General features: G+C 56.1%; 7 protein-coding genes across 14 annotated transcripts; 1 reads left to right on the top strand and 6 right to left on the bottom strand.

Moving 5' to 3' along the window:
* Positions 1-5,746: 5,746 nt before the first annotated feature.
* ARHGAP45 (Rho GTPase activating protein 45) lies at positions 5,747-18,321 on the bottom strand. Its single transcript, XM_070415637.1, has 23 exons — positions 18,109-18,321; positions 16,934-17,258; positions 13,745-13,888; positions 13,445-13,529; positions 13,292-13,364; positions 13,116-13,182; positions 12,858-12,995; positions 12,688-12,752; positions 12,409-12,519; positions 12,254-12,334; positions 10,579-10,767; positions 10,283-10,420; positions 9,996-10,186; positions 9,763-9,881; positions 9,570-9,653; positions 9,326-9,430; positions 9,047-9,219; positions 8,689-8,877; positions 8,458-8,595; positions 7,969-8,195; positions 7,678-7,885; positions 6,643-6,751; positions 5,747-6,549 (listed from the first exon to the last, which is right to left on the bottom strand). Exons 1-23 carry the CDS (start codon positions 18,196-18,198, stop codon positions 6,218-6,220), a joined length of 3,381 nt encoding a protein of 1,126 aa, XP_070271738.1. The 5' UTR covers positions 18,199-18,321; the 3' UTR covers positions 5,747-6,217.
* A 1,520-nt stretch (positions 18,322-19,841) lies between these two features.
* Positions 19,842-39,249, bottom strand: ABCA7 (ATP binding cassette subfamily A member 7). 6 transcript variants are annotated; one of them, XM_070415636.1, is made up of 46 exons: positions 39,069-39,249; positions 38,888-38,981; positions 38,571-38,712; positions 38,350-38,483; positions 38,160-38,236; positions 37,749-37,829; positions 37,310-37,514; positions 37,102-37,229; positions 36,815-36,931; positions 36,423-36,590; positions 36,049-36,266; positions 35,298-35,474; positions 34,747-34,969; positions 34,390-34,611; positions 34,108-34,309; positions 33,772-33,882; positions 33,387-33,558; positions 32,946-33,077; positions 32,707-32,846; positions 32,341-32,478; positions 30,709-30,893; positions 30,546-30,618; positions 30,026-30,228; positions 29,766-29,826; positions 29,497-29,601; positions 29,258-29,412; positions 28,944-29,068; positions 28,766-28,864; positions 28,303-28,590; positions 28,067-28,099; positions 27,768-27,945; positions 27,512-27,681; positions 27,062-27,239; positions 26,717-26,832; positions 26,273-26,417; positions 26,062-26,185; positions 25,579-25,708; positions 25,386-25,506; positions 25,249-25,311; positions 24,303-24,409; positions 23,975-24,116; positions 21,683-21,817; positions 21,494-21,597; positions 21,067-21,159; positions 20,217-20,457; positions 19,842-20,114 (listed from the first exon to the last, which is right to left on the bottom strand). In XM_070415636.1, exons 1-46 carry the CDS (start codon positions 39,132-39,134, stop codon positions 19,959-19,961), a joined length of 6,477 nt encoding a protein of 2,158 aa, XP_070271737.1. In that variant the 5' UTR covers positions 39,135-39,249; the 3' UTR covers positions 19,842-19,958. The 6 variants fall into 6 exon arrangements, with proteins under 6 accessions (XP_070271737.1, XP_070271733.1, XP_070271734.1 ...); XM_070415632.1 differs by having other exon boundaries at positions 32,341-32,846; XM_070415633.1 differs by having other exon boundaries at positions 25,386-25,708.
* A 3,539-nt stretch (positions 39,250-42,788) lies between these two features.
* On the bottom strand, positions 42,789-50,869 carry CNN2 (calponin 2). The gene is made up of 7 exons (XM_070415630.1): positions 50,741-50,869; positions 46,863-46,984; positions 46,290-46,356; positions 46,051-46,188; positions 44,550-44,666; positions 44,288-44,434; positions 42,789-43,779 (listed from the first exon to the last, which is right to left on the bottom strand). Exons 1-7 carry the CDS (start codon positions 50,801-50,803, stop codon positions 43,504-43,506), a joined length of 930 nt encoding a protein of 309 aa, XP_070271731.1. The 5' UTR covers positions 50,804-50,869; the 3' UTR covers positions 42,789-43,503.
* An 8,617-nt stretch (positions 50,870-59,486) lies between these two features.
* On the top strand, positions 59,487-67,166 carry TMEM259 (transmembrane protein 259). 2 transcript variants are annotated; one of them, XM_070415629.1, is made up of 11 exons: positions 59,487-59,875; positions 62,925-63,197; positions 63,640-63,739; positions 63,949-64,059; positions 64,776-64,898; positions 64,988-65,088; positions 65,169-65,226; positions 65,357-65,437; positions 65,549-65,681; positions 65,753-65,852; positions 65,940-67,166. In XM_070415629.1, the coding sequence occupies exons 1-11, from the start codon at positions 59,657-59,659 to the stop codon at positions 66,492-66,494; spliced, it is 1,854 nt and encodes a 617-aa protein (XP_070271730.1). In that variant the 5' UTR covers positions 59,487-59,656; the 3' UTR covers positions 66,495-67,166. The 2 variants fall into 2 exon arrangements, with proteins under 2 accessions (XP_070271730.1, XP_070271729.1); XM_070415628.1 differs by having other exon boundaries at positions 65,354-65,437.
* A 135-nt stretch (positions 67,167-67,301) lies between these two features.
* Positions 67,302-75,883, bottom strand: GRIN3B (glutamate ionotropic receptor NMDA type subunit 3B). The gene is made up of 9 exons (XM_070413860.1): positions 75,458-75,883; positions 73,118-73,710; positions 71,640-72,672; positions 68,975-69,120; positions 68,770-68,885; positions 68,500-68,651; positions 68,018-68,182; positions 67,882-67,940; positions 67,302-67,674 (listed from the first exon to the last, which is right to left on the bottom strand). The coding sequence occupies exons 1-9, from the start codon at positions 75,881-75,883 to the stop codon at positions 67,302-67,304; spliced, it is 3,063 nt and encodes a 1,020-aa protein (XP_070269961.1).
* Positions 75,884-79,456: 3,573 nt separating this feature from the next.
* WDR18 (WD repeat domain 18) lies at positions 79,457-86,321 on the bottom strand. The gene is made up of 10 exons (XM_070413859.1): positions 86,106-86,321; positions 83,849-83,959; positions 82,913-83,046; positions 82,476-82,617; positions 81,817-81,960; positions 81,536-81,600; positions 81,313-81,437; positions 80,925-81,091; positions 79,965-80,033; positions 79,457-79,812 (listed from the first exon to the last, which is right to left on the bottom strand). Exons 1-10 carry the CDS (start codon positions 86,313-86,315, stop codon positions 79,681-79,683), a joined length of 1,299 nt encoding a protein of 432 aa, XP_070269960.1. The 5' UTR covers positions 86,316-86,321; the 3' UTR covers positions 79,457-79,680.
* A 6,855-nt stretch (positions 86,322-93,176) lies between these two features.
* On the bottom strand, positions 93,177-128,460 carry ARID3A (AT-rich interaction domain 3A). Of its 2 annotated transcripts, none has more exons than XM_070415626.1 (9): positions 128,399-128,460; positions 124,681-125,310; positions 122,954-123,281; positions 104,035-104,107; positions 99,633-99,816; positions 99,090-99,337; positions 96,414-96,710; positions 95,286-95,384; positions 93,177-93,560 (listed from the first exon to the last, which is right to left on the bottom strand). In XM_070415626.1, the coding sequence occupies exons 2-9, from the start codon at positions 125,058-125,060 to the stop codon at positions 93,385-93,387; spliced, it is 1,785 nt and encodes a 594-aa protein (XP_070271727.1). In that variant the 5' UTR covers positions 125,061-125,310; positions 128,399-128,460; the 3' UTR covers positions 93,177-93,384. The 2 variants fall into 2 exon arrangements, with proteins under 2 accessions (XP_070271727.1, XP_070271726.1); XM_070415625.1 differs by lacking the exon at positions 128,399-128,460 and adding an exon at positions 125,434-125,744.
* Between the last annotated feature and the right edge of the window lie 8,175 nt (positions 128,461-136,635).

Raw genomic sequence — 136,635 nt, 5'->3', positions numbered from 1 at the left:
TGAGATCCATTTGTGCAGTTTCCTTCTGAAGAAAAGGCTCATTGAAGCTGAGGTCAGGTTTAGTGTATACACTTTAATTCATTTTCTAGTTACTTTATGGTAGCACTGAGTATACCAATAAATTAATTGATAATTGTTTTATTTATTGATTTTAAAGAAAGGAAGGGAGAGAGAAACATCAATTTGTTGTTCCACTTATTGGTGCATTAATTGGTTGCTTTTGTGTGCCCTGACCAGAGATCGAACCCGCAACCTTGGTATTGGGATGACTATCTAACCAACTGAGCTACCTGGCCAAGGCCTTAATAATTTTTGAAAACTAGGAAGCAAATTGGGAATTTTTATTTCCTAGTGGCTAGAAAACTAGGACTTGAAGTGTAACAGTAAGCCAGAAACTAGGCAATAAGCCATTGGCTATAATGTTACAAATCATCTTATTTCGCATTTGGGATTTTTGGACAAGAAAATACAGTGTTGCCCTGGCCAGTGTGGCTCAGTTGGTTGGAACATTGTCCTGTACACCAATCATACAATTTAAAAAGTGGTTTCAGTGCATATCAGAGTATTTATTTAATCAAGTAGCATTTTGCTTGCCTAAATTTAAGGATCCAAGTTGAGATCTTGTGCAGAATCCATTAACCGAATCTTGGTGTTTTCTTGATTTCATTGTCAGGTTTCTTTGTGGTTTTTTTTTGGCGGGGGGGTGGGGGGGGTGTTAATTATTTTCTCAGCACTATTAATTTATTTTGCTCTTAAATTTTTTCAATCTTTATGTCTAAAATCAGTTGGTTTGGCCCTGGCCAGTGTGTCTCGGTTGGGCGTCGTCCCGTGCACCAGGAGGTTGCCCATTCGATTCCCAGTCAGGGTACATACCCACATTTTGGGTTCAATCCCCAGTAGGGGCACTTGCAGGAGGCAAACAATTAATGTTTTGTTTTTTAAAAAATATATTTTATTGATTTTTCACCGAGAGGAAGGGAAAGGGATAGAGAGTTAGAAACATCGATCAGCTGCCTCCTGCACGCCCCCTACTGGGGATGTGCCTGCAGCCAAGGTACATGTCCTTGATCAGAATCGAACCTGGGACCCTTCAGTCCACAAGCCAATGCTATCCACTAAGCCAAACCGGTTAGGGCTAATGGTTTGGTTTTTTTCTCTCTCTCTCCTGCCCTCTAAAATCAATTTGAAAATAAAAAATAAAATTGGTTGGTTTATAGAAGCCTTCTATTTCATTATGTTCTTGATTTGTCAGTTCTTAATTTGTAGGATAGCTCAATATTATTGAGCTAATATTGCCACCTTGCTGTAAGTGCTGAGTTCACTACTCATTTTATTTGTCAAGGATACATGCCCGCTTGTATTCTGGTTGATAAATTGCACAAGATTTTGGAACAAAAAAAAATCCTCATCAGCAGTCACCCCCATTCCCCAGACCCTGACAACCTTGGACCCACTTTTTGTCTGGATTTGCCTGTTCTGGACATTTCACATAAATGGAATCACACTGTATAGCCTTTTGTGTCTGGCTTCTCTCACTGAGCATCATATTTTCAAGGTTCATTCACGTAGCAAGTGTCAGTGCTTCACTCCTTTTCATGACTGAGTAATATTCCAGTGTGTGGATTGACCACGTGGTGTTTGTTCATTAACTGTTGTACACTTGGGTAGTGTCCACCTTTTGACCATGCTGCTGTGAACAGGTTTTGTGCAGACATGTGTTCAGTACCCTGGATGCGCACCTACAAGGGGAATTGCAGGGTTATATGGAAACTCTGGATAATCTTTCCAGAAACTGCCAGATTGTTTTCCAAAGTGGCTGCCCCGTTTTGCATTCCCATGAGCCCCATACAAAGATTCCAGCTTCACATCTGTGTGTCCATCCCAGTGGGGGTGAGCGAGGCCGAATCTTTCTGTGGTTAGGAGTCATTTTCCCCAATGACTGATGTATCTTTCACATGCTCATGGCTGTTTTGCATATTATTGTTGGATAAATGTGTATTCAGGTCTTTGCCTTTAGTTTAGTTGGGTTGTTTGTGTTTTTATTATTGAGGTGTAAGAGTTCTTTATTCTAGATACAAGTTCCTTAATAGATACATAATTTGCAAAAATTACCTCAATTTGTTTATTTCTTAAATTCCCAGTTCTAGGTATATTTATTTACATAGGCCTTAAATCAATGGTTCTCAACCTTCTGGCCCTTTAAATACAGTTCCTCATGTTGTGACCCAACCATTAAATTCTTTTTGTTGCTACTTCATAACTGTAATGTTGCTACTGTTATAAATCGTAATGTAAATATCTGATATGTAGGACGGTCTTAGGCAACCCCTGGGAAAGGGTCGTTCGACCGCCACAGGGGGTCGCGACCCACAGGTTGAGAACCGCTGCCTTAAATCCTGGGGTTTGCTTTTGGACACCCTGTGATCCAGGATGCCATTCCCCTCCCTCCCCCCAAACAATGATCTCAGCATTGTGGAGTATGTGGAGTATCTGGCAGATCCTTTGATGGCCTCCCTGGATTGCCTCTTCCATGTAGACTCACAGACAGTTTGTTTCAAGATTCTTCCAATGCTCAATTTAGGTTTTAAAAAGTAATGTTTTGTAGTATGTCTAATGGTAAAACAAGTCTCCTTTTCCTCCAAATATCAACATTCCAAAATGAGCCAGGCACAGAGCACTGTGATTCCACTCACAGGACGTCCCTAGAGGAGTCAGACTTAGAGACAGAAAGTAGATGGTGGGAGCCAGGGGCTGGGGGAGAGGGAAAGAGATTTAGTGTTTAATGGGACCGAGTTCCTGTTTGGGAAGATGAGAAAGTTCTAAGATGGATGGTGGTGATGGCTGCACCATGTGAATGTGCTAATATCATTGAGCTGTGCACTTAAAAATGGTTAATATGGTAAATTTTATGTATATTTTACCACACACAAAATGTCTTGGTTATTCCTTAGTATTTACTCTTTAAATGAATAGAATCAGCTCACGAGTGTCTGTGGAAAGTCCTTTGCTGTGGTTGGTGTGCTCTGACTCTGAAGCTGGTGAAAACCTGCTGTTGTCCCTTTGTGAAGGGTCCCAGACGCCCTTGGTTAGGTTTCCAGCTGCAGAGGCCTGGGCATTATTGTCACCTGTGGGGGCACCGGTCTCTGTGCCCTCCTCCCAGCAGCACCTGGCTCCCCTTTATTTCTTAGAGACCTCATTCTGCCTATGCCACCAAGCACAGCCTGTCCCAAGTTCTGAGATTGGCTCAGGGTGGCTCCCTGCCCTGTGACACCCACCATGGGATTCCTGGGGGACAGGTGGGATGAGGTCGAGACCTGGCACTTACAGAGTTCCCCGCCACCAGGACATGAAATTGGCCCACCCTGTGAAGGTGCCTCTAACAAGTTGGAGGCCAGTGTTTGCAGACCCATCAGGTTCCAGAGGTGCTTTTGCATCTAAGAACGGGGTGCGTTACATGACATTTGCTTTCTGACTAATGCCGATAGTGAAAAGCTGCTGTCTAGCTGAACTCTTGACTATTAGTTTCAGCTGTTAATTCTCCTGTCCTTTAAAAAATGTAGATCAAAATGTACATGTCTTTTGTGTAAAGGGCCAGATAATAAGTGTTTTCAGAGTTCAATGACCCACCTCTCTAGGGCACAAGTGGCGTACAAGGTGGAATGTCACCAAGAGTGTGTGGCTATGTGCCAAGTAATCTTTGCCCAAAAACGGTACCGGGCTGCAGTGTGCTGGCGCGTGGTCTCCTGTTCTGGCTTTCTTAGGAAGTTTCTGCAGAGACGAGGCCTGCTGTTGCAGTGCCCTGACTGATTTGTCACGGCCACTTCTTAGCTATGCCTGGGGTGTGCTGTGGTTTTGGGGGGCTGTTTTGTATCAGGAGGGGAAGCCCTTGCTCCCTGGCTGCTTTTGTTACAACTGCGTGTGGATTCTGCCTAATTCTCCTGCACTGAATTAAAAGTTGGAGCTCTTCCACACACTCTGACTCCATAGCCCAATGGTACCAATGTCAGGCCATTGGGCTGTGGAGTCGTGTGTGGTGACTGTCAACAAATGTAGCTTCTCAAAAACTCAGTTGGGGTGGAAATTGAATAGCGAATGTTCTGACTCTTCTTAGTAAATGCCTGTCAAAATCATTCAGAAGCTCTAAGTTACAGAATTTTGTTATTTGTAAATCACAGAAGATGGAACATATTTAGAATTTTTCATCCCAGGATTTTAAAGTGACTTTTCTTTTTTTTTTTTTTTTTTTTTTTTTAAATATATTTTTATTGATTTTTTACAGAGAGGAAGGGAGAGAGATAGAGAGTCAGAAACATCGATGAGAGAGAAACATCGACCAGCTGCCTCCTGCACACCTCCCACTGGGGATGTGCCCGCAACCAAGGTACACATGCCCTTGACCGGAATCAAACCTGGGACCTTTCAGTCTGCAGGCCGACGCTCTATCCACTGAGCCAAACCGGTCTTGGCTAAAGTGACTTTTCAATGTATTGACAGGTATTTTCATAACTTCTTGTGGAGAGATTATAAAAATAAAAATAATTACTTAATGAAAAAAGCTTAAAGCAAAATTACTGTTAGCAGCATACATGTACATTTTGTGTGTTAACATTAAGTTCTTCATTTGTACACCACAAACCGCTGAAATTTAAACAAGAGAGCCAGGGATGTGTTTTTGCCTCCAGTGGAGTAGGGAGCAGCACTTTAAGAGATTTCCAGACAAAAGAGAAATGCTACCCGAAGAGTTTTAGATTTTGTTTCTGGTAAAAATGGTTAGGGCAGACTAGTCAACTGATCAGAGACAAACTAAAGGGAAGGACCAAGTTCTGTTGTCTAATACATTTTAAACAATAGATGCTTCTCTGTATCTGGATCTGTTTTTGTTCATCACTTTATGTTGTTCATTATATTCCACAAATGAGTGAGATCATGTGATATTAATCTTTCTCCGACTGGCTTATTTTGCTTAGCATAATGCTCTCCAGGTCCATCCATGCTGTTGCAAATGGTAAGAATTCCTTCTTTTTTACCACAGTGTAGTATTCCATTGTGTAGATGTACCACAGTTTTTTAATCCACTTATCTGCTGATTGGCATTTAGGCTGTTTCCAAATCTTAGATATTGTAAATTGTGCTGCTATGAACATAGGGGTGCATATATCCTTTCTGATAAGTGTTTCTAGTTTCTTGGGATATATTCCTAGAAGTGGGATCACTGGGTCAAACGGGAGTTCCATTTTTAGTTTTTTCAATACATTTTTAGAAAAGGAAATGTAGCTGGCAGCTGGTACTCGAATAGCACAGATGAAGAGTGTTTTTCGTCTTCTGGAAGGTTCTACTGGATAGTGCTGAGGCAGCGTTTATTGAGGTGGTTATCTAACATGTACATGTTTGCACAGCTTGCCTCAAAGGCTCCCTGGGCTCACACCCCTCACTGGACCATTTGGGGTAGACTTTCCTTCCTCACACCCTCCCCAGCGAGGAAGCAAAGGAACCCCATGTCCCGTCCCCCAAGTTGCCATTCAGATTAACAACTTTATTTTAAATGTTTTTAAAATATATATATATTTTTTATTTCAGAGAGGAAGAGAGAGGGAGAGAGAGAAACATCAATGAGAGATAAACACTATCGGCTGCTTCCTACATGCTCCCTACTGGGAATCGAGCCCACAATCTGGGCATGTGCCCTGACCAGAAATTGAAATGTGGCCTCCTGGTTCATGGGTCGACACTCAACCACTGAGCCACACCAGCTGGGCAGCAACTTTATTTTAAGCAAAATATGTACACATGTGAAGGGAGATCCCATCATGTACCTAAACCCCAGATGTCCAAACCCAATTCTGCCATCTGGTCCCTGACATTTGTCTGGCTGTCAGAGCGGCCTTCCACAGCCTGGCAACCAAAAGTTATAGGTCAGGGCAGGTCCAAGGAGTGGTCAGCCCTGAGCAGAATGCTGGGGTCACTCAGGCAGTTCCTCTGTCCACAGAGCCCAATGGTGACTCCTGAGAGCAAAGTCCCCAGCTCAGCCAAGCGGGTCATGCAAAGGGGCACTGGGTGGACCATGGACTTGCTCCTGGAAGCTTGTGGAAAAGGTGGCTGTTGATGCCCTCACCACTGTGGGCCATTGCAGCCTAGGCACAGAGCCTGGCACAGTATGGCCAGGCCTGGGGACATGCACAGTGACAGGAGCCACAGCACAGGCCACCCGAGGTCCCAGCTAGACAAACTCGGGCCTGCTCTCCGGGCCAGTGCCTGCTATGACATGCCTGTCACCATGCATCATGGCGGGCAGCGGACTCTCAGCTACATTGTTGGACTGGTTGGTGTTGTACTGGGCCAGCCCCTCCCAGTCACCATCCTCCCCAGCTGAGGGTCCCAGCTGCTCCTCACTGCCGCTGTCCCCAGCCTCCTCCACGCTGGCCTCACTGCTCTGCTTCTCCAAGAAGCTGAGGTGGTGCAAGGCTCCCCCCTCTGCCGGGGACAGCAGCTCTGGGGCCTCCTCCAGTTCTGAGTCAGAGTCATTGGAGGCAACATGGGATTCTGGTAGGTCTGTGAGAGGGAGAGACAGAGGCAGAGACATGAGACAGAGGGAGAGACAGGGAGAGGTATCTCCCATTGAGCTCCCTAGGCCGATCCACTCACCTGGGCCTCTGTCCTCAGCCTCTTCCTGCAGGGGGAAGGCAGCCTCCTCGTTGGCCTCCGAGTAGGGTACCTGGAGCAACACCTCAGCCCGCTGGGTGGGCATCCCATACTGCAGGGGTGGCAGGGAGGTCAGGGAGGGGCCTGGAATCCAGCCCGTCCAAGCTCCATTTTCTGGCTTGTAAATTAGCCACATTTTTTAAATCTCTAACAGTTGTCACCACCCGCTGCATCTGAGGCTGAGGGCCCTGTTCCCATGTCATGAGTGACAGCTCTCCCAGCAGGGGCAGCAGGCTCTGGCAGTTGGGTTGGGTCCTGCAGGGACAGCCAGCAAGGACACTGTGATCCTGAGGCCACACCCAGTCTTGTCTCTGGAGACCAGGGACCTGTTGCCCAAACCCCAAGAGATGCCTAAAGACAGATAAAGACTCAGGCAAAGGGACTGAATACCAGAGCGGGGCCCTGGCCAGGTGGCTCGGTTGGTTGGAGCATTGTCTTGTACGCCAAAAAGTTGTGGATTTAATTCCCAGTCAGGATGTGTATGAGAGGCAACTGATTTTTCTTAGAGAAACATCGATGTGAGAAACGAGTTGCAGGCTCGATCTCCCCGTAGGGGGCATGCAGGAGGCAGCCAATGAATGATTCTCATCATTGATGTTTCTCTTTCTCCCTCTCCCTTCCTCTCTGAAATCAGTAACAAAACATATCCTCAGGTAAGAATTTAAAAATATATATACTAGAGCAGGGGGCTGTTGGGACACACAGACCTGCAGAAACAAAAACTGTTGGCTTAAAATTAAGACCCAGCAGCCAGGTAAAGTAGCAAGTTGGACCCAGCCAAGGGTCTGGCTGTAGGGCACAGGATGAGCCAACACCTCTGCACTGAGTGGGGTATCCCCCAGATTTGAGCCCACACTTTGCTTAAAGGACCCCTTGGAGGCTGTCCCTGTGGAAACCAGACACCTCCCAGTCCTCCCCCATCTGCATCCCCCTATGAGCAGACCCTTGCACCTTCCCCTGATCCACCTGCCACCTCACCTGTCCCCTGTTCTCTTCAGGCTTTTCCTCGAAAACCAGGTCATAGTGTGTGATGAGGGTCTCCACGATGCGGGCCTGGTGGGGGTAGTCGACCAGGGAGGAGAGGGACACGGTGGCCTCTGTGGGCCGTGGCCGCAGCAGCGTGGGCCCGAATACAATGCCTAGATTCCCGGGGGTCATCTTGTTGTCCTGCTCTACCTCCACAATCCTGAGGAGTCGAGGGGTGCAGAAGCAGGTGAGAGTGGCTCCCTGGGCCCAGCCACCCTGGACCCCTGCCTGGCTGACCCTCACCTGCGCAGGTGCTGCAGCAGGTACTGCAGTGAGGCCTTGTTCTCGGATGGCAGGTCACGCAGGAGCTCCCGCAACCGGCCGACCATAGCCATGACCACAGCCTCACTCTCAGCCGTATCCGGACAATTCCGGGACGCTGCCTTCGCTTCAGCCTCTGCCTTCAGACTGTCCTTGGCCAGCCCCACAAGCTCATGGTAGAGGCGGAAGGAGATGAGTGGCTCAGGCAGCTGCCAAGTGACAGGTGGGGGCAGGAGGAGTGGGGATGGGGGGTGTCATCAGTGATCCTGGCCCAGTCCCCTCCTGTCCTTCCCTGGCCATGCCCCTAGCATCAGCCCGACCCCTGCCAGGTGCTGGTCCCACCCCAACCCATAACCAGATCTGCTCCTGCCCTGGCCATATCCCTGACCTAGCAGCCCACAACCCCAAGAAGCCCCGCCCCTGCCAGGCACAGGTCCTGCCCAGTATCTGCTCTTCCCCCATGGGGCTCACCTGGCGCAGGTAGAGTTTAAGGACATTGCTGATGTCGTGGGGCGAGGCCTGCGACAGCTCCACCAGCTCCTTGCCGTTTTCGAAGGCCTGGCACAGCTTCTCCACACGCGTCTTCACCCCATTCACCCGGTATATGCCCTGTGGGGGTCCACGGTCAACCTCAGCCCACACCTGCCTCCCCTCCCTGTGCTTCTAGGATGAAGCCCCTGCTGCTGTCCCCACAGTAGTCACCTTTGTGCGCAGAGCCCGCCGCTCGATCTCACAAACACACTTCTTGACAATGAAGGGCACGCCATCGGGAGTGCCACGGGCTGCCTGGCCGAAGTCCTGGCCAAAGAGCTGCAGGCGGCCCTGAAGCTTCTTGTGTCCACACTGGATGGCCAGGGTCTCCAGACACTTCTTGTGGCAGGCCAGGCAGCACTGGGGGCAGTGCACAGTGAGCAGAGAGCCTGGGTCCCCCTTCCCTCCTCCCTGAAGCCCTCATTACCCAGTACCCCACAGGGCAGTTTCTGAAAGTCCCGATGGTCACTCCCAGAGTTCCCTGTGCTCCACATGGGACCTTCTAGCCATCCCTGGGGCCCCCACTCACCTCCTCGCACTCGGCGCCATGGAAGTAGACATAGCTGTTGCACTCCCGGCACTTGGCTGGGGAACGGAGCTTTCGGAGCCTGTGAGTTCGGGCTGCCTTGGAAAGTCCCATGTGGCGGAAGGGCCCACTGGGCACAGCCACTGGAAGCTCAGGGGTCATGCCATTGAGGTCAGCTGGGGGTGGGACAGGTGGTCATTGTCGCCAAGGCAGGTCAGGACCAGGCCCACAGGCAGAGTCTAAACCCCTCTCCCCTTACTGCCGGGGTCAGAGGCCCCTTACCCTGCTCAAAGGCCGATGCCCCTGCACTGCCCTCCTGGTCCACCAGCTCCTCGCTGGATGACATGGTGCCGCTGGACGACATCCGTTCAAACTTCTTAAAGTCCCCTGAGCAGGAAATAGGGATGTCAGATACCCCAAGCCCAGAGGGAGCAGCATCTGGTTGGCCAGCTGTTCCCCCAAGGGCCCTCTCCATCACCCTGACCACATGGTGAGCTGTCCCCAGCCAGCAGGGCAGGTCCTTCACCTGAGCCAGGGCTGGGGTCCAGACTGCCATCAGAGTCTGGGATGGAGGTTGGCCATGACTTGTGCACCTGGTGTCCACGCCCACCTGCAGAATGGGGCATCCAGTGAAGGGCTGAGTGGGGCTGAGAAGGGCTGGAGGGAGGCCTCACCCACTCCATAATCCTGCCAGGCACCCACCCCCACTGGGCACTCACCCCTGCGCTCCTTGGCAAGCATCCCATCGCTGGGTCCACCTTCATCAGGGGGGCCGCTAGCAGCCTCCGCAGCGTCACCAACATTGAAGCTGCCTTTCCGGGCACGCATGACAGGGGACCTGGTGGGAATAAAAGCCAGAAGGAGGAGCCATGATGGGGGTCAGAGGCCTCATCATGCTTACCCCCATCTCAGGTGCGAAGCCGGCTCCCAGGGCACGTGCACACAGCCATACCAGTTGCTCGTGGGGACATGAGGCTCAAAGTCGTAGTGCACATCAGGCTCCTCATCACGCTGCAACTGGCGCACGTGGGAGGCGTACTGCTGGCCCGGATCATAGAGCTTGCTGCTCTCACACAGCATCTGGAAGTGCACAGGCAGTGGGGCCGTCTGCATGTGCATCATCTGGTAGTAGGAGATGGTCGCCTGAGGGAGGTGGGGCATAGGCAGTGAGGTCAGCAGTTTGCACGGGTAGCTGCGCAGCCTGCCAGCAGCCAGAGCCTGGGAGCACCTGGCACCCACCGACTTGATGGTCTGGTCACTCTGCCGGATGACCTCCTGGATCTGTCGAAGCGCCGTCACCTTGGTGTCCTCCAGCTCCTGCTTCTGTGTCTTGGCATCCGCCACACATGTGCGGTATGTGGCCATGGCTTCCTCTGCCTGGGGTGGGGGTAGGGGGTGCACAGAGAGACCTCAGCCTGGGATTCAAGACCCACACAGAAACCCAGCCAGCAGAACGGTGGGAGGGCTTTCCCGGCAGAATAGAGGTGGGGAACTCCACACAGTGTGTGAGAACTGCCCCTCCCACTCACACCCACCTTGTTCTTGGCCTCCTCTTCCAAGCGCCGCCGCTTGTCCAGGGCCTTGGAGACTGTGCCCCCTGCTCCAGGCCCAGTGCCCACCTGCTCCTCCTCCGTCTTGGCCACCAGCAGGCGGGCCTTGTCATGGTCCTCACAGCGCTGCACGTAGCCCTGTTTGGCCTTGCGAAGGTTGGACTCTGCCTCTTGCTGTGGGCGTGAAAGCAAAGAGACCATTTCCAAACTGTCCTTCAACTGAGCTAGGTCCTGGCTTTCCCCACTTCCCACCCCAGCAGCCAGACACCGAGTCGGGCACCACCACCACCCACGTCCCATGGTAACATCCCATGGCCCAGAGGGCAAACAGGCACCTGCCCAAGAACTGACAGTAGAAAAATAGGAGGTGCCACCTATCATGGGACGCCAGGAGGAACTGGATCAATCTGGTGTGCCCATCTGACAGCCCGGGAAGCTGAGGCATAGCTAAGCTCTGAACGAGGCACAGCCTTCATCCGCCCCTGACACCTATACCCACCCCTGTCAGAGCGGCTGGTGACGCACACGCTCTTTCACTTCCCCTCTCAGAGAGAACAGTGCAGCCGCCCAGGCAGGAAGTCAAGCACCCTCTGGGTGGGCAGGAAGGCACTTAGTCAAAACCCATGGGCCTTCTGGGGCCACACCTTGCAGCCTGCACCTTCAAAGGCTTAAAGGTAAAGAACTGGTATAGGTACTAGGAGAAACCACGGGGGGATTTTTTAAATAAAAAATTTCAGTGCAAGACACAAAACCCAGAAACCATAAAAGAAAAGACTATTGCCCTGGCCAGTGTTGCTTAGTGCTTAGACCGTCGGCCCATGCACCAAAGGGTCATGGGTTTGAGTCCCAGTCAAGGGCACATATCTGAGTTGCAGATTCGATACCTGGCCTCAGTTGGGGCGTGTGCAGGAAGCAACCAATTGGTGTACCTCTCTCACATGGTTGTTTCTCTCCCTGCCCCTCTCTCTCTCCATCCCTCCCTCCCTTGCTACTCTCTGTAAAAATCAATGGAAAAAATACCTTCGGGTGAGGATTAACAAAAGAAAAGACTACTGCTGGCAATCGCAGGTTTCTACCTGGTAAAATAGGCCAAGGAGTGGATCTTAACACACACCATCAGAGGCTGAGTTCTTTAATATGTAAAGAGCTCTGGCAAATCAATAAGAAACAGACCACAGTCCAATCCAGAGGGAGCAAAGGATATGGACCGAGCTTCACAAAGCGGGGGAAAGTGCAGCTCTGGTTCGAGCGGGTAGCTCGTACACTCACACCCCAACCCAGCCATTCCCTTTCAGGCAGAGATCTGAAATAAATGCTTGATCACATATCCAAAAGGGCACAGGCTTGTCACAGCAGTGGTGTTTGAAACAGCAACAGCTCAGCAACAATTAAAATACCCATCAATAGAGATTTAGTGAAATAAGTCACGTGATCTCTGCCGCTAAGCACCTGTAAAGGGCCTGGGAAAAGGGAGGAGGGTGGACTGAGGTGGAGCACTCCTCTGGATGTGGGGTGAGTGTAAGAGACCAGACAGGTGCTCAGTAAGTCAACGAGTGTACAGGAGGCAGGAAACCACAGTTTGGTGCAGGTCCATGCCTGGGACTGCAGCTCAGAGGCCAGCCCGCCCCACCCTTACCCGCCCGCCTGCCTCCCAAAGTACCAGCTTCCTCTGGGCACGGTGCCAGGACTCCTTGATTTCCTTCCTGCGCTTCTCGTGCTCAAGCCGCCGCAGGTTCAGGGGCTGGGGTGAGATGGGCCGTGAGCAGGAGACCCTGGTAACCCCCCTCCTCGCCCAGCCTCCGGGGGGCAGCCCACCTGCATGAAGGTCTGGGTCTGCAGCGTGATCACTGCCTGCAGCAAGCTGTGCCCGAACTCCAGGTCCTGCTCCAGGGCCAGCGAGTAGATGGACAGGAGGGGCATGTGGGGCTTTTGGAGAGGGCGGCAGTTAGAGGGGTGGAACAGCACCCAGGCCCTCCTGGGAGCCCTCCCTGGTTCCCTCGGGTTCCCTCAGCCACCACCATAGCATAGACAGGGGGCCCCTTCCTTTTGGCCCTTCTCAGTTGCAGGGACTCACACCCAGGCCCGTGGCCCCACCTCCTGCATGACACTCTGTCTGCAGTTGTGGACAATCTTCTGCAGGCCTTTGGCAAAGTCCATCTCTGCAGGGCAGAGAAGGGGAGTCAGTGCAGAGGGGAGAGGAGTGAGCAAGGGGTACGTGAGGGGAGGGGGTCCCCTGGCAGATCTCACCCCAGGCCAGCACTCACCCAGGGCAGTCCGCTTCTCCAGGTAGCCAATGAGGTCCTTCATGTACTTCGCCATGTTCTTAGCGTAGTTCAGGGCCACATCTACGCCTCCCTCACAGCGTTGCAGCAGCATGTCCACCTCCTCGGGCAGCACGCAGCCTGCAGAGCGGCCTCTCAGCCCAGGCTCCACCCTCCAGCACACCCTCAGTCCCAGTCCTCTGCCCCTCCACCCACCATTCAAGCAAATGCCCGCCCAGTGTGTGTGGCTCAGAGACTCACCAGCATCACAGTCCTCAGCGCAAGGGAGGGCGCCCTCACTTCCCTGTCCGTACAGGTTCTCCATGGACTGTGCAGGGGGAGTGCAGGTGAGCCCAGCCCTGTGCTGGGTCCCAGGTGATGTCCACCCATCAGGAGACCATCACCGCCCCCAGACAGAGAAGGCCATCCCTGCTCACCTGGCTCGAGTCCCCAGGGGGCACTGACAGGAGGGTGCTGCTGTCCACTTCACCCATGAGGAACTCGGACACGCTGCAGGGTCAGGGCTGTCAGTATCCAGAGGTACAAGGGCCCCACACACCCCTGCTCCCGCCCACAGGGCCCGCGCTCACGTGCTGCTGAAGGAGACGGCAATGGTCTCCAAGGCCTTCTCAAACTCCTGCTTGTCTGCCTCATTGTTGCACTCGTAATGGAAGGCTGGCGGGCAGAGACAAGGACGAGGAGGCTTGGCTCACTTTGGGATGTGACCACCCCTACAACTAAGTGAAGGGGGCCCTGAGCCCAGGGAAATCATTGGAGCAAGTGTGCCCATCAAACTCCTAGCTATCCTTCAAAACCCACTTCAAACATCCCCTCCTCCAGGAAGCCCTTCCAGGCAGAGAGCCCTTGCTGCTCTGCCCTGGCCAGCTGACCTTTGACCTTGGCAATGAGGGTGCCCGCAGCTGTGAGCGTTTCCACAGTGTTCAGCAGTGGGTACTTGCAGATGACCTGGCGCATCACTCGTAAGGCCTCGCCCAGGCACTCATGGGCCAGCGGCCGGCGGGCCTCCAGGAGGTCTGCGGGCAGAGCAGGTATGAGCAGGGAGGGAGTGGGTGGCCCCAGAGACAACCTGCCCATGTATTCCTCAAAGATCCTGTCCCCAGGTGGGAAAACTGAGGCAGAGGTGGGAGGGGGCAGCTGCCCGAGGCTTACTATGGGACGTCAGGTAGGGCACTGTCCCTCTCTTGGCTGCTGGCCAGGGCAATAAAGGCCAGACCTTGGCCTAGGCCAGCCGTGGTCAAACTACGGCCCGCGGGCCGGATCCGGCCCGTTTGAAATGAATAAAACTAAAAAAAAAAGACCGTACCCTTTTATGTAATGATGTTTACTTTGAATTTATATTAGTTCACACAAACACTCCATCCATGCTTTTGTTCCGGCCCTCCGGTCCAGTTTAAGAACCCATTGTGGCCCTCGAGTCAAAAAGTTTGCCCACCCCTGGTCTAGGCAGTCCCTTCTGCTCAGAACACTTTCCTCATCCCTCCAGAAAGCAAACTGCTTGTCCTTCAAGTTGCAGTCCTGGTACCTCCTCCTCCCTGCAGCCCACCTGGCCCCTTCCCTGCCCCAACCCTTCTGGGCTGCTCAGGCTCTATCCAGCTCTCTCCCTTCCCTGCCTGCCTGGATACCAGGCCTCAAGCACCCTGTTATCTCACACTCTCCCAACAGCTGCCCCATAATACAGGCACTGTCATCATCCCCATTTTGCAGATGAAGAAACTGAAGCACAGAGAGGGAAAGTCATTTCTCAAGGATCACACAGCTTTTCCACCTACACTATGTTTGAAGGCATGAGAACGACACACAGAAGGACCCTGCCTGGCTTTATCTCCAGGGCAAAGGGGAACCCTAGGCCAGTGATGGTGAACCTATGACACGCGTGTCAGAGGTGACACGCGAACTCATTTTTTTTGGTTGATTTTTGTTAAATGGCATTTAAATATAAAAAATAAATATCAAAAATATAAATCTTTGTTTTACTATGGTTGCAAATATCAAAAAATTTCTATACGTGACACGGCACCAGAGTTAAGTTAGGGTTTTTCAAAATGCTGACACGCCGAGCTCAAAAGCTTCGCCATCACTGCCCTAGGTGGTGATGGAGCACAGGGGGTCAAGGTTAGCTCTGTATCTTAGAACTGTGGTTTTAGATGCTCTCTTCAGATGTTCTGAAAAGCAGCATGTGCAGGCAGAACAGTGTGTGCAAAACACACCAATAAAAACAAAACCGTAGCAGTGTCTGTAAGGGGAGGGGACAATTAGGTGCTAAGACCCAGGAGGCCTGGGGGCCGGCTGGGATGACAGCTCTGACACCTGTTGGCCTTCTGTCTCTGTGCCTGGTGGGCCTGCTCAGAACATAAGTGGAACCTGAAAACAGGCCCGACCCTTGTCAGCACTGAGGACCCCTTGGGATGGCCCTCGTGCCTTGAAACCTGGGGGGTCCTGACACCGAAGCCAACTCAGAGGCATAAAGGGGCTTCAGGAATCCAGGGAAGATGCTGGGGAAAGGCCAGGCCAGGCCCCTTCCCAGGACATTCCTTCCACACACCTGGCCCCTCGCCCTTGTGTTGCCTGGCCTCAGCCACCCGGGTCCCTGCAGCACCCCCACCTGGAAGCTGACGCCAGGGAAGCCGACTCCAGAGAAGCCTGGACATGTTCAGCTTGGCACGGCCAAGCCAAGTGCAGCAGCTGCTGCGTCCCCAAGCACCATGTGCTCCCAGAGGGCTGGGGACCCCGCTCCCTGCCTGTCCCTTCACCTCGGGGTCCCATGCAGCAGCATACTGGTCCCCAAGACAACACACAATATGCTGAGAACACCTGGTAGCAGTCACTGTAAGCCTCAGGTGTCTTATCTGTGAATCAGGGCAACCATAAGCCCTGAGTGTACAGTTGCCCTGATTCACAGATAAGACACCTGAGGCTTAGAGAGGGAGGCAGCTGGTCCAAGGTCTCACAGCTGGACAAGCAGGGGCAGCACAGGATTCAAACCCACAACCCCACTGCTCCAGTCTCTTTCCCAGGCCCAGGACGCCTGAGGCATGATGAAGTGTGTCCCCAACCCTATCCCAACCGCCTCCAGGACTCAGCCCCACCCAGACCAGGCCTCCAAGGAAGTGCCAGAATAGGAAAGGAACCGAGATTAGCGAGTTTCCCCAGGAAAGAGCTCAGGCCCTGCCTCTGTGACCAGATAACCTTGGGAGTTCCCACTCCCACCCAGAAGGGGCTGGGCCTCTACACAGAGCTCCTCATTAGCGCCCTGAAGACACAGAGGCCACTCAGGCTGAGGTTGGATCTGGCCCTGACCCCTCCTTAGCTGGGTGAGCCGGAGATCAGTGCCCCACTCCTGGCCTCAGTTTTCCCATCTATAAAATGGGTGCCTAGGGCGAGCTGGTCAGAGCACTTGGTGTGGTCTTGGCACTGTGGTTTCCGGGAGGAGCAGGCAGCACACAAGGTGCTGTGCCTGCCTGGTTTGAGGTGCCTGCCAGGGACAAACAGGAAACAGATGAAAATAACTCAGCAGGAAGCCAGGCTGTCAGTCTTGTGGAGGAGAAAACGGAACTGCCATCCCACAAGCTGCTCCCTCCTGCAGCTCACATGCTGTCCTTCCTGCCCCTTGTCCCTTCTGACTCTCTCCATCAGACCTCAGCCTGCCTCTAGCCCACCTCGGCCCAACACACAAGTCCGACCGCTGCTCTAACACTCTGTGGATCCCCACTGCCCTCAGGATAATGTCCAGGATCCTTCTCCCTGTCATCCTCAATCCCTTCAGCTTCACACACTTCATATACCAGCAAATCTCCTTCCTCCGAACACAACTCCATTTCATGTTTCTGAGCCAGTGCACATGACGTCCCCTGTGCTTCAATGCCTTGCCCTCCTAGTTTCCACCAAACTCCTACACATCCCTGAAAGCCCTAGCTGCAGCGGTTGCTTCCATAAAGATCCCCTTCTGAGCCTCCCCAAGTCCTCCTCTTTACCTTGCCTGGACCCCACCGGGTTTGGGGTATCTGTATCTACCTCAGTCTACCCCCGCCCCAGGCCTCAGTGTCCCTGCTGGCTCTCACCATCACGTAGAACATACTCCTTGAGCTTCTCCAGGCCCTCGGCGAAGCGGGCCACATCGACCAGGAGCTGGGAGATGTCCTCCACGGCATCGGGCCAGGCCCCCTCAGCGGGTGGTTCGGCGGGGCTGGCGGCTGTCAGTGGGCTTCGGTGGCTCCGGCCTAGCGTCCAGGAAGTGGCACCGGGCAGAGGGAAGCCGGCAGCGCTGGCATGGCGGCTCAGGCTGGTGGGCCTCTTGAGCGTGCCTGTGGCCTTGGCGTTGGAGCTCAGTGGCTCCAGGCTGGGTCCCTGGTACAGAGCATCCGCCCCATCTTTCCTGGGCAGCTCCTGGAGCGGGGCGGGGGTGATGGAGGGGGTAAGGCAAGTGCTCTGGCCCAGGTACTACCTCAGTTTCTTCAAAAGTGAAATGGGGTTCGGGGGGGGGGGGTCTTCAACCTGACCCCATGAGGGTCAGAGGCCAGAGGTCAGAGGGCTGAGATTTGGGGCCATGCCCCTCCCACACCTGTTACCCAACATCCTCTTCCCCAGAGCTTTCACAAACAACGTCTACCCAAACCACAGCCAGGGGCGGGGCCTGCAGGGGCGCGGGTACCCCACTTCCTGGTGGGGGAGGGCGGGCCAGAAGAGGGTCCCAGCCCCTGTAGCCCACCTCAGGCTGTGGCAGACGCACCCAATCCCTGGTAACAACACCTCTGTCAACTCCTGGAGACCCCTGAGCCCCATAAACACCACGAGACTGTGTACACCCCCTGGGCCCGGGCGGCCCTACACAGGGGGACCCTGTTAGATACTCTGCTGTGCCATGGCTCTCACATCCAACAGCAACGGAGCCCCCAAATTCTGAGCCCCACCCTACAGAGCCCACAACCAAAGGTTGCCCCTAAGCTGGCACCGCCACCCCACTCCCTGGGTCCCACAGCCGGCCGTGGGCCAGATGAGGGAGGCCATGGCCACCCCAAAGGCCTCCTACCATGAGCCGAATGCCAGGGTCCTGGCTGGACCTGCGCGGCACCTGCAGCCCTGCCTGGTGGGGGCTGTAGCTGGCGTGAGCCCCCCATCGCAGGCCCAACATGTTGCTTCTGGGCCCCGGCCCTGCCGCCCAAGCAGAGGGCGCACCCTGTCCCCCTGTGGCCCCAAGGTCCCCACCCGCTCCTCCTCCCCAAAGAGGCTCACTCACTCCCGAGGGCTGCGGGCTGGGGCTTCCCGCCCGGTTCTTTTTCGAGATCGAAGGGGTTTTCATGAGTTCGCGCTTCTTCCTGGAGAACATGGTGGGGCCGGCAGAGCAGCGCAGGCAGCAGGCGCGGGTGGAGCAGCCGGGGGTCTGGGCGCCGCAGCTCCAGGAGCTGACCACCTCAGGACCACATAGTCCCCAGCCACCCCCTCCCCAGCTGTCAGGCCCACGTGACAGGCCCAGCCCTCATTGGCCCGCCCTCCCCCCACAGGAAAAGGCCTCCGGAGGTGGTGACGCAGACCCACCCCCCCAACCTTCAACCTCCCGGGCCTCAGCCTGCCCCTCCACAGAGTGGGCTTGAAGGGGGGGTCCCAGGCCCCGCCCCAGCCCCGCCCCCAGCCCAGACTCCGCCTCCCCAGTTTCCACTTTTAGGAGCTCTGCGTGTGCATTGGACTGAGCGCCCCCTGTTGGCACGGTGGGGCACAAGGAAGCACAGGCTGACTGTACAGACACACCCAGATGCAGGCAGGAGGACACTGCCGGGGGCAGGAGCAGCACAGGGACACCGACCCATGGGCACAATGACATGGGAATAGACGCGCTCTCGGGCACAGTGACATGCAGGGACACTGATGCACACGCATGCTCAGACGACAAAGCTCTGCAGATGAAATGGATGACCTGGAGCTTTGCAGTCAGACCTGGGACACAGACACCCTCCCTCCAGTCCCCCGGTCCTCTCATGGGGGTCCCCATCCTATGTCCCCGGCAACCCCTCACCCTCGGAGACCCCAGGGCCTGGGCTCCACAGGGCATAGCAGGTCACTCCCTCAGCCTGGCGTCTGCACTGGCCTCGGCTCATCTCCCTACCCCCATGCCCCACCCTGCCTTCCAGGGACACACAGGCTGATCACCGACATGCTGGGTAGCAGGGCTGACAACACTCCTGAGGCCACCCGCACCTCCTCACATCCTGGTATCAGCCATGTGTCCAGAACCCCGCCTCCCTCCCTCTGCCCTCCCTGGACCTCCTTCCCCTCCCCCATGACCACCTGTTCTTTTGGAGCCTCCCCAGCCTGGGTCCTCTCCCCCACACTTCCAGAGACCCACCCCCCAGTCCCCAACTCCCTTACCCAACACCAACCCTCACTGACCTCAGGTGGGAAGGGTGGATCTCCCGGGCACAGGGCATGTGGGCTGCAGCTCCTTATGCCAAACCCAGCCTACAGGCCCAGGCCCATCTGCACACCCAGCTGAGAAGTCCCTTCTGCCCACCACTCATTGCTCCGGGGGCCAAGACCAGGTGGTAAGGGCAGACTGGCTAGCTGGCGAGCTTCCAGCCTGGGCAGCAAGCCTGAGTTCCCGATATCCCAGCCCCCCCCACCACTGGACTTCTCTAAGCTGCTCTGGACATTCCCACGCCCTGACCTCATGCCCACGTCATGGCCAGGCACTCACTGGGACTGTCCTCAGGCACCAGACCCACGTGGGCACTAGGGACCCTGGGACTAGTGTCCAGGTTCTATGAATCCCACATAAAACCCACGTCCCAGGCCCACCAGACGCCTTCCCAGCTGGGGGTCCAGGCGGCTGGAGCTGGGTTCTCGCCTGTGCCCGATGAGTTGCATGTGTCCACAAGCCCATGCATGCACACACTCCAGCTGGATCCAGATGAGTGCACAGAGCCATCTGTGGACACACGTGCAGCCCAGCACACAGACACACATGCACAGTTTCACAGGACAGCTTCTTTTTATTTCCTCCGGCAGAACAGGCCCTCTGGGAGCCAGCTCCAGGCCCTCTGTCCTGCCTTTGTCACTCCCGGGGCCTCCCTCCAGCCCCACAGAGAGGGAGGCTCAGAGCACTGTCTCCGTCATGCGGCGGTCATCCAGGAACTGGGTGAGGAGTTTGGGGACCTGTGGGCCTAACCCAGGGTCCACCCCCACTCCTGCTTCCTGGTGATCCGCCTCGGTCTCCTCCTTCCCCTGGTTCTCGGAGAAGTACAGGAATACCTAGCAGGTGGGTAGCCCGAGGGAACAAGAGGGGAAGTCAGCTGGAGAGCCCGGCCCCCAGCCCCACCATGGCCTCCAGCCCCTCCCGGGCGCTTTGGGCACCTCCTCCAAGGTGGTCTGGTTCACTGAGAAGTCCTCCACGCCTTGCTCTGCCCCGTGTGAGGCCAGCTCTTCAAAGACATGCGCTAGGGTGCAGCGCCCTCCTGGTGGCAGCTGGAAGCGCAGGCGACTTCCGTGAGCCTCCCGCAGCTCAGCCCCTGGGAACGTCGCTGCCATGAAGGCCATCACTGGCTCAGACTTCCCCATGGGCACTCGCAGGGTCAGCGTGTGGCCAGCACCGAATCTGGTGGTGAAGGGGGTGGTGGTGGTGGTGAAAGTGAAGTGGGGGTGGTAATGGTGAAGGGGTGGTGGTGAAGGGGGTTGGTGGTGAAGGGAGGGTTGTGGGAGGTCTGGGGGATGGGGGATTGTGAAGTTGGGAGTTGTGGGGGTTGGGGGAGGGTGAGGACACACCTACAGCCCAACCCACCCATCCCACCCTCCTCCTCTCTTCTGGCCCCACCCTCAATGCCAGGCCCCTCTTGACCCCACCCCGCTCCTCCATGTCCTTTAACCAGTTAACTGCCACGCATCCCCACTGCGTCTATAGACACTTGTGGCGTACAAAGGGTTAAAATGCTCATCCCTTCTCCAAGCTTTCCTCTCCCATGGCCCCACCTCCACCTGACTCCCCTACTCACCTGACCCTCCTCAACCTCCCCCCATGGCCCACCCTTACCCATAAGACTCCAGCCCACCTTGGTCCTGCCATGCCCGCTCAACATCTCCCCTGGACAGTCCATGACCCTCACCTGTTAGAGCCACGCCAGCCCTAACCTTAGCCTCTCTTCTGGCCCCACCCTTTTCTAGCCTCTTCCTGCCCCAGCACCAACCCTTGAGGGCTGGCCCAGCTCACCTGCCCTTGAGGTGCTGCGGGCTCCCCAGGCAGTGGAACCGCCCGTTCACCATGATGGCCAGGCGCGTGCAGAGTGCCTCACACTCCTCCATGCTGTCAGGGCCAAGTGCTGTGAGCTCCGGCCAGGCCCAGACCACCCACCCTCCCGGCTGGGACCAGGCTTCCACTCTGAACACGTGCAGCTGGGCCCAGACCTCTCCGTTCCCGGGTTTGCCCCGTGTCCTCACACCCGGGCCCCGCAGCCGCCCCAGGCTCAGGACCACCCATCCCGTGTAGCCCTAAGCCCTGAGTGACAGCCTCTCACTGGGGTCTGCCTCGCTCCCCAGAGCCTGGATGGGGGGTGGGGGCTGTGAAGGTGGGGAGTTGTGGGGGTTGGGGGATGGTGACTAGACACCCTGACCCACAGCCCGACTCACGCAGGGCCCACCTGTGCGAGGTGAGCACCACCGAGCGGCCCTTCCGCACCACAGCCAGGAGGCTGTTCCAGAGGAAGCGCCTGGCACTGGGGTCCATGCCGGTGGTTGGCTCATCCTGGTAGGAGGCCGGGGTAGGACTCAGTAGGACTGGCCCTGCCCCGCCCCGCCCCACCCTCACCCAGGCCTCAGTGCACACCCACCAGGAAGACCATCGTCGGATCTCCCACCAGGGCCACAGCTGTTGCCAGTTTCCTCTTGTAGCCGCCGCTGTAGGTGCCCGCGGGCTGGTCGGCATAATGCTGGAGCCCCAGGTTCGCCAGGCTCAAGCTTACTGTCTGTGGGCAGGCGGGGGAGGGGAAGTGTGAATGTGGGGGGACCAATTAAAGTTGAGGGGCCAGAGTAAGCAGGGAAGACCACTTAGCATGGAGAGCCAGAGTTAGCATGGGGGTGGCGAGTAATTGTGGGGGACCAGAGTCAGAAGGGGGCCAGCGTGAATGTGGAGGGACCAGAGTGTGCAGGTAGGACCAGAGTAAGTGTGGGGACCCAAGTGAGCAGGGGGGCCAGAGTGAGCCAGGAGGGCTACAGTGAACTGGGGGGGGCAGATGAACATGGGGGCAGAATGAGGGTGGGGCCAAAGTTAACAGGAGGATCAGTGTGAGCGAGGTAACCAGCATGAGTGGGGACCAATGTAAGGAGGGGACCAGAGTGAGTGAGGGGGAACCAGAGTGAGCGGGGGGGGGGGGGGGGGGGCAGAGTTAACGTGGGTGAGGGAGCCAGAGTGGTGGGTCCGTGTGAGCCAGGGGGATCCCACGTGTATGTGGCAGGGATCAGGGTGAGTGGGGGGACCAGAGAGAACAGGGGACAAGACTGAGTAGATGGGGCCCTACCCAGGTAGCTCAGTTGATTAGAGCATCGTCCCAATAAACCACGGCTGTGGGTTCAATGCCCGGTCTGAGTACACATAAGAATCAACCAATGAGTTGGTAGATAAAATCGATAAATCCAACCAATGAGTTGGTAGAAAATCGGTAAATCCATCCACCGATTTTTGGAATGTTTCTAGCTGGGTACATTTTTCTTCTCTTCATGTAGTTACAGAGGTACCTAGTTTATAGCTAGTATATGGTGTGCTGCTTGCTGGAAAGTTTAGTTTGGGCTCAGTTTGCTGGGGGTTGGATGAAGAGTGCTAAAACTACCTTTCCCATAAAACACTAGCCAGTTGCTCAGTGGTTAGATCGTTGGCCTGAAAACTAAAGGGTCGCTGGTTCAATTCTGGTCAAGGGCACGTATCTCAGGATTTTAGGCTTGATCCCCAGCCAGGAGGCAACCAATTAATCTCTCTCTCTCTCTCTCTCTCTCTCTCTCTCTCTCTCTCTATCTCCCCCTCCCTTCCACTCTCTAAAAATCATTGAAAAAAATATACTCAGGTGAGGAATGACAAAAAAAAGAACAACTCACAAAACACTGTGGCATCGACAGGCAAAGACAGATAAGGGGAGGAAGGAATCGTCACTCTCGTACTTCAGAGAAGTGTGCTGCACCAAGCAAATGGGAAAATGTCATTCTTCAGGGGGGAGGTGTGGTAGCAGGTGGATTCATTCTTGCCAGGTATTCATGCCTTTGTGTAGGCATCTGACAGGTATCTATTGATTGCCTACTGTGTACATATTACTGTGCCCTACGATGCCAGATTTCATACTCAACAAGTTCTGGATTCAAATATTAATAAAATAGACCTTCTCCTCTTAAATAAAAAAGAATCAACTAATGAGTACATAAATAAGTAGAATAACAAACCAATGTTTCTCTCTCTAAAATAAATTTTGAAAAAAGTGAGCAGTGAGAATGGGGGGAACCATGTAAGGAGGGGGCCAGAATGAGTCTGGGGGGACAGGACGAGAGTGAATGGGTAGGGGGGTGTCCAGCGTGAGCGTTGGGGGCCTTTGGTGGATCAGAGTGAATGTTGGATGACCCAAGTGAGGGTGGGACCAGGTGGGGGAAGCACAGTGAATGGGTGGAACCCCCTCAGGGCGGGACCAGAGAGAGGATAGGAATGGAGGGGCTAGGGCGAGAGTGGGGTAAAGGTCAATAAAGGGGGCAGGACCAGAATGAGAACAGGGTGGGACTGACACGTGGGTTGGGGCCACAGTGAATGAAAGATGGGACCCGACCCAGGGGCAGAAAGGCTCAAAGTCCTCAGTCAGAGTTGGAGTCACGGAGAGTGGAGACAGCCACAGACAGGAGAGAAGGGGCAGGTTCTGAGCAGCGGAGGGGGGCGTCCCAGAGCAGGGAGGTGGCAGATGCAGCTTGGATGACAGTAGAAAGCACAGTAGAAAAACAAAAAGAAAGCAAGCAAGCACAGTAGACCCACACAGATGTAGGAGCTGGGGGAGGAGAGAGAGGGCCAGGGGACCTGGGCTCCAGGCACGGCCAAGCAGAGCCAGTGTGGGCAGGGATCCAGAGGTCCCAGTAGAATAAGGGGCAGCGGTCACCTGGCCAATCTTGGCCTCGGGGATACCACGCAGGCGTGCAAACAGCTCCACGTGCTCCCGGCCTGTCAGCAGCTCAAAGATGGCATCCGACTGAGGACAGTAGCCCGTGCGACAGAGCGCTGTGGCTGGTTCCTGAGTGACGCTGAGGATAGAGGACAAGGGGCTCAGGGAACTGGCTAGGCCCCAGCCATGCTGGGGCAAACAGGGGTCTCATTCACCACCCAAGACCACTCTGTAAAGGGACCAGGGTGTCTTTGGGCCCACCCTGTCCATGTTTGGGGGTGTGGAGGCTCACAGCCTGCCCCACCCCTACCCAGAAGCCCCTTACCTGTGGCCTGCCAGTATGACCTCGCCCCTGCTGGGCAGTATGTCCCCAGTCACCATGCGAAACGTGGTTGTCTTCCCTGCTCCATTCACGCCCAGCAGCCCAAAACACTGCAATGGCACCCACAGAGGGAGTTCGACAAGGCCTCATTCCCCTGTGTCCCAGCACTTGTGATTCTGGGTGGATTTCTAAGTTTCTGTGTGTTGGGCTGTGAGCAAGGGAAACTCCTGGGTGTGTGGGGAGGCAGAAGGCTTTTGCTTAGCAAACAAGGGTTGTTGGCACATGGGATGTGTTTAATCAATCCTGGAGCACAGTAGGTATCCTACAGCAATTGCTCCATTCATAGAGGGCACAAGATTTCCAAATATTTCCTGCCATATGGGGAGTACTCAGGCTGGGTGCACAGTCAGCCCAAGGCGGAGAGGTTGGCTAGCACACAGTAATTACTTCATAACGGTTCCTGGCACATGTGTGGACACCGATAGGTGCTCAATAATGAATATGCTTGTCCTCAGTAGGGGCTTACTAATACCTTATTGCACACAGGAGGGTTCAATAAATGTAAGCATGCAGTAGGAGCTTAATGAGAGTTTGTTGGCTCAAAACAGGAGCTCAAGTGTTGAGCTCAATAGGTAGGTATTCAATAAAGGGCAGTGGGGCCCAGCCAGTGTGGCTCAGCGGTTGAGCGTCGACTATGAACCAGGAGGTCGTGGTTTGATTCCCGGTCGGGGCACATGCCCAGGTTTCGGGCTCAATCCTCAGTAGGGGGCATTCAGGAGGCAGCCAATCAATGATTCTCTCTCATCACTGATGTTTCTCTCTCTCTCCTTTCCTCTCTGAAATCAATCAATCAATCAATCAATCAATCAATCAATCAATCAATGGCAGTGTGTGCACAGTAGGGCAATCTCTCACTGCACCTGCACCAGGACCTCTATTCTGGACTCACCTCACCGGGGGGGATCCCCAAGCATAGACGGTCAACAGCCGGTATCTTCTGCCAGGGGTACACCTGGGAGAAGTGCAGGACCCTGAGAAATGTGAGTGGGCCAATGGGAGCCCCCCCACCTAGCACTCTGCACCCACCTTGGTTAGGTCCTGCAGTACCAACACGTCGCCCTGGGTGGCCCCTTCAACCACCCGCTCCCGCTCCCGAGCCACATCCTCATCCTCCTTTCCCAGTGGAAGCAGAGGTCTCAGCTTGGGTCTAGGAACAGAGACATCAGTGGGCCCAAAGCTGGACCCCAGCCCCCGCCACCCTTCCCTGGTCCCCACTGACTGTGGCAGGAGGCGGGTGCGGTGCTGCAGCAAAAGTGTAAAGAGGAGGAAGAGGGGCCCCTGCACCGCCATGGCCAAGAGGTTCTTGCCAACCACCTCCCAGCGCAGGGGCGACTGGAACTGCCCGTCTCCTGTGGGAAGAGGAAGGAGAGACTGGGTCCTTGGAGGGGCTTGGCTTCTGAGCCCCTTTTCATCTAAGTCACCTTCAGTTCTTAAGGGATCAGAAACTGGTTACGCCACTCAACTGGGGTCTAATTGTTATAGAAAACAATGATATCACCACCTCCCTTATTTAGGGCTTTAGACTTCTTGTGATATAACCCAAGATGGAATTAGCTTTTGTGGCTGCTTTTCTGAATCTCTAACTTGAGCCAAACTTGGGGCCACCTCAGCCCTCCGGTTCTCTTCCTGGGGTCTGCTGTTTATCCTTACCCTGTATAACTGATTCTTGGCTGACACTCCCCACCTGGAGGAAAGTTCTCACCTAAGCGCTCAAAGGCATCAGCCATGGCCTGATTCCTCACCATATCGATGAGCCCCCGACCCAAGCAGAAGTGGGGGAAGATAAGGAAAACCTGTTTCAGGATCCGGCTCACATTCTGCAGTTTCTGCTCAGGGGCAGGAAGGAGGAGGTGGGTCAGAGGCCAAGGCCCCAGCCCCACCCCAGCCTGAGGCCTAGCCTTGCAGAGTCCCACCTGATCAGAGAAGAGCTCAAGCACAAAGGTGGCCATGCTGCCATTGATGCCAATAAATAGGTTGATGCAGGTGAGCACCACGTAGGCCGTGCTGGGCACAGAGAAGAAGAAGGAGGCTGGGTACATGAGTGGTGTGATCGACCAGCTGCAGGGAAGCAACAGGAGTTGCCTGGTAACCACACAGATGGGGGCTGAGTAGCCCTGAGAGGAATACATATCTTCCCTCCCATAGTCTGCATTGTAGACCTATATTAATGAGTTGGGACAAGATGAGCTTTTAAGGCCACCCTGACACCCCACTGAATTAGATCTCACTTGGAGTTACCTCAGACCCCATATTCTTTCTTCTCCTTGGGAGCTACTTCAGAGTCCCATTTCCCTCAACAGTATTGGGGAAGGGGGTGTGGTCAGTAAGAACAGGCCATGAGGGTCTGGGGGCCTCACCCATATAGTATTAGCAATAGCAGGAGGGCAGGCAGGTTGGCAGGGGACACATATGCCTTCCGCTGAAAGGCCAGAAATATGAGCACCACGATGATTGCTGGCACCAAGTAGTTACACTGCATAGGAGACGGCAGTTACCCCATCAGTGTGCAGGGTTGGGAGCTGCCATCCTTAGCCCTGTCACCCACCCTAACCTCTCTGCATTCTAGGTATCAGGACATGAAGTCCCACAATCCCCAAAACTTCACCCCAGCCATCCTGGATAAGTCCCTGCCCAGAGGGGCCAGAACGGGCAATGGAGAATAGCAGCAGCTGGGCCCCCACCCCTCTGGGGAGTCCCCGCACCATGTCCCAGAGAAAGTTGCCAAGCCAGTAAAGAGTGGGGGATAGGCCCCCCATGAACTGCAGGTGTTTGGCTCGGGTGACACGCTCCTCAATGAGGACAAGGATGAAGCTGGCCGGGATGAAGGACATGGCGAAGACCACGCAGATGGAGACAAGCACGTCCACTGAGGAGGCCATCCTGGGGGCAGGGGCACATGAGCTGCTCAGGGCAGAGCTGCATTCCACTGATGGAACCAAGATCCACAGGGCTGGTTCAAGCCATTTTGGGATGAGGGTCGCTGGGTCATTTGGCAGGGAGAGGTTTCACAAGTCCCCAGTAAGATAAGGGTTTGTGTGATGAGTACACATGGGCCACTGGGGGAGACTTGAGCCCCCCCCGAACCCCACCCATCACCCAAAATTAACAGGGAAACTGAGGCGGGAGAGAATATGCAGGGCAGAAAGACTCACAGGGTGGCCTTAGATAGCTGCTCCTTAGTGAGGTTCAGGGGGTGGTTGAGTGTGGTGATACTGTGAGCATGGCGCGTGGGGCCTGGTGGCAGGCGGGCATGTAGGAGTGCATTGTGGGCTCGGTTGACAAAGGCCACCATGGCATGCCAGCCCTTGTTGTTGAACCAGATCTAAGATGGGGTCAGGGCCGAGGGTTAAGGGTGATAAGGTCAGCCCTGCCCCCACTAGCCACCTGTCCACTACCCCCAGTTCCCACCTTGAGGCTGTGCTGAGCGTCCAGGCCATGAGCCCATGCTATGAGGTTGTTCAGGAAGCGGTCGAGGGCCCCACCAGGTTGGGGGCTCAGCAGCACACGCAGCAACTCCAGTGAGCGCCCCACCTCACGCCCTGAGGATAGGCCCACATCTGGGGCTCCCAAGGAGATGCCCCCATACCTATGGGACATTGGGGGCAGGGAGGGGCAGCTGAGGGCCAGCAAGAATGGAATGGGAGAGCCCACGAGTGGAACGACACAGGGACGTAGGAGGGGAACCCAAGGCAGAGGCCCCTCCTCACCTGACCTCATCCACCCATTTCTTAGTCTTCAGGCTGAGAGAGAGACAGACAAAAAGACAGAGATGTGAGTGAGACAGAGTGCAAGATGCTGGAGGGTCTGGTGAGACAGCAAACAGGGGGTTGGGCAGGGAGGGCACTCAAGCCCAGGCATCCGCCCTGACCTCCCTGTGGACCAGACCACCTCCTCGACCTGAGGACCCAAACAGCCAGGCACACCAAGTCCTCCTGCTGCTCACCCCTGGTGCACTAGGCGTGGGTAGGTCTTGACCAGAAAGTCAGACAGGTTCCGGCCCGTCAGGTTCTGCACAATTTCACCCGAGTCGGTCAGAGCCTGAGGTGGTGGGGGGCCACCGGCTGCAGCTGGGCAGTAGGGAAGCAGGTGGCGGGTGCCAGACTGGCTGCACTGGCAGGCAGGGGATGGAAACTCCGGGGTCCAGTTGCCACTGGCCAAGACCTCCGCCACTTCTGTGGGAATCTTGGGCACTGAGAACCAGCAGACGGTGGGCTGCGTACACTTGGGGGGCCTGTGGAATGGGGCAGAACTGTGGGCATGCAGCTTCCGGAACATGGAGGCTCCCAGGTCCCAAGCAGGCATAGAGGGTGCCAGCTTGGGACCTGGGCACCCCCGGGCCCACTGGCCAGAGCCCAGATAGGGAAGCCACGGCTAGAGAAGAGCTAGGTCCAGGCTGAGGAACTCACCTTTGGGAGCTGTTATGCAAGTAGGGGTTCTCCAATCCTGCCTCCTCCAGCAGTGCCTCCAGCAGGTGGGCACCCTCGGGGCTCCCTGGAGCATCCTCACTGTGGGGGGTGCGGGGTCAGGGCTGCGTCCATGGGTCCCTGGTCCTCCCACCACCAGCTCTCTCTTCTCTGCACCAACCTGAAGAAGGATACCTGGGCACCATACATGCTGGGACTGAGCTGCAGAGCTGGGTAGTACTGGAAAGGCGGCACGATGAGGCTGAACATCAAAGCCAGGGCCACAAACAGGGCAGGCAGCAGGATCTGAAGGACCGGCCATTAGCTGCCCTCCCCACCTATCTGCCAGTCTCACCACACCTTTTCCTGCTCCCACTCTACAACCATCCGTGGCTCCCCAGTGCTTTCAATAAAGGCGTGCAGGGCAGGGGATATGCCTGAGGTTAGGCAGTTGAATTAGACCGAGTATCCTCCCTAGTGTCCATCCCCCTTCACCTGTGAGAACAGACCACGGCGGCTACGGGAGGCAAGCAGAAAGCGCTTGAGAAGCAGGGCTCGGAGCTGCTGGCGGGTCAGTGTCCAGCCCTGTACCCGGCCCACGATGTCCGGCCCAGAGACCTGCAGGGCCTGTGTCTCTGGGGCAGAGTCAGCTGTGGGAATGGGAGGGTCAGGTGTTTGTGCTATGGGGACTGGGAGAGGCCATGGTGCCACAGGGTCAGGGTGGGGCAACTCACCCAGGTCCCTATCCTCCAGGCCTGACTCCTCTGGCAGAATCCTGAGCCCCTGGGTCACCTTTGGTTGAGTAATGCCTACACGGGGGTGTTGTCCGTGGCGACCATCTGTGGGACCACCAGGGGACCAGGTCAGGGGGCACAGATGAAGGGGATCAGGAGTCAGAGATGGAGGTCAGGGTTATGCCTTGGGCCAGACTCAGCCCAGAACTGGGACTTGGTATAAAGTGAGGTCCAACCCTGGACCAGTGTCGGGGGTCTAGGACAGAGACCTGCAGCCGCTCCCTCTGGGTCTGTGTCCACAGCACCGTCTTTTACCACCTTCAGGAAGATCTGGGGAGACAGAATAGGGGGCTCAAAGCCTGAAGACCCGCAGGAGGGAGCCAGGGACTCAATCCCCTCCCATCCTCAGTTTCTCCAAGGGACTCCAAGTCTCCAGGCATCCACCAGGGCCCCGCCTCCTCCCTGGAGTGCTGGCTGTAGATAAGCAGACTCCTCCTCACTCCAGGCAGCCCTCCCCCAGCAGCCGCACCTCCTCGAGGCTGGTGTCAGAGATCCCATAGCCGGCCAGCCCCAGCTCCCCCAGTCGCTGGTCCAGCTCACGGAAGAGCTTGGCGAAGCTGCCATCCAGGGCACCCTCATAGGGCAGCACCAGCAGCAGCTCGTGCGATAGGTCCTCGACCACCTGTGCCCCGGGCACCTGGTGCTGCACCACTGCCAGCAGGCGGGGTGTACCTAGGTGAGCAGGGGTGTGTATCAGGGGCCCTGGCTCCCGCCTCACCCCTCTCATCCCAGCCTCCCTGGGGAAGGGACTTGGGTGACTCACAAGGGACTGAGCCTGTGGACAGAGGAGGGTCAGGGTTAAGCACCCAAGGGCAGGATTGGATCTGGGATCAGAGCTGGAGCGCACCCAAGGTCAGAGGTCAGAGGTAGGTTTTTGGGCTCAGCCCAGGGTCAGGGGTCCAGTCTGGGGTCATAAAGCCCTGTTGCCCTCAACCAAGCCACTGCCACCCACCGGCCCCTCCCTCTGGCTCTCCTACCCCGGCCCTCACCAGCCCTGCTGCCATGGCTGCCCAGCTCCCTCTCCTGCCTGGCATCCACGCTGTCCTTCAAGTCAGTGTCACCCTGCAGGCAGAGGGGCACCAATTGACATGGCCTTTGGGGCTGGATAGAGCCCTTAGGGGTTGGGGGACTAAGGTCACCCCCAGCCCTTACCTTTGTGCTGGTGGCCAGGGACTGGGGACACTTTGCCAGCCTCAGGTAGTAGCCAGATCCCAAGCGACGGCGCAGGAAGAGAGGGGAGCCACAGCAGAGTAAGTGGCCACCTGCCACCACTGCTATCCGGTCGCCCAGTAGCTCCGCCTCATCCAGGTGGTGGGTAGAAAGGATCAGTGTGCGACCTGGGCACAGGGACCCAACATACATGTATCATCAGGTCATCCGGTCTTTGCCTATGTTGTAGCCTCTGACAAGAATTGCCTGCCCCGCCGAAACCGGTTTGGCTCAGTGGATAGAGCATCGACCTGCGGACTGAAGGGTCCCAGGTTCGATTCCGGTCAAGGGCATGTACCTGGGTTGCGGGCACATCCCCAGTGGGAGATGTGCAGGAGGCAGCTGATCGATGTTTCTCTCTCATCGATGTTTCTAACTCTCTATCTCTCTCCCTTCCTCTCTGTAAAAATCAATAAAATATATAATAAAAAAAAAAAAAAAGAAAAGAAAAAAAAGAATTGCCTGCCCCATGTGGCAAACTCCTACTCATCTCTCAAAACCCATCCCTGTCCGCCAGCAAGGCTCAGTGGTTGAGCGTCGACCTATGAACCAATTCCCGATCAGGGTACATGCTGGGTTGTGGGCTCGATCCCCAGTGTGGGGCATGTAGAAGGCAGCCGATCAATGATTCTCTCTCATCACTGATGTTTCTAACTCTCTCGCCCTCTCCCTTCCTCTCTCTAAAAGCATTAATAAAAACATTTAAAAACAAAACAAATAAACAAAAAAACTACATCCCTAACACTTCCTCCTGAGAAGCCTTTTCTCCTTGTGAGAAACCTTTTTTTTTTTTTAAATATATTTTTGTTGATTTCAGAGAAGAAGGGAGAGAGAGAGAGAGATTGAAAGATCAATGATGAGAATCATTGATCAGCTGCCTGCGCACCCCTACTGGGGATCAAGCCCGAAACCCAGGCATGTGCCCTTGACCAGAATTGAACCCGGGATCCTTCAGTCCTCAGGCCGATGCTCTATCCACTGAGCCAAAGCAGCCAGGGCTTTTGTGAGACTTTTTATAAGCCTTTATTTGAGCCAAACTGAGGACATATGCCAGGGAGCTTGCCAGGGAACAAGGACTCAAATGTTCCTCTCCTGTTTTTCAGTCAAGCTAGTTTCCCAGTCGGCAGAGCCTTTGAAGATATCCAGTTAAAACTTCGCACCCTTGGCCTGGCCGGTTTGGCTCAGTGGATAGAGTGTTGACCTGCGGACTGAAAGGTCCTAGGTTCGATTCTGGTCAAGGGCACATGCCCAGGTTGTGGGCTCGATCCCCAGTGGGGGGTGTGCAGGAAGCAGCTGATCAATGACTCATCATTGAGGTTTCTACCTCTCTCTCCCTCTCCTTTCCTCTCTGGGGTCAATAAAAGTATACTAAAAAACAAAAACACTTTGCACCCTTACTTATCGCTGGGGCAGACAATGAAGAAAAGTGCCACTAAAAAGAAACACACCAAAAAACAAAACAAAACAAAGAACAAACAAACCACTTCAAGCGGCAACCCGCCGAGAACAAACAGAAACCTTTTTCTGGCCCCTCAGGCAGAATCCAGGAGAACCTGTGCTGCCCGCAGCTTTTACCTTCCCGGTATTTCAGCAGCAGCTCCCAAATGTTGCGACGGGAAGCAGGGTCCACACCAGCTGTGGGCTCATCCAGGATAACGACTCGGGAGCCACCCACAAAAGCAATGGCCACTGAGAGCTTTCGTTGCATCCCTCCTGGGCGGGACAAGGGCCTGCATTTCAGCGCCACCCCTCCAGTCTTGAACAGGGCTTCCTCCCCTTTCCCTGCCCCTTTCCTCACCCACCTTGACCCCAGCACCTGGCTTACTCTGGGTGCCCCAGATCTCCTCTGGCTGCCTACTACCCTTGGATAAAGTCCCAGCCCCCTCTCCAGCCTCATCTCCACCAACCTGACCTGGAGGCTCCTCCCCAAGCGGGGCTCACCTGAGAGGTGGCGTGTCTGTGCATGCCGCCTGGGGACAAGCCCTACATCCCGCAGCAGAAGGTCCTGCTCTGGGCCCACGGCAGCCGCACTCAGACCCTTCAGCCGACCGTAGAACCAGATGTGCTCGTCCACAGTCAGCCTGCAGCCACAGGCAGAAACAGTGGCCACCATAGCAGGCGGGGTCTTAGAGAACACCCAGCCCCTCCCTCCGCTGTACCCCAGGCCTCTCAGGACTCACAGGTCAAACAGCACATTGTACTGAGGGCAGACGCCCAGGTGGGGCCGGATGGCTGCCATGCCGGACTGGACGTCATGGCCCAGGACGTAGGCGGAGCCAGCAGTGGGTGGAAAGAGGCCACTCAGGACGGACCTGGGGGTGCAGGGGTCTCAGAGCATCTGTTCCTTCAGAAGTGGAAACTGAGGCCCCCAAAGAAGGGGCACCAGCATTTATGGAGCACCGATTGCATGCCCAGGCCAAGGTGGAGTTGTATCTCTATTTTATAGGAGGAAAACTGAGGATCAAAGAAAATACTGTTACCTGCCTATCACACACCCAAAGTGATCTGGGGGGTCACACTCCCAATGCAGAGATGGGAACCTTCTGGCCCCAGATGCCTTTCACTTTAACCAGATAAGCAAACAGGCCGGTGGGGGGGGGGGGGTGTGTGTGGCCACTCACATTGTAGTTGTCTTGCCGGCACCGTTGGGGCCCAGGAAGGCGGTGATGTGGCTCTGGTAGAAGTCCAGGCTGAGCCCGTAGAGGGCCGGTGTTGGGTTGCCAGGAAAGCGCTTTTCTAGGCCCCGTATGGAGACCCCTGGAATCAGGTCGGACGGAGCCTCCTCCACCAGCTCTGGGGAGAGAGGGCAGTCAGCGGCGGAGCCCTTGGGCAGCCATTAGAACCTGTCTGTATAGTCAGGGACCTGTCAGGCTACAGTTTAAGGGAGGTAGGGAAGCCACCAGGGATGCGGAGAGCTGAAGTTGTCCAGAGATGGGGATCTGACTGGGTTTTGGAGGGGCCGTAGGGTCCAGCTGGGGAAGCAGCTAGTAAGGCTTGTTTCCTCACCCTGTGGGTCCTGCCAGGCTGGGGGCAGGTCAGAACTCTTGGGGGGTCTAGGCCCAAACCAGTAGCTCCTCCGAAAGGGAAAGTTCCATGGCTCAGGGATCCCATACTGGCCTGGGGGAAGCAGTGCTCAGTTATCCTTTGAGCCTCGTTCCCCTGGAGGATTCCAGGCATCCAGGAAAGGAGGGACTGGGAGACCCCGCCCACCTTCCCCAGGCTGTCCTCAAATGCAGCCACCTGTGTGCATGTGTCAGGAAGCCCCACCCTCTCACCCGCCCCTCCGCCCAGCCTCCCTGGTACAGGGGAACACAGTCAGGAGTCCCTACTCATAGAGTCCACCTGGGCACACAGTCTCCAGGTACCAAGTGGTGAGACCATAGAGTACGGCATCCAGCAGCAGAAGGCCCGAGACCTGGGCCAGGCTAAAGACGTCAGCTGCAGGCCCAGTGCCCATGTTGTGCCACTGTGCGCCCTCGCCTTGCTCCTCCAGCAGCGCCAGGCTCTCACAGCCGAAGCCAAAGGCCACAGGTGATAGAATGCTCTGCGGGTGGGGGCAGAGGCAGGTGGGTCAGAGAGTGAAGGCGGCAACCGTCCTGTGCCTCACCCGGGCCCAGCTCTCACCATGGCCACGCGGCCGCCCGCGGGCAGCTGGTCCCTCCAGGCCACGCACAGCACGTAGGGCAGATAGAGCACGAAGTACATGAGGCCCCCGCAGGCGGCTGCCAGGTTGGCCTGGGAGAAGAAGACGCTCAGCAAGAAGCTCTGGACCACCGTGGCCACAGCGAAGGCGGCCAAGAACAAGAAGAGTATGACCGGGTGGCTATAGGGGAGGATGTCCCCAAGCTGCAGGAGACAGAGGGGACTGGGATGAGACCCAGGTTTGCCCAGGTGTACGCACCCGCACGAGGCTCCTCCTGCTGTTACCCTCCTCTGCGGGCACACCCCCACCCCGCAGCCAGGAAGACATGGCGCCCCCACCTTGAGCACCATCACCAGCAGTGCAGTGCTGAGAAGGAAGGGCCCAAGGCAGCTGAGGAACCAGCCCAGCCACAGCACAGCACGGCTGAGCCCCATGGCGTGCATGGTGTAGCGCAGCCGCGTCTCCTTCTCCCGCACCAGGGCCTTCACGGTCAGTGACACTGAGTAGATCCAGGCCAGTGTCAGGAAGAGTGGCAGCGACCGGCTCAGCACACGCAGGAACCTGGAGCAGCAGGGGTGGAGGCTGGAGACCCTGTGCAGCCCCCATCTGACACTATGGTTCCCGCCCCACGATCCTAAGGCATATGGACATTTGTCCTCTCTTATCCTCGGACCCTTCATTCAGCCTAAGGGTCCCAGCTGTCAGCACAGGCCATATTCTCTCTGTGCCAGGGAACCCCAGACCCTGAGAGGTCCCTGTTCCTTCCTCTACAGGTCTCTGGGGGGTGGCCCACCTAAGCCTTGACTTCATGAATGTTCCAAATGGAGACCAGCTCCCACCTGAGACCTGGTACCTGCAGCTGGGGAATGAGTGGGGAGGGGGCACTCACCCGTCATCCACGTAGCACGGGTAGGGCATCTGCTGCAGGTAGAGGTTGGCACGGGGTGCACTGCCACTGAGCACACGCACTGCTGCATGCTCCAGCAGGTCCTGCAGGTACACGAAGCCACCCCACACATAGCGCAGGTCTGTCAGGGGGTCAGCGTCCGGGCCAGGTTCCCAAAACCTGCAAGGAGCACAGTAGCTGGCTGCAGGGACCGGCTGGAAACACCACCCTCCACCCTGTGCCCATTTTACAAATTTAGTTCTGTCCACACCCACAGGCTCAACTACAGGCCTGGCTGGGCCTGCTACCCAATTGTCCCAGCACCCACTCCCATGCACCACAGAAGCCCAGGCGTTAAGCCCACTCACCAACCCCTTCAGCAGGCCCATTACACAACCTAGGCCCCGCCAACATGGACCCCCAATTGGTCTAAGGCAGTGGTTCCCAACCTTCTGGCCCTTTAAATACAGTTCCTCATGCTGTGACCCAACCATTAAATTCTTTTCGTTGCTACTTCATAACTGTAATGTTGCTACTGTTATGAATCGTAATGTAAATATCTGATATGCTGGATGGTCTTAGGCGCCCCCTGGGAAAGGGTCGTTCAACCGCCAAAGGGGTCGAGACCCACAGGTTGAGAACCGCTGGTCTAAGGACTCAATCAGACGCTGCCTGCCTGGTCTCTAATGGGTGATGGGGGATGAGTGATGGGCCGAATGCCCTGGCCTCATCCATCACGTGGCCACACTCCCACCTGTCCCTGATCTTATTGGTTTTGACGACATTGTCAATGTCCATGCGGATCTTGATGAGCACGTGGCCTGGGCCGCGGAGCAGCTCTTCGTCCCGGGAATCCTCGGGGCCCAGGAAGACAACCCCTGCCCAGAAGCGGTGTTCGGCAAGCAGCTCCAGAGCCCGCTCTACCAGGGCCGCCTCCGAGGGTGCTGCCTCCAGCTTGTCCAGGCTCACGCACTGGAGAGGGTACAAGGCCTGGGTCAGAGGGGCCCTGGTCCTGTCCTGGACCTTGGGGCTGAGCCGGGCTTTCTCCCAGGGCAGGGCCCACCCCTCCAGCAGATCCCCCCACAGGACAGGCTAGCTCTCCCCATTCCCAAGTGGATGGCCTCTCACCTCCATAGCACGGCCCAGTATGCCCACCAGAAGCTCCACATCTGCATAAGCTTCCTTCCAGCTGTAGCCACCGCTAGAGGGATCCAGAAAGGCTTGAAGAGCTTCCGCCTGGTGCAGGCCTCTGGGTCCTGGCTGCCTCTTTCCTTTGTTCTGAATTTGCAGGAGCCTCTGGGGAATGAGAAGGGAACGTGGCGGTCTGCATGGGGCACTCCTTGTCTTGTTACCCCTCTTCCCGTCCCTAGGGCCTGTCCTCAACATGGAGGTCACATCGCACCTCCACACCCTTGCCCAGGAGGCCCTGCCCTGCCCTGCCCTTTGCCCTAATTCTCAGCAGGGGGTGATAGGACTGGGCAGGCTGTAGATAACTCTGCCACCCTCCGTTCTGGGCCCACCTGCAGCATGGCTATATTTGCACTGTCATTCAGGAAGTTGAAGAGCTGGGGTCCCAGCAACCCCCACACCTCCTGGAGGTCCTTCAATACAGTCAGCTCCTGGAAGGTCCGGTTCACCTGGGGGAGACAGGAGCCCAGATCAATGCCATGCTCACCCATTCACCACCCATCTTCTGACAGAGGACCCCTGTCCACTTCTTTCTCCTCCACTTTGTTCCATCCTTCTCTCAGGCCTGGCCCTCATCCCCTGAGCTGAGGGAGGGACCAGGGACCCCTCCCACCCTGACCTGTGCCATCAGCTGCCGAGTGAAGGGTGTGTCAGGTGCAAACAGCAGTTTCCCCAGGACCAGTGGCTTCAGGCGCTTCCAGAGCAGCTGCATGTCCAGGATCCCCATCATCTCAGCACAGGCAGGGCCTGGTCAGAGGTGCCATGAGGCCATGCCCCCACACCCACACTCCACTTCCCAAACTGGGCAGCCAAGGTCAATCACTTACTCAGGCCATGGTCAGGTAGGGCTGGCTCCTGCATCACCACCTCCTCCGGGTCACTGGCCTCATACCTGTTGAGGGAGGGCCTCCTAGGGACTCTAGGCCCCTTGTCCCCACAGAAGGCTTCTAACACTGCTTCCAGGGGGACATCTGTCTGCCGGGGTCTCCGCAGTAGTGCCTGAAGCTCTGCCAGGCTGGGAAGCACCAGGAGCTGGAGAGAGGTCACCAGAGGGGGCTGGCAGTCCTCCCTCCAGCACAATCCCACCGCCAATTCTTAACCAGGGCAGGACATCCCACCAGGAGCACCTTCTCCCTCTCTTTCTGCCCAAATTCCCCCCCAAAAATCTTACCCAAGGTGAGTACCCAGGACTACCCTGTCACCTCCCCATCTGGCAGCCTGCCCCTCTAGTTTCCGGCATGGGGTGGAGGATGAGGGGCCTCTTACTTGCTGGGCCAAGTCCTCTGCTGCTTCCACAACGCTGCCCACTGACTCTTGGGCTTGGTCTAGCAGAGATCTCAGGGACTCCTGGGGAGAAAGATAACAGGATGACAATGACCTTGTTTGAGGTCTCACCAGAGGGCACTTTGCCAGGCAGCTTATACTACGGGTACAGACCCCATTTTATAAACGGGGAAACTGAGGCTCCAAGAGGCACTTGGACTTGCTCAAGGTCTCAAAGCCTAGAGTCCACCACCATGCCAGACACAGCCTGTCCAGGTTCCAGACACAGCCCAGACAAAAGCCTGGAGGCTGGAATCAACTGCCCTGGGAGGGAGTCACCTGGCCCAGAATGGGGCAGTGCCGGGACTTCCTGGGAGCAGGGTCTCAGAGTCATTTCACCCAGCCCCACCTCACCCCTCGCAGCAGTGTTCCCAGCAGCTCAGTAGCCAGGGATGGTCTCTCCTGCAGCTGATCACTTGACTGGGGCCAGACTGTAGGAGGCACACAGGAAGCACAGGGTTAGGCAATGTTTAGCCTGAAACATCACCACCTGTGCCCATTTCACAGCCAGGCAGGTGGAGGCTCCAAGCTCAGCACCACCTACCAGAAGACCCAGGCCTCCCACTTGCTCCTAGTGCAGTCCGTAACTTGGGTATCAGCTTCCCCAGGCTGGCCAGCATCCTGTGGGCCCTGGGGCTCCCCAGCATAGCACGGACATCTGCCAGGAGCCGGGAGACCCTGGGGACACAGAGAGGGCGGGAAGCAGGGGCTCAGTGGGCATCCCCGCACCCACCAGTGGCCTCCGGACCCACAGCGCTTGCTCACAGGGAGTCATTAAAGTTGTTGAGGACACCTGGCTCCTCACTGGGCGTGTGCCGAGGGAAACAGGTGTTGTTCAGGTTGCAGATGAGACCCTGGAGCCAGGACACGGTGCCTGCAGAGGGCAGCGGCTTGCTGGGGAAGTGGCCTGCGGGAATGCCAGGTGTTACGGGCCTTGTCAGAGTCCTCACCATGATCCCACTCAGCCATTTATGGGTGCTGGGTCTGTGCTCTCTGGTGTTTGCTCACTGGGGCCCCTGTGCATAGGGTGACTCCCTTGCCTCCCCCGCTACGAAAGCACCTGGACCCTGGAGGGGGCTTACATTCATGCTGCTCCAATGGGGGGTGGGAAGAGCGGACGGCCACCAGGATTAAGAAGAGGAAGAGAGGCCACAACAACTCCACCAGGAGCTGGATCTGGGGTAGAGAGAACAAGCAGGACAGTCGGCAATAGTGGGGAGTGCTTGGGCCGTGCCCAACCTGTCCCAAACGCCTGGGCTTTACCGGCTGTCTCTTGCGATACAGGAAATTCTTCCAAAGCAGCAGCATCAGCTGTGTCCAGAAGGCCATGGTGGAAATAGACAGGAGACAGGACCGCGGGGTCAGGCTGAAGAATGTGCTGTGCAGCTGCGGGCAACTCCCTGTCCCTCTCGGAACTTCATTGCGCTATTCCATTGTGCAGAATTTTCTGGACATCTGCTTAGAGCTAGGCAAACAGTAAGCACTTATCTAAGTGCTTGCTCCCCGAAGGGAACCAATGGGAGCCCTGCCTGAAGTCATCCTTACATATGATTGGTTACCAGGGCTGTCACTCCCTGTAGTGCGGGTGGAAAAGGCTATCAACTAATTATTGGGGGCGGGGCCTCAGCGTAACTCTTTCATCACCAGGCTCTACCCTAAGCCCACTTGGGGGCCTCCAGATCCTGGCCTCCAATCTCATCCTTGACCAGGGGAAGGATCCGCCCGCCCTTCCCCAGTGATAATAGCAAAGTATTTACTGTGAACATTTACACGCCTGGCTGGAAGAGGGGGCAATTCAGGAGCCCAGAGACAGGCAGTCATCCAGCCGGATGCGGACTCCCGCTCTACCTACCCCTCATGTATTATTTATCGCTCAGGAGACCGCCAAGATCTAGAAAACGGGTTAGGAGAAGGGACAGTGATGGAGGCTCCTGGAACCGGTGATCCTGACCCCATCACTTGCTCGGAATTGTCCAGCTCTGGCCTATTTCATTACTGCACAGATGGGGAAACTGAGGTCGCCAGGGGGACTGGGAGTGGCCACAGCTCACATACAAAGGGGCTGCAGGGTACCTCCGACCCCCACTCTAGAACGCTCCTTAACCTAAAGCGGGACCTGGGGGAGCGGCCTCCCTCCATTGGTACAACGCGGGCAGGTGTGGAGGGGTTCCAACCAGGAAAGGGGCTGCAGGTGTAGGTTGGCCACACCCCTCTCAGGTGAGTCTAATGCCCAAACTCCCCCTTAAAAATTAATGGCCAATTCTGCCGTCCCCCAATACTCATCCGCAGGGAGCAAAGGTGAGTGAGAGCCTGGACTCCGCCCGCACCCCCTAGTTCCCAGGGAACCTGCCTCCGTACCCCCATCTCCACACCCGCACCCTCCTGGGGCTTCCGCTCTCCCGGGACCCTCTCACCGTCCCAGCCCCCAGCGTCAGCCGCCTGCGCTCAACCCAACAGCAGACCTGAAAGCGCGGCCCTTTAAAGAAAGGCCCCCTAGCGGGCGCCGGGCCCTGAACTTTCGGTGTCAGCACCTGGGGCGCCCCCCTCCCCCGCGCCGTCCTCCCTCCGCCCCCCCCCGCCCCCGCAGAGCCTGGCCTGTCTCCACCCATTGCTATTGGCCGCCGAACCCGCCACGCACGGGCTGGGCCAGCGGGAGCGCCGCGCTCCGAGGAAGTAGGTGGGGTGACCGCAGGGCATCGCCGAGCCGGTTTTCTAAAAAGGACCCCTCGCCTCTGCCTGCGCTCCTGTGAGGTGCAGCGGCTGCAGGCTTACCTCCCCCGGGCCGGCCTCCGCCCCCGCCGGCCGGGCTGCAGTACCGCCGGTCGCAGGAGACCCCTTTCCCCCCACTCTCCCCTGCAGGATCCGGGCCCTCGCCAGACTCGCCCTATTACCCTGAGACTGTATTTGTCCATCAGGAAAAAGGGGCTTCTATTTATTCATCATTCATCCCACAAACAATCGTTGGTCCCTGGAATGATACAAGTGATGGCAGAAAGGGGAGGGGGGGCCCCCAACATTCTAAGATTAGAGTCCTGGGTCCTAACGGCCACCCCGACTGTTTCCCACTCCGTTAAAGTGGGTGTTTCACACGATCGTCAGGATGAAACGAGGTGCTGTGAAGAGTGAGCAGTGTCGGGGGAAGGCTCTATGTAGGAAGGGGGTTTTGCAGTTGGGGCTTTGCAGATGAATAGGAGTTTGTGGTCAGGGAGAGAACTCCAGGTAGAGTGAATGCACAAGCAAAGGCCTGGAGGTTGGATGCTGGCGCACTGGGTGGAGCCCCAACTCTCAGTGTGTGTCTGTGTGGGGGGTGATGGAGGTGGCGGTTTGGCTTGAGTTCCCACCTCCTTTCAAAACCAGGCAGGAGGTCCAGCCTCTTCCCCTATCCCAGGTCCTAGCCCTCAAATAATTTTTCCAACCCAGACTGATCTGTGCCCTTGGCCTGAGCTTCTTCTCCCAAGCTGTGAGGACCAGCTATCTGTCCCATTGTCCCACCCCCCAGGCCCCCAGAAAGTGTCCAAGCCAACACCTCCTGACTGCCAACTATCCCAGCACCTTTTTTTTTTTTTTATTTTTTCCCTCTACCCTTCAACTCTTCCTGGCTAAGTTGGGCTCTTTGGGGCTACGGTCACCTGTTGGGGACTAGCTATACCTCTTCAGGCCTCTCAACTCCTTGGGGATATAGTAGGCTCTTAGGAGCTAGGCCAGTGATGGCGGACCTTTTGAGCTCGGGGGTCAGCATTTTGAAAAACCCTAACTTAACTCTGGTGCCGTGTCACATAGAGAAATTTTTTGATATTTGCAAGCATAGTAAAACAAAGACTTATATTTTTGATATTTATTTTATATATTTAAATGCCATTTAACAAAGAAAAATCAACCAAAAAAATGAGTTCACATGTCACCTCTGACAGGCGTGTCATAGGTTCACCATCACTGGGCTAGGCTCTGCCCTTCAGGACTTGGCTCCGCCTTCCGGACTAAGCTGGGCTCTTTGAGCAGAGGCTCGGCTCTTAGGAACTAGGGTGGGGTCATCCCTTCAGGACTATCTTCAGCTCTTAGGGCAGCGGTTCTCAACCTGTGGGTTGCGACCCCTTTGGAGGTCAAACGACCCTTTCACAGGGGTCGCCTAAGACCATCAGAAAACATATATATAATTACATATTGTTTTTGTGGTTAATCACTATGCTTTATGTTCAATTTGTAACAATGAAAATACATCCTGCATATCAGATATTTACATTTCTATTCATAACAGTAGTAAAATTACAGTTATGAAGTAGCAACGAAAATAATTTTATGGTTGGGGGTCACCACAACATGAGGAACTGTACTAAAGGGTCGCGGCATTAGGAAGGTTGAGAACCACTGTCTTAGGGCTAGTCCAGCCGTGGGCAAACTACAGCCTGTTTGAAATGAATAAAACTAAAAAAAAAAAAAAGACCGTACCCTTTTATGTAATGATGTTTACTTTGAATTTATATTAGTTCACACAAACACTCCATCCATGCTTTTGTTCCGGCCCTCCGGTCTAGTTTAAGGTCCAATTTAAGAACCCATTGTGGCCCTCGAGTCAAAAAGTTTGCCCACCCCTGGGCTAGTCTCTGCCCTTCTCGGCTCTTCTCTGAAGAGAGCTGGGACTAGCCCAGGAGGTGGGAGCCTATCTCTCTACTCCGATAAGTAATCAAATGAAGTAAAACATTCCTTGACGGAGCACAAGGCTCTGCAGACTCAGGCTCTGCCCTCCGGGACTGGCTATGGCTACACTGACTCTTAGGGTCTAGGCTGGCTCTTTGGAACTGGTGTCAGCGGTTTGGGACTGGATTCAGCTCTGGCCTTGACTGGGCTATCCTGGGCTAGGTCCATGAAAACCAAACTGAGAATAAGGAGAGAAGAGAGAGGTCTGAGAAAGGTGAGAGAATGAGAAAAGTGAGAGGTGAGAGAAAATTGAGAGGATGAGAAGAGAGAAATGAGAGAAAATTCACCTTTTCCTTTTAAAAAGAGGTTTTTATTGCCTTTGGTCCACAGTTGGTATTTCACATTATCTCTTGGTCCCAGGGCTCCTGGGTGGGGCTGGTCCCGGGGAGGGCCTCCTCGTGGGGGTCCCTGTGCAGTACTTGGCAGGGGAGAGGGGATAGCATGGAAGAGGTGGGGGTCTGGCTTTACCTCAACCACTCAGAACTCTATTGTCCTGTCTGCCTGTTTCCTCACGGGTGCCCTGAGGGTCCTGGGGAAATGCAGTCCCTCACAATGCCTAAAATATCTGGGGACTATGGTCCAGCCCTCTCCCAAGGAACTTCCTTCCTTCCCACCCCATTCCCTCCCCCTCCCCCCAAAAAATTACTTTTGTTAAAACTGCCTGAAACTTCTGTTGGTACAGAAACCACAGACTGATCAGCAGAGAAAAGAGAAGAGGGGCAGAAGCAACCGGAAGCATTTGGGGCCAGTTTCCCTCCCTGCACAGGTTTCTCCCTCTTCCCCCTTGCCCGCCCCCAACCCCCACCCCCCGCGTGGCCCTAAGCCTGCTGGGAAATTTGCTACCTGGGTGTGCCCTAGCAGGGACCCCCACCCTATATGCATTTGGATCTGGCTTTCACAGACCCTCAACTTAAACACATAGAAAAACAAGATAAAAACGTAGAAAACCCCCAAATTCCCGATGGGACGATGGCGTGAGGAGACACTCTGCAAGGATGGGGCCTCAGTAGCCCGCCTCCTCTTGGTAGTACGGAGGGTACTCCGGGGCCTTCCCTGGGCTTGGGCAGTCGCCAACTGACCCTGGAGCCCCGTCAGCCATTGGGCCTTGTGGGCAGTACTTGGGGTCGTATATCTGCCGGCCCAGGCCGAAGACCTGGCCGCTCTGGTTGGCACCCTGTGTGTAGCCCATCTGCAGAGACATGGAGGAATTGTCACACTTGTCGGTCCCCAGCTTGGTGTCATAGATGTGCCGCCGGGTCCCAGGAGCCGTCATGCCCACCTGGAGAGGGAAGAGAGAGCATCAGGACGGGAGGGATGAGGTTTCCAAAATTTCCACCCCATCTCCCATCTCTCTTTAGTCACAGGACACACTCCTCTGCGCCCTTCCAAGCCCTGCTCAGACACCCTCCGTTCTGACCCTGCTGAGATGATACCCCCCACTTTGGAACCAGGGATGTTTGGGTCCAGCTCTCCCTGCCAGTCAGGAAGCTTTCTAGTCTGGAGCCAAGGCCTCCTGAAAACCTGACGGCTCCAAACCCCCATCACATGTGACATAGCAGGAAAAGTGAGAACCACAGGGTCTAAACATTTCAGAGTTGAATGGGCCTCGGGTCAATCCCTTGAGGGAAACTGAGGCACGGGGCTAAGTAGAAACTTCCTTGGGGACACGTAGTAAGCTGAGGCTGAGACAGAGAAGGCAGGAGGGAAGCCCAGGGTGGGGGTGTCCATGGAGAACAAGGGTTTGGGCCAGGTGGGGGCGTGCCTGAGGGGGACTGGGTGAGGCCCACCTGGCTGGCACACTTGTTGGTGCCCATTTGCAGGCTGATGGTTGAGTGGTCCATGGGTGGCAGGATATGGTTCTTGGGGTCGTACAGATGCCTTCTTGTACCATAGGCCGTCATGCCTGACTGGCTGGCACACTTGTTGGTACCCATCTGCAGGAAGACGGGCAGGAGAGGTCAGGCTGCCCGAAACTCCAGAGGCCACTGAGCGGGACAGGGCTTGGGTCACAGCAGAATCTCCCCTACCCCCATGGGCCCTGGTGCCCACCTGGAGCCCGATGACACACTGGCCCGCCTTCATGGTGGCGTCATCAAAGTTCCGCTCCTGCTTCTCTGAGTACTTGATGCCGATGTCCACGCCACTCTGCAGCCCCTTAGTCTTGGCCTGGAGGGAAGGGGGGCTGGGAGTATCAGGGAGAAGCAGCCTGGGCTCCTGAGCCGGTCCCAGAGTGTGTGACCCTGGAGGAGTACTGGGCTGCAACCTGTCCCCTTCGCCTGCTGCCCAATGACTTAGGCGTCAGATTCAGAGGTCCTGTTGGCCCCCAGCCTTCCTGTTGCTCAGGCCAAGCATTCTGGGGGTCTCATCTTTCATCACCTTTTACCCAACTCTCACTTGGACACTTGCCCCTGGCTCCTCCCTGATCTCCCTGTCCCCGGTCCTCCTGGGGCAGCCCTTGAAAACACCACTCAGAACACCATTCCTGACATGAGAGCCTCCGCCCTACTCCTACATCAGGGCCTTGCTATTCCTTCCTCTGGAAACACTGTTCCAACCTACCCTGGTCTTTAAGGGTCACTAGACACCACACATTGATCTAATTCTTTTTTTTTTTTTAATATATTTTTATTGATTTCAGAGAAGAGAGAGGGAGAGAGAGAGAGAGAGAGAGAGAAACATCATTGATGAGAGAGAATCATTGATCGGCTGCCTCCTGCATGCCCCCCACTGGGGATTGAACCTGCAACCCGGGCATGTGTCCTTGACCAGAATCGAACCCAGGACCCTTCAGTCCACAGGCCGACGCTCTATCCACTGAGCCAAACCAGCCAGGGCTGGTCTAATTCTTTCTTCTTCCTCCAGGCATGTCTCACAATCTATGACTTACAGCTTATAAGAAAATGACTTGAAGAGGGAACCCTCTTGTAAACTCTAGGCTCTGGGTGCTGAGGAGATGTGCTTGGCCGTTCATCAGTGGTAACAAATGGTTCAAACTCCAGTGAGGATGTGGATGGTGGGCAGGCTGTGCCTGAGTGCGGGTGGGCTGCACCTGGCCAGGGGCATATGGGAAATCTCTGTAGCTTCCTCTCAATTTTGGTGTGAACCTAAAACTGCTCTAAAACAGAAAGTTTTGCCCTGGCCAGTGTTTCTCCGTGGTTGGGGCATCGCCTGTGCACCAAAGGGCCTTGGGTCCAATTCCCAGTCATGGGTACATACCTGGGTTGCAGGTTCAATCCCTGGCCCCGGTCAACCAATCGATGTGTCTCTCTCACATCAATATTTCTCTTTCTCTCTCTCCCCACCTCCCTCCCTTCCACTCTCTCTAAAAATCAATGAAAAAATATCCTTGTTGATGATTAACAATAAAATACAAAAAAATTAAAAATTTTAAATATAAAGACTTTTTAAACAAACAAAAAAATTTTTGGAAACAAAAAAATTTCCATCAGACTGTGAGCCCAAGAAGGGGTAGACGTGTCTGTCAGCACCTTTAATCTGTACCGTCTGCTGTGTGGCTTTGGGCAAGTTGCCGCCCCTCTCTGGGCCTCACCTTCCCTGCCAGAGCCAGGAGAGACACCTGCACCTGTGTCATGTTTCCACTCTCAAACAGGTCATTGGCCTCGAACAGGTCCACAGGGTTCATGCCGTAGCTGACCATGGCCTTGATGAAGTTGGAGAGGTTTTCTAGCTGGGAGGAGACACAAAAGGGGCTGTGAGAGGACCTCAGACGGCCCACAGGTCAGATGGGGTCCCCCGGCCCCATCCTTACTGTACCCGACAGTCCCTCACCTGGTGCCAGTTTTGCATGGAGCGGTTGATCTTGGGGACTGAGCCCGGCTGCAGCTTATTCATGAGTCTGGGGGGAGGGAAACACGGGTGGGGAGGAATCAGGAACCTCCATGAGCATAGGTGAGCCTGAATCTCACAGACCCAAGAGGCTAATTCTCCTCTTAGCCACTTTCCTTGTCAACCTCACTGCTTCTTTCTGGGCCTTAGTTTCCCCTCTTGCAATGTCATCTTCACCCACAAAGCAAAGATGCTAAAGAGTGACAATAATGGGTGTTGGGAGTATAATCCAGAAGGCCTGATTTCTGGGAGTGAATCTGAGAATTTCCATTCAAATGTGCAAACCACGGAATGTCTGAACTATAGTCGAGAAGGATGCAGCAGAGAAAGGCCTCCGGAAACTTTCGAGGCTCTCCCATGAAAGGAAGGGCATAAGACAAGGATGCTTCCTGCTAGAGATCCTCAACAAAGCCATCACACACACACACAGAGAAAGACACAGACTCATTGAGGGAAGAGCAAGCAGGCAAGTGGGGCACAACCACATGACAAGCCTGTGCCAACACCCACACTCACGTGCACAGGATAATTCCATCCTTCAGACCCTTCTGGAAGTCGGGGCCAATAGACAGGCCTGTGAGTCCCTCGATCCAGCCGCGGAGCTCCGCCTCCTTCTGAGGGTCATACTTGGACAGAAGCTGCAGGAGCAGAGGGCATAAGATTGGGATGAGGACACACCCAGCAGAAGTTCTCTGAAGCTGCTGATGCGGTGAGGCTGGAGGCTCCATAGGATGGAGACAGAGGGGTCTGGCCGACCCCACACTATGGAGCTGTGTCCCATCAGCAGGGACACTCACAGGCACAGATAAACCACCCTCCACAGACACGGTCCTCTCTCTCACTGACAAACTTTGGTTCTAATCCACTTCCAATGGTGCCAAACCCTCATCTCCTGCTCTACCTGCACTAGAGACAAACCCTTCTGCTTCCACTTCCTGTCTCTGGACTTGCCTGTTCTGGACATTTCACATAAATGGAATCGCACTCCGTGGCCTTTTGTGCCTGGCTTCTCTCACTAGTAGCATGTGTTCAAGGTCCATCCATCCATGTTGTAGCGTGTCAGTGCCTCATTCCTTTCCACGGCGGAGTAATATCCCATTGTGTGGATGGACCACATTGTGTGTATCCATTGACCAGTTGATGGGCATTTAGGCCGTTTCCATCTCTTGGCCATTGTGAATCCTGCTGCTGTGAATACCCATGTACAGGTTTTCTGAAACACCTATTTTAATTAGTTTGGGAACATATCTAGAGTGGAACTGATGGGTCATGTGGTGATTCTGTTTAACTTACTGAGGGACCACCAAACCATTCTGTGTGCCTAGCACTGGCCATACCAGTTACTGGCTCGGGGCCTGTGCATGTGCTGTCACTTTTGACTTAGATGTTTGCATGGCTGGGTCCCTACCTTCCATCTAGTCACAGCTTGAAGGTCGCCTCTTTGGAGAGGAGTTCCCTGACCATGCTAGCTATGACGGCCCTCCTCTGGTACCCCTCTCTCCCTGGCCCTGCCTCCTTATTTTCCTTCTTTTTTTTTTTTTAATGTTTTATTGATTTTTTGCAGAGAAGAAGGGAGAGGGATAGAAAGTTAGAAACATCGATGAGAGAGAAACATCGATCAGCTGCCTCCTGCACATCTTCTACTGGGGATGTGCCCGCAACCAAGATACACGCCCTTGACTGGAATCGAACCTGGGACCCCTCAGTCCGCAGGCCGACGCTCTATCCACTGAGCCAAACCGGTTAGGGCTTCATTCTGTCTTTTATCTCCACCTTCTGTTATAATATAGCTTCTTGCTTATGATGCATCCCCTGCCCCCCTGGAGCTTTGCTGTCCAGCTTAGTGCTGTCCTGGATAAAAGTGCTCCTGGTCCCCCATCAGCGCCCGCCCATTGCCCACAAATACACACACACACACACACACACCCCGTTTCCAGCGGCAAGCATCCCAGAGCACTGACGGCTGAGAAAGTCAGAATGGCTGAAGCCCAGGGCAGCCCCAAGAAGTCAGGAAGACCCAGGCCAAAGTGGGCAGAGTTGGTCAGCCCCAGGGCAGCTCCTTGGGGGTGGTAGAAAGCTGAGTCCAGCCCCCCCGTTCAGGACCAGACTGTCCCACTGGGTGTGTTGTCTGCCCCAGACCCCTGCTCACCTTTACTCACAGATCCCCACGGGGGAGGCCCTTTCTTTTCCTCTCCTCTCATCCCCCAGGGGACTGAAGCCTTGTGCAGACCTAATTCCTACTCGGCTCTGCCCCAACTCCCCCATGATTTCTCTTCCCTGTACCTCAGTTTCCCATCAATGTCTGGAATGGTCTGCACAGGGGTCTCCTGAACCCTGGCCTGCCTCCTGGTGAGGGCGTGTATCGTAACCCTCGGGATACGATAAGGAATCACCCGCCCAGAGCCTGGGGGAGACAAAGGCAGGAGGCTGGCCGGCTAACCCGATCCGCTTGGCCCACCCCCTCGGGCTTCCGTCTCCTGGTTCCCAGGGCTGGGGGAGCAGCCAGCCCAGATGAAGCTTTGTTCAGCTTGAGGAATGAGCAGGGTCACGTCCCGATGGCTGAGCCTGAGGCAGACGGGCTGGTCTGGATGTCTGGAACGCCTGCCCAGCTGGGGCCCGTCCATGACGGCTCAAGGGGGCCAGGGTCCTGGGCAAAGGCGCCCGGCCCTCCCCACAGTGGCCTGAAGCATTCTTCACCACCGCAAACTGCCAGGAATGCAGCCACCGCCTTCTGCGAAATCTGCTAAATTGGGACCAGCTGTTCCCAATGGTCGAAAAGTCAGTCACCCGGCCCAGAATCAAGTGGCCGTAGCTGCTCAGAGGGACACGAGGGACAACCGCCTGCCTCAGGCCAATCAGCTGGGGGTAAACTGAGGCACGTGGGCCAGACAGAGGTCTCTGGGTCTCCCCTGTCTTAAGTAGCTGGAAAAGTGGGCAGGGCCTGGGCTCCAAGCCACAGGAAGAGGGACAAGTGACCGTGGCAAGCTGGTCGGTGGCCAACTCACACTCCAAACTTACAAACGGAGGTCTGACTTCAGGGAGCCTCGGACCTTACCGGCCCATGCAGGTATCAACCTGCCCCTGTCTCACTCCATCTCCGAAGCTTCCCGGTTCTCACACACTTCCTGGGGTAAACGCCAGGTCCAGGAGGACCAGTGGCCGTCAGGCGCTGGATGCAACAGGTCCGGTTCCAGTCCTGGCTCTGCCGTTTGCAAGCTGTGTGGTCCTGGGCAGCCCTGAGCCCTGTGTGCAAACTGGGGCCTTAAAACTGCCTTGGCCGTGTGGGACCACGCACAGGCAGTCTGTCACCGTTCCATGCTCACTCTGGGATTATTGCTGGAGGGGGGGTTCTGGGTGGCGGGGGGGAACAGAGCCTGCTGGGTGACCATTCTCTATCTCAGGGCTTCCTAAGCTTCAGCTTCCCCTTTTGTCAAAGGGATGGAGGGAGGCTCCAAGGAGCCCGCTGGAGGCAATGGAGAATTCTCCCTCCTGTCACAGGTCCTAGGGTGCCAACTGCAGGCCCCCGTGCGGGGCTGGCCGGACTGTGTCCTCAGCATGCCCAGGCAGGCTTCCTTCCCAGATGTCTGGTGGGAGGATGTATGTGTGTGTGTGGGGGGGGGGGGGGGGGGGGTGAGCGCCCCTCAGCTGGAAAGGCCCTTGCTTATCAGGCCTGAGACCTCCCCATGGATCTGGAATCACCCCCTGTGTCCCCCTTCCCGAGATGGGCCCGGCTGTGTGACCCTCCAAAAGTGTCTGCCCCTCTCTGAGCCAGAACCACACGAGTTTTCTTAAAAAGTGTCTCCCACTGGCCCCGCCCCGTGTTTTTAGGTTACGAAACACACATGTTAGGGGACCCGGGCGCCCTGTGGACCCCTCTGCTGTTCCTTTGTCAGATGAGACAAAGAGAACATACAAGGGAACAGCCCAAGCAGGCCGCCGCCTCCGCCTCCGCCTCCTCCTCCAGCAACTTCCCCTTGTTGCCTCCTCCCAGGTGTGAGAGGTTGGGAAATTCCTGTGGGGGTGGCCACACCCTAATTAAAAAGACACCTGGCCCACCCGCTTCCCCTCCTACAGCTTAAGTGGCCCCCAAACAGACGTGTGGCCGGGGAGGAGGGGCTGCCGGGGTCCTCTCGGAGCCTCAGGTTTCCCTCGGCTGAAGCGCTGGAAGGGCCCAGGGCTGGGAGGGGTCAGACCCAACCGCTCCCCGACGCTGGGGCAGTGCCAGGTCGCAGACCTCTCTGCTCCCCCAGAGCTGAGCGAGTCTCGGTGGGCGCCCCCAGAACCGGGATGTTGGGGACGAGGAGGGCCACTTTCATCCCAGGTCTCAGAGCCACTGCGCCCAGATGTCGGGGAGCCTAGACGGCGCAGGATCCCCGGGGGCGCCCCTCACTCACCCGGTTCTTGACCTCGGCCGAGAGCCCGTACGAGGGGCCCTTGTTGAACTGCGTGGAGCTCATGCCGGCGGCGGCGGCGGCGGCGGCGGCGACGGCGGGACCCACGACCCGGCGGGTTTGCTGGCGGGACGCGCGGGTCCGCCCCCGCCCCTGCCGCTGATTGGCCCCCGGCGCACTTGCCCTTATAAGGCCGGGATGCGCCGGATTCCTGCGGCCGCGGACTTCCTGGCTCCGGCCGCCGCGCCTCCGCCCGCCCCGGCGGACGCCTCGTTCCCGGGAGTCCCGAAGGGAAACTGAGGAAGGGAGGGGCAGGGGCTTTCGACTGCCCGGGCGTGGCACGCCCGCCCTCTCCCTGCTGCGGGGCCAGTAAGTGGCTCTCGCACCCTTTCTCGGCCTCAGTTTCCCTTTCTGCAGTGATGGCAGACAGGGAGTTGTTGGATGGAACCCTAGTCCCCTGGGTGCACGAGTGAGGACTCCTCCCTGCCCCTTAGAAGCACCTCCCAATTTAGCCTCCCTCCCGGAACTCCATAGTTGGGTGGTGGACAAGGGAACTAGAGGAGTCCTCAGAGGAAGGGGCCATTGGAGCTGGGGCTCTGATGGATGAGTAGGAGTTTGCCAGTCCAAAAGGGATTCATGTCCCTGGCAGAAAAAAGAAAAAAGGTGCAAAGGACTAGAGCAGTGGTTCTCAACCTTCTGGCCCTTTAAATATAGTTCCTCATGTTGTGACCCAACCATAAAATTATATTCGTTGCTACTTCATAACTGTAATGTTGCTACTGTTATGAATCGTAATGTAAATATCTGATATGCAGGATGGCCTTCGGCGACTCCTGTGAAAGGGTCGTTTGACCGCCAAAGGGGTCGCGACCCACAGGTTGAGAACCGCTGGACTAGAGGGACCATCAGCTAGCATGTAGAGATCAATCAGATAGATTGGGGGATGGGAGATGAGAAGGGACCTTGAATTCTGGGCTGAGGAAAGATGGGGGATGGAGGGGTGTATGAAATAGCAGAGAGTTGAAGTCAGGAGATGTCTTGGGGTTAAGGCTGAGGCTACCAAGCTACCAGACCAGGCACACAGTTGGTGCTCAATAGGTGATGTTTGCTTGTACAGATAAACCAATAAATTAATAAATAACAGAATAAATTAATTCACTTATTCAGTAATTTCTTCATTCATCAAAAGTTCCCTGACACGGCCTCTGGGCCAGTTTCCTTGCTAGGCAATCCTGGCTTCCAGGAGACCTTAGCTCCTGCCCATCCTTGGGAAGACAGAGCCAGGCACCAAGTCCCCTGCCCCATGTGAGCAAGCACAGTACAGAAAAAGGGGCCTGGGATGGAGGAACCTGGAAGGGAAGTCGAGGCTCCACTGGCTGGACGGATCAAGGAAAGGTGCACATAAGAGGAGACATGAGATGGGGTTCTGAAGCATGTATAGGAGTTTGACACATGTGACAAGTGGCTGGTTGGACTCTGTGAGGGCTCAGAGATGACTTACCGATGCCCCTTCCCTGGCGAGCACTCATCGCTGGATCCCACTCTCTTGATGTTTGCTTCCTCTTTCTCTGCCTGTCATTCTCCCATTCCATCTATCTGAAGACTCCTTTCTTCAGGGTTCAAGTCCTAGCTGGATGGTCTTGGGGGGGTCCCTTCCCTTCTGGGTCTCAGTTTCATCATCTGTGAAATGGGGACCAGTGAAAGTGGGAGGGTCAACAATGAGGCAATGCAACTCTGAGGATGGGAACAGTGCAGTTTCTTGGTGTCTAGATGGGAGCTGGGAGGGTGGTAGGGGCATGGGTAGATTCCATGCAGGTCCCGTTGGGCAAGAGGTGGCCCCAGGGCACTCTGGAGGCACCATGAAGAGGTCTCAAGCCAGCCTGCAGAGGTCAGTGGCTGCTGGCAACATGGCCATGGGTTTCCTTGCCATGGCCTGGCCCCTGGTGCTTGTCCCGGGGGCCAACACTTACTCCCTAGGGATACCATCTGAGTTGGGAGGCTCTGAGAAGTTGCATGTGACCCGCACCTATGCCTACAGCCCTGTGTCCAACTCATGCCAGTCCAGGCAGGCATACTCACAGGACAGCAGCCCGCCCATATCCCGGGGTGCTGGGTCCCCCTACAGCATTTCTATTGGGGGGGGGGGAGGTGGGGCCTCCACAGCGCTGGCCGGGAGCTGAAACAGAAACAAGAAGACTGAGCCTAGATGGCTCCAAACCCTCGAAGCACCTGCCAGCCTGTGCGCCTGCTGGAGGCCCGGGCAAGCCCTGCAAAACCACCCAGCCTCAGTCTCCCACCTGTGAAATGGTCTGCTTCCCAGGCATTGATATTCACCACACGCCCCCAAATGTGCCTGGGACATTGTGCCACATAAGAGCTGGGCGTCTTAGCCCTGGCCAGTGTGGCTTAGTTGATTGAACAATGTCCCCTACACCGAGGTCACCAGTTTGATTCCCGGTCAGGGCACATGGCTGGTTGCAGGTTCGCTCCCCAGTATGGGGCATGCAAGAGGCAGCTGATGGATGTTTCTCTCATAGATGTTTCTAGTTGTGTTGTGAGTGGGAAACACACCAGATTTCAAAGACATGGCCCAGAAAAAGGTGTCATGCTAAAATGATCATATTTTTGAGATATAGAGTGATGTGAAACATATTACAAAACTGTTCTTAATTCTACTAGAAAGTTGAAAATTATGTGTGTGGTTTGTCTTTTATTTCTACTGGCCGGGGCTGTTTGGACCCATAGGCCAAATCCAGATATTGCCTTTTATTTTTTTGGTGGCCCATGAGCTAAGAATGGATATTACATTTTTTAAAAATATTTTTATTAATTTCAGAGAGCAAGGAAGAGGAAGAGAGAGATAGAAACATCAATGATGAGAGAGAATTATTGATTGGCTGCCTCCTGCACGCTCCCCACTGGGGATCAAGCCTGCAACCTGGGCATGTGCCCTTGACTGGAATCGAACCTGGGACCCTTTAGTCCTCAGGTCAATGCTCTACCCACTGAGCCAAACCAGCTAGGGCTGGATATTACATTTTTAAGTGGTTGAAAAGAATTTTTGTAAGTATATTTTTATTAATTTAAAAGAGGAAGAGATAGAAACATCAATGATGAGAGAGAATCATCAATCGGCTGCCTCCTGCACACTCACCACTGGGAATTGAGCCCGAAACCTGGGCATATGCTCTGACCAAATCAAACCATGGCTTCCTGGTTCATAGGTCAATGCTCAACCACTGAACCACACCAGCTGGGTGAAAATAATTTTTTACAAAATACTATTACACAAAGCTTGGAAATCACAAACTATTTAAATTTCGGTGCCCCACCCCCCAAAAAATACAAAAAAAGAAAACCAAAACTAACTGATTAAAATAAATAAATTTCAGTGTCCAAAGTTTTATTGGTGCCCAGCTAGTTGGCTTATTGACTCTTCACCTTCAGCATTAACCATTATTACAGAACTGGGTGGTCTCTGGACTGCAGAGTTGAAATACTGACTCTCTGGCCTTTTACAGATACGTTTGCCAACCCCTGGTCTAGGCTCTTGAGTCCCAGAACCCTAGAAATCCAGACTCAGACCTCCCAGACTTTGAAATCCTGGGGTTCCAGAGCTTAGACTATTTATATTTCCATACTTGAAGAATGGGGGGGTCAGATCCAGACCATCTTAATACAGTGAGTATTGAAATAAAGCAGGTAATAATCTTTCTGTTGATGGAGGGTCTTGCTTTCCATTTGTAAAAACTGCAACACCAGCCGAAACCGGTTTGGCTCAGTGGATAGAGCGTCGGCCTGCGGACTGAAGGGTCCCAGGTTTGATTCCAGTCAAGGGCATGTACTTGGGTTGCGGGCACATCCTCAGTGGGAGATGTGCAGGAGGCAGCTGATCGATGTTTCTAACTCTCTATCTCTCTCCCTTCCTCTCTGTAAAAAATCAATAAAATATATTAAAAAACAAAAACTGCAACACCTGTGAAGCACAAGGAAGTGAAATGCAATAAAATGAGGTGTGCTTGTAATGACAGGACCTCTGCCCAAGGAACTCAGACTGATCCTATATAATAAATGCTGAGTGTCCAGTGTCCGTTTAACCAATCAAAGTGTAATATGCTAATGATATGCTAAGTTCGCTCAACTGCTCACTATGACATGCACAGACCACCAGGGGGCAGATGCTCTTACCAGTAGGTTAGCTTGCTGTTGGGGTCTGTCTGATCAGTACTGAGCCAGATGGGCCGGACATGCCCTGGAGCCCTCCCACAGTCCCTCCCCAGCTGGCCAACCTCGCGAGTTCCTCCCCAGCCCTGATCATGCATCGGTGGGGTCCCTCGGCCTGGCCTGCATCTTCTTGCAATCCGGGACCCCTCAGGGGATGTCGGAAAGCTGGTTTCGGCCCGATCCCGCAGGCCAGGCCGAGGGACCCTACTGGTGCACGAATTTGTAGACCTGGTGCAGGCCTCTAGTAGAATTATACTAGTATGATTCTGTGTAGTTAGTTCTCTGACTTCAGTGTCCCTGCCTTGGAGCCTGGGTTCAAATTATGACTGCCCAGCTGGCTGTGTGGCCTTCTACAATTATGCTCCACCTTTCTGTGCCTCCCTCTCCTGTCGGTAAAGCACCTCTGCCCTTAGGACTGACATCTGTGGATCCATCTGTGTAAACCCTGAGATAAAGGCTGTTGAGTTACACATGTCAAAATCTTAGGGATTTTGGCCTCAGCTGGGGAACCTGGCAGGGAGGTCTTGAGCTTCTGCAACTACCCTGTGCCCTTGAACCCACGGCACTCACTGATCCAACCAGGCTGAACTCTGGGGAGACTGCAGGGGCTTCAGTGTTGGGCAGGGGTCTGAGCCCAGAGATATTTTTTAAAAATATATTTGTATTGATTTCAGAGAGGAAGGGAGTGGGAGAGAGAGATAGAAACATCAATGATGAGAGACAATCAGTTATTGGCTTTCTCCTGCATGCCCCACACTAGGGATCGAGCTTGCAACTTGGGCATATGCCCTGACTGGGAACTGAACAGTGACCTCCTGATTCGTAGTTTGACTTTCAACCACTGAACCACACCAGCCAGGTGCCGGAAGCCGGTCCACCCTTGCTGCTTGACACAGTCACTGCAGGGAAGAGACATCTGCACAGCTTATGTTTCAAGGGACCTGGCGTATATGGCATATGTTTTTTTACAGAGAGGAAGGGAGAGGGATAGAGAGTTAGAAACATAGATCAGCTGCCTCCTGCATGCCTCCCACTGGGGATGTGCCTGCAACCAAGGTACATGCCCTTGACGGGAATCGAACCTGGGACCCTTCAGCCCAAAGGCCAATGCTCTATCCACTGAGCCAAACCGGTTAGGGCAGCGCTATGTGTTTTAAACAGGACCACCTCCCCGAGAAAGGTTGTTTCCCCAGGTGAGGATTTTTTCCCTGGAGTTAGGGATTAACAGGACTAAGGAAGAGAATAATCAGTAAAACTCCCTAGTGTTACAGAAATACCACGTACTACTTATGAAGAACTTGGACTAAGACTGTTAGCAATAAATTTGGGACTTGTTGGGCCCACATCCCCAGGAGCCTGCCCACCAGGGAAAGCACCAAAGCCTATACCCCTGGAGACCCACCGACACAGGGCAGTCCCAGGGAAGGCAAGCAGCGAAGCTGGGAGGACATAACCTTTACTGGGTAGGATAATCTCCTTCAGTCACTTCCTTGTAGCTTATCAGTAGAGCAGTGACCTTGGAATAGCCCTTGTAATGGAACACAGAGATTAACCTAGACAAGATTAAAATCAACAGAACTAGATAGAGACAGGATTTTTGGCAAAGGTCAGATAAGAAACTATGGAAATAAAACAAGGAACTGTAGAAGGTTACCCAAAACATACCATGATGTGATTATAGAGGCATGCTTATAGGATCAAATGGTATAAATACAGATGTAACAGGACAATAAAGGGAGAACCTGGCTATTCTGATCAACTGAACGCTGTCTCCGTGTCATTCCTTCTTTGCCGATTCCGTCCACACCTTTGGGAACCCCTGGACCTGCTGGGGCTGGACTCCAACACCCAGGGGTCTTGGTGTCTGGGTACAGGGGGGCTGCAGGAGCAGAGGTAGCCACCTCTATGGCAATCCTCTCCCTGCAGTGTCTGGGCTCTGAGCCGGACCCCAAAGGGTCAGGGTGGGACTGAGGACTGGGCCCTTCAGGAGAGGCTTTGGGCGCCTCCTGGGGGGCTTCAGGCGCTTCCCTTGCTCTCTGCAAAAAGTCATTATTTGCTCCTGGACACTTCAGACAAAACAAGCATTGCCTGACCGGTTTGGCTCAGTGGATAGAGCATCAGCCTGTGGACTCGGGGGTCTCGGGTTCGATTTCGGTCAAGGGCATGTGCCTTGGTTGTGGGCACATACCCAGTGGGGAGTGTGAGGGAGGCAGCTGATCGATGTTTCTCTTTCATTGATGTTTCTAACTATCTCTCTCCCTTCCTCTCTGGAGAATCAATAAAATATATTTTAAAAAAATAAAAATAAAACAAGCATGATGCAGCAAAAACTACCAAAGTAACAATCTCAGCCTGTTAACTTGGGTCAGGAACCTCTCTTGCTCACAATCTGCCATAGATCCCCATTGACCCCTCCACAAAGGTGTCCGCTAGGCCACCATGCTCTCTGCTCAGGGCATGCGGGCCTTCTCCTTGCTCTGCCTCAGGGCCTTTGCTTCAGCTATGCCCTCTGCCTGACATTCTCTACCTGGTTCCTGCACTGTCCTCCTTCCAGCCCCTGCTGGGGGGTCATCTGCTCAGTGCCCCCCTCACAAATCCCAATGTAACTCTCAACCTGCCCCAAACCAGCTACACCCCCACGCCCCCCACCTACACACAACCCCACAGCATCCTCGGAAGTCCAGCCAGGCTTCTAACTTCCCTGCTGTCCCCGGAGGGATAGCGAGACATTCAATCCTCCTCTGTCTCTTGTGGTGTAGGTTTAGAACTGTCTTTCCCCACTTGTTCTTTTTCTTGATGGTGACTCTCCAAGGAGGCCAGGCACTGTCCAGAGGCTGGCCACAGTTTTCACTTGTGGTGAAGTTGCACTGGCATCGTGGGTCTCGTGTTATCTATTAAATGGGAGTGAGCTCTAGACTGCACTGCTGGATACAGCAGCCACTGGCACGTGGGGCTATTTCAACGTATATTATTATATTAACAAAAATAAACTGAGTTTAAAAGTCTGCTTCTTGGCCACACTGGCTAAATTTCCCTGCCCAGGAGCCCATGCACATTGGGCCTTGCTGGGCATATCAGAGACCCACAGCGCCTGCCACAGTGCGGCTGGGAATGCTCCCCAGGTCAAGGGGATAAAGTCGGCCTGGCCTCTCCATTGGAAAAAATTATTTTTTCCCCTTTGCAACTAAGAAGTAACCTGGGGGGGGGAGGGGGAGGGTGATCCATAATAATTTCAAGAGTGTGCATTTTTGAGCATCTACTGTATGCAGGCACCACGGGGAGCACAGGAAGAGAATGACTTTTGCCTCCTGGTTGTGATAGCACAGGTATGGGTCTCTCTGCCCACTCAGGCTGTTGGGCTCCTAGGATTATGAAACCCGACAGGTAGGTCTGGAAAGTTTTCCTTCAACATCTGGGATGGGTGACAGCTGAAGTCACCTCCCTCCCTTACCACACGATTCAATTCAGAACAGCCACCCCCACAACCTCCCAGGTCCTGGCCTTTCTCAGAGGCCCCATCTGCACCCCTCACGCTGTGCGCTCGACATCAGGAACCAGACCAGACACCCCTTGTCTGTTTGCCTGTCTCCATGCTGGTCCCCAAGTTCTGTGAGAGCAGGGACCCTGCCTATTGCGTTGCTCATTTCCCTAAACCCGTTTGCCCCAGACCAGATGTCCATTGTCCTTCTCCTTCTTCGGGGCCGCTGCTCAGGGTCCTGGCCCCCATACCTCCTGTCTCCTGCTCCTGCCTTCTACACTCCCATGCAGCCAACCTCTGCCTAGAATCTTAGGGTGCGTAGGAGTGGAAGCGCCTGGCATACAGTAGGCATTCAATGAATGTTGGGTTGTATTATTCAACGCCTTGGGCATGCGAGCTACATAGAACAGGGAGACAGATGGGAGGGGTGGCAAAAACCCATTGGGAGAAATAAAGGCAGGTGTCAAGACAATAGACATGGCTCGACAAACCACTCTACCCTCACGCGTCTTGCTCAGTAAAGTAAGGGCCCGTGGCCAGCAGGGACTGACGGCTGGTTCCAAACGAAAGGCCGCCTAGGCGCTAAAAAGGTGCGATAGGCTGGAGAGGCGGGGAGCCGCGACGACATATTATGTCACTCGAGCTCCAAGCCCAAGCGACCAGGCGTGGCATAGAATTGGGGTGATATATACAAACAACTACCCTTCTCCTCCCCACAGCGTATTTAAAGGCAAACAATGAAATTACTTTACAGTTAGAGCAATATAGGTTACACTTCCATTTGACCTGGCTTTCTACAGCGCCACATCAACAAACATCTCCTACCGTTGCGCTTATTTAAGGTGTCTTTGATCACATAAAACCCTCATATATTGACTAGTTTTACCGTCCAAGCATGTACTAGAAGCCGCGGGGTATTGTGGGGGCAGTATGTAAAAGACCGGGCAGACGCAGCCCCGCCCCCCGGCGCGGCCGGGCGAGAGGGCGGGGCCGCCGCGGGCCCAGCGCCGGCATCCCTACGTTCCCCGCGGGCGTGGAAGGGCTGTTCTTTCCGGCGTTGCGACTCGCTGGCGTCAGCAGGGCCGTGGAGGCGGAAGATGGCGGCGGCGGCGGCGGCCCTGGGGCCGTGAGGAGCGCGGCGGCGGAGAGGACGGCCGATGGCGGCCGAGAGGCGCCCTCGGGGACCCGCGGGCCGTTAGGGTGCGACGCTGGGCGGCATGTCGGAGCACGCGGCGCCCGGAGCCCCGGGGCCCGGGCCCAACGGCGGCGGCCCTGCCCCCGCGCGCGGGCCCCGCACCCCCAACCTAAACCCCAACCCGCTCATCAACGTGCGCGACCGGCTCTTCCACGCGCTCTTCTTCAAGATGGCAGTCGCCTACTCGCGGCTCTTCCCGCCCGCCTTCCGCCGTCTCTTCGAGTTCTTCGTGTTGCTCAAGGTGACCGTGGCCCCGACCCCCGACTCTTGACCAGCGGCCGGATCCACCCCCCCAGACTTGCAACCTCTTCCCCGATCCCGCCCAGGACAGCCCACCCCTTTCACTTGGAGGTCTAGACCGGGTCCGGTCCGTTGGGTACCCTCCCCTTTTGTCTGCTGCCCTAGCTCCTGGCCCCCTTTTCTGACACTTCACCCCCGGAAAGACCCAGGTCTCACCCTGTGGGTGGTACCTGATCCCGACTCCAGGCGCTCCCAGTCCTCTCCAGGCAGCACCCATGCTCGGCCTCACCCTCCGATGGCCCAATTCCCGGAGGCCTGGAGCCTTGTTCCGACCTGCCTAGGACCCCCTGCCAGCCCTGCCACGTGGGATCCTCACCTCGGGAAGACACCCCTCACCCCCCATCCTGCCCTCTCTTGCCTGACCTGGCCCAGGTCCCCAACCCTCAAATTGGGAAAGATTCCAGACACACCCCGCTCCCTTAGGACACACCCCAGGACCACCCACCTGCACTAGAAACGCGCCCCCCCCCCCCCCCTTCCATCTCTTCCTTCTGCATCCCCTTTTCTGGGGCTCTTCCCCTCCTTGGGACCTTCCACCAGTCTCTACCCCACCCCTTCCTCCTCTTAGCCTTACAGGGGAATGTGACCTAGCTGAGGTCACCTCGCCAGGGTTGGTGACAAAGTCACTACTACTCATGTCATAACAAGAGACTGTACACAAACCTCCTTCCCATCCTCCCTCAGGTGGCATAGAGGTTTCAACCATGTGTGCAGCTCAGGAAGGACCGCCGTTGACAGCTAAGAAGGGGGCTGGTCCGCTCAGGGGGGGGGCCCAGAGCTCACTGGGCACCAGGGTTCTGGGTCCTTAGTGGAGGGGTGGTTCCAGTTGTTGCTTGACCCAGCTGAGAAAAGGGAGAAACAGGCATTTGGTTTCCCGTCAGAGTACAGCCAGGGAGGGGCTGGGGTGCGGGCATGGCCAAGCCACCTTTGGTTCTAATGCTAGATGTGGAGGCACTTGGGTTGCTGGCCGGTCCCAGGGCCTGGAGAGCGGGGCTGGGAGCTGAGCATGGAGGCTTCCAGGTGAACTGCGTGCTTCCTGCCACAGCTGTGGGTCCCAGGCCCCGCCCCCTGCACTTAACAACTCCCATCACCAGCTTGGTGGTCCCCAGACACCATGTTGGAAAGAAAGGCTGGGGTGCATGCTGGCTGGTAGGAGGCTCCTCTGGCCGCCCACACGGCCTCACCCAGCCCCATCCTCACCTCTCGGAGGCCTCAGCTGTTGTCTTCAGCATCTGTTGAGACCTGAACAACCAGGTGCTACAATGTCTGTCTGCTGAAATCTTAGTGATGCTCTAATCTCCATCCTTCTGTGGCACTTTTGTCTGCAAGTGAAGGAAACAGTTTACATTGGCCCAAGAGAGATCTTGGAGCTCATGCAATGGGGAGACTGGGATGGCCGGATCCAGGCAGGCAGCAGTGTGCTCGGAGGTGGGACCTCTCCCCACCCTCAGGTCACAGCACTGCTGCCAGGCCAGGAGTTGGTGCCTTAGTGACCTGGCCTTTGCCCAGTTTGCAGAGCAGACTCCAGAGGGGAGGCCAGGTGGTCTACAGCTGGCATTGGTTCTACCCTTTGGGGCTCATGGCCCCATAAGGATGGGGTTCTGGTGGCTGTGTAGCCAGGGGCAACTCACCAGCCGCCTGAGTATCAGTGTCCCTGTCGGATGGCAGAGAAGGACTTTGTGCTCTGGTCTCTGTGGCCCAGGCTTTTCCAAGCTGTGGTTCTGGACCACACAGCGAGCTGGTCCTGGAGAGTAGTAATTTGGTAGGAGCTTGTGTGTGGTGAGGGTGGTCGGAGGCTGTGCTGGCCCAGCTGAGGGATCACCGCAGTCTCTGACTGAATAGCCACTGGGGTCACCAGTTCCCTGACATCCATCTTTTCCTGGGAAGGCTGGCACCACATTGGACCAGCTGCGCCCTTTCCCCAAGGGTAGGGCAGTGGGTGGTATGCATGGGGGCGATGCCTTGGCATGGGCTCTAGGCTGGGAAGGTGACACTTATCCAACTGGGGCCCCATGAGAAGCAAGATTGTCAGACAGTGAGGTGAGTTCTTGGGGAGGTGGGTGTTCCTCAGTAGATCCAAATGGAGGGCCCTTTTGATGCACTTACTTTGAGTCGGGCAGAAGTTGCTGTTGGTGACCTAGGGCAGGGACCCCCCTCGGCACTTCTGATATCAGGCTACTTGCTCTTTGTGGGGGCTGTCCTGATCACTGGAGTGCTGAGCAGCAGCATCCCCTAGCGCAGTGATGGCGAACCTTTTGAGCTGGGCGTGTCAGCATTTTGAAAAACCCTAACTTAACTCTGGTGCCGTGTCACATATAGACATTTTTTTATCTTTGCAACCATAGTAAAACAAAGACTTATATTTTTGATATTTATTTTATATATTTAAATGCCATTTAACAAAAAAAAATCAACCAAAAAAAGGAGTTCGCGTGTCACCTCTGACACACGTGTCATAGGTTCGCCATCACTGGCCTAGCGCCACCCCCTGAGGATAGGACCACCCAGATGAGACCCCTGCTGTCCTCATTTTGCCTATGGAGAAACTGCCTCAAAGAGGCAGAGCGAGCTGGCCCTGTCATCGTGGGAGGGGTGCAGAGTGCTTAGTGGGCAAAGAAGGCTGTTTTTAGCTGGTGAGGTCAGGGGCACTCTGAGGACAAGGCAGAGTGTGAGGCAGCTAGGCAGGCCTCCTGGGGACAGTGGGAGCCCAGCAGGTGGCCCAGGGGTGGTGGCACCTGGGCTGGGCCTCCCAGGGAGCAGTTAGTTGATAGTCTCTCTGAGAGAGGGGGTTCCACACGCACATGAGTGCCTCATCCTGGCTCACATGGAGCAGGGTGGTCAGGACCTTGGACCAGTGACACCCTTAAGACCGTATGCTGCCAGGAGAGGACAGGGTGGGTTTGGAGCTTAGGGAACCTCAGAGCCCGGGGTTCCCTTCCTTCCCCAACAAAGCTCAGGCCTCACTTTCCGGTGGGGCCCCCTGCCCCCAGGCCCTGTTCGTGCTCTTCGTCCTGGCCTATATCCACATCGTCTTCTCCCGGTCTCCCATCAACTGCCTGGAGCACGTGCGCGACAAGTGGCCACGAGAGGGCGTCCTACGCGTGGAAGTACAGCAGAACTCGAGTCGCGCGCCAGTCTTCCTGCAGTTTTGTGACAGTAGTCACAGCAGCTTCCCTGGCCTGTCTGCGGAGCCTGGTGGCCTGGAGCTAGAGGAGGAGGAGGAGGAGCTGACCATGGAGATGTTTGGGAACCACTCCATCCAGGTGAGTGTGCAGGAGGACGTCACTGTTGGGGAAGCTCTGGACCTTGCAGGGCCCGGCACTCGTGGCCTTGGGACGGGATGTGGGTGCTGTGCGAAGCAGACTGTTACCTGGAAGGGACTGGCCTCATTCTGGGGATGCTGAGGAGGCCCCGGGAGGGTTTGGGCTGAGAGCCCAAGCAGTCCTGGTCATCCCGATGACGCAGCTGCCCGCAGGGATGGGTACAGACACTCACCTGGAGATGGCTAGGATCTTGGTGCTGGGTGAGGGGTCTTTTCGTGAGATGCTGGTCAGAGGCCCTTCCGCCCCAGAGGTGGAGGATATTCTGGCAGCGGCTGGGGGTTACGGTGGACAGGGGCAGAGTGCATCTCCTTCCAGGTGGCAGGAGAGGGGCCTCTCTGCCAGACGAGGGCCCACTGACACCCTGTCTCCTGGTGACCCACAGTTTGAGTTGGACATTGAGCCCAAGGTGTTCAAGCCGCCCGGTGGCCCTGAGGCCCTGAATGATAGCCAGGAGTTCCCCTTCCCTGAGACACCCTCAAAAGGTATGTGTTGCCAAGATGTCAGGGGGAGTCACACTCCTGGACATGGAGAATGGCCACTCCGAGCTTCCATTTCCCTATCTGTCAGCAGCATGTGAGGCAATAGAGGTGCTCCTGGGCCCTGGTCACACTCCCTCTCTGGCTCCTCCTCTGAAGGAGGGAGGTGGGGTTGGCTGAGGCTCTGTAGGCTGACAGGCCATTCTCACCCACAGTGTGGCCACAGGATGAATACATTGTGGAGTATTCGCTGGAGTACGGCTTCCTGCGCCTGTCACAGGCCACGCGGCAGCGGCTCAGCATCCCGGTCATGGTAGTCACCCTGGGTGAGTCACCCTGGGAGAGGGCCATGGTAGGGAGTGATCCAGAAACACTTAAAGATGGAGGTCTGGTCCAGCCAGTGTGGCTCAGTAGTAGAGCATTGACCTATGAACCAGGAGGTCACAGTTTGATTCCTGATCAGGATACTTGCCTGGGTTTCAGGCTTGATCCCCAGTGGGGGGGTGTGCAGAGGCAGCAGATCAGTGATTCTCATCATTGATGTTTCTCTCTCCCTCTCCCTTCCTCTCTGAAATCAATCCTATATAATAAAAGGCTAATATGCAAATTGACCAGACGGTGGAACAACCAGTCGCTATGACGCACACTGACCACCAGGGGGCAGACAGTGCGTTCCCACAGGGGGAGTGCCGCTCAGCCAGAAGCCCTGAGCTGGGCCCACGGCTGCTGAGCACAGCATCGGTGACGGGAGCCTCTCCTGCCTCCGCAGCAGCGCTAAGGATGTCCGACTGTGGGTTTAGGCCCGCTCCCCACAGTTGGACATCCCCCAAGGGCTCCTGGACTGTGAGAGGGCACAGGCCGGGCTGAGGGACCCCCACAAGTGCACGAGTTTCGTGCACCGGGCCTCTAGTAAGAATATATTTTTTAAAAAAAAGACCGAGGTCTGGGGACCATCCCCCAGGGCCTGACAATCACAGCACTGCCCAGGTGGGATGGATGCGGGCCAGTGGGGGCCTTACCCCTGTTGGTGTGCCACCCGCAGATCCCACACGGGACCAGTGCTTCGGGGACCGCTTCAGCCGCCTGCTGCTGGCCGAGTTCCTAGGCTATGATGACATCCTCATGTCCAGTGTGAAGGGTCTGGCTGAGAACGAGGAGAACAAGGGTGCGATTGGGACCAGCGCTGGGGAGGGTGTGGGGTACAGTGTTGGGGGCTGGAGGGCAGACAGTGGTGCTCACAGCCTCCCTGTATAGGCTTCCTGCGGAACGTGGTGTCAGGCGAGCACTACCGATTTGTGAGCATGTGGATGGCCCGAGCATCCTATCTGGCTGCCTTCATCATCATGGTCATCTTCGTGAGTGTCTTGATACTGGGCTGGGCAGAGGGTGTGGGGGCAGGTGGCCGTTCCCTGGCCTTACACGCCTTCCTTTGCAGACCCTGAGCGTGTCCATGCTGCTCCGCTACTCCCATCACCAGATCTTTGTCTTCATTGGTGAGTCTCCTGGCCTGGTGGCGGGAGGAAAGGTGGGGTCAGCCTCAGGCCCCCATGGCCCCCTGCCCACCCCACCCCCCAAGGGGCGCCTCACCCGGTCTGCCCGCCCACCACCCTCTGCCCGCAGTGGACCTGCTGCAGATGCTGGAGATGAACATGGCCATCGCCTTCCCTGCAGCGCCCCTGCTGACCGTCATCCTGGCCCTCGTGGGTGAGGACCTCTCTGCCCACCATTCTGCCTTCTCACCCAGTCCCCTACACCCACCTCCCCTCTGTTCCTGGCCTTCCCACCATGCCCACCGCAACCCACGGTCTCCTGTAGGGATGGAGGCTATCATGTCGGAGTTCTTCAATGACACCACCACCGCCTTCTACATCATCCTCATCGTGTGGCTGGCTGACCAGTATGATGCCATTTGCTGCCACACCAACACCAGCAAGAGGCACTGGCTGCGGTGAGTGCCACGGGTCCAGGCGGGGTCAGGGTGGGATATGGACTGGCGGCACCTCACTGTGCCCCCTGCAGGTTCTTCTACCTGTACCACTTCGCCTTCTATGCCTACCACTACCGATTCAATGGGCAGTACAGCAGTCTGGCCCTAGTCACCTCCTGGCTCTTCATCCAGGTGAGGGGCCCTGCCTACTCCTCGAGGTCCAGCCTGTGGGAGGTCTGGCCCTGTGCTGGGCCTGACCCACGCCCACCCTCCCTCCAGCATTCCATGATCTACTTCTTCCACCACTATGAGCTGCCCGCCATCCTGCAGCAGATCCGCATCCAGGAGATGTTGCTACAGACACCACCGCTGGGCCCTGGTACCCCAACGGCGCTGCCGGATGACCTCAACAACAATGGAGGCGCCCCGGCTGCTGCCCCTGACCCTGCCAGCCAGCCCCCCGCCCTGGACCCTGGCTCACTGGGGGCTGGTGGTGTCCCCAGGCCTGTAGCTGAAGCACCCAGCTCTCTGGTAGCTGCGGCAGCCTCAGTGGCTGCAGCGGCCAGTAGTGATCTGGGCTGGATGGCAGAGACAGCTGCCATCATCACAGACGCCTCTTTCCTGTCTGGCCTGAGCGCCTCCCTTCTGGAGCGGAGGGCAGCTAGCCCCCTGAGCCCGGGTGGGGGATTCCCTCGGGGCCTCCAAGCCCCCCAGGACAGTGTCCCCCCAAGCGACTCCCCAACACCTGACACAGGCCCTCTGGCTGCTGGAGCGAGTGGGCCCATCCCTGAGTCCCCAGCCCCGACAGATGAAACCTCGGAAATTGGCTCCTAAGTCCTGGGCAGCTGAGTGCCTCTGTCCCTGGCTGTCCAGGCCAGCTGGGTGTGACCTGGCTGGGGTCCTTGGGGATCAGGGAGGCTGTCCCCGGTGTCTCTGGGATTGCCCAGTTGGCCTTGTGTTGGGGTCCATCTGGTTTGCCCAGGGGTGGGCTTCTCTCTCCCGGGTGTGGGGCCTGCCCACAGCCTGTCCCTGCCACATTTGTGGTGGGTCCCCTCAGCCAGCAGATCAAGGCAGGCTGATGAGCTAGGGCAGAAAAAAGGGATGGGGTCTCCATAGAAGGCTCTGGAAGGGGTTGGTGTAAGGTCTGGAGCAAGCTGTATCTAGGGGGAGAGCCTAGCAAGTCTCTGAGCCAGGTGAACAATGGTGGGGGCCTCCCTCACTGTCCTGGCCACTCAGCGGGTGCTCTGTTGTGCGCAGTGCCTTTTCCACAGCCCCTGCCCCCATATATGCGTGCCAGGGCTGGGGTATTGGCACAGGGACACAGTGTGTGGGCGCCAACTGTCAAAAACAGCAACCGGGCGCTAGGGTCCAGCCTTGCTCCTGCTGGAGAGAGCCAACGGCCCAACTATGTCACTCGGTGAGGACTGCAGAGTGCTCATTCCATTCTATTTAATTGCAGTGTACAAAATTGTGTTTGTATATAGAATAAACTGTCTGTTGACAGCACCCAGCCAGTGTCTGCATGCACCCGGTGCTGGGATTAGCTCCTGCAGGGTCCGCCCTCATGCAAAGTCAAGTGGGCTGGGTGTGGTGTGGCATGGCCACCTCCCAGTGATGAAGCAGGTGGAGACCACTGGAGGCCTAGAGCAGGCACAGTGGCCCATCGCAGCTGCCACCCGGGAGCTGGGCCAGGAGCTCCCCATGCCGCACCAGCGCCTGATGGAGCCTTGAACGTGCGTCCGCAATGTGCTGCTCCAGTTCCTCCAGCTCCCCCGGGCGTGGGGCGCCAGTGGGCAGCATGGTGGGTGGCTGGCCATTGGAGCAGAGCTGGATGGGACCCTCAGGTGACCTGTTCCCCTCCACATCTGTGCCCACTACTGATGGAGCAGTGGCCAAGGTTGGCTCCAGAAGGAAGTGCACATGACGCTCCCTTACCATGGCCTGGCACACCCGTGTCCAGTTGCCCTGGCCTGAGCGGGCAGTTGGTATGTCTTGTTGCTGCTTCTCCAGATCCCTGGGAACAGAGGATGGATGGGGCTGAATCAGTATCCCCCAAGGAACAGGCGGTCCCTCTCTGCTCTCTCGGGTCAGGGTTCCTAGGAGGCTGTGAGTGGTGGGAGGCATGGACTTACTGGTTCGGCTTGAATGGGAGTGGGGCCTGCAGGTGTAAGATGGCAGGCCTGAGGCGAGTGTAGGAGCTGGTGGAGTGGGAGCCCCTTACCTTGGTTCAGGTTCTTTCTGCTTGTCCAGCGGCTCTGTGTTGAGGGCGAGGTGGATTCTCTGTGAGCCAGATAGAGGCTGTGTTGGGTCAGGTTGGGATGTTGCCCATGCTTGCCCGCCCTGTGCCATCTCCTCACCTGACTTGTGTGTAGCCAGTACTGCAATCTGTTACCCCTCCGGATACATGGCAGCACCAGGTGGTAGAAGATGTGCTCCCCCAGAGAGCTGAGCAGGGCACTACCCAGGCCCAGGCAAAGCAGCACAAAGAGACCGGAGAAGTGGTAGATGCCCATCTGCAGGGTCTGCAGAGGTGGGACACAGGCACCAGCCCTTCATGGTCATGGCAGACCCTTGGGGAGCCCTGGCCTGGAGGACACAGGTTGGGCCAGAGACGGACCTGGGGCTGTACAGTTGGATTGGGAGGCTAGGGCTCCATATTCTGGAGCAAGGTTCCAAGGAGGAGAGGGCACTGGAGCTGGGCTTTTGTAGGATGAACAGGACTGCACAAAAGCAGACAAATACACATCTTGCTTATGCTCAGGGGATTGGCCACCTCAGCCCACACAGGCTCAGAGCCCCCACACCGTACCCACACCCTGTGTCCCAGGCCCTGTCCCACCTCTGTGACAGCAAGTACCCGCTTCCCACAAGGTACCATCTTGTACCACTTGTCATGCAACAGATCGATGAAGCCAGAGGACTTGTAGCGGCTGATGAACTCGGACAGGTTGGAGGTGAGCGGTGAGTTCTGAGGGAGTCCGATGCCATAACCTGATGAAGGCCAGGCATTGGGTTGGACCAGACTGGACACAGCCCAGGGGAGCTGTGCCCACTTTGAGCCCTCAGTGGCTCCCTGCAGCCTCAGGGTCACTGGTCTCGGGCCTCTCACCCTCAATGGCAAAGGGCTTGCCCACAGTCAGCAGTTTGCAGTCGGCGTCGATGGAGACCTCATAGTCCAGGAGTGACTTGTCCATGATGAAAGCATTGAGCTTAGGGGGGTCGCTCCTGTGGGGATGTGGAGGGGGTGAACACCTGGCCTGGTAGGCCTCCCTGCCTCCCCCCCCCCCAAATCCTGCTGTATGCCCTGGCCTCACGTGAGCATGGCAACGCCATGGGGTGTTGTGGGTACGCTGTGTTGCCGCATGTGCGCGTGCATCTCAGGGAAGCTCTTCTTGATGTAGGCCTCTGCACTGCTCTCCCACACAGTGCCAAAGCGGAAGCTCTGGGATGGGTGGTGCAGCTGTGGGCAGGTGAGTGGTCAGTGCCAGGCCCTTCTCTGCACTCACCTGCATTCCCACCTGACTCTGCTCTGGCCTCCCACCCAGGCCCAAAGCTCTCAACCAGCGTCTCCCCTCCCGGCTGACAGGCCAGGTCATTTTCTGTGGAGGGTTGTCCCAGGCACTGCAAGTGTAGAGCAGCATCCCTGGCCCCATGCTCACAATGCCGGGAGTACCCCCACCGTGATAACCACAGATATCCCCTGTGGGCAGGCACTACCCAGAGTTCATCACACAGACGTGGCCCTGAACTCCAGACCTCCTCCCACCACTTCCTCCGGGGCTCCTTGTTCTCCCTCCTCTCATCCCATGACCTGTCCTGCAAACCCCGTGGGGTCGGCTCTGCCTTAAGAACACCCGCCACCATGCCCTGGTCCATGGTGGTTAGAGCATTAGCCGTCACATCAAAGGGTCACAGATTTGATTCCTGGTCAAGGGCACACAACTGGGTTGTGGGTTTGCTCCCTGCCTCCAGTCCGGGCACATGCAGGAGGCAACCAGTCAATGTGCTTCACATTGATGTTTCTCTTTCCCTCCCCCTCTCTCTCTGAAAAACAATGGAAAAAAATATCCTCAGGTGAGGATTAACAAAAACCTCACCCACAGCCAACCTACTGCCTACCTCCTCAGTAGCCCCCACCATCTCTCTTGGAGCAGCGCAGCCTCCCACCCTGCTCTCAGCACTGCCCATGTTCTGTGCAAACTCCTACTGAATGAGCTAGAGCACCACCAAAAGCCACACCAGCTGGACTGAACCTCTACAAGTGGCCACACCTAGTGAGTGGCTGGTGCATCTACGTTTTATTACTGATTTACAAAGGACGGGGTGAGGGGGACAGCAGAACAAGCTGAACACCCCGCAGTGGTCGGCAAACTGCGGCTCGGCAAACCGCGGCTCGCGAGCCACATGTGGCTCTTTGGCCCCTTGAGTGTGGCTCTTCCACAAAATACTGACTTCTGCGCATGGGCCACGAAGTTTCAATCACACTGTATGTGCGCGGCCGCACGTGGAATTTTGTGGAAGAGCCACACTCAAGGGGCCAAAGAGCCGCATGTGGCTTGCGAGCTGCGGTTTGCCGACCACGGCCTTAGGGGATGCAGTCAGCCAGATTCAAACAGTAGGAGATGCTATGAACAACAAAAACCCAACAACAACTTCAACAAACACTAGGAAACAAGTGAGAGGGAATTCAAGAGCTGGAAGGGTTCTACCATCTGCAAATGTGTCAAACTGGAAGAAAAAAAAAACACAACTGGGAAAATGGGTCCAATATTTGTCAAAATTCCAAGTATTTATGATGAAATTATATAAGGTCTGGGATTTGTTTTGTAATAACTCAGCAACTGAGGTCAGTGATGGATGAAAGCAGCTGGCAGTTGACTTTGGAGCCAGACAATAGGTTCATTCATGGTCTTTGCTTCCCACTTAGGGATATTCAAAACTTTTTGATTAAAAAAGAAAAATATGTATCCCTGGCCAGTGTGGCTCAGTTGGTTGAGAGTTCTGTGCACTGAAATCTCGCCAGGTCAACTCCCAGTCAGGCACATGCCCAACTTGTGGGTTCAGTCCCTGGTAGGGGTATGTGCAGGAGGCAACAGATCAATGTTTCTCTCTCTCTTCCTCTCTCTCCATAATCAATTTAAGCCCAGCCGGCATGGCTCAGTGGTTGAGCGTCGATTTATGAACCAGGAGGTAATAGTTCAATTCTCAGTCAGGGCACATGCCTAGGTTGCAGGCTCAGTCCTCGGTGTGGGGTGTGCAGGAGGCAGTCGATCAATGATTCTCATCATTGATGATTCTGTATCTCCCTCTCCCTGTCTGAAATCAATAAAATTATTTTAGATATATAAATAAATGTTTTAAAAAATAAAAAGATGTAGACTGGGGCACACCCCTGCTCTGCCCACAGCCCTCCAGGGCTCCCAGAAGTTTCATCTCAGAGGGAACTACTTTAGAAGCCCAGGGCCTCCTGCATCCATAGGCCCTCCATGACCTGCCCCCTCTGTTACCTCCCTGACCTCACCTCCCTCCCTCCCTCCGCTCCCTCTCTCTCCTCCTAGTTGTTCCTCCAACACCCCAACAATACCAGGCAAGGTCCTGCCACAGGGCCTTTGCATGGGGGCTGTGCCCTCTCCTCTCTGACATCCATATAAAAGTCCCTCATGTCACCCCTCCCAGAGGAATTTCTGACCTCCATTTGAGAAAATGTCCAAACATTCCTGTGTCCCTCCTCTGCCTTATTTTTGGCCCTGGCACTCACACACCATCTGTTTTGCTTATCTATCTTGATTCTTTCCACGTCTCCACCGGGGATGGGGATCGTCACCTATTTTGTCCCAGCTGTGTTCCCAGTGCCTGGCACACCACAGGTGCTCAATAAATGTTTGCATGAGTAAATGCCACAGGTAGTTGGGTCTCAGGATGGGTAGTGTGTGAGTGGGCAACCTCCCAGCTCTGGCCACAGCCCCCACAGTCAGCCACCTTGGGGTCGTGAATCCCTGACAGCTCCTCGAAAGTCTTGTCCCCGACCATGACGGCAGCCAGGTTGGCTGTGTAGCTAGACAGCACGAGCAGGCAGAAGATGGCCCACAGGTTCATGAGCAGACGCCCGGTGGGGCACTTGGGGGTTTTGCTGGATACTGTGCGTCCAAACAGGATGGCGTAGCAGAGGTTGAGGGCCGAGGAATAGGAGAAAACGGTGCCGCGGTTCCGGCCGCGGGGTGTGAGGCCATAGGGGCTGCACCACTCGTACAGCGTGAGGAAGAGCGCGGTGAGGTGCAGGGCGGCAAAGACACCCAGCCACATAGACCAGTGCAGCGGCCACATAAAGGCCCCAAGAGGTGAGGCTGTGTCTCTCGCCCGCACCATGATGCCCAGGCTGGTGGAGAAGAAGGGGCTGCTGAAGTCTACCACCTTCAAGCGGGCTGAGTTGATGCTAAAGCTGGTGACTGCCATGTGGGCCCTGCCAGCTAGCAGGTCACCCACCAGGCCAGTCCAGCGGCCATCCCGCAGGGCACCGTACTTGCCATCGCCCACAATGTATAGCTCAAAGTCAAAGGGTGTGTCCTCTGCCAGGCGCTCCAGCAGGTCAATGCAGTAGCCATAGCAACACTTGCGCAGAGCACGGGACACCGAGCCGTTGGCCAGGGCAGCAAACAGCGCGTCCAGGGTGGCAGAGTCGTTGGTGCCAGGGTCCAGGCACAGCTGTCCTGCTGGGCACTGCCCATCCTCATCTGGTTCTCGGGCAAACACAAAAGGATGCTCCACCAGGGTCACCACACGCAGCTTAGGCCGGACCCGGGCACCCGGCGGGGATGGGGGCTGCACAGCAGTACCCCCTGGCTCCAACTCCAGCCTCCCATCCTGCCAGCTGCCCAGTGTGGCCCAGGCTGGGGTGCCCAGCGGGTCCTGGCGCAGGCTCCACACCTGGAAGTGCCGGGACATGTACACCTGGGAGGAGCTGGTCACCCACACTGGTCCTGTGTGGCCCTGGAAGGATGTGTTGCTCAGGAACCTGGCAGGAGGTGGGAGGCAAACAGACATCAAGTAGTGGGAGTCCCCCCAGCAAAGCTCAGACTCAGCACAGACCAGGGACCACTGTGGATGCAGTTGTGTCCCCCCACACCAGGTCTCTACCAGCAGGGGCGTGAAGTCAACGCTGACCATCCAGTTTGAATGCCCAGGTAGTGCCCCCTAGCTCTGGGGAGCTGTCCACTCTCTAGACCTCCCCTGGGATCAGGCAGAGACACATGCCCGCTGCCCTCTCCCACTTCTCCCACAGTGCCAAGCATGCCCTTCACCAGAATTCCTTTCTCAGGCCTGTTTCCACCAAGACAGGGACAAAGCCACCCTCCCATGAGGCCACAGTGCCTGGCATATAGCAAGTGCCCAATAACGTTGCCCCAGAGGCAGCTCCATGTGGAGGCTGCACCCCTTCCTACAGCAGGGTCCCCACTCACTGTGCCAAGAAGTGGCCTGAGGACTGGAGTTTGGGTGGCTTCAGGTCATTGCAGTTGGTGGTGGCGGGGAGAAGGATACGCTCTGGCTGCACACGGGCCGCGCTGCCCAGCGCCTGTGCTATCAGCTCCACCGCGTCATGGATAGTGGCCTCCAGTGAGGGTCGGGCCACCTCGCCCAGTGCCAGCAGCCCAGGTGGCAGGCCCTCAGTGGGCAGTGCCTCTGCAGGCAGCGGCGTGCCTAGTACCCAGCGGGGCCCGGGAGGGGCAGCCTCCAGCACCTGACGGGCATGGGCCATGTCACAGCCAAGGAGCACGGCCACAGGTACTAGGGCTGAGCCCCCCTCCAGTGCCCCCAGCGAAGAAAGGCGGGCCTGCAACCCTGCATCACCGGTGTCCGGTCGGCTCATGTCCAGCACAAGCTTTGGGGCCCTGCCAGCCCGGCTTGTCCAGAGGGCCACCAGGCCACCAGGGTCCCGCGTGCGGCAGAGCACCAGGCCAACGTCCTCCCAGGCATGGGCCTGCAGCACGGACACCAGCACCTCCAGCAGCGTCTCCAGGGGGCTGGCCCAGTCCAACTGTAGGTGAAATGGGTTCTGGGAAGGGGGGTGGTCACAGTTAGGGCTGGTGACCACCATGTCCTTCCCACCCCCGCCAATAGGTGTCCAATAAACAGAGGACATCTTGATAACTAGACCTCATGCCTGTCTCCTCCCAGCCTACCTCTGCTCTAAACCCTTCCGTGTTCCCCACAGCCATCAGCACTAAGCCCAGCCTCCCTGGCCTGACATTTAGGGCCTTCTGCTGTGTCTCTGGCCACCCGGGTAGCATCCCACTTGGAGGATTTTTGCATGTGCCATTCCCAATCTGGAATACTTTTCTCTATGTCAGTCAACTCCTACACATTCTTCAAAACTCAGCCCCACTGCCCCCTCCTCTATTTAGACATTCCCATCCACCCTCAGAACTCTGGCTCCCCTCTGGACTCTCGCAACCTCAGATCCTTCATTCACCACAGTCCTGACCTCACCCACCCCTCCTGTCTGGGAACCCCTCAAGAGTCCAGGACTAAGGCTCCATGATCATCAACTGGCTGATGATTTCATGCTGGGAGCCAAGCCAGAGTGCTTCCTCTTAGGACTCCTACACATCACTGCCCCTGAGCCAGGCAAACCAGGGGCTAAGGGGTCCCTTGTGCCCAATGGCACCCAGAAAGTTCTCCTAGATTTGATCAGCCTGTGAAAGAGGGGAGAGCTTTGAGAGACATCTAAGGTGGGCAGGATGTTGCCTGCATGAGGACAGGGCACCCAGTGCAGGGGGACAGGCTGGGCACGGCTGCTCAGTCAGTCCCCACAAAAACCCGACAGTTCCAACTGCAGGGGCGCAGTTCTTAGAGGCGGCAGAAGAGGGCGCCACAGGCCTGGATTTGGGTCCTGCCTCTTCCATGGGGAGGAGACGGGTAGGAAAACGGGCCTCAGCAGTGAGCGGGGTTGGTGAAACTCCGGGCCTCTTCCAGGGTCCGGGTCTCCCTCCCAGAAGAGGGGCTTTAAGGTGTTTGGGGGGAGGGCGGCTCCCACCAGATCCACGTCCCTCTCTGCTGGGCCTAGGAGGTGTATATGGGGGTTCTTTTCCTGGGGCACAACAGGGTCCCCAGAGCCCTGCCTGTCACCCTTCTCTCCTCATCTCATTTTTTAAAAACTTCGTCCCAGATCTGGGCCTGTGGTGGGGATGGGGGTGTGTCTAGAAAATAAACTCCAAAAAGGTGGAGAGTGTGAAAGGAGGATGGAGTGAGAGTGGCCTGAGGACCCAAGAAGGGCACCCCACCCCCAGAGAGCAAAGAGGGAGGCCCTTCCCAGATCTGTGGTCCCGCCTGGTGGGAACCGAGAGCTGCCCTTGGCCCTGGAAGGGGCCGCTCTCAGGGAGCGGGATGGGTCCTGGGGCCAAGAGGGTGGGTGGCTGCAGTGGCGGGGCTCCACCACCAAGGCTCAGGGAAAGGGTCTGCACCCGAGTTCCGTGCCCCAAAGGGGGCATCCTGAGGGTCTGTATTCCGGGGTCCAGAGAAGTCCCGAAGGGTCCCGGAACCGTGGACCAGGGGAGCCCCTGGACTCCTGCCTCTGGTTACCATGCTCTGGGAGCACCCGGGGTCCAGGGGCCCAGGTCCTGCGAACCCAGCGGCGCCGTCATCGGACTCCTGAGCATCCCGGGGCCCCTGCATTTGCGGTCCAGAAGTCCATCCGTCCCGCGGGTCCCAGGGTCCCCGGGTCCCCGCACCCTAGGATCTCCCGGGGCCTCCCTGATCCGCATCCCGGACCCCCGAGTCCTGACTTCCAGCGTCGTGCGTACCGGGGCGCCGAGGGGTGCGCGCGCCTCCCGCCGTAGCAGGCTGAGCACGGGGGTCTCGGTGGCGGCCGCCAGGAAGTGCAGCTGCAGCAGCTCCGGCCGCGCCTCGGGGAAGGCGAGCACGGCTACCACGCCCGGCGCCGCCAGCGTCTGGCACAGGCCGAGGGCCAGCGAGGCGGGGTCGCGGGCGGGGGTCGCGGCGGCCACCAGTTCCAAGCTCAGGTTGTGCGGTAGCCGGTGCTCCAGGACGGCCCGGGCCAGGGCGGTGCGGGCGCGGGCTCGGGCGGCGGGTGCGCGGGGCAGGAGGGCGCCCAGGCGCACGGAGCCCCGCAGGCGCGCCAGGACGCCGCACGGCTGCGGGTGGCCCCCGGCGGGCACGGGTCCCAGCGCCAACGCCAGGCCCAGCCACAGCGCCCGCACAAACTCCATCCCGAAGTTACCGGCCGGTGTTGTGGGGAACCGGTGCTGTGGGGACTGAACGGCTGGTGCCACGCGCAGGAGGCAGGATCCCAGCCGGCCCAGGCCACACCCTTCCCCGCCCGGCCCCACAGTCCGGCGCCCGCCCTGGCGGCCACTCCCTGCCCCCACGCAATGCCAGCGAGCCACTAGGGAGGGGTTGGACCACTTCCCAGGCCGGGACACAAAGGCTCAAATGGCCACACGGCATGGGGGTTGGAAATAACCAGTTCTTCCCCTCTCTGTGCCAGGGGAGGAAATTGAGGCTGACACCAGGGAGAGATTTTGGTTAAAAATTGTCCCCAGACTTACCCTGTTCCACTCCAAGATTCCCCTCTAGCCCGGGAGCGTGGTGGCCCATTGTTCACTCGGGAAACGGTCAGGATTTGCCTCCATGGTCACGCAGCAGCACCTCCCACCTCCAAAAAGTGGTGTCCATCCGTACCCACCCACCTGCGTGGGCTTTAACGTGGTGTGCACCCTGGGAACTTAGGTGTGTCTGATGGGAATCCAGAGGATAGATCTCAAGTTCCCTAGCTGTGGGCAGGCAACTTAAACCAGAGAACTCCTCTTCACTCTTCAAGACCCAGTGCCAAATGCCACTGCTCTGAAAGATGTTCCCTCTTGTCACCCAGAAAGATGAACCATCCCCACCCCACTTAAGCTCACTCTGCCCACCTGGACTCCATCACACGCTGCCATCACGTTGCTTGAGTAACTGTTCATAGAGACACTTGGTTATATCACTGTCCACAGCTCCAGAACTTTCTATAGCTCCCTGCCACCTACCAATCCCCAAGCTTGTGTTCTCTGGGCCTCCCCACCCTAAATGACCCAGGTCCTTGCGGTCCTGGCACACAGCAGGCGTTCAATAAGTGCGGGATGAATCAGGGCCAGCAGCACTCCACGTGGCTCTCATCCAGGAAGGGTGTGGGTGGAGGACTGAGAAAATGGGGGTGTCTTCCAGACCCTTCTGGATGCAGAACAGCCTCCCAGCATCGAACATTCCAGCTCTAGAGAATAAATCCACCCTTGGCTCATTTTCTCACACGAAAACACTTTCTTTTGGAGCCGGTGTTAGAGGGCAAGGAAAAAAACGCCCTTCGATAAGTAAAAATGCAGTGCCAGCCAGCAATAAGGATTGAAATTTGAGATGACTGTAATGAGAACTGAATTCCAGGTGACCAGGTTACCCCATCCAGTCACCTGGCCAGGTGTCCCAGGAGAGGGAGCGTCCCCAAGGGTTCTGGATTCTGGTTCCCTCCCTGCGTGGGGCCACTGTCATGCCAGGGAACACCCACCTGCCATGATCCCAGGTGCGGCTCTGTTAGTGCCCTTAGGTTCCACTGGGCCTCGCCCCACCCTGGGGAACGGTCCCTCCGACTGCATGAGCCTCAGAAATAAGGACCCACTCTGGGTAGCGGACACTTTCTTACCTTCATCAGAGATCCAGGCAGTCAACAAACTGCCTTTTGTGACTCCTTTGTCACTGAGCATGTCCTCAAGGTTCATCCATGTTGTAGCAGGTGTCAGAATGTCCTTCCTTTTTAAGTCTGAATAATACATAGTCCACCTTCTGGATGGACCCCACAGTGTTTATCCCCCCATCCATTGAGACATGGGCTGCTCCTTGGGGCCATTGTGAACATGCCGCTGTGGCCATGGGAGTGCAGGTTCTGAGTCCGTTTTCAGTTCACTTGGGTGTCCATCCACCTGGAAGTGGGAGTGCAGGATCCTATGGTGATTGCATCATTTTTTGAGGCACCACCAGACTATTTGCCACAGCGGCTGCCCCACCGGTTGTGCACGAGGGTTATCTCTCCACCTACTTGTGAACACTTTTTCTTAAAAACAAGTGGTTCTCGAAGGTGTGAGGTGGCATCTCACTGTGGTTTACAGAAACTCTGCCAGCAGAGTATCACCAGTGAATTCTGGTGCTGTCCGCATGTCCCCTCTGACAATGATGGTCTAGGATTTGGGGTCAAATTCTGCTAAGAAATGTGTGCCATTCAGTGATTTCAAGCTGGATGGGGAAGAGGTCAGCTTTGTGCCCACCACCCACGTATGTTGTTTGCAAGGTGCAAGGTGGGCTGGCCAACCCCCTCTCAGCCCCCTTATGGTGGCCTGCAGATGGGCGACCTCCCAGGACTATACTGCAGTTATGGAGGCCGCCTGCATGTTGATGTTCCACCCCCCAGGGTGTCAGAAGCTGCTGTGGGCAGGTACCACAGCCCCAGGCCCGAGTCAGAACATGGGGACAGCCCCAGGGTGTGGGGACCCTACACCTTCCCTGCCAAGGGCACCCCAGCAGTTAAAAGTTCAGGGTGGTTTGGGGATGCTTCTGGCCCTGGAAATATGTGCAGGGTGAGGGACAGTGGAAACAGTGCTCCTCCGCCCCCCTACCCCCCCCCCCCCCCCCCCAGTTCCCAGGGAAAAATCCAGATCCAGGGGAGACTGCCAGACCAGAGGCTGATATAGTCAGCCCATCTCACAGCAACCTGCCAACTCTGACGCAGACTTGGGCAACAGTACCAGCCCAGATCTAGCCCCAAGTCACCTACCGAGGCAACAACAGAGTGGAGGGCTGGTTCACGTGGCCAGGCAGAGGTTCAGGTTCAGGGCCCAGAGGGTCTTAGGCTCTGGCAGGTGAGCTACCCTAGGGGAGCCTGAACCCATCTTGAAATTCCCCCTCCATCTCCTGGAACCTCTGAAGACCAAGTTCCATGCCCCCGGCTTTGCTGACCAGCTGCTAGACTCCACTCCACGTGTGTGGACCATGATGCAGTTCCTAAAACCAGTTGGACCCCTTGTCTGACATGAACAGGACAGCTCTAGTTGTCATTCTGTCCTGGATAGGGGAGGGGGAAGGCAAGAGCCACAGAGGTGGGTAGAGGGTGGGCCCAGTCCCAGCCCCAGGCATCCACTGCAGAGTGTGGCTGAGCCACGCTTATGAGGACATCGAGCCCTGGGGAAAGGAACTCCAATTAGCCTAAAAGCATGAACTCAGTGCTGGCTCCTGGCCTGCAGTTGCTGTTACGATGGCACCTGACAAATTACGTGAGTTTTCTGGATTGTTAAGCGGTACTGTCATTGAGGGGTAGCTTTCGGGAAGGTTCTGAGGGCAGCCTTGGGGCTCACACTTCTGGGCTGGCCTCCAGGTGCTGACTGGACTGGTGGTGCCCCCAAGGCAGGGAGGGCCTTGGCACCTTGGCCCAGAACTGGCTGCTACCCCAGTGTCCTTGCCTTGACCAAGACTGAGACTTGGTAGCCATCAGATGTGACCAGTGTGAACCCACACTGCTTTCCCTGGGTCACAGCCACCTTGGTGACCTCGGCCTGTGGTTCCCTATCCCCTCCCATAGAGAGCGGCCTGTCCTTCAAGGTCATGCAAAGGCACCAGGGTGACAGACTGAGTATCTGAATAGTCTGAGAACCACAGCTTCCCAACACGATTTTTAAGTCAGGCCTGACAGCCTGCCTTGAGGGTCCTGGAGCCCAGCCTGGGACTTGGGACAACCCTCAGCGCACACGCAGGACTAAAGAGGACAGACTTTTAGATCTTTTGTTAACAAAATAGCACCAACTGGACACAACAGACACGAGTGGATCAACACAGACAAAACGACCCCTCACGCAAGTAACAATCCAAACACGGAACCAGGGAAAGGAGAGCTTGTAACACTGGCTGTTGGTCTGGGGGCTTTGGCCCAGTGGCCCCAGGATGGGTGGCTGTGCCGGCCTGTCCCTGGGTAGGAGTCTGGTCCTTGCACTCATTTTGTAGGCCGGGTAATGATGCGAGTGGAGAAGTCAAACAGGTCTCGATTGATCTTGCGCAGGTTCTGCACCTCATCTTCCAACTCTGTGATTCGGATCCGCAGCTGGTCCTGGCCGCCCAGCACATTCTGGGAAGGAGCAGGGTTGGGGGGTGGGGGCGCTCAGGGTGGAGGGCCCTCTGACATTTTGGGATGTGGGAGGGCAGAATCTCCTCCGAAATTAACAGTCCCACTCCACCACACCCCACTCCAGCCTCACCCTTCTCCATGGCCCTACCCACCTTTTCCATTGTGCTGCACATTACCATGTGCAGCTGCTCTGCTCGCTCCAGGTAGCTGGGCTCCGATCCCTGCAAAAGGGGCTGCCTTAGTGACCTCTGGGCTCACCACCCTGCTCACACCACCAAAAGGTGAGGGGTGCCATCCTGATGCTGCTCACAGATGGAAGACAGGTTCCAAGTGTCGCTCACTGAGTGGGATGTCTCTGTGGGAGGCTCCACCTCCAACCGACACCCAGCAGGAAGCACCATGTCAGCCTCCTTAGATCTGCTGCCTGTTGCAGGACTGTGCCCAAGGGATGGGGACAGTCAAGGCCACACCTCGGGTGTGGGATTAGAGCCAGGCTTTGGGGGATATGCAGAAACCAGGGCCAAGAAGGTTCTAGAAAAGGACCAGCTAGCTGTGGGCAGAACCTCCCACCCACTGACATTGTGCATGGAGAGCCCGTCCACCTCCTGCTAGATGCAGTCTAGATGTGCTGCCCTTGGCTGGCAGACAGGCACTCGGTCCTGCCATCCATCATGATGTCTGAGCGAGGGGCCTGGACACCCTTGTGGGGCTCATGATTCCAGGGCACGGGAACAGTGGACAGAGGTGGACTGAGCAGAGCTAGAGGGGGCAATGTCAGGCCCTGCAAGGACAGGCCAGGGGTGATCTCTGGCAGGAAGTTCCTGGTGGGCACCAGGGGAGTGAGCGCTGCCTACTGTCCTGCTGGAGAAGGCACTGGATACAGCATCTTCGGTCGGGCTTGTCTTATTTGAGAATGTACCCGGTATGTGGTCTGCTTCTAGTGTGGAAGGTGCTTTTCACTGCCTAGGCTCAGCTATGCACTCAGAGGGGTCTCCTCACTGACCGCATATGTGGGGGGTCCTCACAGGGATCCTGGCCAGGAGCCCTACCCGCAGGGAACACAGACATGCTGTAGAGGCTGAGCCGGGGCAGGGAACCTGCTGGACCAGTACCTGCTGGTGGAGGCCCAGGCGCAGAGTAAGGCCCCCGCGGCGCTGCTCATCCCCATGCTCAGCGCCCAGCAGGTGCTTGTTGAAGTGTGGCAGGGGCAGGCTGGGCCGGAAGTCGGAGCTCAGCATGCTGACCGGCGCCAGCATAATGAAGGCGTTGGTCACGGGGCCTGGGGAGGGCAGGTGGCCAGTCAGGAGCTACCTCGGCCAGGCCTGGGCCATGGCTCCCACACCCTCCACTCCTCAAACCCACCCACCTGTACAGGAGTGGCCCATCTACTTTCCTCTAGCTGGTCCTACCTCCCAGCATCCAGCCAAGTGGCTGGGGTGTGGACAAACGAGCAAAGCCACCCAGCTTACAGCCTGTTGGTCTTCTGCCCCCCAGCCCTACCTTTCAGGGTCACTGTCCTGATGCACTGCTTGCTCTGGATGTCCCAGACGCGCACGGTCTCGTCATGTGAGCCGGAGAGCAGCACGCTGCCATCAGTGGACACTGACAGGCAGGTCACCTGGTTCCTGGGGACACAGGTCTGAGAAAGGGTGGCCCAAATGACCCCCGACCCCAGGAGCTAGAGAACAGGGCCCCTCCCCAGCTACCAGTCTGGTCCCCACACCTGTGGCCTTTGAACACCTTCCCGCTGTCCTGTTCCGACTGGAAGCTCTTCTCGCTCTGTCCAGGCTGTGGAGGCCGAGGGGCAGTGAACAGAGGGATACAGTTGTACCTCAGCCCTGGGGGCCCCAGGGCATTGGGGTGATGGGCTGGGGCAGAGCCCAACTGGCTCAAAGACCTAGATGCAGGGGAGGATGGACAGTCCCAGGGCCTTTGAAGGATGGACCCTGGGTGTCCCACTGTCCCATAAGCCTCCAACCACGGGCCCAGGCACCCACCACTCACCCAGGTGCAGAGGTCGACCTGGAAGATGGAGCCCTCACTGCCACCGCAGAACATGTGATGCTCAGCTAGGTCCATGGTCACGGCCATAATGCCCACGTCAAAGAGCACAGAGAGCAGCAGCTCGCCCGAGGAGATCTCCCACAGCTGGGGGCAGGCGGGATATGGGATGGGGCTCCACAGACACTGGGGTCCCAATGGTGCAGGGAGCTGAGCAGCCCTGAATGGGAGACCCTGTACCAGAACCTCAGAAGGGAGCTGTCACTCAGGGGGATCTCGGCACTGGGGCACTTCCTGACACAGCTGGGTTCTTACGCCCAGGACCCCTTGTCACTCCATTTTAGCTGCTGTCAGGTCTGGATTCTGCCTTCCACAACCATCACCACCCAGGACAAAGACCTAAAGGCTGGACATCATCAAATCCCCGAGGAGTCAGGGAGCCACCAGGGGCGGGTGGCCAATCGAGAATTTCAGAGCCAACACAGGCCTAGTTTGCTGTCCCATGGATGTCCTTGAGGTGGGAAGCCTTGGGGAATTGATAGCTGTATAGAGCTACCAGCCTGGGGGGAGCAGGAGATCCACTGACTCACATCAGCCAAGAGCCTGCCAGCTACCCCAGCCCAGCTCACAGATCCACTGTGGGGGAGGGGGGCCGGTCCTACCTTCACCGTCTGGTCCAGCGATGCTGTGGCCACCCGGGCCAAGGGACCCCCGAAGCCACAGTGCATGTCTGTGATGGGGAGGGTATGGTGGGACCAAACATGCCGGGGGGCTGGGGTCCTGGAGGAGTCCACCTGCAGCACGCTGCGGGAGAAGTGGATTCAGGGGGAGGGCTGTACCTGATGCCTCCACCCACCTCCACAGCCACTGGCCCATCCCACTGGCAGAAAATTCTCAGGTGTCTCCAGTCAGTCCCTGGACAAACAATCACACTGTCCTCACAACAGTCCACCCGACCTGCAGGCCCCAGACCCGGTTCCTTCTTGCCCCGGGACTTTGGCGTGGCCTTCTGCAGGGCAGGCTCCTGCCCTCTGGGCTGAGGCCTCACCTGGCTGGAAGCTACGGACTAGGCGCAGGCCCGAGTGGGTCAGGGCGCTACCTGCACAGGCTCCACACCAGCACCAGGCAGTCCTTGCCGCCCGAGAGGAAGTGGCTGCTGTCCCCTGTGAACTGCAGGCAGGAGATGTCCTGGTAGTGGCGGCTCAGGATGACCAGGAGGTTCCCTGTGGAGACCTGGGGAAGGCAGGGCACACGCAGGTCAGGGCAGGACACAGGGTGCAGTGCCGGGCCCTCCAGTTGGCAGGTTCCTGAGGTGAAGGGAGAGCCTGCCCAGGGGCAGGGAGAAGGGTGGTATGACGACAGCATCCAGAAAAGGAATGGGTGGGAGTGACAAAGCTGGTGAGGGAGCTGGTCCTTTCTGGTGACTGTCACAGCAGGACGTCACAGTCTTCCAGGCCAGCTGTGAGGGGCTTCAAATGCAGCCTCGACACTTGGTCTAGCAGGAGGGAGGGGGGGAGTTAGGGCCAGACAGCAACCCCAATGGCCTGGAGTACTATGACTGTCCCCCATCAAGGAGGGGGGACCTCCTAAGATGCCCCCACAAGGCCACAAGCCACTGGTTTCTATCATGCCCCCGGCACCAGGCTGGCAGCAATCAGGGCAAAGGTTTCTACCATGACGGGCAATCTGTGAGGAGCCTCTCCCTGCCTCCGTTTCTCTCCCTGTGCATGAATAACTGCTTCCTTGTTTCAGAACCAGGACTAAGGTTTAAAAGTCCCAGGATGAGATAACAAAGCTTCTCCCATCTTGCAGAGAACTCAGTTCCCTTGGCAGACCTCTATTTTGCAGGTCAAGGTTAAGGTCAGGCAAGGCAGAGGTGGTTATACCCACCTTCTGGCCCCAAATCCTACACTGTCTGCACAGGAGGTGAGGCAGGTCTCCCCTCTCAAACAACCAACTGTTGGTGACAACGCTGTTGGTGGTCTAACTCCGTGGTCCATAGGCTAAGCCCCATGACCCTGGCTCTGACACTCACCTCCCACAGGTATATGCTCTCTGCAATCCCTGCCAACATGTAGAGGCCGTTGGGCGATGTGGTCAGACAGGTAACAGGCCCGGGGCACATGATCTTCTGCTGGAGCTGGTCCTAGAGGAACATAAGGAGCCTATGAGCTTCATGCAGGACTAGGGAGCCAGGGAGCAGGGAGGAGAGTGAGTGGGGGGTGCCCAGGCAGCTGGTAAATCCACGAAAACCAGAAAGAATGGGGATAGAGATGGTTTGAGCAAATTCACGGTACAGTAAAGAAGTGTTCACTCCAGCCCAGCTTTGCATGCTGGAGGTGGAGAATGGCAAATCCTTGGATAAGAGCAAGGTGGTGGCCAAAACCGGTTTAGCTCAGTGGATAGAGCGTCAGCCTGTGGACTGAAAGGTCCCAGGTTCGATTCCGGTCAAGGGCATGTACCTTGGTTTCGGGCACATCCCCAGTGGGAAGTGTGCAGAAGGCAGCTGATCGATGTTTCTCTCTCATCAATGTTTCTAACTCTCTCTCTCTCTCCTTTCCTCTCTGTAAAATATCAATAAAATATATTTAAAAAAAAAAAAAAAGAGCAAGGTGGCGTTCCTGCCTGGATGCAAGGCGTGGCTCTGTGGATGAGCGTCAGCCTATGAACCAGGAGGTCACGGTTCGATTCCCGGTCAGGGCACATGCCTGGGCTGTGGGCTCAATCCCCAGTGTGGGGCATACAGGAGGCAGCCAATCAATGATTCTTTCTCATCATTGATGTTTCTCTTTCTCTCTCCCTCTCCCCCTCTCCCTTCCTCTCTGAAATCAATTTAAAAATAGATACATATATTAAAAGAAAAGATGGTGCTCTTATGGGCATAGGGATGGGGGTGGGAGAGGCACAGAGGGTCCAGGAGGGCGTTGGGGCTGAAGAACCCAAAGGCCAGTCGTCTCATTCCCCAATCCTGCCTTCCTAAGGCCCCCCCCGCCCATGACCTTGAACCTCAGTTTCCAAATCTCTAAAATGGGAAAACGTAAGTTCTGTGTGGCCCACACCAGGCAAAGCCAGAGCACAATGCTTGTCCCAAGAGATGCCAGCTGGCAGAAAAAGGCAGCGTGTAGCTGCAGGAGCAGCATTTTGGGGTTGCTTTAAGAGACACCTTGGGCTCTGAGGAGGGATAGTCTCTCTTTTGGGAGGATAAAAGTCTCCCGTGCTACGTTTTCAGGGGGCTCACCAGGCCTCAGACCTTTACTTTCCAAACCTACGAGACCCATGACACCTCAACTACAAACTCTCCCTTTAAATTTAGCACCCTTAGAAGTTTGCTGACCCATCCCTGAGTCCGGTGCTAACAAACAGGCCTTAGAATGCACCTTGACAACCCCATCCCCCACCCCCCAGCATGCAGCCAAGAAAAAAAATGGACGGAGCCCTAACCGGTTTTGCTTAGTGGATAGAGCGTAGGTATAGGCCTGCGGACCGAAGGGACCCATGTTCGATTCAGGTCAAGGGCACATGCTCAGGTTGTGGGCTCGATCCCCAGTAGGGTGCGTGCAGGAAGCAGCCAATCAATGATTCTCTCTCATCATTTATGTTTCTACTCTCCCTCTCCGATATCAATAAAAAAAAACATTAAAAAAAAAATGGGTGGCCCTAGCCGGTTTGGCTCAGTGGATAGAGCGTCGGCCTGCGGACCAAAGGGTCCTGGGTTAGATTCTGGTCAAGGGCAGGTGCCCTGGTTGCAGGCTCCCTGGCCCAGGCCCTGGCCAGGGCTCATGCAGGAGGCAACCAATCGATGTTTCTCCCACACTGATGTTTCTTCTCTCTTTTCCTCTCTCTCCCTAAAAATCAATGAAAAAAACGTCCTCGGGTGGAGATTAACAACAAAAATTGGGTGGAGCAAACCTATGTTTCTCTCTCTCTCTAATCAACGTTTAAAAATACCACTGCAGAGTCAGTAGATAGATCCTAGTTTAAAAACCAAACACAAAACTTCGCGCCCCTTTTCGTAAAGCTCTCTCTAGGGACCCACCACCTCCCCATCTCTTCATGCTCGGAAGCGCCTGGCCCGCAGCCCCAGGCCCGCCCCCTAGTCCCCCAGCCCGCTCGGGGCACGCGCACCTCTCTTCGACCAGTAACACCCCCGACCACCACCACCCGCGCATGCGCAGAGCACCCTAACCGGGACTTCCTCCCGGCTCAGGGCGTGGGCAGACCCCCGTCGACCCCAGTCTAAGGCGTCCCGCGCTCGCCCAGCGGAGTTCGAGCCCTGGCACGCGCCGCCGCACCTTCCGTTGCAGCTCCCAGGCGCTGATGTAGTTCTTGCCCAGCTGCGCCGCCAGCAGGTATTCGCCATTGAGCAGCGTCAGACCACGGGGCCCAGCCTGGCCGCCGCGGTACGTGAGCAGGTTAGCGCCCGAGTGGAGCTCCCATACGACGCAGCTCCACAACTGGGCGGAGGAGTCTGTACACACGGCTACCTCGATGGGCGCCGCCATCTTCCTCTCCCCCCGCCCCGGAAGTGCGTCACACCAGCAAGATGCGGGCGCCTTCGCCGGAGGGCTAGAGCGGCGCCCACGCTGTCCCGCCTCGGGCGGCTGGAGGGCGGACTCCCCGGTGAATTGGCCCCCCCCGCATCACCCCGGACCCGCTGAGAATCCAGGGGCGCAACGTCTGATCGAAGATGTTGGCAGGAGACCTCTTGCGAAACTAGATGGAAAAGAAATCAAGGCCCAGGGTCTTCTGCGAGAAGTTAGTCCGTTCAGAGCTTGGAAGTCGGGCTTGTCTCTCACGCTTGGCGCTCTCGGATTCTTTGCTTATTTTTAATACGCAAATAATAAAGTACCGACCTCACAGGCGTCAAGTGCAGACTCCGTACCGACATATTTGGCGGCAGTTAATACATTGCAATTAAGTGCGTACTCAGGGATCCACCATCAGCCCACCCCCGGACCCTGCTTCTTGGGCGGGGGGCTACAAAATCCACATTTTTAGCTCATGAACTTGGTGCAGGCCAAACGAGTCGGGAGCGCCTAACTTCAGGTCACAGCTGCTGTCCCGCCGCGTCTAAAAACTACTTTAAAATGTGGAATTAGTTGCTAATCTTTGAAAAGGGAGAAATCACTTAAAAAATAGAAATCTCCAGCCGGGGAGACCTGGCTGCCTGGGGCAGTGTGTCCGCCAGCAGCACCGGGGGCGCCCGATGCGCGGTGCCTGCAACTGGGTGCCGAGCGCGGCCCTCGTGCCGCTGGGAGGGGCGCCCGGATCCCGCAGGCCCGGTTCCGGCCACCAGGTGGCAGGCGGGAGCCGTGGGCCGGGAGGCGGAGTGTGGGCCGCTCCCGGCCCCGGGGCCACAGTGCGGAGCGGTTACGGCGAGGGAAGGGCTTCCCGGAGGAGGTGTCCTTGAAGCGGGGAACTAACCACTTGAAGAGAAAGGTGGGCAGAGGCAGTGCCAAGGCCCTACGGCCAGGCCCTGGCGGGGGCGCTGGGCCATCGAGGGCCTTGTGGGCAGTGGGAAGCCTGCATTTAATTGTTTTTCCTGGGGCATAGGAGACGGAAGGACTTTTGTAGGTTGAGGAGAGCTAGGGGCCTCAAACCCCAGCACTAGATAAATGGGGAAACTGAGGCTGGGACCACCTAGTCCAAAGGCGGACTGGAACTAGAACCAGCTGTTTCCGATTTCCACCACCATACCCAGCGGATGACCCCAAGTTTCTCAAATGTTGTTTAAAGTGTGAATAAGAGAAAGAAGATACCTGCAATGATAAATTACCCTTCTCAAACACCAAAATAAAATATCTTTTAGGCTTTTCCCCAAAACCAAATATTTGCATGCTGAAATCCGGCACGCTTTAGAACCAGGGGGTGGGCCAAGGTGGCCCTTTTAAACAGCAACTCGGGGCTTAAAACTGGCACTCCTGAGTCCTAGGGCAGGTCACTGCACACCCCTGGGCCTATTCCCCACGTGCAAACTGGGGGTTCCTCGGAGCTAAAGGGTCTGTGTCCTCATCCTGGGAAGGCTGGCCTGGAAATTTCCAAATTCAGATTCCAGGACAGAGGTGGGCCCAGCTCGTATGGTTTGCGGAGGACCAGCTGTGCCAATGGGGATAAGGGACAGGGTGGATGCTCAGGCTGGAACAGGTCCAGGCGGTGCCCCAGGGCAGGACTGCTGGATTGCAGGCAGGCCCCCTCACAGGCCTCTCCCTCCCCTCCTCCCCTCCTCCCCTCCTCCCTTCCTCCCTTCCCTGGGGACCCAGTAGGCCAGGCTGCTGTCAGGTCAGAGGTCACCCCACCCCCAGCCCTGTTCCTGGAATGAGGACAGACCAGTTGTGTCAGAGGAGCAAGACAAAAGCCACACTTTGAGGGCCTGCAGACCACCCAGTCTCTAGACCTCCTTGGTGCCAGCCAGGCGCCACCTCCCAAATCCAAGCTGAGAGGCCTTGGTGGTAGGTGGGCGGCAGCAGCAAGTAGGCTTGGGGAAACTGAGGCACAGAAGTCCCTGTTTGCAGGCACTGGTACACACTGCTGAACCAAACCAGACCCAGCCACATCTCACACCCTGCCCACCCAGGGGGCGGGGGCCTTGAACAATCCTAGCAGCTCCCATGATGTACATTAATGGTGTAAGGAATAGCGGATGAGCCCAGAAGCAATCATCCTTTTCAGGCATCCTTTCAACAGCCCCCCAGCCCTACCCCCTCCACCTAGGTCTGCCTCTCCCTCCCGCCAATCAGGCCTAGTTTTGAGTTTCATCTCCTGGGAGCCTCTCTGCCTCCTAACAAGCAGAGCTGGAGGCAGGAGGTGCCTCAGGGCTGGGAGGTGGAGGAGTCTGACACCTCCCTTCGTGCCCTCAGGAGCGGTGTGACCCCAGGGCCCCAGTCCCTCTCGAGGCCTCTTCGGGGGAGGAATAAAGATGCTAGACTAGCCCATCCAGTTTGTCGGAAAAGGGCTTTAAAAACAAACACACACAACAGAAGACACTTTTCCTTTATGTCTCTGGGGAGCAGGGGCTGAGAGAGGCAGGTGGGTTACCAGGCCCATGGAGATAGAGATGTAGTCAGTCCATTTCTGGGGTGGATGGAAAATGCTGGTGAAATGGGCCATAGGAAGCAACCAGCTGCCACAGGAGGGGGTTGTTTTTCCAGACTCCTGACCAGCTTTGGGGGCTGACCCAGGTGGAAGGGACAGGCCCAGGCCGGCACCAGCCAAGAGCTAGTGGCAGGGGAGCCGGTGGCAGGAGGCCGGGCCTGTCCACTTCCCGACCATGCTGACCTGGAGCCCATCGTGTCCCCTGGGTGTGGGTGATGTGAGGGGCAGCCCAGGAAATCTTTCACCGGCAGCAACCTGCATGCTGCTGTCAGGTTTGGGGGTGGAGGCTGAGAACCAGGGTTTCCCTCAGTCTGGGCTGAGCCCACGGTTTGCAATTGTAGCCCAACAGCCCGATCATCCCTTGGTGTGGTTTCTTTGGAGCCAGACGGTACTGAAAGACAAATGCTAAAATGTGAACCCAACCACGGAGGGCAGGCTCAGCGGGGCAGGGTGGCTTCCTCAGATGCCAGCAAGGAAGGGGCAGGCGCCAGGCCACGTGCCCTAGGGGCTGGAGTCAGACAACTCAGGGGTAACACTGGGCATCAGAACCCAGGATAGCAGGAGGCCTAAGCTAGGGGGCTAGAGGAACCAGCAGGGTGACACAGGGAAGGGAGCTACCCCCCAGACCTGGCTTAGCTAGTGTTTCCCTCTCTAAACTGCTGATACAGGAGCCTGGTCACTCTTGGATAGAGCCATGCTGGGCTCTCTGGGGGAGTTGGGCAACATCCCTGGCCTCACCCACTTGGTGACAGGAGCACCCCCAGCCGTGACAACCACAGATGTCCCAGACATTACCCAGCCTTCCCTCGGGGCACAGTCCCCACTGGGGGACCCCTGTGCCTTCTGCTAACTGGACCCAGACAGGGTGCGGTGACGCCCAGGAAACCACCACCGAGACGTTTTCTGTTAAAAGTCAGAAGTGTTTTGTCTTGTTTTAATATCTCATCAGCTTTAGAGGGTTACAATTGTCTTAAATATTTCTGAAATTTAAATACAATCTGCACAATAATGTTATAAAATGTAAACTTTCAGTGTTCTTTTAAATTTCAAAATCACACCTCCCCTCCCCCCTTTTTTTGGTCTTTTGCCCCCCACCCCGCTAATACCTGAATGTTCTGTAGAACTGAAATCCTTACCAGCTGCCCCACCGGCCACAGTGACTGACAGGCGAGGCCCGGCCAGAGGTAGAGTAGTTTATAACTTTTTAAAAAGTTTTTTTCCTTTAACCTGAGTTCGGGCGTGGTCCCCACGCCATCGGACAAACCCCAGAGAAACTGAAATTTCACATGTCAGGAATGAAAGGCTGAATTCATTCGTGTTTGCCAAGAAAAAAACGCACAAGCAAGCAAGAGAAAAACGATAGAAGTGGGCAAAAGTCATAAAAGCAAAAAAAAGTGACTGTACAAATGCACAACTATTAAAAACTAACTCTGCTGCCCAGCGCCTCTGCCCGCCCCCTGCCCGCCAGCTCCACAGCCCTGTGGCCAGGTTAGGGGTCACAAGGAAGATCTGGAAGCAGCCGGTAATAGACACCTCTAGAGCAGTTAGGTTAGCCCCTGAGCCCCCCTTGACCCTGAGTTTGGGACTCCTACCTGCTCTGTGCAGCTAAGCCCCACCCGTTCCAGAACGAACAGTGCACAGGCAAGCCGCTGACAGAGATGGCTGTCCCGGCCCCACCCAGTTTGCATAAAGGGGTGCTGAGCTGCACCCCAGAACCCTCACCAACAGGAGGTTGCCCTGAGCTGGGATTGGCAGAGGGGACACGAGGCAGAGGCCACAGCACTGCCCAGCCTGGAGCTCCCCCTCATCTTTCCACCTCTCCCCCTGCGCACGGCTCCCCCAGGGCTGTCCCCCCCCACCCTGGCCCCCTACAATCACCATGAACAATAGGCATGCCCTGAGTTAGATCTGGGGGCTATTTCACCCACAAGATATGACGCCCAACACACGCAGGCAGACACACACACACACACACACACACACACACACACACCCATGCGACTGGAGACAGCACCCAGGCAGACTCTCAGGTGGACACGCCCATGACGCAGGTGGGAGGGGACGGGTACTGGTACATGCTGAAACCCTGAGCCAGCCGAGGGCAGGCTGAGAGGGGTTTTGGCATCAAGAGTCAGACCCGAGGTAGAAATAACCAGGCAGCAGACACCCCCATGTGGGCCCCACGTGGCTCCAGGGGGTCAGGTCAGGGGAGAAGAGAGAAGGAGCATCCGGTATCGCTGCTCTTGGGCAAAAAGGTCCCCCTCCCACAGTGATTGTACTGCTGCAGTAAGGGACGGGAGGAGACTCTTGCATAAGGAAAAGCAGAGAGGAAACCCCACCTGCCTGCAGCCACCACTGCCCTGGGAGGTGGAGGGTGTCCTCGACCCTGAGACATACCAACGAAAGGGGCTCTCCCCAAGGACACCACAGCTTCACACCCAAGCAAACCCAGACTGGTTGGGGGGGGTCAGGATGCTCTCCCATCCAAGGTCCCCTAGGCCACAAGATGACCCTGGGCCAGGGATCACTGGATCAGGACTCTGGAGGCTGCCAGATGGGGCACTGCCGTTTTTGGCATCGTTAGGCCAGGCCAGGCTCCCGGGGCCCAATTAGAGTTTCCAGGCAAACTCAGTGCGTGAAAGGAAAGGGCGCCAAGTTGTGGGAGGCACCATTTCAGTCCAGGGCAGGGTGGCCAAGGAAGTCCCCGAACCCCGCCTGGGCTTGGGACGGAGGGTGCTGCCTCCTGGTGAAGACCATCACCAGCCGCTGAAATAACTCCCCCACCCAGCCCTCCCGCTGGTGACCACCTTCTGACCTGGGGTAAGAGGTCACATTGCGAGTGGGTGCAGCCTTCCCATGGGCCTCTATTTAGCTCCTTCAGTTATAGCAGATGTGGCCTTGCAAGGGGCCGAGAGAGAATGAAGGGACAAAGTGAAGGAGATGGGAAGGGGTGGGGTGTTCAGGATGACATGGCCTCAAAAACCTCAATCTGAGCGAAGCCTGGCTCACCCCAGTCCCCAAATATCCATATATCTTTAAAAGCAGCCCTTTCAAAAGCGTCGGTGGTCTAGTGGTGAGCACAGGTGCCTTCCAATGCAGCCCTTTGGGCCCTGCCCGGGGCGGCTCAGTGGCTGAGCGTCGACCCATGACCCAGGAGGTTGGATTCCCAATCAGGGCACATGTCTGGGTTGTGGGCTCAATCTCTAGCAGGGAGGGTGCAGGAGGCAGCCAGTCGACGAGTCTCTCTCATTGATGTTTCTCTCTCTCTCCCCCTCCTTCTTTCTTTGAAATCAATGAAAACATGAAAACATATTAAACAAACAAACAAAAAGCAGCCCTTCCAGGTAAGAGAGAGTCCCCAGGCCACAGTCATCCCTGAGTCAGGAGCCTGAGGGCTATGACAGCACATCCCCTCCCCGGCCCTGGCCCTTGATCCAGCACTTTCTTTCTAGTTAAGACTTCCGGATCCCTGACAGGGAGCATGCACGGCACAAGGAGAGAAAGCATCGAGCGCCTTGGTCTGCCACTCAGCATTCACATTCCCAGATCCCCCTGGGCGTGCCCCTGCATGGACCATACTCCAGCCCAGCCCTCAGCACCTGAGTTCATTACCTTTTCTGGCTCTAGCCCAGGGATACAGTGTCCTGTGCCTGCTAGCTGCCTACCGCAGCACAGAAAATGCACACATGAACCCGATTCAGTCATGGGAAAGATTTAAAGGATATTCCTTTTTTTTCCTTTTTTTAAGTCCCGTTTCCCTGAATGAACACAAATATATAGAGATATATATCCTTTTCCTAAGGTTTGATTCCTCCCCCAAGAATAAAATAGAACATTTACAAAACAAAACCCCCCAAACCTCTTAAAAACCCTATAGAGCTTGAATATCGCTATTTCTTTAAAAAATAATAATAATAATAAAAAGTTCCCAAAAGCAACAAGAAAAAAATTCAACTGATCTTGGCTCAGGGGTTTCATTCAAAACAACGAACTAGGTGTGATGAGTGGATGAGTGTGTGATGAACAGGAACAAAAGTAAAAAAAAAAAAAAAAAAAAAAAAAAACACACAGTGCAGGGATATATGAGGTAAACAGAATCTGGCCTTACATTGCAACTGGTCCAAACCAGACACCAGACACCAGTCCGAATCGGCCCGCCAGGGCTGCAGGAAAGCCCTGGGGAGTATTTGCCGCTCTCTTTCCTGATTTCCTTAGCTGTTCTTACAATTCACTTCTCTGAATGTCTGAAACCTGAGTAATTCAAGTGTTCCTTGGTTTTCCCCTGTTTTATTAAATTTTCTTTATATATATGTCTATATTTTCTTCTTCTATTTTTGGTGTTAGCTGTGGCTCCTTTGTGGATATTTCCCCTCCCCACCCGTATCTTCCACCACCCCGGCCCTGCCCGGCCCACCTTTCCACACCCTGCCCAGTCTGACCAGCTCCTGGGTGGGGGGCGGCGGGTGGGGAGTGGTGCAGTTAAGGCAATGAATTATTTGAGGTAGAAGACGTCGGGGGTGCGGACAGCCCCACTGGCCCGGCCTGGCTGCCCGCGCTGCTGCTGGTCCCACTGCTTCCTCCCCGGCTGCTGCCACCACCGCCTTTGCTGGGAGCTGAGGAGGGCGTGGAGGCTGGTGGCTGAGCAAACAGCACTCCTAATGCAAGGACAGGAGGAGAGACATGTCATGGAGAGTTAAAACATTATGTGACAGGTGCAAGGGGCTCCCCAAGCAATGACCCCCTGCAAAGTCCACCCATGGACCCACCAGGACATCCACCACCTCATCTTAGTCTCTGCTTCCTGTGGGGGTCTTTGCCCAGCAACCCAGCTGTTTTGGGTCCCTAGCACCACCTGGTGGCTTAATGAGCAACTGGCCTGACTACATTTTTTTTTACAAGGAACTTTGAAACACCACTTGTACAGTTCACCACGAACACAGGTGTTAGAGAGGCAGTAACTCCCGGCATAGTTTAAAATCCAAATACAATTTTTAACTCCCCAAAACTTAACCACTAATAGTCTACTATTGACCAGAAGACTTACTGATAACATAAGCAGTGATAAACACATATTTTGATTTTTTTCTTTTTAAATTGATTTCAGACAGGAAGGGAGAGGGATAGAGAGAGAAACATCAATGACGAGAGAGAATCATTGATCAGCTGCCTCCTGCATGCCCCCTATTGGGGATGGAGCCTGCAACCGGGGCATGTGCTCTTGACTGGAATTGAACCTGGGACCCGTTGGTCCACAGGCTGATGCTCTATCCACTGAGCCAAACCAGCTAGGGCTGAACACATATTTTATATTATATGTCTTATATACTGAATTCTTATAATAAAGTAAGCTAAAGAAAAGGAAATGTTATTAAGAAAATCATCAGAGCCCTAGCCGGTGATGATTCAATTCCAGTCAAGAACATATGCTCAGATTGTGGGCTCAATCCCCAGTAGGGGGCATGCAGGAGGCAGCCGATCAACGATTCTTTCTCATCATTGATGTTTCTCTCTCCCCCTCTCCCTTCCTCTCTGAAATCAATATAAAAAAAAAATATATATATATATATATATATGAAAATCATCAGGGCCTTGCCAGTGTGGTTCAGTGGTTGAGTGCTGATCCAGGAAGCAACAGGTTGCTGGTTCGATTCCCTGTCAGGGCACGTGTCTGGGGCTGTGGGCTCAATCCCCAGAAGGCAGCCAATTGATGGTCCTCTCTCATGGATGTTTCTATCTCTCTATCCCTCTCCCTTCCTCTCTCTCTCTCTCTCTCTAAAAAAAATAAATAAATAAAAGAAAAAAAAGAAAATCATCAAGAAAATACATTTCCTAGCCCTAGCTGGTTTGGCTCAGTGGATAGAGCATTGGACTTCGGACTGGAAGGTCCCAGGTTCAATTCCGATCAAGGGCACATGCTGGGGTTGCGGGCTCAATACCCAGTGGAGGGCATGCAGGAGGCAGCCAATCAATGATACTCTTTCATCATTAATGTTTCTATCTCTCCCTCTCCCTGCCTCTCTGAAACCAATAAAAAAATATTTAAAAAAAGAAAATACATTTCCAGTATTTACTGAAAAAAAAAAATGCATGTATAAGTGGACCCACGCAGCCCAAACCCTTGTTGTTCAAGGGTAACTGTATTTTTGAGCACTTATTATGTGCTAAGCCCCATGCTAAGTGCTCATTATGTGCTGAGAACTGTGCCAAGTACTCACTATGTGCTGAGCACTGTGCTAAGGATACTACATTGATTATATACTCAAGTCTCCAAGGGAAGGAAGAACTTTGCTCACTCTAATGGCTGGGCTCATGCAGGCCAAACCCGGAGGTTGCCCAGGACTCCTAAATTAACCCGGGGAGTGAAGTTGTCAAGGTGTTACCTGTATACATAATTCCGTTAATCTCCACTGACATGCTAATACTATTGCTGCCATTGGTGCTGGTCACGTTTGCAGCTGAGTCCTGGCGGCTCTCAGAGGCTGTGGGAAGAAGAAAAGCCACCGTTTGGAATCACAAACTCATCGATGCTATGATCCTTTTCACATCTATCCATCCCCACTGGGCTTTAAACTTCACAAAGCTGCAGACTGTATCTTCCACCAGCACACACAGGACATAATAAATATAGAACGAGAATGTATTTGCCTGACATTGGCTTTTATCATGATTGTAATTCTTACGCGATGTTGCACACCCAAGTCATGTCATTCTTTTTAACAGCCACAAAGTCTTCCAGACGTGACTCACTCATTCCTCACTGATGGACACACACATCGCTTCAAGGCCTGTTACAACATCATGCAAATGACTGCCATGAACAAACTTGTCTATACAGGTATCCCCTGCTTTTTGAAAATTCACATTATACCACTTGGAAAGGCTTCATAGGAATTCCCTGCTTCCAGAGAGCGGAGACACCCACGTTTCCTTGAGCACCTGCTTGGTATCGACTGGTTCTGCTGTAGATACCAAGCAGATGACTGATCACATTTTCTGTTTTTCAGAGATTGCCAAATTGTCACCTATTTACACTCCCACCAGCAGGACCCATTTCCTCACATGCTGAGCAACAGTTGATATTATCAAACTCTGATGGGTGAAAAGCGGTGTCTCCTTGTTAGCGTGCGGACCCCCATCTGGATGGAGCCGAACAGCTTTTCTTTTCCATCCTTACAAGGGGACACGTGTTTGTTGATTTTAGAGAAGGCGAAGGGAGAGGGGGAGAGAGAAACATCGATGTGAGAGAGAAACATTGATCGGTTGGACCAGAAATCGAACCTGCAACCTTTTGTTGCACAAGATGACACTCTAACCAACTGAGCCACACCGGCCAGGGCTGAACATTTTTTCATAGGAATTTACTAGTCACAACTGCCCATTTTTCCCTATCGATTTGTTTGCCTTTTTTTCTTATTGATTTGTAGGCACTTTTTACATAGGTTGGCTCCAAGACCCTTATTTTGTTACACATGCAGAGAGCATGGAGGGTCTGGGTGGTGGGTTGATACCTTGGCTGTTGATACGAATGCTCATGGGCAGCTGGGCTGTCATAGCCAGGAAGTTCTGCTGTAGCGCTCGCTGCATGAGCCGTTGCTGCTCATCCGCCACCAGGGCCATCTTCTTTTCCGGAGGCTCCCCAGACTCCAGCTTCTCCCGAAGCTGCTCCAGGGCGGCCGCCTGGGCTGCCACGGCTGCCTGGGCTGCTGCTGCTTGCACTGCTACTGCCTGGGCTGCCACCACGGGGTGGCCTGCCAGGGAGACTGGCAGGCGGCCGGGGACTGTGATGGGGATGGCCGAATCCTCCTCTAGACAGGAGAGAAGAGGAGTTGGTGGCCAAAAGGGAAGTGAGGTGGCTTGGCTCAGCCTTCCACCCACACAAGAATGAGCATTCTCTTGAATACCTCCACTGATGGAATGCTCACTCCCTCTCTGAGGGAAGTAATTTTTAAAGTTTATTTATTTAATCCTCACCCAAGGACATGCTTAGAGAGAGGAAGGGAGAGAGAAACATCGATGTGAGAAACATCGATGTGAGGATCGAACCTGCAACCCAGGTATGTACCCTGAACAGGATTGAACTGCCACCCTTTTTTCTCTCATTGATCCCTTCCACTCTGCCCCTGCCCTTTCCAGGCCTTCACCACACTACTGTCTGTGTTCATGGGTTATGCATATACGCATATAAATTATTTGGTTAATCTCTCCCCCACCAATCCCTCCGCCCCCCACCTTTCCGCTTAATCCACCGCCACCTTGAAATCAAACTGCCACTCTTTGGCGTACGGGACCAGGCTCTAACCACTGAGATACCCGGTGGCCTGGGCAGTAACTAGGTTTCTGAATAGACACAAGTGCTATAAAACGCTTTCTAAAGCAGGTGATCATACTGGTGATAACACTACTAGTTATATACTAGTATTATAATAGTATTTAGCATCAGTACTACGTAGATACTATAATAACATATAACATATATATAATACTAGTCATAACAACAAGGCTCAGAACATGTCTAAAGCACTTCCATCTCAAACAGGAACCATCTCAAAGGGCCATTTCAACAACCCCCAGTCTACTCTTATTTCCAGATGAGGAAACTAAGGCTCAAAGAAGATTCATAACTTGCCCAAGGCCACAGAGCTGGAGAAAGGCTGAGCTGGGATTCGAACTCTGGCGCCCAACTCTAAACCAGCTTCTAACCATTCCCCTCTTCTGTGGTTAAAACAAATGTCCCCGTCTTTCCCATCCACTAGGACCTGCTGTCTCTTCTTCCCCCTACTCTCTCTGCTCCCTGTTGTTTCTAGGCTCTCTCATGACTCCCTTTTATTTTTATTTTATTTTTTAAGCCTTTTTATTTTTTTAAAAATATTTATTGATTTTTTTTACAGAGAGGAAGGGAGAGGGATAGAGCGTTAGAAACATCGATGAGGGAGAAATATTGATCAACTGCCTCCTGCACGCCCCCTACTGGGGATCGAGCCTGCAACCAAGGTACATGCCCTCGACGGGAATCGAACGCGGGACCTTTCAGTCCATGGCTCGATGCTCTATCCACTGAGCCAAACCGGTCGGGGCATGACTCCCCTTTTATCTTATCTGTTACCATCTTCCCCAGCTCCAGCATGAGACCTGGTCCACATGGATGCTAATAACCTTTAACAGATATAGTTGAAACTCCCCAAAGCCAGGAGGGTAAACCAAGGCCCACAGAATACTGAATGACTAATATGAGCAAGACCTAACTTTTCAGGGCCTTGTGGGGATTGCCTCAGATCCTTGGGCCACTCCCAGGAAGTAGGGAGTCACTTTCTGTGTGGTAGAGGAAAAATAGGAACCCAGACATGCAAACTGGCCAGCACGAGTCCATACGGCCACAGGTGCTATCTGTGCTCTATATTAGGAAGGATTCCAGGCTGAGGGGGAGAGAAGACTATGATCGACTGGTGATGTCTGCCATGGGTGTGGACTAGGAATGGGGGGCTGTTTGTCAGGCATCTGCAAACCTGGGCCTGTTGCATGCTGGGCATTTTATACACGGAAGGCTCCCAACAATTCTACAAATAGGCGCTACCCAGGGGCACCTACCAATAGCTTCAGGGACAGTTAAAGGGTCAATCTGATAGACCCATACTGTATTCTCATTGATGTCTGCCGGGGCAGAGTGCTGAGGAAGATTCTAAAGCTCAAAGGGAAAAGCATACAGTGATGAACTAATAACGCCTGTCATGGGCAAGGCGCTGAAAAAAACTACGGTGATGAATAGTGTAGCCACAGGCAGAAGACGGGGCCAGTGCTACAATAAACGATTAGAAATGCACGCTCAATTAACAACTGCCTCGTGTGGACTGGGAAAACGGAGATTCATTAGTAATGTCGGGGTGGGAAACGTGTGCTTGATTTGTAATGTCTGCCTTGGCATAGAACTGAAGAAAAAACTGTAGATTAGTGGTGCCTGCCATGGGCTCAGGATTAGTAATGTCTGCTTGCTGTGGGCATGGGGTTTGATAAATGTTAACTGTTTATGTTAACTGTAATGTTTGCCATGAGCACAGGTTTGCCACCCTCTTCCATGACAACTTTGGAGTTGACCAACCTGTTTACCCAGAGAGGGGAAAGGTACCAGCCCCACAACCATATAACCTGAGCTGGGAGCAGTCCCCAGGCTCGTGCAGCCCGTTCCTTACCTTTCTTGATCTTGGGGGCTGGGGTGATGGAGCTGCCATTGGTGCTGGTGGCCAGGCCCAGGGAGGACACGGGCAGTTTGGGTGAGGAGAGCATGTTGTGGGCACCACCTGGTGAGTAGGCGAAGAGGGAGCCCCCAAAGCTCTGGCGCCGGCCCTCCCGCCGGTTGCTGTCAATGGCCGCCTGGAGCTCATTGGGGTTGCTGAGGCCGCGTTTCTCACACTCGTAGGGGTACAGGTACTTCATGTACCTATGGGAAGGGAGAAGGGACAAGGTGGCACCACTTCCCCGCCTCCATCCTGCCATCGCTGCCAGGGAATCGCTCGTCAATGCTGAGCCAGGCTGACTGCTTCTGCTGTTCCCTATCATCTCAGTGCCTGTCCCCATGACCACCTCCCACTAATCCTTTAATACTGAATTCCTGAACCTCAGAGCCAGAAACTTCCTTAAAGCCCCACCCCAAGGGTCTCAGGATTCCGACGCCTCGCGTGGCCCAGTGCCTCTGCGGTCCTTCCTGTCCCAGGCCCTCTGCGCGCAGCACTCACTGGGTCCGCAGGGTGAAGGCAGCGCTGGTGATGGACGTGGGCAGGTTGAGGCCCTTGGTGATCTCCCGCCACAGCTTCTTATTGATGACCTCGACCAGGCCGCCCTTTTCCGTCACCAGCACATACAGCATGAACAGGTCAAGCACCTGCTTTGCCATGATGGGGATCCGGTTCACGGGCGTCCCTGTAGGGGAGGGCCAGTGTGGGCGAGGGGGATGCTGCTGCCAGGGCCAGGGCCCCACAGGCAGCAGATGCTGAGTCTACGGCTAACACACTGGTTCAGAGCAGGGTCTCCCCAGCCGTGTGGACATCAGGGTAGGTCACGCTCTGTGGGGGCATCTGGACACTGAGGGAAGTTGAGCAGCATCCCTGGTGCCCACCCACTCGATGCCAGAAGCGCCCCCAGTAATGACAATCATAGATGCCCCTGACACTGCCCAGTGTTTCCTGGGGCAGATCGCCCCACGTGAGACCCATCCTCTGCTCCAGGCCGTACTAAGGCAACAGCTCTGCCTCAGTTTCTTTTTTTTAAAATTGATTTTTTACAGAGAGGAATGGAGGATCGAGAATTAGAAACATCGATGAGAGAGAAACATCGATCAGCTGCCTCCTGCACACACCCCCCCTGGGTATGTGCCCACAGCCAAGGTACATGCCCTTGACCGGAATCGAACCTTCCAGTCCACAGGCCGACGCTCTATCCACTGAGCCAAACCAGTTAGGGCCTGCCTCAGTTTCTTTTTAAAGATTTCTTTTTATTGATTAAGGGCGAGGGAGACAGAGAAGCTTCGATGTGAGAGCAAGACATCGATTGGCTGCCTCCTGCCCGCCCCCTACCAGGAATCGAGCCTGTAACCTTGGGGCATGTGCCCTGACTGGGAATCGAACCAGCAACCTTTCAGTACATGGGATGATGCCCAACCAAGGGATCCACATTGACCAGGGCCTGCCTCCGTCTCTTTATCAGTGATCTGGCTCATCGCTCAACTCAACCGAGGAGAGAAGACTCGTGCAGAGAGGCAGATGCTGGGGGCCAATCTGGGGAGGAGCAGAGAAATGCAGCCTTTGTTGTTCCTACTCCCATCACCAACCACAACAGCTGCCAAAACAACTCCGCCTGAGCTCCCAGAGGCCCGCTCCTCCAGGCTGGCTTGCGGTGTGTGTGGGGAGGGCCGTAGTCAGGGAGAGAGCGCTTGGTTAATCCACTTAGAGCAGTGGTTCCAACGTGGCGCACACGCCCCACAGGGGGGGCACTTAGAATTTCAGGGGGGCAATTCGAGAATGAGTTATTAACAGTGAATTTTTTGCATGTCTTATGGTGCTAGGGGCCTCTAATACAGCATATAAATATATATTGTGACCTATTTATGCATTTCAGTTCTCTATTAAATGTTCTGAAACTTTATTTGTTCTATTTCATATTACTTGACATTATTATTATTTTTAAAAACAATTTCTTAGTGATTTCTTCCTCGGTACTTCAACTGTCTTTTCGTTCTTTTATTTTTCTCTTTCATGGATGCCATGTTCTTTGGAAGCTTGTTTAGACCAAGTTAATGGCTTTTTAGGCTTCCTCCACGTGAATAGGAGTTCACTTTTTATATAATAAGAATTATATGTCACGGGGGGGGGGGGCATCAGGATTTTAGAGATGCTTAGGTGGGGCATGGCCGGGAACCACTGACAGAGAGTGGGGCAGTGGCTAGCCCAGGGAGACAGGGAGGTGGGGCAGCCCAGGGAGGAAGGGCAATGGGCTGGCTCAGTGAGGGGAGGGCTGCCCCCTGCAGATAGGCCTGCTCCCCTCTTCTGCCCACCTGACCTATATCCTCTTACCCAGAAGTTCCCAGCCTCAGAGCCTTCAGATCTCAGTGTGGCCTGTCTGGCACTTTCCTGGCCAAGGGTAGGGAAGGTCCCCTTCAAACCTCCCTCCCTGGCAGGGGGTCCTGGGCACACTTTCTATGCACCCCTCGCCCTGCCCTGCTCACTTGGATCCTCCGTGCCCAGCCTGGCAGAGAGCGAGCATCCCATAAACAGTGAAGGCTGACAAGCTACATCTCAGCCTAAGGGTCATGCTTACCGCCCGCCTCCACTTTAGAGATGGGCAAAGGGAGGCTGCAGAGTGTGACCTGATGGAGGAAGGTTCGAGGGAGGGGCCAGCTTGCCTGTCCCACGGGGCCTGGACGACGCCCTCCACCGCTGGACATTCTAGAATCACCTCCCACCACCTTTTCACTGCTTTCTGGTCCTTCCCATGTTGCAAAATCCCCAATGAACTGAGAACCACAGGAAAATGGACCTCAGACCTTCCCCCATCGCCCCAATTTCATTTTCAGCCCAGGGGGGAGAGAGAAAAAGCAACACCAGTGTCAGCACACTCGGCCCGGAGATGTGGTCACAGCGCCATCCTGCCTGGACACAGATTCAGGCTCTGCCTGGTGGGGGTGGGGGTGAATGGAGGAATCAGATCCTCGGGGCTCTGCCGCAAGCAGGCCAGTGGGGCCTGGACGGATGTTTATAGAAGGAGGGGGCTGGGAGAGCACAGAGAGGCACTGAGGGTGGGCAGTGAGGGCTGTGGGGGAGATAAAGGGTGGAGAGGTCGTCAGGGAAACAGCAGGAGGGTGGGGTAAGGCTCTTACTTTGTGACCCTCCGTCTGGAGGGCAGCTGGTGAGATGCAGGACATGGTGTCCTGGGTGAAGGGGGTCTGACAGATTCTCTCCCCCAAAGGCCCCCAATTACAGAGGAGCGGGGTCCAAGATGGCAGGGAAGAGAGGGCCTTGGAGCTGGGTTTTGAGAAACGCATAGGAGTTTGCTGCCTACCCTCCTGGAGCACTGGTCTTGGTGAAGAAGGCAGGACTGGACACAGACCCCCACAGCCCTGGCTGGCCAGGGGCTGGACTGATGTATCTGGGGCCCCCAAGCCTCACCCACAGCCAGGGGCAGCTCACAGTACCTTCTAAGTACCTCTAAGACACCAGGTGGCTGGTCTTGGGTAAAATGGGTGGACTCCAGGCCTGGAAACTCTGAGCCCCATGGCAGGGGGGTAGGAGGGAGGGCCTAGGCAAGTGTGGACAGGCCGATAAAGAGAGCAGGGGGATCTCTCTGACCACACAGGGGACAGCAGCCCTGGCGGGGGCTGGGCCGGACGATAACACGATAGAGAGAGGCCCCTACCCTGGGGCTGGGTCTACATTCTTCCATCCCAGCACAGGAGGGGTTAACTCAGAGGCTGCAGCCCCCTCCCCTTTCATCTCCTTCCCTCTGGGCCTGACTAGGCCTGTGTTTATAGAAGCTACTGGTGAGGGAGGGGTGGGCAGAGGCCCAGGACAAAGCAGCCGGGCCAGGCCCCTGCAATGGCCTGAGTGGACCCTGCAGCCCCGCGGGCCCCACCCCTTCCTGCCTCTGTGGCTCCAAGGCCATGTGCCCTCTCTCGGTCTCAGTTTCCTTCTCTGAGCAGCAGGATCATCATAACCCCCACGGGGGAGTCCAGGGTCAGAGGAATGAGCCCCGCCCTGCAGTGGGCGTTCCTATTCCTACAACAGGCCCGGGCTCTCCTCCCGGTGGCGGTGGCGGCCACTCCACGCTGAGGTCGAGGCCCGTGGGCAGGGGACCTCTGGGGGCCCCTAGCTGCCCCTTGTCCTGTCTGAACCTGGGTCACCCCCAATGCCTCTGCTCTCCTCCATTGTCTGGGCCTCAGTTTCCCCACTCACTCACTCACTCACTCAGACCAGTCCCCGCTCCTCATGTCACTGTTCTCAAGGCCCAGACATTTCCTGGTGGGGCCTTGGTTGGTGTCCATCTCACCCCAGACCAGGGGGAAATGAGGGGATGGGCTGCAGTGGCAAGGCATACTGTTGGCACTCAATAAATGCAGCTTGGTATTCAGCATGTTTGGGGCACTGCAATCAGCAGGGACTGCCTGTGGCCCATCTTACAGACAGGGGGACTAAGGCCCCGGAGGAGCAGGGAGGGGCTGTGGCACCAGAGGGCACTCTAAGCCACGAGAGCCTGAAGCCTGCGTGGGGAGCTTCCGGCCTGTTGCCCCAGCGCCCACCTGTGAATCCAACCCACTCTCCAAACACAGGCCAGCCCCACCCTGTGTGGGGGATCCTGGGAGCCAGGACCCCGTTGTATCCTCCATCTCAGCAGCCAGGGAAAAGGCTGAGTCGCTCGCGCACCCCCCCCCCCCCCCCCCCAGCAAGGACATGCCCCTTAGGCTCCCACAGCTGTGCCTCCCCTTCAGACCACACGTGGTATGGCCACATCTCCCCCTCAGACACCTCCTGGACGCCTCCAGCCACAGGAAACTCCGTGCCACTCTGACACACCAGCCCCAGGCTGCGGCTGGCAGGGTCCCCCTTCCTCGTGCCCATTTCCCACCGCGTCCCAGCAGGCAGGCCTCACCTCGCTTCTGCATGAAGCTGAACAAGTCGTCCAGGAACTCCTTCCTCTTGGGGTCCCCGTCCAGTTCGTAGAGCTGCGAGGGCAAGGAGGGGAACAGTTACCTGAGGCCAGGGCTTGGCACAGGCACCATGTCTCCACCACAAGGAGCCCACTGAGGGGCTGCTGACAGGGATGGGCACGGGGGGTGGGGTGGGGGTGGGGTGGGTCCCAGTCCCAGCACCGTCCGGAGTTCAGGCATCTCCCGAGGCCCCACCAAGCAATGAGCCTGCCCCCTACTTTCAGATGAGGACAGAGCCACCTGATGAGTCTCCCAGGGCAGTCGAAAACAACAGAGGTTTATCCTCCTACAGTTCTGGGGCCAGAAGTCTGAGATCGAGGTGTGGCAGGGCCAAGCTCCCTCCTGAGGCTCCAGGGGGGTCCCTCCTGCCTCTTCTAGCTTCTGGGAGCTCCAGGAGCCCCTGGCCTTGTGGCTGCACCACCCCAGTCTCTGCCTTTGCTGCCACATGGCTCTCCTCTGTGTCCAAACCCCCTCTTCTTACAGGACACCTGTCACTGGATTTAGGGCCACCTCATCTCACACAATGTTTAACTAGTGACATTTGCAAAGACTCTACTTCCAAATACGGTCCCGTTCACAGGGACTAGGAATTGGGCCTTAAACACATCACTTAAAAATAAAAAAGCATTTTAGAGAGAGAGAGGGAGATGGGGTGGGGGGGAACCATAAATTTATTGTTGCACTGGTTTATGCACTTATTGGTTTTTCTCATTTGTGGCCTGACCAGAGATGGAACCTGTAACCTGGATGTACCGGGATGATGCTCCAGCTAACTAAGCGACCCGGCCAGGGCTTAAACACATCATTTTTTGGGGGGACAGTTCATACCAAACAGCATCCACCCAGGTCGTTGCCACCATGAGGAATCCTGACCCCGTCCAGTGAGTCACATGATACCGAGGCACAGAGGCAGCGGGAGACTGCAGCCCTGGACTGTGGAGGCCTCTGGGTCTAGACTCGGTCCTGGGCACTGGCTGCCTGGGTGTGCCAGTCATCGCAGGAGGGGAAAGGGCCTCCTTTGGGGTTTGGGAGGCAGGCGGTCCTCCACTCCATTGACCATGACCTCCCAGGTGCTGGGGGAGAAAGCCAGCAGAGATCATTAAAGAGTGAGGAGGGGGGAGGCAATTGGCTGAGGAGAAGCAGTGAAAATTAAGCTCTAGGAAATACAGCACTGTGACTGCCTGGACATGGAGGGACCGGGACCATGGGGGACCTGGAAACCACCAGTCAGCCCCAGCTCGGCTGGAATCATCCATCATCAGGGCCCAAGAATGCCCCAATACCCAGTTCCTCCGACAGGGATATCCGGGGGCCTAGGGAGGTGGGATTGTCAGGGCCAACCATTCCTCAGCCATTTTGCCCCTCTCTGGGCCTCAGTTTCCCCATCTGTGTAATGGAGACAAAATGAGGCCTCCAAGGCAAGGACTGGGGGAGACAGGAGCCCAGACCTGGGTGGTCGAGGCCTTTGTCTCCTCCTGCCGGGCCTGGCCCGGCCACATTCCTGTGCTGATTTATGGCGTCCAGGGAGGCCCATATTTCCCCGCCTGAAGGGTGTGGGCCCAGCAGGTGGACCTTCCATCGGCGTGCTCACGCCAGGCCTTGTCTGTCCACTCCCTGCCCACATGACACCCCCGTGTCCCCTCCCCACTCTCCTCCTCCCTGGCTGGGAGTGTGAATTCACACACGCCTGGTTCCCTGTCTGCCCTGTGGGAGATCAGGGATGTTGTCTATGTTGTTGCCAGTATCTAGAAGGTAGCTGAGCACACAGCAGCTGTGTAGCAAATGCTAGCTAAGTGAGCCCCACTTTCCCAGCTGCAAGGTGGGCCCAGCTAGGCAGAGAGTGGGGCCGGGTAGACTCATGCATTGGCAGGTGCCCCCAGAACCTCGGGAGGGGACCTTATTGTGAAACAGGACCTTTGCAGATGTCACGAGCTAAGATGAGGTCACACTGGAGGCGGTGGCCCTAATCCAATGACAGTGTCCTTATAAGAAGAGGTGGGACACAGACACAGAGGAGAAGCCACGTGGGGACAGAGGCAGAGACGAGACCAGGGCGATGTGGCCGCAAGTCCAGGGACATGGGAGCCCCCAGAAGCTGGAAGAAGCAGGAAGGATCCTCCCCAGAACCTCCAGGAAGCGCAGCCCAGTGATACCTTGATTTCAGACTCTGGCTCCGGGATATGAGAGGATAAATTATTGTTTTAAGCTGCTCCGTGTGTGGTCATTTGTCACGGCGTGGAAACTCATTCCGGGCAGCGTGTTCTCCTTTGAGGTCCTGACCCAGGTGGGGGAGGGTCCACACGGCCTAAACGCCTTCCCCAGGCCCAGCCCTCAGGAGACCTCAGTGCTCCTCCTGCCTCAGCCTCCCCCTCTTTAGAGACCACTGTGCAATAAACACAACAGGGTCACCCTCAGCACCTGGAATCGTAACGGCCCTCATCGTCCAGGTGGGAAACTGAGGCTCAGGGTGGAGACCAGCTGCTCCATAACCCCTTGGCAGAGGGGGCTGGCTCAGTGGGGGTGCGGGGCTTTAACCTCAGGCCAAATGGTGGGCAGACCCCGTGGGGCCAGGGCATAGCATGAGGCCATAAAAGGGGATGTGTGGTGAATAAGGCAGCTTTAATAGCCGTGTCATGGGCAGCTGACAACAAAGCCGGGCAATAAAGGCTGCCCTAGCTTTATGGGGCTCTGGCCCCAAGTTCCGCACCCCTGTGGCGTGTGTCCCGCCCCAGCCAGCTGGATGGGGCTGTCCGCCAGGCCACAGGAATGGGGGAGCTGGGGACGGTGTCGAGACTCCTAATGGTGGTGTCCAGACCCCCCTTGTGGGCCAGTGGGCCAGGCTGCCTGTCCCCACAAGGCTCTCGAGTCACACAGCTGGGCCATAACACATCCTTCACCACCCCCCAGCCTGGTTCCCTGGCTGGAACCCTGCCCCCCTCAAGGTGGACCAAGAGGTGCTGAGATCGGCCACCTGCCATACCCAGGGCCACAAACCCAGGCTGGAGACTGGGCCAAACCTCCGGAACTCCTCCTTGGGGCTGAGGCCTGAGGCAAGGGCCCCGCTCTCCTCCCTGAGACCTGATTTCCCTGGGACCAAGTGCCAGGCACCGAGGATGAGTCTCACTCTGGCTTTCGTCTGGTTCTAAGGATACCCCTCCCTGCAGCCCACGAGGTCCCACAGACCCAGCCGGCCCCTATGCCGTCTCACCTCTCACCTGGCCTCTTGCTGCTACTCAAACCCATCAGAAGGTTCCACCTCCCGGCCTGTGCCCGGGCAGTTCCGCCCACCTGGAATGCCTTTCCCAGCTCTGCCCCAGCTGGCTTCCCCTTCATCCAGAGGTCCCACAGCTCAAACGTCATCACCACCAAGGGCCCACCCCGCCCTGAAAGAAGCCCCCGCCCTCAGATATCTCAGCCACAGCCCGTCTCTCCCGAACACTCTGCTCTCACTTGGAACGCCTTTACTGATGAGGATGGTTTCCTTACTCACCCCCACTCTCCCCCAACCTAACCCTCCTGTCACCGACCCACATGGATTCATACCCTGGTGGTCTGGTCCCCTGTCCTTCAGCCCCAGCAGAATGTTAGGGATTTTGTATCTTTTGTCCCCAGTGTCTAGAATTGGTCACCCAGCAGACACCCATTAAATGGACCTGGGTTCCTCAGTGCCGCGTAAGGACAGGGACACTCATCCTTCCCCAAATCCAGCTACACCCAAGCCAGGGCCATGCTGGGCCAGATGTGACCTCAACTGGGTTCACTTCCTGCCCTGTGACCCTTCTCAGGCCTCAGTTTGTTCAGCTGTGAAATGGGTGCAAAAGTTCAAGAATGTGAGATGTGGATGTGAAAGCCCGGGTTGGAGGCACCCACAGATGCTCCCTCCGTGCATGGCTCCCTTCACCTCTTCCACCTGCAGGCCGGGGCGCCGGGACACGCACAGCCCCTCTGCCTGCAGTGGGCTCAACCCAGTGTTGGTGTCCACCCACAAATTACTAAGCTGGGCTGACTATGTATCCCTCTCCCCCTCCCTAGCACCAACCACTGCACGAAGGAGAAACTGAGGCTCAGAGTGAGTGCGACCCAGCCTGCCCCCATCCCCTCTAGCAGCCAGAGGGGCTTTTCCAGCCTGCCCCTCCCCTGCCCTACAGTCGGGACTGTCTCTGCTTTCTGAGCAAAACAAGCACCCTCTCTCGCCACCAGGCCTTGCATTGACTGTTCCCTCTCCTGGAATGCAGTTCCCCAGATCTCTGCAGTCAGTCCCTCCTTCCAGCCCAAACATCACCTTCTCAGGGAGCCGCCCCCTCAGCCCTCCCCACCCCTTCCTTACCCTCTGACCCCTTCATCTGCTCTAGTTTCCTTCCGAGTACTTTGCACAAAGAGCTCAAATCCACAGGTCCTGACACTCCCCTTGCTCTAGGCCCAGCCTGAGGGTATGGGGGAGGGAGAAGAGGTGCTAGGACCCACAGGGGAGATCCCCCAGGAGGGGCCACAGGGCAGCCTGGGGAGGAGGAAACAAAGCCAGGAGGTCTCAGGGCTCAGGTGGGGGCGGGGCGTGAGCAGGAGGAAAAGTGAGGTAACCATCCCAACCCCAAGGGTTTGGTGGGCAAACAGGAAATTCTTGTTTGTGGCCAAACAGTGAGCATTTTCCCCACAGCCAGGCAGGTTATACTGCTGACGCCCCCCCCCCCCCCCCCCCCGCCCCCGTCCTGGAGCTGAGGGGGTCCTTTGGAGCCAGAGAGCTCACCCAAGTGTGGGGACCCCTCCCAGCCTGCTAGCCTGGAGAGGAGAGAAAGGCCACAGTGTCCGCTAGCAAATCCACAAGTGACATGTTGGGGTGGGGGGGCCGCTACCAGGGCCCAGCACACAAGTCTCCTCCCCAGGCCCTGCTGGGCCTGGCCAAGGTCACATTTCCAGACCAGTTAGTTCCCAGCCTGCCGAGGGGCCCAGGGGCCCTATTAGTCCTTAGGGGCCCAGGCTATAAAGAAAGAGCCGGAGGGCCCCCGGGGAGGACCTTTGCTCCCTTAACGGTGTCTGCTCAGGCCCCCTTCCGCCACCCAGGCGGCTCCAAAGTCCACAGGGCCCCACCTCCAGATGAGGCCACTGGGCTGGCGGGGGGACCCCAGGAGCGAGGCTGCGCTCCTTGAAGGCGGAAAACCAAGGAACTGCCTAGTGCCCAGCACTCGGGGCTGTGCAGGAGCCGACGAGCCACCCAGTCTCTGTGGTAAACAAGAATTAGCCGGAGAAACGCTGAGACCGGGCGGTTTTTTAAAAAAGGCCTATTTTTGTACCATCCCAATGCAGCTTCTAGGAAACCAGAGACGTGTGTCTTTCTCCACGTCCAGACGCGGGCTTGCAAGCACTCAGCTCGGGCGGGAACAGACCCGACCGGCAGCGCCTGTGTGCCCGGCGGGACCGCCTCGGGCATTCCTGAGCCACCGAGGGTCAGAAAGGAAGGACAGATACCATCGCAGGGCAGGAAGCAGGGGAGCATGCCGGAAGCTAGGCTGGCGCAGAGAGGTTCTGTGAAGGGAGGAGCGACAGTGAAGGAGCCAGGAGCCTGCAATCTGGGCTGGATCCAGCCCAGGGGCTTTAGTGCTTAAACTCACATACTTTTTCTTGAAATTTTTGAACAAAATATTTATGGAGGTGAAATTCACAAAACACAGAATTCACCGACTGAAAGTAAACAATTCAGTGCCATTTAGTGCATTCGCTATATTGTGCAACCACCACCTCTAGCTAACCCCAGAACATTCCATCACCCCCCTCCCCCTCCCCTGCCCCCTCCCCTTCCGCAGCCTCTGGCAAACCACTAATCCACTTTTTGTATCTGGATTTGCCTGTTCTTGACAGTTTACATGGAACCACACATTATGTGGCCTTTGTGTCTGGCTTCTCTCACTGAGCACTATGTGTTCAAGGTCCACCCATGTTGTAGCAAGTGTCAGCACCTCACTCCTTTTCATGGCCGCGTAATATTCCACTGTGTGGATAGGGTCCTGTTGTGTTTATCTGTTCATTGGCGGATAGACACTCGGTTTGTTTCTAAACTTTGGCTCTTGTGAATCATGCTGCTGTGAACCCCTGTGTATAATTTCACCTATTTTAACATCCTTTGGGTTTTGGACAAGAATTGATTCACTGTAGTAACTTCCATAAGCAAAATGAAACTACAGTGAAACAAAGTAGAGAAGGTAGCGGGCTTGTTTTTACCCCCCAGTTCCTATAAAACACCCAAGAGCAACCAGGATGGTAGATGACACCTCCTTGCAGCCTCCAGGGGCCGAGGGTCTGAGGGGCTTTCATGTTTTTGCATCAAGAGCAGGCCGTGCCTCCCCTGCTCAGAAGCCAACCACGGCTTCCCTTATCGCTCTCAGGAGAAAAATCCAAACTGCTAGCCTGCCAGGCCCAAAGCCAGCTGGCTCATGATCTCCAACTCTTGTCCCCATGCTCACTTTACTCCACTCACACCAGCCTCCTCACCCCCCCACACCCAGTCCTGCCCACCTGGAGTCCCCCTCCTCCAACCTTAGCCTCTCTCAGGCCTGCAGCTCTGACCCCCAAACCAGGCCAACACAACTGTCACGGTCCGTGATTGTACATTTATTTTGGGATGGCTTCTTCCTGTCTTTCTCCTCTTTCTTCCCACCCAGATGAGAGCCCCCAAGGGCATAATTGGGGTCTTGGGGTACTGGGCAAAGACCCTGGTATACAGCAGGAGCCTACTAATGAAGGGAGGAGAGCGCACACTCGCACCGCCTGGGTCTGTCCTCATCTGATGTCCCCCTCCCAGCGCTCCCTGCCCGCCCACTGATAAAAACCCCTCCTCACATTATGGGACTCTGGTGAGGCCCTCACAGCCGCCCAACCAGGATGACTCAGCACGCACGTTGCCAGGGCCCCAGGTGCTGGGAGTAGCGTCCCTGGGGGCCTCTCAGCCTCCCCCATTCACAGAAACGCCCATAGCTGCTGATGGGAGGGGGCTGGTGGGGCAGAACCCCACAGCCTCCTGTGCCTACCGTGGGATCAGGAAAACGGCAGAGGGCAGAGGGCGACCAGGTTCACACCAGCCACCTGCTAGGTGCTCGATCCACCCTTTTCAACGTGCATCAGGGCAGGGCGTCCAGGGCCCAGTGTGCACACTCCTCACCCAACAGCATGAGGCCCAGAGATGGCAAAACTGAGCCCTGAGGCCAGGTCTTGCCCGCTCCCACACAGACCCCAGAGCAGGGACAGACAAACGGACGAATGAGTAAAATATTGGAATGGGGCTCAGTGAGGCTGAAGAACCTGGAGTCTGAAACCTTCCCTGCCCCTCAGCCCTCGGTTTACCTATCACGAGGGAGGTGCTGAGCAACGGGATCAGGAAGCCGTCAAAGCAGCCTCGCAGCTCCAAGGGGCAGCAGGACTCCGGCCCTCAGAAGGCCGGCCCAGGCGGGCACTGGAAGGTTTGAATTTGAAACTCCCAGGACACCGCATAGAGGAGGTGGAGACTGAGTGAGAGCTGTCAGCCCACGGGGTTTTGGCCAGGACAGACCAGCAGCCATTACTGAGCACCTGTAGGTCAGGCCAATGCGGGCTGCTGAGGATGCAGTGCGTTTCAGAGATCCAGATGCCCCTTGGGGCCCAGGCCAGCCAGGGAGATGACCAGCAGGCGGGAATCCCATGGGAGCTCGGTCTTCTGAAGGGGGGAGGGCAGAGTTGATGGCTGTAGGGGCTTAATCAATGTCTGTGGGACTTCAGGCCCCTCCCAGGAGTCACCCCCCTGTGCACCTGACCCTGAGGGCACCCCCACCGGCCACTTGGCCCTTTCGCTTCCTGTCAGCGCTCCAGGCAGGGCCTCGTCCACGCAGATGCTGCAGGGGCCCCGCCCGGCCTGAAGGAAATTGGGGAAGTGATTCTAGGCAGGGCAGCAACATCTGTCTGCTCGGGCACCCCTCCCCAACTGGCCACACGTCCTTTCTCTGAAAAGAAATAGCACCCGCACCCACCACAGATATTAATAAAAAGCTCTAGAAACAAGTCACAGAATCGCACACACGAAGGCAAATCTTTCTGGATTTCCGGAACGCAAGGGTCTGGAGTAGGGCCCTGACCCCCAAACCCTCTCCTGTTCTCGTCAGCCTTGCCTATGACCAGGGCCATCTGTGAAGTGGGAGGGGTGCACCTGGGCGTCCAGGTGAAGATGAGGGACTCATGGGAAGCAGGGTCTACAGGGCGGAGGGTCTGGCTTTAGGAAGATGGCTGGGGGGAGGGGCAACAGGAGGAAACACCTTGGTGGCAGGACAAGGCTGGTGGCCCACCAGCCCCACGTCACAGTGGGGAACCTAAGGCCCACAGGGGATACCAGCAGGCCCGGCATCGAGGAAACGCTCAGGACAGGGATCAGCAGACACTTCCAGGAAGGGGAGCAGAGGGTCGGCGTCCCAGGCTGTCATGCAAACGGCATACAAATCCAGGGGGCCCCCTACCCACAGCCCTGGCCCTAGCTGACCACTATCCACTTTACAGACAGGGAAATAGAGGTGCTGAGAGAACACCATGAAGACGGACTCAAACCCAGGTGGAGCCCAGGCAGCCCCTCGGTGCCTCTGGGATGGCTGCAGGGTGCACCCGCCTCACCAGCCTCACCAAGTGGGGAGGAACCCCTGCCCCCAAGAGCCTCGCACTCAGGGGCTCTGGGCCAAGGCTCAGGGTCAGGGAGCCCCAAATCCAGAGTCTGCCTCCTCCCCTTCAGCAATTACTAATCGGATGTTCCACGCCGACCCTGGGGCATTTCACAGGGGATGCCAGGCCTGCACAACCCAAACATGACAGTCTCGTGATCCTGGACGCCGGCTTGCAGAGGCCTCGGTCCAAGCCCTGCGCCCAGGGCCCGGCACCCGGGAATTAAAAATCTTGTCCTGGGTTTCCTCAGAAAGGAACCAGCCCTGTTTCCCTGCAGTCGGGCCCCCAGGCAGTCCCAGAACACACCAGAGGGACTTTCCCAGTGGTTGGAGCTGTTTAGGAAGCTCTACCTGGCCAGGGAGTGAGGTCCCCGTCACTCCCAGCCCAGATTCTCCGAACAAACACCCAGCCAGTGCCAGCAGCTTCAGGAGTGGAAGGCCAGGGGACAGGTGCCACCGTGCCCCAGCCGAGCTGACCTGGTCCCCTGTAACGGACAGCAGCAGATACAGCAGGAAGGAACAAGGCTGCCTCCCGCCTCCCACCCAGGAGTCAAGAGCAGAGGTCCTCAAACTTTTTAAACAGGGGGCCAGTTCACTGTCCCTCAGACCGTTGGAGGGCCGGACTATAGTTTAAAAAAAAAAAACTATGAACAAATTCCTATGCACACTGCACATATCTTATTTTGAAGTATAAAAACAAAACAGGAACAAATACAATATTTGTATTTGCATGTGGCCCGCGGGCCGTAGTTTGAGGACCCCTGGTCAAGAGGAAGGGGCCCTAGTGGGCTCAGGCCCTGGAGTGCCGCCCACAGGGAACACCCAAGCCTCTGCCAGACCCAGGCCGAGGGCAAGAAACAGGAACTTGATGACCCATGTTGGTGGCCAGTAGCCTCAGGGTGCCGCAGGAGGGGGACCCCCACTCCTAGAACATCCCCACTTCCTTCAGAAAATTCTCCTGAAGGGAAGCATGGAGGAGAGAGGAGATGCCAGCTGGGCAGCCCTGGCAAGCCCTTGACTGGCACCCACCACATCCTGCCCTTCTCCTCCTCCAGGACACTAGGTAAACGGTAACCAGTAACGATGACGATGAAATGCCAGCAGCCAGCCATCTGCATCTCTGTAAGGCTAGGCTCTACCCTGCATGGTGATGACAACGAAATGAATAACCCAGAAGTGACTACAGGCCCTACTTCCCTTCCAAGAATCGGGCACCCATTAGTAGTCGCTGAAGGGGACGGGGAGGGGGAAGGTAGGCCAATGGCTGAGCAGGGCGGGGAGAGGGTGGCACCCATGCACACCCATCCACAGGGCACTCGCCAGCCTGCTGGCCCTGGGAAAGTGGCAGTTGAGTAGGAATTATGGGGCAACGGAAGGGCGGGGAGGTAGGGGGGATGGGTGGGCGGGATACAGAGAGGGAAAGAGACAGAGAGGCATGGGGGAGAGACAGCAAAACCAGGAGGCTCCATTAACAGACAGACGCAGTCAGGGTCCCAGCCCCCTGGTTGTCCCCTGGCCTGCCAGCCCGCATCAGAGAAGCTGACCCAGCCTGCATCCCAGGGAAGAATTCACGGAGCTGATCATAGAAGGGGATTAAATAAGAACAGAAGGAAGGGGCAGCCAGCCCCTGCCTGGTCTGCAATGGGGGGCCCTTTAGTGTTGGGGGCTTGGAGCCTGGGCAGGTGCCCTCTCGGGTGGGGGCCTCCCAAGCCCAGACGAGCCACATTTGTAGCGATGAGCTCAGACCACTATTCGGGGCGGGGGTTTGGGAGCACAGCCTAACAGGGCAGAGGCCAGGGTGACCATGGGGCAGATCCTTCATGGGGCTCAGCACTGAGGCACATGGCCCTTCCTGGCCACGCCAGCCTGGAGAGAGATGGCAGACAACCCCCCAGGAGACCAGCAGAACTCACGCGCACCACTTCAATGGTTCCACCCCGACAGAAACCGCCAGCCCCGACCCCACCCAGAGAGCCACACAGCCCCCCAACCTGGACCTCTATGCGGCTCACAGACCCTGCTGATGTGCCCAGGGCTCTGCCCACCCTAATCTGGTCTCCCAGTACACACCTGGACACGCCCGTCCACCCAGACACAGACACACAAACACAGACACACCCTTGTTTTCTGGCTCAAAGATAATGGCCCCAGACAGCCTGCCCTTGGCCCACTGGGTCCCCTGCCCCCGCCCCCACACCAGGCTGTAAGAGGATAGCAACTCCTGTCTGTTTTCTTTACAGATTCGTCCCCGGTGCCCAGAATGGGGGCTGGTACACAGCAGGTGCTCCATGCATATTTGTGGAAGGACCGGGCGCAGGCACGTGCACACAGGTGCACAGCCTGACTTTCTGCCTGAACCCAGTCCCACGACCTCATGGGTGGGACAGTAAGGGTCTCCTTGACTCAACCCAATTCCCAAAGCAGAGTGGGCAGCTGGTGGGGGCCGGGCCGTGCACATCATGTGCCGAGCAGGCCCTGGCTCCCTCCTGAAAGTGCCCATCCGAGCGCCATGTCAGGGGTCCAAACCTTCTTCAGGTTCTGAATTATGTCCTGGGCTTGCAAGGGTGGCGAGCGGTACTGACTGCACCTTCCCTGGCCCCTACCCCTCAGCCCCATGAGACCCCTGCCAGCCCCGACCACGGTGCAAGGCCAAGTCCTGAGCTGAGGCCTTCAATAGGCAGGCTGGTTACAATTTAACCCTGTGACCCCTAATTGTCCTTTGGCCGAAAGCAGCCAGGCAGTCAGAAAAGGGGCGGTCTGCACCCCGCCCCCACGCATGACCACCCACCGGCCAGTACCCCCAGCTGCTCCCCTGACCAGGCATGGAGTGCAACCTGACATGGCGACAGCATCTGTGATGGGGGTGCGGGGCTATCACAACAAAGGGTGAGGGGGACTCCCCACCACATCACTATAGGTGGTGCTGGCTGTGGGAATTAGAACGTTTAGGGGGTTGAAGGGCCTTTGTGTCAAGAGTAAAAACTGAGGCACAGAGTGGGCCAAGCCCTCGATCAGAGAGGGCACAGCCCTGCCTAAGATCACACAGCACACGAGGGGAAGGAATCGAGCAGGGTGGTGGGAGTCTCCATGGCCCCTGGGCCCTGTCAGCACTGTAGTCCGATCCACTGCAGGCAGGCGAGGGCAGCTGACCAATGTGAACCACTGACCAGGGGACCTGACTTTCTGGTTACAGTTAATGGGCACCACCGAGACCTCACACCGCACAGGGCAGGGGAGCCCAGCGGCGGCAGGCATGCAGGCCCACACACAGGCACCTGTGGGAGCCAGCTGTGTGTAGGTGCTCTCACACGTGTGTGCTTGCAGACCCCCACCTACACGGCCAGGTGCAAACAAAGCCACAGGAGACTGTCACCCCATCACATATAGACACCAGGAGCACTCTAGGCACCGGAGTCAGCACATTCTGGGACACCCAGTCACCCCCAGGTGTGTCCGGACCCCAGGGCGGACTCAGCAACATGTCCACATAAGTTGGAGACACGTCACATGGTAAGCACATGCAGACATACACACACATCAGGACTTGAGCATTTGCCCAAGATGACAGATCCACATAGAAGATGCGCCCTGGCCAGTGTGACTGAGTTGGTTGGAGCGCCGTCCCATACACCAGAAAGTGGCGGGTGGATTCCAGGTCAGGGCACGTACCCAGGTATTGGGTTCAATCCCGTTGGGGTGCAGTGCGGGAGGCAACCGATAGGTGTTTCTCTCTTACATCGATATTTCTCTCCCTCCCCCCCCCACTTCCTCTCTATAAAGTTAATTAAAAAAAAAAAAAAAAAAAAGACACCGCAGATGGGTCTACATGGCCTCAGAACACACACACACACACACACACACACACACACACGAAAGCCACGCACAAGCACAGGCGTGTGTTACGCACAAGAGGGTTCAAATGTCCCCGGGCCCTAGCTCTGGCAGACAGACTCCGACACTCTCAGGGCCCTGGGAAGACGGGACCCCACAGCCCACGGAACCATATGCACCACCACGTCCCCACACCCACGTGCACACGCACACACCCTGCCAGCGGGCGGCCCCCACGTGGCTCACCCACGCTCATTCCCTGCTGGGCGCTCAGGAGGACACTGCCTGCCAGGCACCGCTCCCTCCGTCAGCCGCGTGTGTTATTAGAGAGCGTGAGGCGTGGCTGGGCACTTGGCAGCGCCACCAGGGTGGGGAGCTGGCAGTGGGCGTGGGGCCAGGCCACAGCGGTGACCCCATGGTGGTGACCCTGTGGCTGGGTGACAGCATAGGGGCCAGATAAGGTTCTTCCGGCTGAGTCAGTGTGGTTCCCAGGGCTGGCACGGGCAGGGGCATGGTGCCAGGGGCTGGCGGGCAAGCACCCTCCCCGCACCCGCCATGACCCAGCTGGCTCTGAGCCAACAGCCACAGCAGCTTTGATGAGGCAGGCGCTGCCCTAGGCAGGGAGGGCTGGGCTCCCCAGGGGCTTCCCAATACCCCTCCCCACCCCTTTGAACACGGCCCAGGACTCCCAGCGCCTCGGGAAGACACCTGGTGCCAGAGCTGGCTGGCCCAGCACCCACGGGGCCTGGCCCCTGGCCCACTCGGTCTCAGAACCCAGTGTCTGACCTGGCCTTTGCCCAGGCTGTGTCCTTTCCCTGGAATGCCCTCCTCACTGGGAAGATTCCTACTCATCCTCTGTCCCCATCCAAAAGGCTCAGCTGTGACGCCGGCCGCTCACCTCTGCCTGGCCCGTGGGCTCCTGAAGAGGCCTCCCAGCATCTCCCCCACCCCCCACCTAAATCCTGCCAAGACCGCCTGCGAGCCTACTTCTGGTTTGCCCTAATATTCTTCCCACCTCTTCCCTCCCCCTTTATGTTCCAGCCACACTATTCCAAGAAGCAAACCCTACCCTTCTCTGCCCACCTGGCAAACTTTTTCATGCCCTGCAAAGCCCCCGCTCCAATGCCCCTTCCTCTGGGCAGCCTTCCTTCCAATCCTCTTCCTCTAGCCCAGCCCTGACCCCCCTAGGACTGGGGATACCTGTGTCCTGATCTATATTCCCCAGCCTGGGGGGCTGCCAGGCAGGATAGAGAAAATGTCTGCCACCTCCTCCCTGAGCCCCAGCAATTCCAGCTCCCACCCCGCCCCACCCCGCCCCACCCCACCCCACCCCTCCCGACACTGCCCCAAGCAGCTCCGGTCAGGCCAGAGATGTTCACTGCAGTGTTTACAACAAGGAAACAGAGAAGCAGACCAGCACTGGTGTCAGCCCCACAAGGGAATGCTGCATGGAGCTAACAAAAACCAGGCAACTAGGGACATTCTCATAGACAGTCAGATGCTGAGTGAGGAGAGCATGAAAACACCCACAAAAAGCAGTGTCCAGAGACAAACGGCAGGGGAGGGGGGTTAGAGAGCAACCAAAGGACTTGTATGCACGCATATTAGCATAACCAATGGACACAGACACTGGGGCGGTGGGGGCTTGCCCAGGGTGGGAATGGCTTGGGGGGGCGGGGTGGTGGTTAAGCAGGGCGGGGTGGGGGGGTGGGGGGGAGAGACATATGTAAAACTTTAGACTATAAATAAAAAAAACAAAAGCAGTGTCCAGCTGAGCAATGGGTGGAACCACCCACATCTCTGAAAGGTCCCATGTCTGGGCACACGTGGGTAGATATAGGCCCGGAAAAACCATGGCTGACACCGGCCAGTTTGGGGTGGGGGCTGTCAGCCTCGAGCTTCGATGGAAGCAGTCCATGTTCTCTCCCCACAAGAATGGTGTCTAGTGTTAATTCTGGAACAAAAAATGAACTTAAAACATGTCCTCTAGGAATCCACTGGCCCTGTCTTTGGGGTTCGTGGGTCGCCCGGGGACGCAGAATAAAACCTTTTCTTTTCTTTCTAAAAAAAAACACCAAAAAACAAAAAACCATGTCCTCTAGCTGAGGACACCTCTGAGACCCATGGCTTCACCTCCCAGTCCCTAAACCCATACCCAGGGCCACATGTGTCAGAGAGGAGCAGGACACCCCTGGAATAAATGGGCCCCAGGAGGCCCGGGGGTGGGGGAGGCCAGCTGGGGCCCTTGGTGAGGAGGCAGCCAGTGGCCTCTTGGGGCTGCTGGTGGCCATTTCTGCCCAAGTGCCCACTGTGTCCAGGCACTGGGTCCTGAGGCCTCAGTGTGACGCCTTGGACCAGCTGCTGCCGTTTCAGGTAAAGCTGCTAGGCTTCCCTTCAACCCCGAAGCCAGTGGCCCCGGCCCCTTGCCGGTCCATCCGCTCCCCCAGGAATGCTCTGGCAGGTGCTGGGCCAGGTTACCCTGGAATCCAATCCCAGCTCTGACACCTCCCCCAGGGCAAGGGCCTCAGTTTCCCCATTTGCACAACAGGGGCCATGGCAATGCCTCCCCCGTGGCATCAAGAGGATACACATGAGACATATATGAGCTGTGCCATCTGCTGCCTGCGGCACAGTTAAGCGACAATATTAGGCAAATTGTCATCTCTGACCTCCTTTACAGGTTATGTGGTGAGCAGACATTACCTTGGAAAGCAGGGAAAAGTAGCCCAACATTTAATGCAAATCAAAACCACCGTTGAGCCAGAACCGGTTTGGCTCAGTGGATAGAGCGTCGGCCTGCGGACTGAAGGGTCCCAGGTTCGATTCCGGTCAAGGGCATGTACCTTGGTTGCGGGCACATCCCCAGTGGGGGGCGTGCAGGAGGCGGCTGATCAATGTTTCTCTCTCATTGATGTTTCTGGCTCTCTGTCCCTCTCCCTTCCTCTCTGTAAAAAATCAATAAAATATATTAAAAAAAAACAAAACAAACAAACCACCGTTGAGATGCCACGGGGACTCCCACCCACACACACGGCTGGAACCAGGCATGACAGGTGCTGGTGAGAACTGGGAGAAACTGGAGCCTCATGCACGGCAGGTGCGATGCAAAATGGGGCAGGGCTGTGGCCAGCACTCAGCAGCTCCTCGACACATCAAACGCAGAGTTACCATCTGAACCAGAAAGCCCACTGCTAGGTGCACACCCAAGACAAGTGAAAACCTATGTTCACACAAAAACCTGCACATGAACATGCATGTTCACAGCAGCACGAAGCCACCCAAGTGTCCGCCCACGGAGAAGTGGACAAGCTCAATGGGACCCATCCACACTCCGGAATATCACTCGGCCATGAAAAGGGGCGGAGCACTGACACTCACTACAGTGGGGATGGACCTTGAACACACGATGCTCAGTGAGAGAAGCCAGACACCCAAGGCCACACAGCGTGTGATTCTATTTATGTGAAATGCCCAGGACAGGCACATCCACGGAAAATGGGTCAAGGGCCGGGGAAGGGGATGAGGGGAACTGTTAAAGGGGATGCAACTCCTTTCTGGGGGATGAAATGTCCCAAAATTGATGTGGTGATGGGCGCACAAGCCTGTGAATATACTAAAAACCAGTGAATTGCACCCTTTAAATGGGTGAATTATGTACCATGCAACTTTTCTATCAATAGAGCTGTTTGAAAATGCCAACACTGATTTGAGTTCTTAAGACAAAGGGTTCAAATCCTTTAGCGGCTGAAGATCTGTGAGGAGGAGTTTGCCGATTTAAAATCCCACAATGGCACTTTCTAAAGCCCACGCATGGCCGTGTCGGTGACAGGAAGCCACCAGGATGTCACCAGATGCCACATCCGACGCCAGGAGGCTGAGATCCTAATCACGGCCTGTTACACACCCTCATCCCCAGCCAGCAGCTCCGGGTGAGCTTCATGAGAGTACGTGTCTGGGGGGGTTTCCAGGTTTTCCAGGAAAGATTTTGTGGTCACGAGCCCACTGCTCCTGGCCCCTCCCCAGCCTGGCTGTTCCCAGACCTATAGCCGACAGTGAAACGTCAAGGCTGTCGAGGGTTTCAGGGCAGAAGTCAGGCCCCGCCAAGATCAGGGAGGAAGAGGCAGAGATGATGCCAAGTGGATGGCCGGCCGGCTGGCTGCCACGTGCCAGGAAGGGGGTGGGGCAGCGCCAGAGTCAACACGGCCCCCAACATCTGCCAAGCTGGCTGGGCCCAAGCCACTATTGACACTGGCTGCACAGGTGCCTGGCTAGCTGGGTGGGCAGGCAGCACCAGCAGTAGGACCTGCCATAAACGGGCAAAAATAAGCTCCAGCACCACAGAGCAGGCCCCCGGTGGCCCCAAACCTCCCTCAGCCCACCTCATCTCGGAATACAGGCCCATCACCTCTGGGACCCAGACCAGTAGTGTCTGGCCCCTATGCACAAGCCAAGCCGGGTCCCACCGCAGGGCCTTTGCACGGGCTGTTTCCTCTGCCAGGCACACCATGTGTGTGCCTGGCTCCTTCTCCTACAAGGCTCAGCCCAAAGGTCACGTTCTAAGAGGCTCGCTGCTTCCTCTGTAAAAATGCCGACCACATCCCATGTTATTATCCATTTACTGGTTTACTGACCTTCTCCACCCACAACAGAAAGAAACCATGAGAGTGAGTTTGTAACACTGAAGCTCCCTGACCGTCTGGCCTCAGAAACTGTGACCTGACCCTGTGTATACCCAGACATCACCGTCACGTCCCCGACAAGTGGGACAATGGCTCCGGAGGCTCTTTGTTCCCGACATGCGAAAAGGTCTTTGGGGTCAGGGCTTCTAACCCCTGTCCCCACCTGGCCTGACCACCAACGCCCCCCCTCCCTCCATCAGTGTTGGGGCCAGGGGAGCAGGGGTTCTGTCAACCTCTGATGCCCCAAGGGCCGCACAACCTCGCCCCTCCCACCTGGCTGTGATGCTGTGAGCCAGCGGGGTCTGTCCAGCTGTGACTCCCAGCCTGAGGGCTGTGTGCAGGGCAGACAGCAAATATTTGGTGGCTAAGTAAACACGACTCGCCTACAACATGTCCATCTGTGTTATGTTGAACCCGGAGGACGCCAGGGGCTCGGAGTCTGCAGAACCTGCTTCCAACACCATGCCTGTTTTCTCATCTACAAAATGGGGTGAGCAGCCACCTAGCAAGGGTGTTCTTCCCAAAGGGAGGGAAACTGAGGCAGGGAGCAGGGTGGGGCCGTCAGTCCTCCATGCAGGTTCAGGCTGGTGGCCACATTCAGGGGGTGTTTAACACCCCCTCCCGTCCTTGAAGCTGGCCTGGCCAACCCCGCGATACCAACCCTCCCGCCTTCCCACCTCCTCCATCCCTGTCACTCCCAACACAGCCCCCATGGGTCCAATTTCCAGTTCTTTGCTTCATCGGTGAGTTTTCTGATTGCCTGAACGCAAGTCTCCGAGGGCTCCTGAGTCCCAGCATCCCTTTCTCCAAGTGAAGCAGAGAGAGAATCTACTGGCTCTGAGTCCCTAGAGACCAGCGCAGGGTAGCCGGGCTTCACCTCCCTCTGGGAGGGGCTCGCAGCCAATCCTGGAGCCAGCATCTGGAAGGGAGCTACCCGGAGGCCACTCTCGGGTGCCGTCATGTTCACAGCCCCGCGGAGCCCCAGCAAGGCTGGGCTCTGGGCCAGGGAGGCCAGGTCCCCTCCAGCCACTCCTAGAGGTCGGGGCAGGGCCCAGCTGGCCGAGGATGGAATGCAAGCCCCACTGGCCGCCGAGGCCGCCATCTGGTTTCCATCTGCCCAGCCCAGCTCGGCCCAACTTCAAAGGATGCCCCGCCCGGCCACTTCCTCTGCCCTGGCCGCCCTTGGAAAGGCACCAGAATGGCCTGCTTCCTCCCCGCCCCTCCAGAGCCCCAGGGTGCTTGGCTGTCCACACCAACCACACAACGTGGACACCTCCTGCTCAGCCAACCGCCTGGGCCTCAATCTACTGAACTCCACTCAGGAGGCCGGACCGACAAGGCCTCCAGCCCCACGTCACCGGGCCACACCCACAAACCAGGCCCGGCTAGGTCACTGCACAGCCTCTGCCTGGGCCATTCCCTCCACTCTGAACCTGTCTCCTCGCTCTGTCCCCCTGCTTGTCCTTCTGGTGCAGACACCAAGAGCCCCCACTTCTCTCTCCTGGCTTGCGTCCCCCATCTTAATGCATTCAACAGCCAGCCCACCCATGGGATCCCTAGCATCCAGTTGGCACTTGTAGGTGGGAGGTAAAAGCCAGCCATCAGGCCAGTTGGAAGAACCCAAGTAACAGCGAGGTGGGCCCTGCCTCCACTGTCCCCATTACGGCACATGACACATGACCTACCTGCTTGAACTGCTCCTCATACGTCCAGTCCCCGTGGTCAGGAGGCTGCAGCTGGGGTACCACGTGGGTAGCCCCTCCCGGGTGGGCTGGGCCAGCCCCTGGGCGCTCCTGGCTGCCCAGCACCCGGGGCCCACCGTCACCACCGCGGAAGGCCTGGGGCAGCTGGGCCTTGTGGGGGAACAGGGCTGCAGGGCCCAAGCCAGCAGAGCCCGGGGGCCCAAGCCCCTCCTCATCCTCATAGTCTTCCTCCTCTTCCTCCTCGTCCTCATCCCCCAAGTCTTCCTCCAGCTCTTCCTCCTCCTCTTCCTCCTCTTCCCATTTTGGCTTCCTGGGGCAGGCAGAGTGCAGAGGTCAGGAGAGAAGGCACCAGCTCACCCCTGTCCCAGGGCAAAGCCGGCTCCTCATCCTAGACTGGGTTTCCTCTCTCAACACGGGGAGGTTGGGCTGCCCCAGCTGCTGAGAGGGCCTGGAAGCAGAGCATGGGCCATACACCTCTTGATCCCAGTTAGCTCTGACCAAACTGTAGCTATTCCTTTGACACAAACCCCAGTCCCTGCCTAGTGCTAATTGGCTCCCCCTCGCCTTTCCCTGCTGCACCAGCTGCCTTTCTGAGCCTTGAAAATGTTAAGCTGGTTCCTTCCTTAGGGCCTTTGCTCAGGCTGTTCCCTCTACTCGGCATGCTGTTCCAGGCTTCCTGGCCTTTCCTAGGGACTGTCACTACTCTGCCCATCATTCTAGAAAATTAATGCTGGCCCCGGCCACCCCCCTCCCTAGCACCTCTGCTTCAATTTCTTGACAGCCCCAATCACAACCTGCACTTGCCCCACTGCTTTGCTTTTTAAAGTCTTCCCGCCCTAGCTGGTTTGGCTCAGTGGATAGAGCGTCAGTCCCGGGTTCGATTCCGGTCAAGGACACATACTTTGGTTGCAGGCTCCTCCCCGGCTCGGGGCTTGTGCAGGAGGCAACCAATTGATATCGCTCACATCGATGTTTCTGTCTTTCCCTCTCTCTTCCACTCTCCCTAAAAATCAATGGAAAAATATCCCTGGGTAAGGGCTAACCAATAAAAAGTTTTCCCAGTGCCCTGGCTGATGTGGCTCAGTTGATTTGAGCATCGTCCCAAACACCAAAAGGCAGTGGGTTTGATTCCCAGTCAGGGTACATACCCAAGTTTTGGATTCGATCCCTAGTTGGGGTGCATATGAGGCAACAGATTGATCGATGTTTCTCTCTCTCTCTCTGCCTTCCTCTTTCTCTCAAATCAATTTAAAAAAATTTGTTAAGTCTTCCCAGAAAGATCCCACTGGGGTCCCACCAGCACCCAGTTCAGGGTCCACATTGGACTCCTGTGAAACACAGACCCCAGCGAGCCAACTAATGCCCACCCTGTGCAAGTCCTACCCCGTCCACCAACTTTATCTGCCCCTGACGTTGGATCTGCTGTAGCCTCACTGGGTGATGGGGCCACTGGGCCTGTGTGGCTAGTTCTGTTTAAATTAAGATGAAATAAGCTACAAACACTAATCCTCAACCACATCTCTGAACTGGCCACATTTCACATTCAGTAGCCACTTATGACTAGACAGTGCATGTGGAGAACATGTCCACTGCCATCCAGAACATTCTAAAGGGTGGCACTTCCGTAGGGAGCTTTGTCCTGCCCTTACAACTCTGTCACCAAGACCTAGACACCATTCAGTGCACAAAGCCCTCAGACCCTCACTCACAGGTCATCATCAGAGCCCATATCCTCGAAGTGCCCATCGCCTTCGGCATGACCTGGCGCCTCCCTGCCTCGGCCAGGTGAGCCTGGTTGCCCCTCCTGGGCAGTGTCCTCGTCCTCCGAGCTGGGGGGCCTGTCCTCGGAGCCACCGGGGCTTGGTGCAGATCCGAGGCCAGCGGCAGCAGCCCGCATGGCGGCCAGGGCAGCCATCTGTGCCTGCTGCATTCGGGTGTTCTCGGGGTCTCTGTCCTCGTCCGAGGCAGCCTTGGAGAGGGCTGGGGGGCCACCAGGGGGCTCAGGCAGCAGTGGCTGCCGGGCCTCCAGCTCCTGGCGTGCCCGCTGCTGCCGCTGCAGGAGCGTCTCCATCACAGCCTGCAGCTTCATGGCCCTGCGGGCTGGGCCGCCCCGGGCACCAGGGGTGGGTGGCAGGGGCGGCCCCTTCGGGGAGGGGGCCCGGCCGCACTGCAGTGTGGGGGCCGCGGGGGAGCCGGGGCAGTGCAGGGTGGCGGAGGGTGGGGGCCACTCGGCTCAGACTGAGGGCTGGTAGGGCATGCCAACAGGCAGCACCTCCTTCTCACTCCGGGCACGAAGGAGCAGCGGCCGGCATCCAGTTCATTCACGTGTTTGCAGAAACCTGAGGGCAGTAAGAGAGACTGTCAAACCACACTGAGTTCCTTAGCGTCGTCCTCCCCACTGAGGTTGGACTGCAAAGGCCTCTGGGAAAATCCCTCCCATCCACTCCCAACAGGGAGCAAACCTGGAGGGCTCCTTGGAAGTGGAGAAGCACACTCTCCCCATCTCCCCTTCCTCTGTCCACCTTGGGAAGCACTGTTCCCCCGCACTGGACTCCGGAGGATCTCAAGGCAGCCCCACAGAGAAATAGGCAGTCGCCAACTGCACCTCCCAAGGACCCGTGTGGATTATTGCTTCATAAACAGAGCAGAGGACAAGGCATTCCTGGCCTCTGATTGGCTACAGCTGCCTGCTAGGCACCAGAACCCAAATGGGTTCTGGGTTCTGATTCCAGGTTCTAGGTGCTGGTGCTGGCTGGCCCAGAGGGCTCCAGGTACCCTCCTCTCTCAGGGTAACGGACAATGGCTGGCCCAAACTGTGCTTGCTGCATATGGATCCTGAGCTAAACCTCCCCCACTCATGCTCTCAGCCCTAAGCCTCAATCTCTCTGGACCTCAGTTTCCCCAGATGCAGAATGGTGCCCTAACTGCATCCACCTCGCTGTGTCAGGCAGAGATGAAGTGAGTTTATGATGGTGAATTTGGGTACAAAACAGGCACCACGTCATGTCAGTGTCAGGGAAGGAGGGGCTAGGTTGTCCCAATTCTGTGGATGAGGGAAACTGAGGCTTGGAGATGCCCTGCTAACAGGTGTCTGGGTGCCATGAGAGCCTCCCACACTGCTCCCGTGTGCTCTCTGCAGGGGGCTCCCCGTGCACTTCGGGACCCCACTCGGGGTCAACATCCCAGAATGCAATGTGCTGCCTGGGGTCCCTTCAGATCACCACCAACCCTGATGGCCAGGGCCTGCGGCAGACTCCGGAGAGGGATGTGCCAGAGCCTGGAACAACCTGGCTCCACCGGGACAGGAGGACGGGCTCTCACCCCAGCCCCCCACCCACCCAAGGCGCCAATAAAACAAATGCACAGAACTCATCAGGCCTGGTGGTGACATCCCAGATGCTACAGCACAGGGACAGTGGGGAGGGCAGGAGGGTCCAGGGGGCGGCCCCTAACCCAGCAAATGAACCTTCTACGGCTCTTAGCCACTCATGGGGCAGAAGGGTCTCACACAGGTGGGGCCAGTGGGCAAAGGCAGGGGCTCCTAGTTCCAGCTGATGCCATGTCCCCAACGATGGTGACCAGCTAAAAGGAGCCTGACACCACATCGACGTGCAGTGTAGCCCCCTCCCAAACGCCCCAGTCATGGAAGAGGCCCAGCGGCCCTCCACCTTCTCCTGGACCAGCCACTCATTACTCAGACCCCCTGGGGCCTCCGGGGTAAAAGGGCAATGGGGGGCAGGTGAATGGCCCCTGTAAAAAGTGGGAAGGGGCACCCCCCCCAAAAGACCTCAGTATCCAGCAGGCCAAGTGGTCCCTGGGCACAAAGACCCTCTCAGAGACCACAGTGCTGTCGAGTAACCAGGACCGCAAAGCAGCACCCAGCACCCCCTCCCCCGCGGCAGTCACCCCCCCCCCCCCCAGCTCCCAAAGTGCTGAGGGGACACTTCTCACCCAGTGTCCAGGGCCCACCGCCCCTCCCCCACTTTTGACAACTTCAGGACAAGCCCCCTCCCAAGGAAACGCTCCAGGCAATGCCCCCCACCTCTTTGGGGGGGGCATAAGGAAGAGGCCAGAGGAAGCCACTCCCCCCCACGCTCCCCCCCGCCTGGCCTGCTGGGTTTAATGACCCTTCCGGGTCACCCCCGGTGGGGGAGGGGAGCAGGGCAGGCCTCCACACCACGGCTTGAGGGGGCAGGTGGGAACCCCGGAGCCCCTCTGGGCCAGGCCAGGGCCCCCTCAAGGCTGCCATTAACCCTAAACTGGCAGCGCCCACCCCCTTCAGACCCCTCCCCCCAAGAGCCCTTTGTCCTCGGCCCCTACCCCCACTTTATGACAGCCCCCTGGGAAAGGCATTCCCCGGCGGGGACCTGGCAGGGATGGGGAGTGCTGAGTGGTCGTTAGGAACTGGCTGGGGGGGGGGGGGGAGGAGAAATCGGGCCACGCCCTCCCCCCCCCCCCCATGCCTCTGGGAGAGAGAGGTCACCCGCCCCGGCCGGGCCGGGGCTTGCAAAACACGGTTATTTAAAGAGTTGTGCAAGGCTGGGGCCCGCGGGTGGCGAAAGGGGCCCCTCACTCCACGGAGGGAAGGGAAGGGGGAGGGCGGGGCAGCAGGCTGGGGAGGGGGCTGGCGGGGTGGGGAGGGGGCAGCCCGGAGGAAGTGGGAGAGGAAACACTGAAGAAGAAATAAGACGACAAAAACCCCAGTCCGGTTTCAAACGCTTCTTGGAAAGCGGCGGATTTGCATGGGTGGGGGGGCAAGCCCTCGGCCCGGGCGAGTGAAAAACGGAAGATTATTGACAAACGCGCTGCCGAGGTCAGACGCTGAACGTTGGAATTGACAAACGCGCGCTCCTCGCGCTTCCTGCGCCCGCTTTGTGTCGGGGGGCACTGGACGGGGGAGGGGGCTTTCCCCCGGGATCCCCTCCGGAGAGCCGGGGACCCGGGTCGAACCCGCCCCCGAGCGCCGGCACCTCGGTGTCCCCTCCAGGGGCCGCTTTCGGCCCGGAGACCGACACTTTATAAACACACCGTCCGGGCAGGGGAGGGTCACCAGGGAACTGCCCTCCCCGGCCGGCGCTCCCACTGCTCCCGAATAAAACACCAGATTCCGGGGCGAAAAAAATGAACTGAATCGGGAGCGCAGCCCCCCGCGCGCGCCTGGAGACCATTTCCTTCCGCCAAAGGGGGAGCGCATCGGCGACCCCCGATCCACCCCGATCCACCCCGAGCGCGAGCACGCCCCTGTGCAACATGGTAGGTGATGAGGTCAACAGGAGGGTGCAGAGAAAAGCACCCCAACTCCTACCGCTAGGGTCGCCTTCCCGACGCTTGACCCCCATCCACATTCCCTGCCCACTTTAGGGACCCCCCGCACCCCGGACCGGAACCCGCGATTTAAAAGGCCATCACCCCCAACCCCAGCCTCACCGCGCCAGGCCCGTTCCCGGGGCGCATGCCCCGCGCCTGGCGTCCGGCCCAGCCCCGGCAGCGCCTGGCCTCCCGCCCGGGCCGCAAGCTGCGAGCTGCTGGCTCTCGGCCGCCGCCGGGTTTGTGCCGCGCGCGGACTCACCTAGCCGCGGGCCCAGTCCGCGTCTACACCCCCGTCCGACCGGATTGGTAAAAGTCACCCTGCGCGCGGCCTCCCCCGCCCCTCCCCTCCCCCCCACCGGCGCGCTCACCGCCGGGAAGACAAATCACCGGGTGACAAATCGCTCTCAGATGCAAATACCTCGCGGGTGATTCAGCGCCGCGGCCTGGGACGCGGGGAGGGGTCTCGCGAGGCCCCCTCCCCCTTCCCGGACGCCCCTCGCACCCCGCACCCCCACCCCCCTGCGCTTGGTGCGAACACGCCAGCCCAGCCCAGGGGTCTTGGGAGGGAAGGGAGAGTGGATGGAAATTTCCCAGTCGCGGGCCCTTTAAAAGATAATGCATAATAAAAGCCAGGGGAACGCCGCCGCGGAGGCCCCGCCCCCGGCCTAGGGACGGTGGGCAAAGTGTGCGCCGCGGCCCGGAGCGCACAGCGCGCGGAGGGCGCGGGCGGGACTCGGAGCGCCCGAGCGGGAGGAGGGGGAGGCTGGGGCGACCCGAGCCGGGTCGGGGCCCTCCTCCCCATCTTACCGAGCACCTGGGACGGACCCGCCAGGCTCGACGTTGCACCTCTGTCTCTTAGACTCGAGGGACCCGGCGCGAGCGACCTGGCCGCCTGCCCCGAGCCGAGCCACGGTTTTCACGTCTGTAAAATGGGGATTAGAGACCCGAAGCAGCAAAGGGCTACGGGGACCAGAAATGAGAGCGGGGCGGGGCCGGAGGGCGGAGCCGGGGCCGACCCGGGGACGTCTCCCGGTGGGTCAAACGTGGGTGGGGCCGCGCGTCCTGGGGCCGGGGCGGGTGTGGGAACTGCTCGCGACATCGAGACGATCCCTACCACCGACTGTCACCGCCCCCTGAGAGCCTGACAACTCACCTAAGAGGAGAATACGCGAGCCTCGCTTTAGTAATCATTTCATAATTTCCATATTCTGAGCGCTCGGGTTCCTGGCCATTTGCCCAAGGCAAGGTTCAGCGCTCACACCTCTAGGTAGTGGAGAGTCTAAATGTCCCCATTTGGAAGAACCGGAAACGAGGGCGCAGAGCGGGTGGGGCAAGGTCCGGGTGGGGGTTTGGTCTCTGCTTGAGGGGGCTAATCGCAGGGGCCCAGGCTGCAGCCCAGATAAGAGCCTTTGGGAGCACGGGGGTCGGGGGGGCCACACGGAAGGCTCCCCTTCTCAGGGGTCCCCACTGGCTGGGACTAGGGTCCCCTCACTTTGAGTGTTGGGGTGGGATCTTGTGCAGCCGCTCCCCTCCACTAAAGTACAAAGCATTGCCATCTTCTGGGGGCCCTGTCCCGTATTGCCCCCCTCCCCCAAATTGTAGGTACATTGTTGGGGGAGTCCCAAGCCCAGGAGACAGGTCTAGGGCCCAAGTCCTGCCCACCCCTGGCAGAATCCCAGCCTCAAGCCCCAGGGCTGCCTGCAGTCTAATGGCAGCAGGTCGCAGGGAGGCCTCCACCTTTAGGCTATTAAACACCCAGCCCCAGCTGTTACCCCCCACACACACACACACCCACACACACCTGAGGGAGGGGCCCAGAAGTCTGCCTGGGGAGGGGGAGTTTAGAGACCCAGGTTAGCTGGGGAAGGAAGCTGTCCATAAAGGGCCAGGCCCCAGCTCTGTCTCCAAAGTGCAGGGGAGCCCCCTCCACACCCAGAAAGAGCCAAACATCAGAATGCACCCCTGCCCCACCCCTCTGGTGCCTTCGTTCCCTCCATCTGTACAGTGGATCAATATTCATTCATTCCTTGCACAGCAGGATCCCCTGAGAGCAGGAGGGGTGCTACCCTCTCCCCGTTTTCCAGGGAAAAGCTGTAGTCCACACCGAGCTAGATGCTGCTTCCCAGAGGTGCCCTGCCCAGGAGGGTGAGGGATGGCAAGATTCCCAGCTGCCTCCCCCTGAGGGGGCCCTATTTTTAGCCCAGGGAGGGCGCTGGAAAGTGATCCACAGCCTTGCGGGCTCTGCTACTGGTGGGCAGCAGGCCCAGGTTCCAGCTGGGTCCTGGCTGTGTGATTTTGGGTTAGTTCAGACACCCCTCTGGTCTCTGTTTTGCAACCTGGAAATTAGGCACAGCAACTCCCGTCTTACAAGGTTTCTTGGCCAGACCATCCTGTGGGGCCCCTGTGTGTTTTGGACAGCCCCTGGGGAAAACAAAAAAACAAAAAACAGCCTGGTTCTTACGCAGCCCTCGGCCCACCACTCAGCCTGCTCTCCACCCTGAGAGGGGCGTTGGCTCAAAAATTCACCCAGATCTCAAACTGCCTCCCTTCCCACATTATTCCTGCTCAAATAGATCCCCACATCCGAGCCTTTGCACTGGCCGTGCCCCCCACCTGAGGTGCCCTCCCCACATCACCTCATGACCCTTGCCTTCTCCTGCCTCAACTGGACCTCAGCTCCGTGGTGGGTTCGTCCCTGACACCCCAGCGTCAGGCGGGCCCCATTACCCCATTGTCACATCGTTCTGTTTATCTTCATCCAGGCACTATTTCAAGACAGCTGTATTTTTTTTTTTTAATTGATTTGAGAGAGAGGGGGAGAGGGAGAGGGAGAGAAAAACATCAGTCGGCTGCCTCCTGCACACCCCCTACTGGGGATTGAGCCCAGAAACTTGGGCATGTGGCCTGACCAGAATGGAACCAGCAAATCTCTGTGCAAGGGAGGAGGCTTATCCAACTGAGCCACACCAGCAGAACAGAATAGTTGTATTTATTGAACCTACTCAGCCTTGTCCACAACTGTGTCTCCAGCCCTGAAGCTGAGTCTGGCACGTAGTAGGTACTCAATAAATGTTGGTTGACTAAATTCATGTTCCCTCTCTTCCTCGCACATCATACACCATTTTTGGTGTCTGTCTACACAGAGGTGGAGGGCAAATTGAACTATTCACCATATACGTCTCAATTTTAAAAAAAAGCCTGGAGTGGGGGTGTGGGGCACAGCCAGAAACCCCCACCCCTGACCTGCTATCATTCACACCTGGCCTCAGGTTGCCTTGTCTTTGTGAGCCAAGTCCCACGAACATGAAAATATAATCTTTTTAAAATAAGAAGGAAAACCACCCTAGTCAGTTTTCTCAGTGGTTAGATCATTGGCCAGTCAGTGGACTGGAGGGTCGCCGGTTTGATTCCAGTCAAGGGCATTTAACTTGTAACTCGGTTTCGCTTTGGACTGGATCCCCAGCACAGTTGGGACGCATGCGGGAAGCAACCAATCAATGTGTCTCTCTCACATTGATGTTTCTCTCTCTCTCTCTCTCTTTCTCTCTTTCTACCCCCCTCCCTCCCTTCCACTCTTTCTGAAACCAATGGAAAAAATATCCTCAGGTGAGGATTAAACAAACAAACGACAACAATAAAAAGAAAACTGAATAACAGATCAGAATGCACTCCTGCCCCACCCCAGGCAGGTGCATGAGTCTCCCTGTGCCTCCATTTGCCCCTCTGTAGCAATCCGGAGTACATAATGAATTTTGCCTAAATTATATTTGCCTTTATAGCAACACAGTTGTAAAATGTAATTTTTAAAATACAGTATTTTTTCATGGAAGAGGCCCACGAGACAAACGTTCCTAAGACCCTGGAAATGAATTGTGTGGCTCTGCTTGACCCATTTGCAGCGGGGAAACTTTCAGCCAGGGTCCGGTTTGGGATACGTATGAGCTCTGTGTAGTCCACCCAGGAAGCTAGGAATTTCCGTGGGGTGCGCGCGCCACCTGCCGGGAACCTGCGGAGCTGCAGTCTCGGGGCAGGACTAGCGCCGTCACCCGCGGCTCCCGTCTGGGGCCGCTAGATGGCGCTGCATCGCCTGAAAACCAGTTTGCTGGGTCAGATGGGGAAACAGGCCCGCTGAATTTTTTTCTCATATGTAACATAGCGCCTTCTGGATGCTCCATGGTGGAGTTGCTAGGTAAAATGCAGTACTGAGCCTAGCTGGTTTGGCTCAGTGGATAGAGCATCAGCCTGCGAACTGAAAGGTCCCAGGTTCGATTCTGGTCAAGGGCACATGCCCAGGTTGTGGGCTCGATCCCCAGTGGGGGACTTGCAGGAGGCAGCCGGTCCATGATTCTCTCTCATCATGGATGTTTCTCTCTCTCTCTCCCTCTTCCTTTCTCTCTGAAATCCATGAAAATATATTTTTTAAAAAATGCAGTACTGGGCCCTAACCAATTTGGCTCAGTGGATAGAGCGTTGGCCTGTAGTCTGAAGGGTCCCAGGTACAAGTCCAGGCTCGATCCCAATCAAGGGCACATGCCCGGGTTGCTGGCTCGATCCCCAGTAAGGGGCGTGCAGGAGGCAGCTCTTTCATTAATATTTCTATCTTTCTTTCCCTCTCCCTTCCTGAGATCAATAAAATATACTTTAAAATAAATAAAATACAGCACTGGTTTTATTGTCTCATTTTTTAAAAAAAATATATTTTATTGATTTTTTACAGAGAGGAAGGGAGAGAGATAGAGAGTTAGAAACATCAATGAGAGAGAAACATCGACCAGCTGCCTCCTGCACATCTCCTACTGGGGATGTGCCTGCAACCCAGGTACATGCCCTTGACCATAATCGAACCTGGGACCCTTCAGTCCGCAGGCTGACGCTCTATCCACTGAGCCAAACCGGTTTCGGCATACAGCACTGGTTTTAAATTTGAATATCATATAAACAACGAATAATTTTAGGTATATCCCAAATATTGCACGGGATATACTTATGCTAAAAAAATTTTTTCATTGTTTATCTGAACTTGAAATTAACCCCTCTTCCTACCCACCCAGACCCCTGGGGCTACCGTGGCCCTGGGCTCATCCTACCCCTCCCAGATGGTCTGTACTGTCATATGACTGGTCCTGGCAGCCCAAAGGATAAGAAGACTAGTCACAATAATTAAATAATACATTGAAAGCCATCGCCACATACCTTGGGTCATATTCCTCCCTGCTGAGAAGCTTCCCATGACTCCCATAAACCTGGGGAACAACCCAACTCACCCCTGCTGTTTGCAAGGTTCCCACCACTTCTCCCTCCTCTATCTCCCTTCCTCAGGGACTGAGGTCTCTGGTCTCGAATGTTGGGGTAGGGTCTTATGCAACCCATCTCCTAAAGCACATAGCATTGCCATCTTCTCGGGGGCACTCCCCCAAGTTGCCCCCCATTTTGCAGGCTCACTGTCCACGAGAGTCCAAAGCTCAGGAGACAGGCCCAGGGGAGCTGCCCCCTCTCCAGGGCCCAAGTCCTGCCCACCCCTTGCAGGATCCCAGCCTCTAGTCGCAGGGCTGCCTGCAGTCTAATGGCAGCAGGTGGCAGGGAGGCCTCCACCTTTAGGCTATTAAACATCCAGCAGCTGTTACACCCACACACACACCTGAGGGAGGGGCCCAGAAGTCTGCCTGGGGAGGGGGAGTTTAAAGACCCAGGTTAGCTGGAGAAAGAAGCGGTCCATAAAGAGCCAGGCCCCAGCTCAGTCTCCAAAGTGCAGGGGAGCCCCCTTCACACCCAGAAAGAGTCAAACAGATCAGAATGCACTCCTGCCCCACCCCAGGCAGGTTCATGAGCCCTCTGTGCCTCCATTGCCCCCTCTGTACAATGGGTCAATATTAATTCATTCCTTGCACAGCAATTTTGGGGACTGTATTTCCCTCTGTTATAAGGTCCCTTCCAGCCCCACCTCCCTGTAGGGATTTCTCAAATCCACCAGACATACCCTGTATCGGGGCCTTTGCACTGGCGGTGCCCTCCATCTGGTGTGCTCTTCCCCCACCTCTGAGTTCAGTTCACATTCCTTGGCCTCACCTCTTCCAGGAAGCTTTCCTGGACTCGTTCTAGTTACTTACAATGGGCACACATTTTCCCTTCATAACCCTTTCCACTACTATCACACTGCATCTCTCGGTAGGTTGCCACTTACTCACCCTGTTGCCCGCTAGACAGGGGGACCATACTGCTGTGCCGCCCAGTCCCTACCACAGAGGCTGGCACACAGAAGGGGCTCCAAAAACAGCGTCCACCTGAATGGATGTGAAGATAAGCTAAGGGCACACCCTGCATCTGCAGTTTTAAAATGATTCCTCTTTCTGAATGTCCCTTTCCATCCATTCACTTCATTTAAAAACCTTTTTTTAAATACTAGGTGTACCGGTTAATAATACGGATTTTTTTTCAATAGCTGGAGTTACACATATGTTGATACATATGCGATTTGATATGTATGCTATTTTGTTGTATTGCTCCTTCAGATTGCCACTTGTTCTGATCGATGGCACACGCACTTTCTGAGCAGCACTTCGAAACATACGAAGTGGAAAATTGGGTCTCTGAATGGTCTGCCTCAAAACAAGAAAAGTTCTATTGGGACGGTATCCACAAAGTACCTGAAAGATGGGGGAAATGTGTAGCTAGCGATGGACATTACTTTGAATAAAGCACTTTTGGTGTTTCTCTTGAAATTATCGTATTTTCTTTGATCACAAAATCCGCATTATTATGGTTAATAATTCGGATTATTAACCGGTTAATGCAAATTAACTATTAACCGGTTAAAAATATGGATTAACTATTAACCAGTTAATAATACGGATTAACTATTAACCGGTTAATAATGTGGATTAACTATTAACCGGTTAATAATATGGATTTTGTAATCCAAAGAAAACATGATAATTTCAAGAGAAACATCAAAAGTGCTTTATTCAAAGTAATGTCCATCGCTAGCTACACATCTCCCCCATCTTTCAGGTACTTGGTGGATACAGTCCCAATAGAACTTTTCTTATTCTGAAGCAAACCATTCAGAGACCCAATTTTCCACTTCTTCATACGTTTTGAAGTGCTGCTCAGAAAGTGCATGTGCCATCGATTGGAACAAGTGGTAATCTGAAGGAGCCAAGTCTGGTGAATACGGCGGGTGGGTTAATACTTCCCAGGCAAGATCTTTTAACGTGTCTTTAACTGGTTTTGAAGTGTGTGATGGTGTGTCATCATGAAGCAAAATTACTTTGCCGTGTCTTCTGGCCCATTCTGGTCGTTTTACGATCAAAGCATGGTTCAAATTGATTATTTGTTGTCAGTAGCGATCAGTATTAACAGTTTCACCTGGGTTTAGAACAGTGATGGCGAACCTATGACACGTGTGTCAGAGGTGACACACAAACTCATTTTTTTGGTTGATTTTTGTTTGTTAAATGGCATTTAAATATATAAAATAAATATCAAAAAATATAAGTCTTTGTTTTACTATGGTTGCAAATATCAAAAAATGTCTATATGTGACACGGCACCAGAGTTAAGTTAGGGTTTTTCAAAATGCTGACACGCCGAGCTCAAAAGGTTCGCCATCACTGGGTTAGAAGCTCATAATACACCACACCTTCCTGATCCCACCAAACACAGAGCATTGTCTTCTTTCTGAAGCGATTTGGCCTTGCAGTCGATGTTGATGGTTGACCTGAATCAACCCATGATTTTGTGCGTTTGGGATTCTCAAAATAAATCCACTTTTCATCGCCAGTCACAATTGGATGCAAAAAAAACTTTCCTTGAAGTTTTGAAAGCAACACTTTACTGATGACTTTTCAGTTTTCCACTTGTCTTTCGTTCAGTTGATGTGGCACCCATTTTCCTTCCTTTAAAATCTTTCCCGTTGCTTATAAATGATCGGAAATTGTTTGCTGAGCAACGTTTAATCTTTCTGCAAGTTGTTGTTTTTTTTTGTTTTTTATTTTTTTTATTTTTTATTAAATTTTTATTGTTCAGATTACATTTGTTCCTCTTCCCCCCCCCCATAACTCCCCTCCTTCCAGTTCCCGCCCCACCCTCCGCCCTCACTCCCCACCCACTGTCCTCATCCATAGGTGCACGATTTTTGTCCAGTCTCTTCCTGAATCTCCCATTCCCCTCCCCCCCCCAAGAATAGTCAGTCCATTCCCTTTCTATGTCCCTGATTCATTATAATCACCAGTTCATTCTGTACATCAGATTATTTATTCACTTGATTCTTAGATTCACTTGTTGATAGATGCATGTTTGTTGTTCATAATTTGTATCTTTACCTTTTTCTTCTTCCTCTTCTTAAAGGATACCTT

The sequence above is a fragment of the Myotis yumanensis genome, unplaced genomic scaffold (assembly GCF_028538775.1).
Source record: "Myotis yumanensis isolate MYYU_CA2020_CCGP unplaced genomic scaffold, mMyoYum1.0.hap1 SCAF_5, whole genome shotgun sequence".
Classification (NCBI taxonomy): domain Eukaryota; kingdom Metazoa; phylum Chordata; class Mammalia; order Chiroptera; family Vespertilionidae; genus Myotis; species Myotis yumanensis.
The sequence above is the reverse complement of the archived record's forward strand: the minus strand, read 5'-3'. Positions and strand labels throughout refer to the sequence as shown.

Coding starts and splice junctions, on each gene's coding strand:
- ARHGAP45 (XM_070415637.1), bottom strand. CDS start 18,198: ATGTTCTCCAGGAAGAAGCGCGAACTCATGAAAACCCCTTCGATCTCG. Junction 10,187..10,282: donor GTGACCAGACCATCAAGTCG/GTGGGTGCCAGG, acceptor CACCTCCCTCAG/GCGACCATCTCCTACTACCA. Junction 8,878..9,046: donor ATGGCGCCGAGTGCGAGGAG/GTGAGTGGGGGC, acceptor CACTGCCCCCAG/TGCTGCCTGGCCTGCCACAA.
- ABCA7 (XM_070415631.1), bottom strand. CDS start 39,134: ATGGCCTTCTGGACACAGCTGATGCTGCTGCTTTGGAAGAATTTCCTG. Junction 37,230..37,309: donor CCTACCTGACCATGGCCTGA/GTAAGTGATTGA, acceptor ACCTCTGACCAG/GCCCTGCCTGTGCTGAGATG. Junction 30,229..30,545: donor CAGCCATGGCAGCAGGGCTG/GTGAGGGCCGGG, acceptor CTGCTCACCTAG/GTACACCCCGCCTGCTGGCA.
- CNN2 (XM_070415630.1), bottom strand. CDS start 50,803: ATGAGCTCCACGCAGTTCAACAAGGGCCCCTCGTACGGGCTCTCGGCC. Junction 46,357..46,862: donor GATGGAATTATCCTGTGCAC/GTGAGTGTGGGT, acceptor CCCTCCCCCCAG/ACTCATGAATAAGCTGCAGC. Junction 44,435..44,549: donor AGTGTGTCATCGGGCTCCAG/GTGGGCACCAGG, acceptor GTCTTCCTGCAG/ATGGGTACCAACAAGTGTGC.
- TMEM259 (XM_070415628.1), top strand. CDS start 59,657: ATGTCGGAGCACGCGGCGCCCGGAGCCCCGGGGCCCGGGCCCAACGGC. Junction 63,740..63,948: donor CCCTGAGACACCCTCAAAAG/GTATGTGTTGCC, acceptor TCTCACCCACAG/TGTGGCCACAGGATGAATAC. Junction 65,682..65,752: donor AGCAAGAGGCACTGGCTGCG/GTGAGTGCCACG, acceptor TGCCCCCTGCAG/GTTCTTCTACCTGTACCACT.
- GRIN3B (XM_070413860.1), bottom strand. CDS start 75,883: ATGGAGTTTGTGCGGGCGCTGTGGCTGGGCCTGGCGTTGGCGCTGGGA. Junction 73,711..75,457: donor GCGCACCCCTCGGCGCCCCG/GTACGCACGACG, acceptor CCCCCTTCCCAG/AACCCATTTCACCTACAGTT. Junction 67,675..67,881: donor CAGAAAGAACCTGAACCAAG/GTAAGGGGCTCC, acceptor CTCTGTTCCCAG/GGATCTGGAGAAGCAGCAAC.
- WDR18 (XM_070413859.1), bottom strand. CDS start 86,315: ATGGCGGCGCCCATCGAGGTAGCCGTGTGTACAGACTCCTCCGCCCAG. Junction 83,047..83,848: donor AGAGCATATACCTGTGGGAG/GTGAGTGTCAGA, acceptor TGCCTTCCCCAG/GTCTCCACAGGGAACCTCCT. Junction 79,813..79,964: donor TGTGCAGCACAATGGAAAAG/GTGGGTAGGGCC, acceptor GCTCCTTCCCAG/AATGTGCTGGGCGGCCAGGA.
- ARID3A (XM_070415626.1), bottom strand. CDS start 125,060: ATGAAGCTGCAGGCTGTGATGGAGACGCTCCTGCAGCGGCAGCAGCGG. Junction 99,338..99,632: donor GCCTTCACCCTGCGGACCCA/GTGAGTGCTGCG, acceptor CCCTTCCCATAG/GTACATGAAGTACCTGTACC. Junction 96,711..99,089: donor AGCCCCCAAGATCAAGAAAG/GTAAGGAACGGG, acceptor TCTCCTGTCTAG/AGGAGGATTCGGCCATCCCC.